This window comes from Hydra viridissima, unplaced genomic scaffold (assembly GCF_058129835.1).
Source record: "Hydra viridissima isolate aposymbiotic clone 2 unplaced genomic scaffold, HvirCarnegie_v1 scaffold_1, whole genome shotgun sequence".
Taxonomy (NCBI): Eukaryota; Metazoa; Cnidaria; class Hydrozoa; order Anthoathecata; family Hydridae; genus Hydra; species Hydra viridissima.
Window position 1 is genome coordinate 8,686,459 of NW_028324300.1, and position 144,179 is coordinate 8,830,637.

General features: G+C 30.6%; 8 protein-coding genes, 2 long non-coding RNA genes and 2 pseudogenes across 14 annotated transcripts in view; 5 read left to right on the plus strand and 7 right to left on the minus strand.

Annotated features, from left to right (window-relative positions):
• Nucleotides 1-24,428: 24,428 nt before the first annotated feature.
• LOC149893228 (ATP-dependent DNA helicase PIF1-like) lies at nucleotides 24,429-25,517 on the minus strand. The gene has a single exon (XM_090094374.1). It carries the CDS (start codon nucleotides 25,515-25,517, stop codon nucleotides 24,429-24,431), a length of 1,089 nt encoding a protein of 362 aa, XP_089950500.1.
• A 9,778-nt stretch (nucleotides 25,518-35,295) lies between these two features.
• Nucleotides 35,296-38,735, minus strand: LOC149893229 (major facilitator superfamily domain-containing protein 6-A-like). The gene is made up of 2 exons (XM_090075615.1): nucleotides 38,020-38,735; nucleotides 35,296-37,302 (listed from the first exon to the last, which is right to left on the minus strand). The coding sequence occupies exon 2, from the start codon at nucleotides 36,980-36,982 to the stop codon at nucleotides 35,510-35,512; it is 1,473 nt and encodes a 490-aa protein (XP_089931741.1). The 5' UTR covers nucleotides 36,983-37,302; nucleotides 38,020-38,735; the 3' UTR covers nucleotides 35,296-35,509.
• Nucleotides 38,736-39,409: 674 nt separating this feature from the next.
• On the plus strand, nucleotides 39,410-40,431 carry LOC149893230 (uncharacterized). Its single transcript, XR_016444924.1, has 2 exons — nucleotides 39,410-39,783; nucleotides 39,863-40,431. It is a non-coding gene; the product is annotated as an uncharacterized LOC149893230 (long non-coding RNA).
• Nucleotides 40,432-57,193: 16,762 nt separating this feature from the next.
• On the plus strand, nucleotides 57,194-63,455 carry LOC145187896 (putative ATP-dependent RNA helicase DDX46). The gene is made up of 4 exons (XM_090088448.1): nucleotides 57,194-57,465; nucleotides 57,674-59,997; nucleotides 61,174-61,349; nucleotides 61,820-63,455. Exons 1-4 carry the CDS (start codon nucleotides 57,284-57,286, stop codon nucleotides 63,296-63,298), a joined length of 4,161 nt encoding a protein of 1,386 aa, XP_089944574.1. The 5' UTR covers nucleotides 57,194-57,283; the 3' UTR covers nucleotides 63,299-63,455.
• On the minus strand, nucleotides 62,019-64,431 carry LOC145187897 (uncharacterized). The gene is made up of 3 exons (XM_080064417.2): nucleotides 64,183-64,431; nucleotides 63,886-64,039; nucleotides 62,019-63,781 (listed from the first exon to the last, which is right to left on the minus strand). The coding sequence occupies exons 1-3, from the start codon at nucleotides 64,301-64,303 to the stop codon at nucleotides 63,637-63,639; spliced, it is 420 nt and encodes a 139-aa protein (XP_079920543.2). The 5' UTR covers nucleotides 64,304-64,431; the 3' UTR covers nucleotides 62,019-63,636.
• A 3,598-nt stretch (nucleotides 64,432-68,029) lies between these two features.
• Nucleotides 68,030-72,786, minus strand: LOC145187963 (tropomyosin-1-like). Of its 2 annotated transcripts, none has more exons than XM_090068675.1 (6): nucleotides 72,506-72,786; nucleotides 71,001-71,252; nucleotides 69,441-69,511; nucleotides 69,060-69,198; nucleotides 68,728-68,797; nucleotides 68,030-68,445 (listed from the first exon to the last, which is right to left on the minus strand). In XM_090068675.1, exons 1-6 carry the CDS (start codon nucleotides 72,665-72,667, stop codon nucleotides 68,357-68,359), a joined length of 783 nt encoding a protein of 260 aa, XP_089924801.1. In that variant the 5' UTR covers nucleotides 72,668-72,786; the 3' UTR covers nucleotides 68,030-68,356. The 2 variants fall into 2 exon arrangements, with proteins under 2 accessions (XP_089924801.1, XP_089924809.1); XM_090068683.1 differs by having other exon boundaries at nucleotides 71,717-72,779.
• A 1,215-nt stretch (nucleotides 72,787-74,001) lies between these two features.
• LOC145187419 (protein dispatched homolog 1-like) lies at nucleotides 74,002-79,929 on the minus strand. Of its 3 annotated transcripts, XM_090100926.1 has the most exons (8): nucleotides 79,809-79,905; nucleotides 79,247-79,320; nucleotides 78,350-78,459; nucleotides 77,790-77,925; nucleotides 75,515-77,510; nucleotides 75,138-75,317; nucleotides 74,710-75,027; nucleotides 74,002-74,520 (listed from the first exon to the last, which is right to left on the minus strand). In XM_090100926.1, exons 2-8 carry the CDS (start codon nucleotides 79,247-79,249, stop codon nucleotides 74,222-74,224), a joined length of 3,042 nt encoding a protein of 1,013 aa, XP_089957052.1. In that variant the 5' UTR covers nucleotides 79,250-79,320; nucleotides 79,809-79,905; the 3' UTR covers nucleotides 74,002-74,221. The 3 variants fall into 3 exon arrangements, with proteins under 3 accessions (XP_089957052.1, XP_089957046.1, XP_089957042.1); XM_090100920.1 differs by lacking the exon at nucleotides 79,247-79,320 and having other exon boundaries at nucleotides 79,809-79,929; XM_090100916.1 differs by lacking the exon at nucleotides 79,809-79,905 and having other exon boundaries at nucleotides 79,247-79,564.
• A 9,440-nt stretch (nucleotides 79,930-89,369) lies between these two features.
• LOC149893231 (uncharacterized) lies at nucleotides 89,370-90,556 on the plus strand. The gene is made up of 3 exons (XR_016445519.1): nucleotides 89,370-89,504; nucleotides 89,701-89,839; nucleotides 90,277-90,556. It is a non-coding gene; the product is annotated as an uncharacterized LOC149893231 (long non-coding RNA).
• A 22,730-nt stretch (nucleotides 90,557-113,286) lies between these two features.
• Nucleotides 113,287-143,076, plus strand: LOC145187510 (myb-binding protein 1A-like protein). Of its 2 annotated transcripts, none has more exons than XR_016444655.1 (37): nucleotides 113,287-113,390; nucleotides 113,660-113,852; nucleotides 117,047-117,229; nucleotides 118,724-118,804; nucleotides 119,104-119,205; nucleotides 120,659-120,781; nucleotides 120,880-120,972; nucleotides 121,162-121,279; nucleotides 125,203-125,288; nucleotides 126,764-126,856; nucleotides 127,112-127,191; nucleotides 127,304-127,367; nucleotides 127,612-127,694; nucleotides 127,778-127,826; nucleotides 127,992-128,114; nucleotides 128,475-128,583; nucleotides 129,380-129,456; nucleotides 129,562-129,615; nucleotides 129,731-129,784; nucleotides 131,551-131,658; nucleotides 131,823-131,877; nucleotides 131,980-132,122; nucleotides 132,797-132,860; nucleotides 132,999-133,024; nucleotides 133,292-133,498; nucleotides 133,575-133,799; nucleotides 134,040-134,232; nucleotides 135,995-136,044; nucleotides 137,725-137,829; nucleotides 137,963-138,033; nucleotides 138,116-138,167; nucleotides 138,441-138,509; nucleotides 138,819-138,860; nucleotides 138,987-139,049; nucleotides 139,162-139,269; nucleotides 142,267-142,753; nucleotides 142,899-143,076. XR_016444655.1 is itself a non-coding variant. In XM_090065666.1 (37 exons), exons 1-37 carry the CDS (start codon nucleotides 113,332-113,334, stop codon nucleotides 142,957-142,959), a joined length of 3,591 nt encoding a protein of 1,196 aa, XP_089921792.1. In that variant the 5' UTR covers nucleotides 113,287-113,331; the 3' UTR covers nucleotides 142,960-143,076. The 2 variants fall into 2 exon arrangements, 1 of the variants encoding a protein (XP_089921792.1); XM_090065666.1 differs by having other exon boundaries at nucleotides 142,629-142,753.
• LOC149893232 (uncharacterized) lies at nucleotides 114,447-116,462 on the minus strand (annotated as a pseudogene).
• On the minus strand, nucleotides 139,694-141,317 carry LOC149893233 (uncharacterized; annotated as a pseudogene).
• A 305-nt stretch (nucleotides 143,077-143,381) lies between the features above and the next one.
• The window catches only part of LOC145188055 (m7GpppN-mRNA hydrolase NUDT17-like), a 2,924-nt gene continuing 2,126 nt past the window's right edge, over nucleotides 143,382-144,179 (plus strand). The window contains exons 1-3 of the mRNA XM_080064610.2: nucleotides 143,382-143,574; nucleotides 143,689-143,808; nucleotides 143,941-144,112. Coding sequence (XP_079920736.2) covers nucleotides 143,518-143,574; nucleotides 143,689-143,808; nucleotides 143,941-144,112 — 349 coding nt within the window. The 5' untranslated portion in view covers nucleotides 143,382-143,517. The remainder of the gene's footprint in view (nucleotides 143,575-143,688; nucleotides 143,809-143,940; nucleotides 144,113-144,179) is intronic.

Below are 144,179 nucleotides of genomic sequence, written 5' to 3' on the forward strand. Positions count from 1 at the left end.
ACAAAAAAAATGGGAACAATATTGTAAACTATTACAAACACAGTCAAAATAACTTACATCTTCGATACCTTTAAAAATCTTGTATATTTAAGTGACTGTTTAAATTATGATTAACTTATTTTTATTTTATTTACAAATATTTTTTGGAAATTTCTTGAAAAAGTAATAGATCTTTGAAATTAAAGTTCCATATGTTTCAGTTGTTTTTCCAGTTAGATTTTTTGTGCCTAGTAAGATTATAAGCAGTTGAAAATATTAACAGCAAAAAAAAAAAAAATTTGACAGGTGTGTTTTGAGATATTGGGCCCTAAAGTTGGTTTATAGAAACTAGTTGTTTTATTAACTTTTAAGCATGTTCCTTTTATATTTGAGCATTTTAAGTACTTTTATTGAATTCAGCATCAAAAAAACATTATATATGTTTATTTTCATATTTTTGCCATTTTTATTTCTTATTTTTTTAAGAAAAATGTTTTTTCAGAATGTTATGAAAACCGGGTCATTTTGGGAAACCAGATCAATATTAAAATTGCAGTATCTTGTCAACCGCTCAACATTTTTAGCTGAAATTTTGCATGTAATATTTTTTTATAATAAGGAATAATGTGTCAAAATATAACACAAAAGGAAGACACATGGTTCAATGGACTGGGTGATTTGATGTGGAATTACCCTACGGCTAAAAATTGCATTCTAACCGCTGCTTGAAATTGTCGGTTGTCCTATGGTTACTCTATTTTAACCTGAAACGCCGCGTGATGATGTGTATACAGAGTATGAAAACGTGCACTTGTGCACCTCCGTGTCCAGCACATTCTGATTGGTTGTTTCAAATTCATCACGTGATCATGACGTTGTCGTTCGCATCATCGATGACGTCATCATGTCGTCACGTTCATGAATTTCACCAATCACGTTGTGCCGTCGTGCAAGCACGACTCCCCAACATGATTGTTTCATCCATGAACGTGACGACATGATGACGTCATCGATGATGCGAACGACAACGTCATGATCACGTGATGAATTTGAAACAACCAATCAGAATGTGCTGGACACGGAGGTGCACAAATGCATGTTTTCATCCTCTGTATACAAATGTATGAATAGGGAATAGCTGAAAAATAAAAATTCATCAGAAACAGCTTCCATTATAGAAAAAATGAATAAAATATACATTTAAAAAATATATGTATAAAATATATAATAAAAAAACACCGTTTAAAAACGTAATAAATACCGTGTAAAATAATGTAAAAAAACCGTGTAAAAATAATGAAAAAAACACCGTTAAAATATACTAAAAAATGCACACTTTTACTAGGGAAATTCCCTGAGAAATTAATAGTTTCCAGTCCCCAAAGTCACTAAACCGCGCATTTTTACAAATAAAGAAAAAATAAAATGAACAACAAAGTTACCTTCCTTCGACGCCATTTTGGAAAAAATTTGAGTAGAGCTTCGCCGTCCGATCTCCTTTGGGGCTTTCGCCCAAATGACAGATTAACGTTCGCACCGGTATATATAGACAAAACGGCCCTTAAGTAAACAAACGACGGCCCTTAAGTAAACAAACCGTTGCGGGGGGTCCTAAACTGACCAATCAGATTGCAGAGAAAAGTAAACAAAAAACCAACCGACCAATCAGATTGCAGAGAAAAGTAAACAAAAGAAAAACCGGGGGTAAGTAAGGAATAATATATATGCGGACGTGTTAGTAAAATAATGAAAAATACCGTTTAAAATGAAGAAAAATAACGGTTTTTTATAACATTTGAAATAGTTTCTATTAAAGAAATAATAATATATAAATATAGGTGAGAATAGAAATAGGCTATTATATATTTTTTTTGTTTGAAATTAATATGTTGTGGGAAGAAGTGTTAGATGATTCGTTATATGAAGCCACGCATTATTATTATTCCGAAATTCGTGGTGATTCTTCATCAACGAAAAATCTTTTCAATGTGACAAATGAATTTACATTACCTTTTGTAGATTTTAGAAAAAGTGTGACTCGAAATATGTTGAAGAGAGATTCTATAATTCATTTACAATCTATGTTAATTCCTACTAATTTATCTTTAATGGAAAAAGAAGAAGATAAAACAAATGATCCGTGGATTCAAAAGGTAAAAGAGTATTATAATAATAATAATTATGAATTTTATTCTCGGATTGGATTGGATGAAGAACCGGTAATATTAGATTGGATGACAGAAAAGGTGTGTATCGTACATGGTTGGGATGTAAAAGTTATTGATTTTCGAGAAGACGTGCGGAAAAAACCTAATATATATCACAGTATTGTACAGTTAGTAAATGATGAATATTTGAAAAGGAATGATGACGATAATGTATTTATGAAAAGAACATTTATGAATGATGGTACAAAGTGGCTTAAGTGGAATGATTTACGAAGTGATATTGATAAAAATTGGTGGAACATGAATTTTCCGTTGATTCCAAATTCTTATTTACCGTTTAAATTTTGGAATGGTTCGTTTTGTAGTGGAATATCCGCTAGTCCTTTGAAAAATGAAAGTTACATTTCAAGAGAAAGAAATTTTTGTGAGATGCTGACGGATAAAAATCGAGGGGAAATTAATTTTAAAATGCGAGGGTTAAGACCGCAAAATTTCTTTTGGTATGATGTAATGCCGAAGGGAAAAGATGTGAGAATAGTGAGCGAACCGGAAAGTGATAAATACGATGTGAAGCAGACATTTATTCATAATCAATATTATTTTCCTCTTCCAAGTCCTTTACCTACTACGACACCTGAAGTTGTAAAAAGCGTGATGGATTTTAGTTTTATTCCTACTCATTCTCAGGCTGCTGTTTATAAAGTATTTCCGTTTCATCAATATATTAGTTTTCAATATGACGATAAATTAAGTATGTATGATAATCTTCATAATTTTGCTCGACAAGGATATGAAAAGTTTGAGAATGGAAAATATGTTTTAAGAGATCCGTCAGAATATCATAATTTACCATTTTTGTTTTTTGTGGAACATGATAATAATCCAAAAGACGGTAACGTTTTAGATATGATTGATCCTGATCGAAGGAAATTTACATATTTGTTTTCGATAAAAATCGAACCTCGAGATTCCGATAAATATAAAAAAAGCGGTGATGTAAATGAAATTAAAATTACTGTTCGTGTTTCTAATATTGGTCATGTGTTTGGTGAAGATCCTAAAACTGGATATTCGTATCCTATATTTGTACCAACACCGTTTGCAAGATTTTTTGAAGAGTACATTCAAAGATCTATATATCCGACTGGTGTAAAATATTATTATAAGTTTAATAAAAATAAACATTTAACTGATATGAGGTATTGGTTCGGAAACAATATTATTCAAGAAGGACATAGTAGTGGAATCCCTAACGAATGTTTGTTGATTGAAACAATGTATGAATATTTATACGGTGAAGATAATGATCGAATTAAAGATAAGCAAGTAGAAATTGAGACATTATTACAAGAGTGGCAGCATTTGTTGTATGCAGATAAGTCGCATTGGAAATATATGCCTTGCATTCCTCCTCGTATTCAAGATTTTTTATTTGGAATGTCGTGTATAAGATTGAAGAACAATAGAATTGAGAACAAAGCGGATTATTCGTATTTAGAAGTGTCGGCGAATAAGGATACTATTGTATCACATTTAACTATTCCATGGTTTCAAACAACAGAACAGAGTATATTTCCTATACGTTCACCACAAATATTGGATTATTTTAAACAAGGATTAATGGATGGAAAAACGAATATGGTGTTAAATGGATTAAGCTTTGAAGATTATAAGAATAATATATATTTGAAAGTAATGTGTAAAGATCTTTGGACTCCGCAATGGAGTGAGAAAGATAATTTGAAATGGTGTCCTCCGTTATATGATGATATTTCATTAGAAGCTATTAATAAAAGTGTTGTGTATAACGTAATTAAGTTTCTTAAAAATCCAGTGGGAAATTTTAAATATTCATTAACGTATAATGATGACTATGTTTCATTATTAAATGGTGATTTTAAATCAGTTAAATTTAAACCATACATGAATGATAAAAAGAACAATTTAGAAGTGTGGTTATATTGTGAACAAATAAAAGAAAGTTATTCTTCTTCAGTAAAATTGCCTTTGATATGTTTAGGTTTGTGGAGAAAAGAAATTCCTACTAAAAATAAAACGAATTATTATCGTTGGTGTCAAGGACAAAAGAATATATTAACGGATGATGCTATTCAACAACTTACATTTTATTCCACTGATATATATCAACAACCGCTTGTTCAAAGAAGATATGACGGTACTATTATTGATAATTGGAAAGAAAGCTATCCTATTAGAGGAGTTCATTTAATAGTGTATCAGCCTAGAGATGAAAGAATTAAAAATAAAAAATTGACAAATGTGTTTGAAACTATGATTATTCATCGTGATGATAATAGTCTGCAAAACGAGAGTAACCCTTTTTCATTAAGATTAACAGATTCAGTAGTTAATGAAATTCAACAAAGAAATATAAATAAAAAATATTATCGTTGCGCATTAACTTACATTTATTTTTTTCCAACAGAAGCTCTTAATTTTCCTTCTGAAGATGATCGTTGGGTGCATGTTACGTTTAATATGGCGGAGAAATGTGATGTTTATTTAAACAATATAAAGGTTGAACATGTAGTGGCGTCGTTTGATTTAAATCAATATTTAGTTAAAGGTGATAAAAGAACAAACATTTCATTGTTAAACAATTATCAACCTCTTTTAGAAGGGCAAATGCGTTATTTTCAAGTAAAAGATACGGTTGATTTTTCATCATTTAGTTGTACATTATTGAATTCAAAAAATGAAAAATTAGTATATAATTATGTTATCGATCCAATATTTGTATTGCAATGGATACCAGTGGTGTGAAAGATGTTTTTATTTTACATAAGAAATGGAAAGGAAATGACAATAATGAAAGTAGTGAAGTTAATCCTTTTTTGTTGGGAGTGGAGATGGAATCTATAAGCGAATGTTTGCAAAGATATGGCGAAAATAGAGTGAAATGCTTCGTTAAGCAAATATTTTTTATGCCGAATAACGTTTTGAATTTCCCTCACGAAGATGATAAAATGGTACATGTTCAGTTTGAAAATGCATTATCTCAAATGGTTTTTTTAAATAACAAGCTTGTTGAAAATATCGTTTGTTCTTTTGATATGAATGAATATTATGAAAGAGAGGGTTATATTCATGTTACGAACAACAATAGAAAACCTCAACTTGACGGTGTAACGAGAACGTTTATTTTAAATCGAATAACATCGCTTCAAAAAATAAAATGCACGTTATTAAATTCGAATAAAGAACCGTTAATTTTTGAAGATGATAAATTTAAACCGCTATTTATTGTTGAAGTTGAAGTTATTAATAAAAAATGAGTCATATTAAGGCGTATGCTAATAGATTTATTGCAAAATCGAAAAAATCTCATGATGAGATTCGACATATATATAATGAGATAAATAATCAAAAAATGAGACAAATAAATGGTTATTTACAACAAATTAAAGAAGAAAATAAAAAAGAAATGAATGAAAGGATAAAAGAAATGAACGATAAACTCGAATCGTTAAAAAAAGAGAAAGAGAAAGAGAGTTTTACAAATGAAGAAATTAAACAGCGTAAAAGAAAAACAAAGACGCGAAACGAAAAACGAAATAATGATGACGTAAGTGAAGATGAGAACAATGAAAGCGAAGACGAAGTGCGAAAAGATAAAAAGAGATCTCGAAAAAGTATATTGTGTAACGTATGTTTAGAAAATGTTGAAGCTGTAAATGTTGAGGGTATGTGTCGAACGTGTGCTTTAAGAACCGTTGTTTGTAAAAGACCTGATAAAAATCGAAAAAAAGAATGGTTACAAAAAGGTTATAAGAAAGCATTGAAAGACGTTAAAAAGCAAAAAAAAGACGTGTTTAAAAGCGATTCTGAAAGCGATTCTAATTGATGTATATTCTTAATTAAAAATATATATAAAGAGTTTGATAATGTTGTTTTGTTTATTTATAAAAAATGTCTACAGAAAGTAAGTTACGCAAAAGAAATTTGGAAGATCGATATAGTCCTAACGATAATCCTGCTACTCTTGAAGAGAGTTTAATTAATACAAAAGAAGAAGGAGATTTATTAAAACAAGCTCTTTCGGGAAAATTATCTAAAGAATGGCAAGAAAGATTGAGTGAAAAATGGACTGGTTTTAATACAACAGGAGTTCAAGAAGAAATAATTAAGTCTACTACGCAAATAATATATCCTAATAATAATACAACTCGTGATATAAAACTTCGTTTCGAATGGGAAGCTGTTGATCATATAAAATTAAGTGAAATATGTCTCGCTTTTAAAATGCGAATATTAAAAAATGTAAACGATAATACATATTTTAATATGGCAGATGGTCATGCTGATGATGCGTTAATGAAAAAGTTTTGCGTGCGAGAAGATTTCATATTTTATTGGATAAAAGGAATTAAATTGTTTACAAATTTAGCGAAAAATCAAGAACATTGCAGCAATAATTTTGTTCCGTCGGAATTTTTGTCTCGTATGAAAGCGTTAACTTATAAGAAAAATTACAAAAAAAAGTATCGTGAAACGAATTTAGATCAACAAATGGGTTGTGTTAGTTATGGTGATAAAGATGTTAAAGAATTTTTTGCTAAACATCCAACAGTGACAGAAAGCAAAGGTACAAATGCTAATATTCGCGCACTTACTGGTGAAGCTCCTGTTTATCAAACAATTTTGTGTGATAGATATAATAAGAAAGCGTGTGGTAACGGAATGTATTTTCTTATACCTTTAAAGCTATTGAATGAAATATTTGAAATAGAGGAATATATTGGAAGAAAGAAATTTGCATTGGAAATATATTTAGAAAATAAATACGAAAAATTGATGGAACATATTTTTCCTATTACTGATGCACAAGTTGCAAGTTTAGCTAATATTGGTTTAAAAATGGAAGATCCGTGTTTGTATATGCTAAATCACAAAATAAATCCTACGTTGGTTGTTGAAAAAACGGCTTTGATGATGTCTACTCCAGATAAACCTTATACATTATTTCGTATGCAGCATTTGGAAACAATTGATAATGTTGTTAATAATAGAAATGAGTTTACTATTGACATGGGAAATAATAAAGTTTCTAATTGGTTGGGAAATACTATTATTATTTCTTGTTATCGAAAAGATCAGTTGGAACATCAAAATAAAAATTGTATGACATTGCGTGATATATCTACAGGAGTTATATCGCAAGTAACGTTTTCAAATTGCAGACGAAGTTATGATAGTAATCCGGGTGATGTGATTCAATTTGATATGAGAGATTTTTTAACTCGCTGTCAAGTGTATCGTATGTACGCAAGTTGGCACAATGGCGGACTTTCTTCAACATCAAATATTGATAATTTAGTATCTGCTTATCATGATCAAAACGATACTTTTATTCCAAGCATGCGTGAATATTTTAATCCAGAATACAATTACGATCAACCATTAGTGTTTGATATGACGAGTGATTATAATTCTGTTCAAAACGCCCCTCCTCAAATTATGACAGGAAGTAGCGCTTTTCAAATTACGTTAAAATTTCATGAAAATTTTACTGGACAAGTGACAATCGGCGTATATGTACCAACGGAATATATTCAAAATGGAACGGGTTTACACGAAGAAATAACATATTCACCTAACTCGTTAAAAGCCAGTTAAAAGACGATTTTTTTTGACTAATTTATTATATAAAACGAAAAAAAATATAAAAAATCAACTATAATAATGTATCGGCGACGACGACGAGTACGCAGAAATAAAAACAGAAAACAACGAGGGAGAGGTGAAAAAATTCAAAAACTTATTCGATTGGGAAAGATTGCTGGTGATCAGTTTTTATCTTCAACATATGGAAAAAAAGCATTAGATTGGGCAGTAGCACGAAGAAGTCAATTAATATAAAACGATGATTAACAATTCGCGAGATAAATATATACGAAGAAAACAAATATCAAAACAAAAAAGATATAAAAAACGAAGAAGAAGAAACATACAAAGAGGTGGTTTACCTTTTCTTATCGCACCGATTATAGCGGCCATTGCAGCTAAAGCGGCCGTTGCGAGTAAAGCAGCAGCGGCAGCAGCTATTGCTACGAAAGCAGCTTTAGCGGCTAAAGCAGGAGCGATTGCAATTGGAACAGCAAAAGCGGCAGCAAGTGGAGCGGTAAGCGCTGGTGTTGGTCAAGGTGTAAAAGCAATAATTGAGAATAATAAATAAAAATGTAATTTTAATAAAAAAAAGAATATATCTTACAAAAAAAAGTATTATTCGTTTTCGTTGTATTTTCTTTTTCTCGTTTGTTTAAAAATAGCAGCATATTTCATCGAGTGTGACGTTAGATTATAATGAAATAATGTTCGCTGATCTGACGAAAACATTCCATTTCTTAATTGATGCTCAAAATCAAAATATCCTCTTTGTTTATCTGTATATTTTTTCAAGTCTTCTTCTTCATCTAACAATCCACTATCGATTAAGTTTCGCAATCGAACCAGCTTATCCTCTATTTTAACAATTTTATTATGCACCCAATTTAAAATCGCATCAGCTTTAATTGTAAGCGAGAACGTCTTTTCAATTTTTTCAACCTTCATATCCGATGTAAGTTTGACATTAATGTTGTTATTTAATAAATGCGTTTCGTTTAACTCTGATATATATTTTTCCAAAAACGAAGTGTAACATAGAAGAGTCATTTTTTTTTGATATTTGTTTCGTTAGATTCACGTTAGATATAGATTAAAATGAAAAAAATCATTTAATTTATATTTTAGTAACAATGCGACAGGTGAATCAATAAATAGAATGTTACTAATGACAACAATGAATAATATTGATTAGGAACAAATGAAAAGTGTGCAAAAGAAAAACATGTGAAAAAACAATCGATTTTTGTTAATAGTAACAATGATTAATATTGATTAGGAACAAATTAAATGCGTGCAAAAGAAAAGTGACGTAATAAACAGGTGAAAAAATAATCGATGTTGTTAAGGGTAATAATAAATAATATTGATTAGACACAAATATAACACGTGCAATATTAAAGCGATGATATTGATTAGGAACAAATAATAAAAAAACAGGTGAAATAACAAACAAAACCTATATAAGACGATGATAAAGTTTAGTTGATAACATTCGATAAATGGTTAACAACATGGAAACAACATTAAATGAAACCAAAATGGAAATATTTAATGAAAATATGCGAAAACGAAAAATTAACGATGATGATGAAAATGACGACGTATTTAAAGACGAAATGAAAAAATCAAATGCTACTCAAGAAACGAATGTTAATCAAGAAACTAAAGAGAGTAAAGTAGTAAAGCATATTAAAACAAAGCAAAATGAAAATGTAATGACAAAATATTGTAAATGTATTAATATATTTTGTTTTTGTGATATTGATATTGAATATAAAAAAATGTAAAAAAATATTTATTTAATTTTTTTAGATGCAAAATAATAATGTTTGTTTATGTTCCAAGTCGATTATAAAAGATAAAGTTAAAATTGTAGAGCGATATCGTAAAATGATTATGGAAACGATAAAAGATATTTTGCAATGCGAATTATGCGAAGAAGTGTGGTTAAAAAAAGACAATATTGTATATAAATGTGAATGTTGTAAAATAAATATATGTAATAGTGAAAATTGTCAAGAGGAACATCAATGGAGAAAGGATTTTGATTGGCGACAATTTGAATTTGATGATATATAATTTTTTTTGTAACGTTTTTTTTAGATAAAAAAATGAATACGTTATTAAGTGGAGATGAAATGATCAAGAAAATAAAACGTTTGAAGAAGAAAGTAAAGTCGTTGAAATACGAAAGGTATTTGCTGAATAGAGAAGTGACAGATTTGTTATGCGAAAATGAAAATCTTATCGATAAAAACGAACAATATAAAATCACTTTGGCTAAACTGAAAAAAAATGTATTTGTATTAAAAAAAGAAAACAGACTCATGAAGACAATAAAAAAATAATGTAAATATTTATAACAATGTTAATAATTGTTTATCTTCTTCTGAAACGTTATTTTCTCTTGCTATATCTGTTAATCTTTTTTGTAACGAAATCATTTTTTCGTTTTCTTTTAAAGTGTTGATCGAATCGTTTAACCAATAGTACGGTAATTTGTTTAAATCGTTTTCATGTAAAAACGTCGAGTTTTGAATGTTTTGTTCTGTTCTTAACCAATCGAATTGTTTAAGTAAAGCTTTGTTTTCGTTGTGTTGTAAAATATTAACTTCGTTTTGAAAAACACGAATAGGGTTGAATTCAAAAGACGATGACGGTGAATCGTGTAAGTACATTTCTTCTTCTTTATCTTCTATATCGTGTAAAAAAGCACGTTTAGCTATTACGTCGCAATATTTTAAAAAAACATTTCTAATAAAGTTTTTAAATTGAAAAATTAAACGTTGATCAAAAACGGTGTGTTCTTGAAAGTGTGAAGCCAATATTTGTTTGAAATAAGACAGGTCGATATTTTGTTTGATTTTTTCAAAATGTTGAAAGAAAAGCGAAGCAAAATAAGCACACCAACCACCGCATAAAACAGTATTGTATTTCTGATAAATCAATCGATTGTACGAAATGGTAAGATTTTGTATGTTGTTTTCCAACGTATAGCATTTGATAAATTGTGAAAAATAATAAAATTCCGTGTTTGATTTTAAATCTTTTTTAGAATCTTGCAAAGTCGTGTCGATTTCGTTGTAATTAACAGATAAACTATCGATGTAGGAGTTTGTATTTATCAAACTCGCATTTTCAAAAAGTACGTTGCAAGTTAAAAAAGACAGAGGAATTTGTCGATCGAAACTTTGTTTACCGAAGCTATCAAAACAAAACAGATGATCTTTATCTATTCTCATTAGCATTCGCCAATGTTCTCCTTTTTTATATGATGGATCGCTGTTATATATAATAAAGCATCCTTTTCTGTTAAAATTTTTACTCAAATACGAATAATCAAACGCATTTTGTATTTCATCCAACGAATATACACCCAAATAATAATCGTTAAATAACGGTTCCGAAGTAAAATAATCGTGCAACGCTTTGTTTGTCACCATATTCTTTATTCTATATCTCTATTCTTATTGTTATATATGCTATTTTATCTTTTTTTCCTAGTATAAATAATATATTTACATATAAAAATGATGCGCACCATTAATGACAATACAACAGAACAAATGAATAAAGGTAAGCGTTTATTTTTTTTATTTTGACACTATATTAATTCATATTCAACCTTTTTTAAAATAGTATATATAATGGAAGAAATAATATGAAAAAAAATATTAAAAAATGGCTATTATAAAGTATAAACCGAGGCGAATTATTGATGAAGATGATGATGATGATGTTGATTTTAAAATAGTTTCTTCAGTGCCGGTTAATAATTCTTTGCCGGTAAAAAAACAAAAAAAAAAATGGAGTAAAAAAAATTTTAGAAAAAGAAAAATTGAATGTAAAAAATTGAAATTTTGCAAACGAAGAACAAACTCGAGATATACTAACAATGCGATGAATAACAAATTAAATCGAGTCGGAAAAAGAATCGTTAAGTGGGTTTTGACAAAACGAAAGTAACACATTTTTTTATTTATTTTAAGTAGAAGTTCGAAGAAGATGGTGGATAATGGATATGGAGACGATACAAATTACCAAAACACATTCTTGTATAAGAGAAGTTTCTTTAACAAGAATGTTCGATCCTTTTGGTTTTATGATAAATGTTCACGCCGTGCCGTGTATAGATTACGATTACATGGGAAGGAAATATCGAAACGCGTTCGAGTTTTGTTGTAAATACATTCATAGACTGCCCTTTTATCCAAAAACCGCTCTCTTAACGTCTTCATGTACCAAAGTGGTGTCTTGTAAAGACGTAGATAACTATTTGATGCAATATATTGGGAAGAACGATGTTGTATTATACAAAGGCGGTATATGCGAAAAACGATTTTGCGAACGAAACCAAATATTATCATACAATATTGAATTGTTAGGTGTTCCTAAAATAGAACAGATCGCATCGCCTTATAAATACGGACATTGCGGTGGACATATTGACGATGGTGAAATTGTGCATTGTCCATCTGTAGAAATAATGACTTTTAGTTATTATTTGTATAAATTTTGTATGGAGGATTTATTTAAATTAAAAAATACAATACAATAATTTACGAGTTTTTTTTGTGACGAGTTTAGAAAAAAAGAAAAGTGAAGAGCAATCTATGGAAATCGACGAACCGATGGAAATCGACGAACCGATGGAAATTGATGAACCGATGAAAATTGAACAGAAAAATATATCGAAAAAGATAAATCAAGAAGAAAATCAAGAAGAACCAATGGAAATTGATTGATTTTTTTTTAAAAAAAAAACGATATAATTAAAACAATGTATTTCATTTAATATAAAAAATATAATTTTTTTTACATTTTGGATTTGATTTTTTTATAAATATATCGCCCTAACAAGGCTCCGCCAAGCAACGGTAAAGCAACTGGTAGTCCACCGCGTTGTTTTCTTTTTTTGTATTTTTTCATTTCGTTATTGATAGCGCGATGAACGATTTTTCGAATTTTCTTTTGTTTTTTTTTTAAACCGGATCCTCGATATTCTTTCATGTATTTTCTTTCGTTGTTACCTCCTCGATAAGTGCGAAACGTAGTATAAGTAGACATTTTAAAGTTCTATGTGATTAAGATAATTCTTTTTATAATCTTCATAGTTGTCAAAATAACGGTCTTCATCGTTTAATGTAATAGGGTATAAATCTTCTCTGCGAACGAGGTATTTTCTTTTATCAATCGTATGTTCGATAAAATAGCGATGAGTAGGAGCGTAAAAATTATCCAATTGATTTTTGTTTATCGTTACTTTGGTTATTTTGTAAACATCGTTTTTATTCCAATACGATTCGGTTCGCGTCGAAGGTTTGCTAAACGTGTCTTGATCGAGAGCTTTTGTCTGTCTTCGGTAACACAACGTTCCCACGGATAACGGTTTTAAAATCGGTTTCTTTTCTTTTTCTATTCTAGTCGTATTGTTATATTTCCATTGCGCTTTTCTCTTTTTTTGCGCCGATACACGATCCTTCATTCGCATTATTTTACTTTCGTCAGTGTTTGCATCTAATTGAACAGGTGAGAAACCGCTATACGAACAAGGAGTAGAATTGATGACGTCTTGCAATTCTTCAATATACGCGTCCCAATTTTTTTTCACGCTAAGTTGTTCGCTCATTTTTAAACGTCTTACTAGAGTCTTTAAAGTATAAATAGCTCTTTCCGCACGGTACGCATGACCCGTCTTGCTTGAAAAATGAACGACGTCGTTTTTTTTGCACCAATTTTTAAATTGAGAATTGAAAAATTCTCCTCCTTTATCCGTTTGCAAACGAACGCGTTTGTCAAACACTCTTTCTATTCCTTCAAACATGTTTTCAAAAGCTTTTGTAACGGTAGAAGGTTTTTTGTTTAGACAGCTTCGCAAATATATCTTTCTCGAAACGCCATCGATCATTACCAAACAATATTTAGGTCTAAATATTCTCCTGTCGACGTTAAACGTTCTCATATCTGCCAAATCGGCATGAAAATACGTTCTAGGTTCGTTATACCTGTCCATGTCTGTTTCGTACGAATACGGTTTTCTCGGAGCTTCGCTTTTATCAAAATCGGTTTTGGTTTTTATTTTTTTTGTCGTCGACCAAGCCTTTAACATTTCTTTGAGCGAAACAAACTCGTTTTGCGTTTTTAATACATCGTTCAACAAAACAAGCAATTTTTCGTCTGTTTCGTTTTTAATTTGTTTCGCATCACTCAAGTAGCGATAAATTTTATCTCGTCGGGTTAAAATAAACAGTTTGCTTTTAATGTTTGTTTTCCATCGTTCCACAAGGTCTTGCACGTTAGTCAGTGTCGTCATGTTCGAGTGTTGTATATTTTAGGTTGAGTAATCAAATCCACCTTTACGATCGATAATTCTTTAAAAATATCTCTCGTATATTTTCTTTCTTTGTCGATTGAATCGTTTTCGAACAAATTAAAAAAAGCTGACAAATAAATAGGCAAATCTTTTGTTTTGGAAGTCAAAACAGAACCCATTACCAAAAACATGATGAAACGAGCAAACACGCCAAATATTCCGTGTGTCGTGTCGCATAAAGAAGCGTTAAAATCGAGCAAAAACCTATCGACGAGAACATTCTTCGACACGTTCGCATGATACGTTTGAAACACCTCGACCACATCATCATCAGTTCTAAACGGTAACTCTTTTTTAAATACAAAACTCTGATAAAGCAACGGTAAAAATTCGTCCCATTCGTTTTCCTTTGCAAAAACTGAAAAATCCTCGATAGCCTTTAACAACGGTGCGTGTTCTTTTATAATGTACTCTTGATGCTTTTCTACAAATTCGCTCATTAACGTTGTTAACTTTTTCGATTGATGATCAAATCTGGCGTAACGGGATAATAACGAGTGTTCCCATTTTCTCAAATTCGTTTCTACGTTTTCAAAAAAACGTTTGGCTATTGCTCCCGTTTGAGTAGGCGATTCGCCGAGCCACGATTTGTCGAGCAAACCGCGCATGATAGGATAATAAGGATCGACTTGCAAATCTCTTTGTACTGTAACGTGTTCCAGTTCTACGTTGCTTTTTTTAAAGTTAACGTTGTCAGCTTTTATCTCCATCTTCCAAACTTTCGAAAACGAAAACGAATCGTCGACAAGCGATATTCCTCCCGCAACCGAACGAATCACGTTTTGATAAAACGAAATTTTATCTCTGTCTTCGAGTTTAGTTTCGTTTGGTTTGTCTTTGTTTGTAAGATGATCGTATAGCTTTTTTAAATTTTCGTTTGTCTTTCGCACGCTGTTGCCGTATAAGATGAAAATATTTAAATCGTTTAACTGAGGTTGAGTTATTTCTTTACGATGACGCACTTCCATGGTGAAGCTGTATAAATCGTCCCATCCTATAGTGACCGGAGTTTGACACATTCGTTTTAAAAACACACGTTCGTATTCGTGTTCGTAACGCGAGTCGGGAAACATCAAACGACCTTTAAATTTGCAAAAACGTAACAAATATTCGTCTTTGTGCATTTGATCGATAAATTTTGTTTTTTCTTCTTCTTCTTCTACACGCATTTTTTTTTGTACTGAAGGGGAATAATTCGACACGGTCTCGCTTATACCGCTCAAGCTCGAACTCGTTAAACGATAATTCGTACCTCTTTGCGAACGACGCAAACGAGATAATTCCATTTGTCTCATACGATCCGAAAACGCATTGGTATAATTGCGTTTTACAAGTTGACCAAACAAACTGCCGTTTCTTCCCGTTTGTTCCCACGTTTCCCATAAAGCGTTATCGGTTACGGCTACGGTTTCGTTTTGCATGACGTTTTGCAATTTCATGTCTGACAACGCCATGCGATTGTATTCTTGTTCGTTTCTCATGCGATAAGTAAAAGGATCTTGGTTTAAATTTTGAAACAAAAGTTTTGAAGGTAAATTTTCAAACGCGATTTGATTTTCATCTCGTTTTCTATCTCGATCTTCGTCGTTATTTTCAACTCCATCTTTATCGTTGTCGTTATCGTTAGCATCCGCATCTTTCACAAAAAGACGCTGTCTTTGCCAGACGTTTTCTCTCATGTTTTTTAACAAATCAAAAACAGAATTTAAGTTCATTTTTTTTTTATTTCATATAATCGATATCAAATTTTAATCTTAACAAATCTATAATACAAGTTTTTTTTTTCTTCACAAGACACGACATGTACTTGGTTGCGTGAACGTTTATTTGTTGCAAGTATTTATGGAAATCGTTAGAATTGAAATAGTCTTTTAACGCCGTTATGTTTTCGCAAACAAACGCTTTTATCGATTCGTTTTTGTCCTTTTGTTTCCTTCCCGAAAACGCGTATTCGTCGGGATACGGATACAAATGTATTTTTATAAATTCTTTTATCGACGATGCGACGTTTTCTTTAAAACATTTAGCAAACATTCGTTTTTCTTCTTCGCTCATCAATTCGCATTTGCTAAACTGAACAGGATTGTAATGTTTTATCATGTGCAACAACAAAATTTCAATTTCGTTTCGATCGAAATCTTTACGTTGTTTCATGTTCGGTATATGATACATGGCTTTCAATTTGAGTTTGATTCTCGTGTTTTGTCTTTTTAATTTTTTTTTGTCGATTTTTACAAACTCCGTTTCGTTGCATTGTTCGATCGAACGCTGTTGTTGTTGTTCTTCCTCTTTTAACGATAAATAAGCGTTTAATTCTTCAAACCATAATTCGTCGTACGTTTGTTCAAAAATGTTTGTTTTTTCTTTTTCTTGCACAATTTCCGTCAACCAATTATCGTTATCGAAATCTTGTTTCAAACTATTGTTCATCATCGTCGTCATCGTCATCTTCGACTCGTTTTATTCGTTTGAGCAAATCGTTTGCTCGTTTGATTATTAGTCTTCTTTTTCTTTCTTTTCTTTCTTTCTTTCGTTGCTGTCGTTTTTGAAAAAGAATCGTTTCGTCGTCGTCGCACGCTTTTATATGTTTTTTTTCATCGTCAATCGGGGGGTTAGATCTTTTTAATTCGGGGGGTTCGTTATAACACGACTTTAAATAAAAATGTTGATTACGATCTTTAACTTTGACGTACGGAAAAGCTTGAAAAGAAACTAGTTTTTTAGCAACGCTCATGCTCGAATAATCGAAATCGCATTCGCCTTTACCGTCTACGGGTACAAACACTTCTTGTCGCACAGGATTGTCTAACGAACTTCTCAATCGGGCCACGCTGCTATTTTTTCGAAAAAAAGCCAAATGTTTCCCCTCTTTTGTTTTATCGTCTAACAAATCGACTATGGGATGTTTCAATCTGCTTCCGCCAGACGGAAACTCGTTACGAAACATGGCGTGAATAGCCGAACACGCGTTAAACGCAATGACCAATTTATAATGAACTTGTAAATTTTGCCAATGAATCGAATGATTGGGAACGCTATGAAAAACAGTCATGGTGCCTAAACCGTGATGCGAACCGCTAGAGCATAGCGTTAAATATTGTTCGCTTTTTACACACAAAGGACTTATATCGTCAAAAAGAATCAACGTTTTGATGTGTCTTTTTTTGTTGTTTTGCACGCCGAACGCTTCCAAACTCAAAGAAGAAATTCGCAATATTTCTTGATCTAATCGTTCCACGCTGTCTACGATGGTCAAATATACAGCTCGAATGCGATTGTAATCGGAACTCGCAATGGAACGCCAAGCTTCGAGTTGTGACGGTGAAGTTTGTCTGCTTTGCAAAACAAAAAGCATTTCTGCGTGAGGATATTTACCAGATTTGATCAGGTTCAAAGCCAAAGTCGTTTTTCCGCAATTGGTAGGACCCAACAAAATGGTGTTTTCAGGATAAACGTCTAAACGAGGTTCGAATATGAGATGTTTTGCCTTTTGTTTCTTTTCCAACGATCCATCGCTTCGTTCGGTATAACACGGTTCAAAACCTTTCTCTTTTAACAAACGAAACAAAAAATCTTTTTTTTTTTATCGTTTTCTTCTTCTTCCTCTTCTTCTTCTTCTTCTTCTTCTTCTTGTTCATCTTCTTCTTGTTTTTCATTTTCGTCTTCTTGTTGTTGCTGTTGTTGATCATCTTCTTCGCCTTGTCGATTTTCAAAATATTTTTCTCTTTCTTTTATTCTACGAATCATTTCCAGAGTCATTTCGTTCATCATTTTTTTTTAAAAAAAAACGATTTTTTTTTCTTACAATTCTATATATAATTTTTTTTTCTTCTAATAGACTATATTACACACTCGTCGTTATATATAAATTTTAATAACAATGTTTCTTTTATTCTTTACAAACGTTTGTTTCTTTTAAAATGAGGAAGGGTGTGTTGTTCGATCATCGTGCGTCTATTTCGATAAACTAACCATTCGTTTACGATCTTTTCTTCGCATGCTTTTAACGCTGCAATGTGTTCGTCGCTACACATTTTTTGTAAATCGCCTTTGCAACTCTTGTTCAAATCTCGAACGGGTTTTAAACGATAATGATCGCGTATTTCTCCCATCACGCCGTCGTTAAAAATGTAAAGTTTGCTGTTGATGTTTTTAGCAAAGTCGAGCGTGTTTTCTATAATGCGAATTCCGTTTACGTTGCTTTGCATGCGATTTTGCAACACTCTTTTTGTTTTTTCCACACCGTCGCCATCACCGCTGTCATCGATTTTACAAACGTAATCTTCGAAACAAAGCGCCGTTTTGTTCATGCCTTTGGCCGTAATTTTTTCGCTTTTGTCGCGAGTTTTAAAATTGATTTTTTTTAAAGAATAACACTTGGGAGCTAAAGCTACAGCTTCTTGTATGTACCACGGCGAAGGTACTTCTTCTTGAAAATAATCGGCTTCTTTGGCATGACTGTCGTCGTAACGATAATCGTTCTTGTCCAAATTGCTATAGTCTAACCATCGTCTAGCATCGGGATTTTCGTAAAGACGTCTGTCTATATAATCTCTAAATCGTTCTGCATCGTTATCGTACGAATAATGGTTAACGGCCACACCGTACGAATCCGTATCGGCCAATAACAATTGAACGTCACATTCGGGCAACGCTTGTTGAAAACTCCAACGAAAACGATTGATTTGATTTTTGGCTAACGACAAAACGGTAGCGGCTGTCAATCTCAAAGACTTCATTTTTTGTTTTCTCTTTTCGCGAACGACCAAAAAAACGCATTCGTTCAAATTGTTGTCCTCTTCTCCAAACACCCATTCCAACACGTGTTTTTCTTCTTCTTCTTCATCACCACCGCGATGACGATGGCGATAAGACGGAGCCAAACAAACGATCGATTTGCTGTCGCGAACGAGGCATTCCCTCAAATATTCTTTGTAATAATCGTCGTAAGTATAATCGGGAGTAACGTACGTTCCGTCTAAACGCACGCGATGAGCAAAAGTATCCAATTTGTATTTTTCGACAGGTTCGCGAATCAAATTGTCACCGTCGTCTACGAACAAATACAAAAATCGCGGGTCGATCATTTCCGTCGCCTCTTTCGTCGCAAATCCTTCACTATCGTCGCACAGCATTTCGATCACTCTTCGCGTGCGAGCTATCGTTCGTTGCAACGTTTTTTCTTGATGGTTCACGTGCGTGCTAGCGTTGTGTTTAGCGGCGTCTTGACAAAGCCAACCGTAATGTCCGTTGGTGCAAAGCTTGCAATTTTCGGCCGTAATCTTGTCTCCTCGCAAAATAGCTTCTTGTCTGCGAGCAATGTTGTTTTTCACCATGTCTCTCGCCAACGGAAAAGTCCAACACGGCACCACGTAATAAATTTTGTTCAACCGGCAACCCCAACGTTCTATCAAGTCCAACAAGCACGGAAAATATTCCACCGTGTCGTGCGCCGACAAACGAAAAACCAACTTGGGCGTCTTGTTCAAAGGCAACGTGTACGTTCCGTTTCTCAACTTTTTTCTCGTTCTTTCGATTTCGTAAGGACTCAGTTCTTCGGGAACGGTTTCGCGTTTTTCGATCATGGGCGAATAACCTCCCATCGCGTCTTGGTATTCTTCTTTCATCTCCACGTTGGCGTACACCAAACACGTTTTGCCGAATCCGTTTTGAGAAAAATCGCCGTATTTCGCTTTTATTTGTTCCAACGTCGTGCACGAATAATCCATTTCGCCCGCTTGAAATATCAAAGGTTGCAACTGCGCTCGAGCGTATTGTCCGTTTTCGTCGTACATTTTTATGCATTGTCGATACGAAGGCAGTTTGGCGATCGGATAATCGTCCGTGTCGGCTGCGTATTTGCATATTCCGTTGGTCGCCATTCCGCCTTTGAGCATTTTTTCGATCGTTTCGTGATGTTCGAGCGATTGAGGAAAACGAATGGATATTCCGCTGTTGACAGAATTGAACAGGCTGGCAAATTTAAAAACGGAAACCACCTTCATCATGTGATAACCCGTGTTTTCAAACATCTTGTTGTCAAAATCGATCAACACGGCTCCCAAACTCGTAGTGTCCATCGCGGCGTACAATTTCAACAGAGGTCTCAACGTTTTCAACTTTAAAAGCTCCCACATTCGTTTCGCGTTGACGTAAGCGGGTTCTATTCTTTTCATTTCGTCTTCTTTCGTTTTGCTTTTGCTCAAATAGTTTTCTGCAAACGTTTCTAACGACGGACAGCGTTCGTATTCGAAATCCAAACGTTCGTCGTTAATGTGTTGATAGGGAAACACCGTTTTTTTGTTCAAAAGCGAGCGCAGTTCTTTCGTTTCGTTTTCGTTCAAATCGAGGTTCGCAAAAAGGTTTTCTTCTTTCAAAAACGCCACCATGTTTTCTCGCACTTCGGCTTGCAGCGTTTCTCCGAGCATGGAAGTGGCAGAATCCAACGATTGGTTCAATATTTTTAAACTGTCCAACACTCGCACCGCGTTGTCAAACGAATAAAGCGCGATTTTCGAAGAGCTCTTGGCGATCGCAAACAGTTTGTCTTCCAACGAAACGTGTCGACACGTCTCTTTGTATTTTTCTTCTTCTTTTTCTTCTTCTTTTTTGCCGTCGTCGTTCTCGTTTGTTTCATCGTCTTCTTCGTCACCGCGAGGCATTTTAAAAAAGCTAAAACAATTGCCAAACGAACAGTTCAAGTTCAACACTTGATTGTCAAACCACGAATTGTGAGCGTACACGTTTATAACGGGATCCAGTTCGATTCGAGCGCCGTAACTCATGTTGCAGCTGTTGTGAGCCAAACCGATCGTTTTCCCCGTCCAATGACAGTGATCCACCACGACGTGATCTTCGAACAATCTCATCAGCTTGTCGTGTTGTGCGGCGTACGCTTTGCTCAACGCTTCGTTACCGCCGTACAATATTTCTCTCGTTCCCGGTTTTCTACCGTCGCCGCACAGTTGATACGCTTTGCTCAGCATCACCTTGAAAAAAACGTCGTATTCGGGTCGCGAGTCGCCGTACGCTTTTACCATTTCGATCCAAGGATGTCTTCTTTTTTTCAAGCTTTCGTAAATCGTCTTCAAATTTTGAAAGTCTTCGCCTCGCTCACCTTCAAGTTCGCTACCGTCTGACATCAAACGTTCGTTGGTCATCCGTTCGTAAAACGGTATCAAAAGGTTCCACGTTTTTTCGGGTTCGGGCTCGCTGAACAGTTCGAGATCAAACACCTCTCTGTCCGTAGCGTCGGCTTTTTCTTCGAAACACTCTTCCAACACGCACAAACAACGATACAATCGTGCCGGTTCGAACAAAAACTCTTTCGTCGATTCGTAATCTTTGCCCACCAACCATTTTTGAGTGTTTATCAACAGATCGTTTGTCATGTCCATGCGAGTCACGCCTTTAAACAACCATCGTTTGACGTTTTCTCTTTTGATAATGTTGGTAACAGCGCTGTTAAAAATATCGATCGACGAATCCGCCTCCGGGTCGCTTCGCGACCCGGAGGTGGGGGCTGCCTGCCCCATGCCGCCGCCCGCCGCCGCCGCCTCCGATCCCAAGGCAGCAGCACCTTCATCAGCAGCGGGAACGGGGGCGGGAAACAGAGGCGATTTCTTTCGACGAACGTTCAAATCCAGTTCTTGTCTGCACACGGTGCAACGTTTGTTTAGCTTTTCGTCGTTCCACAGCGATCGTCGTTCTTCGGCGCTCAATCTCAGCTCGGTGTGAAGCGGTTTCAACACCTCGATCATGTATCGTTGCACGCTCTTGGCGATCGTCACCATGTCGAAACATCTCAAATCGGAAAAGTCGCCTCCTTTTTCGTAAAGACACTCTTCGAACGCGGCTCGTCGTTCGAGTCTCAACCAAGGATGACGCATCTCCGCAGGCAGTTTGCTCAACGGGCAGCGAGACATGCTCTCTTCGGTGTTTTCGTAATACCAAGTCACCGCCGTGCGACGTTCGCCAAACAACGATCGAGCCAAAGGAGGATGGGTGCAAAACAGCGAAAACGTGTGACAAAAATACTTTTGAGAACCCAACTCTCTCGTGGTAGGAGTCGTTTTTTCGCGCGAGCTCTTCACCAGTTCCGTTTCCGTGTCGAACGTCATGAAAAACGGAGGAGTCACTCTCGAGCTGCCCAGAAAAGCTTCGTTTTCTCCGTAATAGCCGTGTTTGGAAAAAGCAAACTGAGTCTTGCTGTAAAATCCTTCGCACAAAGCCGAATGGTTGTTCAAATGAGTGAAAAACAACGAACACTTTTCGCACTGCTGCATTTTTTGCAAACGAGTGGTCGACTTTTCGTAATAAAAACAGTGTCGCAGCGTCAACATGGAACAAGCGTGCAATCTTTGCGTTTGCAAACCGTTTTCTCCTTCTCCTCCTCCTTCTCCTTCTACACCTCCTCTTTCTTCTTCTTCTTCTCTCAAAAATATCTTTAACGTGTTTCTGTTTTGCAAACGAACGTTTGCCGCCTCTCGTTCTTCTCGCGTCGAAAACTTTTTGTGTTTGTCTCGTTCTTCGGAAAGACACTTTCGACTTTCGAACAAGCACTTGATAAACGCTTTCGTTTTTCTGACGGCTTTCCTCTTGAAACTTTTCATGTAATAAATCGCGTTGTTGTTTTTTTCGCGATACGTCCACACTTGCACGTTGCGATCGAGGAAATAGTCGTCGTACGCAAAATCCTGACACGTTTCGCGTAACGTTTCCAAAGTCACGAACGGTTTTTTGAACTTTGCCAACGCCGCTCTTTGAATTTCGATTTCTTTTTCGCTCAGTCCTTCTTCCAACAGTTCGTAAAATTCGCTTTCTTCTTCAATGTCAGCGCCGCCTCCGATCGCGATGTTACCGTCTTCGTCGATATCGTCCTCGTAACGCGATTTTAAAAACTCTTTCCACTTTTCTAACGAATCCACGTTCAGCTTGCTCAACGTTAACGAAACGACTATCGCGGCGTAAAAACACAACCCTTCTCCGAACAACAGCGAATAATCCAAAAAAGTTTGTTCTTTTTTCCACGCGTCAAATTCGTTGTTTTTGTTGTTGCTGTTGTTCTTGTTGTTGTAAAATCGACGAGACTTTACACCATCAGCAGAAGAAGTAGCACCGTTGGAATTTGCATCACCGCGTTGCCACGGTCCGGCAATTTCCCATCGATTTTGTTCCGCTTCGAGAACGAGGTTTTTTTCGAATCTCTTTTGTCGTATTTTTTCGTTTCGTTTTTCCCTTTTGATTTTCAGCTCTTCTTCGGTCGAGGTTTCTTTGTCTTTTCGTCTTTTGTTTTGTTGACTTTCGTTGATTTTTTCCCTTTTGATTTTCACCTCTTCTTCGGTCATCGTTTCTTTGTCTTTTCGTCTTTTGTTTCGTATTTTTTCGTTTCGTTTTTCCCTTTTGATTTTCAGTTCTTCTTCGGTCATCGTTTCTTTGTCTTTTCGTCTTTTGTTTCGTTGACTTTCGTTGACTTTTTCTTTTTTGATTTTCACCTCTTCTTCGGTCATCGTTTCTTTGTCTTTTCGTCTTTTGTTTCGTTCTCTTTCGTTGATTTTTTCCCTTTTGATTTTCAGTTCTTCTTCGGTCATCGTTTCTTTGTCTTTTCGTCTTTTGTTTCGTTTTCTTTCGTTGTCTTTTTCCCTTTTGATTTTCAGCTCTTCTTCGCTCATCGGATGTACTCTTTTTAAACCGCCGATCGTCGTCAGTTGTTTCATCACTTTCATTTGTTTTTCTTGTTGTTGCTGTCGAACATAAGACACCGCTTCGAAACGAAGCAAGCACAACACGCTCCAACCGCTCTTTTTCATTCCCATCGATACGGCGCTTTTTTCCAACGTTTTTTTTTGATGATTTTTCATCGAAATGGCGTACGATAACGCGTTTACAGAATACACGGGACTTTGATATTCTTGCAAACGAATTCGATAATATTCGTCGTCCACGTCGTATTCCACACCCAAACAATAAGCCATCGTAAGGTTGTATTCGACGTAATACGTTTTGTTAAAACACGACAAACGATTCGGTTCCAAAAAAGTCTTTTCGTAAAGTCTTTTAATCATGTCGTTTATTTTTTTTTCGATCGAATCGATCGTTTCAGAAGCTTCGTCGATAACAGCTTCGTTGACTATTTCATCGTCTACAAAAACGCGTTTCGATTCGTACACCAATCTGTTTAACACGTCCTCGTTTCTAAACTCTTTTCTTTTGAATTTCATTATTGTTTTTATTTCTCTAAAAAAAATAAAAATTTTTTACAATATTTTTTAAAAAATAAATCAACAGTTTTTATAAAAATCCATCACTTTACGATTTTGTTGCGGATAACCGATCGCGTTTCCTAAATACAATCCTTTTATATCTCTAACGCGCGACAAAGCTGTATACAATTGTCCCGGTGCAAATTGAAACGAGGAAAACACCACCAATTTGTCAAACGTACAACCTTGAGCTTTGTGAACGGTCATCGCATAAGCTAAAATAAGCGGATAGTTTGTTCGGCTAGAAACCACCGTTTCACCTTCGTAATGTCTTTCTTCGATTTTTTCGATTGCACTCGTTTGATTTTCGTTGTTGAATCTAACGTACACGCAACGTTCGTCTATTTTAGTTATCGTTCCCAACGAACCGTTGTGCAAGCGTTCGTTCAAATTTTTAACCAACATCACCATCGCTCCTACTTTTACTTCCAATTTTTGAGGCAACTGAAAAGAATAACCTCGAGCGTTGTAATCGCTGCTCGTAAACACGTGAGTTTTTTCGTTTTTGATCAAACTCAACATGTATCGATTGTGAACGTTGCATTCGGCGTTTTTAAAATAGAGTCGAGGCACGTTCAAAGGCAATTCCTCTTCGTAACGCGAATTGAAAAACCACAGGGTTTTACTCGACACTGTTCCAACGCGAATTTCGCTAAGCGCTTTTGCAAACGTTTCGTCTTTTTGTCGTCTCGACGTTTTCAATTCCACTTTTACAAAATTCGCTTCTTTCCAAGTTTCGCTTTCAAAACAATAATTTCCGCTTATCGGCGATATTTGAAAAAAATCACCGCTCACGATCAGTTGCACTCCTCCAAACGGTTTATCGTTTCCTCTCGCCGCTTTCACCGAACCGTTTAAACGATCGAAATAACTTCCGTCTAGCATGCTTATTTCGTCGATGAACAACACTTCCAATTTTTTCCACCTTTCTTTTGCGATTTCGTTCATTTGTTTTTTAAACCCTCCGTTTCCGTCACCGATTCCTATCCCGCCTAACGAATGCAACGTACTTCCGTCTTCAAACAAGCTAGCGGCTATTCCAGTGCTCGCCGTCATACGACATTCCGTTCCGATCGATTTTAAATAACGATAGCATTTTCGAATCATGTAACTTTTACCGCAACCGCCGCTTCCTGTTAAAAAAACGTTTTTTTTAGCATCTACGTTTTTCATAAATACACTTTCTTCTTCTTCTTTTTCTTCTTCTTCTCGACGCTGTTGTTGCATTTTATTCGTCGTTTTTTTTTTTTTTCTTTATTTTAAAAAAAAATCGATCGCTTTTTTTTATATGTTTTTTCATTGTTGGTTCAGCTGTTCCATGATGTCATATCGATATTGATTTACACTTTAAACTTTAAACAATGTTTTTATTATAAACGTTTATATCGTTCCTTTGTCAATACGTGACGTATCTCTGACGTAACTATTAAAGTGTGCAATTGTCATGACGTTACGCTAATATTGGTTTAAACTTTGACCTATAAACATTGTTGTTATTGTAAATGCAACCGTTTATTTAATCACCTGTTTAAACCGATTTACCGTATAAATACGACGTTTTTTTCGATAAAAAATCATTCGAAACCAAAGCGAACAAGAAGCAGCAACTCTCATCAAGAAGAAAAAAAAGAAGAAAACAAAAAAAATGAAATTCGGTTATCCAAACTTATCCGAAGCTACTTGCTACATGATTTCAAACGTAGAAAAGGTAGTCAACGAATCTAACAACGGAGGAGGTTATGTTCAAGCACACGTTGTTCCTCTTTTTCAACTGGACACTCTCACTTTGAACAAAGTCTATACGTCTCTCGATCCGGCTTTTTACCAAAAACCCATCAAAGTAAATTTACCTTTGAAAGCGGATCGTCGTTGGACAACCATCAAAAACGGTATGCCTTCGTATTCTTTGTTAGAATATAAAAAATGCGTCGAACAACACTTGCTTTTTTACAGAGCTGAAAAAAAGTTTTGTAGTGACGATCCTTCTGTCAAACGAACCATGATTTTGAACAACGCCAAAGAACGCACCTATGAAATTCGCGATGAAATGGATATCTTTTTCGTTCAACTCGTTGATCCTTCCAATCCCGAAATCATGATGAAAATCATCAAAGAATGTATCAATTATCAAAACACTGTTTGGAATCGCGAACATAACGAAAATCCTTGGAAGGCTAAGAAAGTAATGAAGGACGACTTTAACGTTCAAGAAATTCAAGCTATCGAATTTTGCATTGATAACAACGAAAGATTGAGAAAATTTTTCACTCCTTTTTATCCCGAGCCGGAACAAATTAACGCTGTCGATATCACATTGTAATTTTTTTTTGTTTGTTTTTAATATACATGAAATATATATGAAATGTGTTTTTTTTTCAGATTGTAAAAAAAATTAATAATAATAAAAAAAAAATGGCATTTTCTACTCGTTTGGAAGTATACGACGAATGTGTTTTTCATTCGCCCGACGATGAACAAAACAACGATCAAAGATGCAACCAAAAGGTGTTTTGGATTGACATTGAGTGGAATGATGAAAAATGGAGAGAAGAGTTGTATCGCTACGACTTGTCTCCACCACCACAGGATGATCCTTCGATTATTCGCAAAATTAAAGTTTGTTATTTTCACAATTCTAAAGAACTCGTTATTTTAGATCGAGAACTTAACAAATTTGATTACAAGTATCAAGGTCTTACTTTGGTTAACGCTTTGATGGCGTCTTTTAGCAAACAAATAGACTTGAAAGAACAAACGTTTGTAGAAGAACTCGAAAAACTCAAAAACGATTATGAAAGAATCGAAACGAGACTAAAGAGCATGCGCGATGAAATGTTTGACATGTTTTACTTTGGCAGCAACAGAATGATACCCACTATGATTGAGTACGGCTTGATACCGAGTGCAGCTACGACATTGAAAAATCCACCTTTTCGAGATTTTGATTATAAAAACGATCCTCACACTGTAACTCGTATCGCTTTTGAAGACGAATGCATAAACAAAGATGGAAACGTATCTTCTACAGTATCGTATTTTTGGATCGATATCGGATTGAACGATAACGAAATGATTTGGAAAACGAAATTGTTCAATCGCGTCGATGATTTTTTGACCTTGAAATCGACAACACCGTCTTTAGAGTCTTTGAACGCGGTCTCTTTTGTTCGCAAAATAAAAGTTTGCTATTTTAACGATAGCGAACCGCTTAATCTACACTTTACGCTAGATCGTGTAGTGGAAGAATCTGATTATGAAAATCCTAAAAAGATGTTTGTTAAAGCGGTGGTAAGCTCGTTTAACCGACAAATCAAATTGCACGGTGAAATATACGAAAAGGCGCGAGAAAAGCTCACCTCGCAAATGAAGCTAATCGAAGACCAAATTCAAGAAATGTACGAAGATATGTTTTACGAAAGCGAAACGATACAGTCGCACGAATTTGAATACGACACGTGTTCGCAATGCAATACAGAAGAATACGGAGATTGGGACGAAATATTGAACGTTTTTATTTGCAACTTGTGTAAAATATCTAACTTGCATAACTTTTGTAAAAAATACAATATATAATTGTTATTTGTTTTATTTTAGATGAATAATAATAAAAGAAAAATAACAAATGCAGAAACGGATAACGAAGAAAAAAGACAGGTAAAGAAATTACCACCTCCTTTGGTTATACAACAACAACAACAACAACAACAACAACAACAACAACAAATCGCTGTAGATCCTTACGGTTTGAAAGAAAAGGGTTTAAACTCTAACCAAAGATTGTCTTTTTATAACAACCAAATAAAAAAATTCTAATAAAAAATCACTCCTTTTTTTTCCAGATGTTTGACTGTTTGTGTAAACGATGTGAAAAAAAACAATTTGAAAAAAAAGCGTTAGAATGGAAAACGTCTCGTTTCATGAGTTATATTCGAAAAAAAAAAGAAGATATTCGTCGACTCAGAAAGATCGATTCGATTTGTTGCAATTGCGCGTGTTGTCAAGTCGAAAAACAATGGAAAAAAGAAAAAAAAGAAACGCTTTTACAACTCGCAAACGATAAATTAAACGATTGGTTAGAAAATCACGAATGTTTTGCAGATTTTTACATTAAAAAGAAAACGTTCCTCGACGAATTGTTTGCTAAATACGACGTTTATGTTGTAGATAAAACGTCTTTATCTTATTGTAAAAATCACGCTCGTACAATAATTCAAAACGAAGAAGGAAAATCGATGATTATTGACGACAATCCTTGTTTGTGTAAATTTTTATCTTGATTTTATATTGTTTTGTTTGTTTGTTTTTTTTAGCATCATAATAATAATGGTGCGCATTCTTCATTTATCAAAAAGTGAGTTGCGAAAACCGAGGTTAACCAACGTGAGAAAAATACCAAAGATGGAAGAATATCTCGTTTTATCTCCTCATCATACCGCTTTATACGCAATCAAACCTTTTCCTTATCCGAGAAATGCTCACGTGAAAGAATATCCGCTCCTTAGATCGATCAGAGGAGATATTTACATTATTCAAAATGACGATGAAGGAAACACTGTCGATATCGATAACGATATTATAAAGCGTTTGCCCGAAATAATGAAGAGCGATGAAAAGAAACGAAAAGAAATGTGCGACTCTTTGTTGAAAGAGGGTGTAAAATTAATTATATAAAAATATATATTGTTTTTTTTGTTTTTAATTTTTAGTTATTAAAAAAAAAAAATGAAATATCGAGAATTTGTTAATTTTGTATCGTTACGCATTGGAATTGATTGGAAAAAAATGGGAAGAGAATTGAACATTAGTCACTACAATTTGGACACGATCGATTACGATTACGATCGAGAAAAGTCATACGAAAAATCACACGAAACTGTACGAAGGTGGATGCGAATGAAAGGCTATTCCATGGAAGATGAAATATCAAAACATGAACGCGTTTATTGGAATCACATATTTACCACAATAGATCGAAAAGATTTAATGTTTATTTAATTTATCTGTCATTTTTGTAATCTGTAATTTTTTTTAGATTAAAATATAATTACAATGGAACAAAAAACGTTGAGCAAGGAAATAAACGACGCCTTTGAAAAAGTTATGTTGCTTGGTCAACTAAAAATCGAAATCGATAAAAACGAAGAACATCAATCGTTGTGCTGTTGCAAATGTTGTTGCAACGAATTTTGGAAAATATATTGGAAAGAATATTTCGAAAAAATTATTTTTAACGTTGTTATGAAAAAATAACTTTTATTTTACAAATATATATTCTCTATTCTTTAGTACATACATAACAATGCAAAATACAAAAGAAGAAAAAATTCTCGATCTAATGTCAAACGTCGAATGTAAAATTAGACTTGTAACGGACGAAAACGAAGATGAAGATTATAAAACGAATGTCGAACAAAAATCAAAAATCGCACTTGATACGTTTTACAAATTAAGCAGAAAGATTCGTCACTACATCGAATCGCGAAAAAATGAAAACAATTTAAATGAATCATTACAGAAAAGCAACAAAATAGCCTTGATCTATTTAAAAAAATGGAAAAAAATGAAAAAAAGATTGCACGAATATTACGCTCACCAAAAAAGCGGTTTTACAATTTGTTTTGTTTGTGAAATATATATGGATAAAACTTCTATATACTCTACAAAATGCAAGACCTGTCATATCTCTTTATGCTTCAGTTGTCTACGCAAACATCGAGAAATTCACCAAAACAAAGATGCTGATGATCACAATTCAATTCGCATTTATTAAGCTCGTTTCATTGTTAAAACAACAGCGTCGATAAAACACTGTTTTTTTTGTTGTAAATAATGTAGGTTTTACACGATTATTGTTATTGGTAAAATTAGGTGATACTGTAGCAATCCAATCGATAGCTAATTGAAGCTGTTGCGCTTTTTCTTTTCCAAAATATAAAGCAAAAAATACAATAATAATTATCAAAATCAAACTTGATATTTTATTTTGTTTTATTATATCCATTATTTGCTTAATACAACTTTTTTTCTCGCTATTATTCTCCATTTTTTATTATTAATTCCTTTTTTTTAGCTTATACCAATATATATATTTGTTTTTATTCGTATTTAAACGGTTTTAATTATTGTATTTAGATGAACTGTAATAAAAAATGTAACCACTGCTATGCTCGATTTAATCCTTACATTGTCAACGAATGGGAAGACATATGGAAATGCAAGCATCATTATTTGTTTCTCCTTTCGCTCGACAAAGAAAATCTAATACCGCTCAAGGAAATAACTAAACTTTTTGACGATACAAACAACGATCGAAACACAAACATCGGCGAGAGAGAAATCGAAAGCGCTATCGCTGTTTTTCTTCAAACAGCTGTAAACATTACCGATTTTGTCGATCGATTGAGATGTTGTGCATATCTATGGGGTGTATCAGAACAGATTGAAAATAGATTTAATTCTATCACAAATTCGACAGCATTTAAACGATTGCAAAAAATACGATTTTAATATACATTGTAAATATTTATTCTTTTATAAACCAATATTCGTAATGAACAGGTTTTATTCTATTTATTCGTTTTTTCTCTTTCATCTTTTTCCACCATCTTCTTAATCTTTTAAATGGATTTTTAATCGTCATATCTCGATGAATTGATCGATGAAACGTTTGTTGATGTTGTAGAACTTGGTATCACTACAAACTTTTTTTTACTAGGTGATAATTTGTCTAAAGCTTTCTTCACCAAATATCTACTAGCACTTTCGGTAAACGCCAATGGAAGAGGAGATAATATTTCAATAGCTTTGTTGGTTAATTCACCTCCTCCTCTCTGTCTTTTTCTTTTTGTCGCTTTTTTTTTTAATCCGTTTCCACGATAAGGATAAGGAGGCATGTATCTTCTTCCGCTCATTTTTTTTTCAAAATTTATTCTATTAACTAATATATATTATAACTTTATTTATTATTTAGCATCATTATTTTATCTATTTTTAACGGTGTTTTTTTTGTTCAATTAGAGCGCTCAAATTAATTTATTTAATACCTTCTTTTTATATATAGGCTTTTTTTAAAAAAAAAATAAAAATATGGTTCTCGTTATCTATTTCTCAAAAGATCGAACAAACTGCAAACCGACGATTCTCGATATTACTCGAATTCCAAATGAATATGAATTAGATCGGCATTGGTTAACAGATAATTACGCTATTTCGTTTTCACCCACCGCTTTAGTTGAAAACTATTACAGAGCCGATGGCGAACGAACCTTGTTTATCGTTTGTTCAAGAAACGAACACGTTTATGTTACAAAACATAACAATCTTCATCACCTTATCCCTGTTGATGAAAAATATTTAGATGAAAGTTTTGAATTCAACGAATACGGAGCGGAAGAATATGTATTTATCTCTATGGACATATGTGTAACAATTGAATAATAATTTATTCATTACACCCGTCTTCTTTTCTATTTTACCCCCGGTTTTTCTTTTGTTTACTTTTCTCTGCAATCTGATTGGTCGATTTTTCTTTTGTTTACTTTTCTCTGCAATCTGATTGGTCGGTTGGTTTTTTTGTTTACTTTTCTCTGCAATCTGATTGGTCAGTTTAGGACCCCCCGCAACGGTTTGTTTACTTAAGGGCCGTCGTTTGTTTACTTAAGGGCCGTTTTGTCTATATATACCGGTGCGAACGTTAATCTGTCATTTGGGCGAAAGCCCCAAAGGAGATCGGACGGCGAAGCTCTACTCAAATTTTTTCCAAAATGGCGTCGAAGGAAGGTAACTTTGTTGTTCATTTTATTTTTTCTTTATTTGTAAAAATGCGCGGTTTAGTGACTTTGGGGACTGGAAACTAGTAATTTCTCAGGGAATTTCCCTAGTAAAAGTGTGCATTTTTTAGTATATTTTAACGGTGTTTTTTTCATTATTTTTACACGGTTTTTTTACATTATTTTACACGGTATTTATTACGTTTTTAAACGGTGTTTTTTTATTATATATTTTATACATATATTTTTTAAATGTATATTTTATTCATTTTTTCTATAATGGAAGCTGTTTCTGATGAATTTTTATTTTTCAGCTATTCCCTATTCATACATTTGTATACAGAGGATGAAAACATGCATTTGTGCACCTCCGTGTCCAGCACATTCTGATTGGTTGTTTCAAATTCATCACGTGATCATGACGTTGTCGTTCGCATCATCGATGACGTCATCATGTCGTCACGTTCATGGATGAAACAATCATGTTGGGGAGTCGTGCTTGCACGACGACACAACGTGATTGCCGCGCTGGTGAAAAATTAAATTTTTAATAAGGTTTGCTTTGGCCATAAATTATTCGACCTATCCTGGAACGGAATTAAATATTCTGACAAAGAGTTATTTTCTATTTTTATTATGTTGTTAGACGATTAGATCGTCGAATTTATGCTGTAAATGGTTCGACCCTTTAAAAGTTCTACTTTTCTTTCTACTTAACATAATTTCTAATGTGGCACAGGATGCCATATAACAAAAACCACATTCAGTAATAAAAACTAAGTTTGAGACTAAGTTTTTACATTCTAATAAGGGGAAATCGAAACTTTTGTTTTACTCGTCAAATTAATCTGAAATGATCAATAAAGTTGTAAGATTTTTTCTTCTAAAATAAGAAACAGCAAATGTCTCAGACATGAAATTATGTCAAAATATGTGGATAGAAAATATTTCTGACATAATTTATGTCGGCAGAAAATGTCTCAGACATAAAATTATGTCAAAGTAAGTGGGCAGAAAAATGTTTCTGACATATTTTATGTCAGCAGAAAATGTCTCAGACATAAAATTACGTCAAAGTAAGTGGACAGAAAAATGTTTCTGACATATTTTATGTCGATGTAAGATATGTCTGAAAAAATGTCGACAGATCTGCCAGACATATTATGCCGTAACAACTCTGTCCCTTTTTCTTATTATTATGCTCGTTTTTATAATGCGTTCCACATGAACGCACTTACGTAATTTGTATTACATAATTAGGTAGTTATCATTCTCAACGCATATTTACATCATACCTTTTTTTGCTCGTTATTAATTTGTACGTGCCAAACTGTATCATTTATCAATGGATTTGTTCTTGTTAAGCTATATTTACATACGTATGCAAAAATTCATGATAAAAAATTGTAAATCTTTTATCATGAATTTTTGCAGTATTTGGATCTTTTTCTTCCAAAAGTTTGCCCACCGATACACAACGGGTACAAAAAAAAATTTCATAAAAATGAAAAAATGATTCCCACAATCTTTTAGGCACTATCCAGCTAAGAAAATGTGAAAGCTTTAAAAAATTTGGATTGTCCAAAAAAAGTTATCACGTTCTGAAATTTTACCTTATAAAATGGCTTAGAAAGGCCAAAAAAGACTGGATTATTTTATTCTTATTTTTTCTGGGTTATTTTATTCTTATTTATTTATGAAAATATATTTTCTTTCACTATTAGTGGCTATGTTTAGAAACTTAATTTGAAAATTAAACTTTAACAAATAGGTTTTTTTTAAAAAAAATATTGGTCTCATTCTGTTTCTCTCATCTGTCCACAAGTAGGAACTGCAATTTATCTTCATGTATTATTTATAATAAACAAAGTTTAGTTTTAAAACATGTCAAATGCTTATGCAAAATATCTTTAGAACATATTGTCATAAAACTCAAAATGAAGATAAAGGGAAAAAGGATGTAAGAAAAAAAAATAAATTGAGTTTAATGTTAATTTTTTATTTTATTAGAAGAAGCTGCTGTAATCGCATGCAAAGAGGTTCATTCTGCTTCTAGAGATTGTTGTTTGACAGCTACTCTAGCCAATTAAACGTCTTGAAATGATTGGCGGTTTTGGGCAAGCCCTTTAATTCACATGATGGTGATGCATCTCGGATTTTTTGTGCACAAAAATAAGTTTATCGGAGCAGGATCTGAAGAAGGAATAGAAAGTTTTCACAGTAAATTATCGAACGAAATAACTCGGTATAAGTTGTCCGGAGAAAATCAGTTGAAGAATGCCCTAAAATGGATGTGTATTGATGTTTTGTTATCGAATTCCGGTCTAATTTTGTAATATTTTTGACAATCGATTTTTCTTATTTCTTAATGATGTAATTGATAAACTTGTTTAAATTACAGTGGCATCTCTGTTTTGAAACATACAAAAAATTCAGATATACCGCTTTTTAGAGCGTTCACTCCTCTTCAACTTAGTAATACATCGTGTTATATATATATTTCAGCTACTTTTCGAGATAATCCAGAAAAAGTCTTTTTTGGCCTTTCTAAGTCATTTTATAAGGTAAAATTTCATAACGTGATAACTTTTTTTTGGACGATCCAAAGTTTTTGAAACTTTCATATTTTCTTAGCTGGATAGTGCCTAAAAGATTGTGGGAATCATTTTTTCATTTTTACGAAATTTTTTTTACACTACGGCGGACTGGTTGTGCGACATGCTCCTAGTAATTACTTTAAACTTGACGGATTGGTTGAATGATTATTATAAGTATTATGATATGTGAGCTTATATTATTTTTAATAAATCTTAATTAAATTTAAAGAACAGCAAATCCTTGTTTGCTGTTATCTCAAACTTCTAACACTTGATAAAAGTTATGAAGTAACAATTAGACGAAATAAGCGCCATTTCAGAAACAGCTCAAATTAATTTGAAGGTATTTTACAGGCATTTTACGTACTAATAAAAGAAATGCAAGTAAATGTGAAAAGCAAGACTTTGGTATTTCTAACATTGGAAAGGTTTCGATTATCAATCGAAGTCGACTTATGGATATGAATTTCAAGGTAACAGTTGAATTTTAAGGTAACAGTTAATGAAGACTAATAAGTATGAATACCATAATATTTTCATCAATTGACATAATAATATTACATAGGAAAAAGGAAAATGACGAAAAAAGCATAGTTGTAAAAAACGTTGAATGGAAAATGAATTTTAAAAATATATTAGAAAAAGTGTTATAATCTAAAAGCATTGTACAAAGTAGTTGTTTTGTTCTGAAACAGGTATTTCTGTCGAATTAACTTTGTTTACTCTAAGCCACTCAAATTTTTTTAAATAATTGGATAGTAAAGAGAACTATTAACCAAACTGCACTAATTATAGCAAATAATCCAAAGAAGTAGAAGGGGCTGTAATCATATAATACTCCTCCAATAATGTTTGCGACGATTGGTCCCGCCCCTTGCATCATAGCGTGATTTATGCCATAAAGTGTTGCGCATATACTTGGACAAGCTAATTCCTGGATGAATTTTGCGCGTGCCACAATATATAAAGAAACGCTTACACCGTGTAAAAGCTCTAACGGCAAAATTATCCATGGATTTTTAATAACTAAAAGGGCCGAAAATCGTACTATCCATACAAAGAAACAAATGCGGACAGCATTCCAATACCCTCTTAAAATTTGAATAAACTTGAATGAGAAAATATAAACAAAAATAGCTGAAAGTGATGAAACCGCTTGAACAACCCCAATAAGAAGATCAGGGGCTCGAAGTTGTTTAGCATACACCATCGTATAGCTCAAGTTGGCCCCGTACAAAGCTCCAATTAAAAATGAGGTTACAAAAAATAGCAAAACATCCAATCGCTTGATTTCTTTCCAAGAACTGCTCTTACCTGATAACATTGTTTTCTTTGTTGTTACTGGTTGATTAGTTGATAAATCTTTGTACAAAGCGTTAGTCACAAACAGGCCAGGAATTAAGCATAATGCGTAAACGCAGTATATGAGTATGTAGCATGATATGCTCATAGAAGGTGAAATTTCTAATAAAGCGCTCGAAACTAAACTTCCAGTACCGTAACCAATAGAATTAAAAACTCTCTGAATTCCGTATTCTACTTTAAAAGGAGCCGCAATTATCTTTCTTGTTACAGCCGCGTCTGTAAGACTAAGAATACTTCCGTCACAAAAAAAACCCAAGAAATTTAAACTTGCCATAACAGCCACTAACCCATTATTTGAGATTAAGGAAGTCTCAAAAAAGGCATTAGTATGATTACTGACATTTGTCCTCTGTATCTCTGATAAGGGACATGTGTTATACTTTGATTTACCAAACATTTTACTGACTATAGGTTGAAAGCATAAACTTATCATGGCCAACCCTGATACAATCCATAACACAAGTTGATGCGCTTGTTTTTTATCAGCTACATACGTCCAAAATGTGTTGCCCAAAATAATTCCTCCAAACCCACATGCATTTATCAATCCCGCTTGAAAAGAACCCAATCCAATAGACTTGAGAAAGATCAAAATAAAAGCTATCAGACAGCCAGCCTGAGCACCAACGAAAAAAAAAGCAAACTTTGAAGTTATCATAAATTTGTTTACAGAATACCATTTTCTAGGGTTATTGTCTATGCCCTCGTTGTGGGTAGCATCGTTTGAGACAGGTGCTTCACTCCTGCTGCAGCTATTTTCAAAGTTTCCACAAACCGTATCATTTTGTTCAACGGGTAAGTAATTTAGTCGAATTAAGTCTTGGCTTGCTTCGTGGTCCATGTTTTATTTTTCACCGAAATATTCATCGTTATAAAGTAAATTTATTTTTCAATGATTTTGTTACGACGACTATTTGTTCAAGATTACTGGCGTAAGAACTGTTCTTGCGTAATAGTTTTAATTTCAACCTTGGATAAACATTTTAATAAAAAGACAGCAAAAAACCTTTAAAATTGAAAGGATATGACGATAAACAATTGAAAAATCTTCGACATCTTCGTTAGTCGTTGCGTGACTTAAAGTTTTTAAATGCGTTGTTTGGTCGTTTATTTATTCTCTAACGTTACAGTTGTTTGCTCTTACCCTCGTATTTAGGAAATCTAAAATAAATTACATTTTTCTTGAACATAAAAAAGTTCAAACTCGTGATATTTTGTTATCTTTTTAAAACTTGTTTCATTTTTTTGAAATTTTGAAAAAGAAAAAATAAAAATAAAAAATGATAATAATAATAAAATAGCTGCGTAAATAAATAGTATTAATGACTTTGAGGGACGTTAACAAATCTCAACGTGGAAAATGTCTTTTAAAATTTGATCTCTTCAATTGGTCTGCCAAATAAAATTTAAAGCGCGAAGAGTTACTGAACATTTTAATGAAATGTTTTATAAGCAATTTAGTCAACATAAAAGTTATTATTGTGGAGAGCAGGGTTTTTTTAAGTAAGAGGGAATATGGTGGAGATATGATTGTGCGATTGTTTTATGAGCGCGGAGATATTGTTTAGTTTTTTTGGGTGTTTTGGTTTTGTTTGGCAACGTTTGGGTGTTTGAATGTTGGCTTGTCCTCAGCATTTTGTGTGTTTTGTGTATAGTTTGTTTAACACTTTTAACTTACGCTGCAAGACAAAATCTTAATACAAATCAACAACAATATAATCATTCCTCAATCAAAATATAAATGAAATGATTATGATATTTACTAATGGCTCTCGTTACGCTTAATAAATACTCAAAAATATTTAACTCATGTATATTTTCTTTTAATACTTATAAATACAGGTAATTTTAAAAATTCATTCAAAAATATTCTCTTACCACCTTTGGACTGATGGTCAAAGTGTCTTTCTACATTAGAACTATTCTCACTTTAAAATCTTCTCTTTTAAAGTAAACATTAGAACTATTCTCACTTTAAAATCTTCTCTTTTAAAAGTATCCCTTTACTTCTTTACCTCTTCTTTCAAAATCTCTTTTCTCTTTTACCAAAAAATCTTTGTTTTAAAAATCTCCAAAAAAATTCTCCGAAAAAAAAATTCTTTTAGATTTTCTCATAAAATCTTCCCATGAAGATTTTATGAGAAAGTTCTCTTCTTAAAAAATTCTCTTAAATAAATCTCAAAGATTTTCTCAACTTTTTTTTTTCTGTATCTACAGATGTTTCTTAAATCAGGTATTGCTCTAGCATAGACAACGGATTTTATCTTTAAGTTCTTTTTAATGCTTTTGTTTCAACCTCTAAGTCATGGTTCTCAAAAACAGGTTTTGCCGGTTATCTTTGGATTAGCGTTTGTTTCTGGTCTCGACTTGTTTGTAAAAATCATCAAATGCTTACAGAGTTTTCTCGAACCATACTAATTTAACTACATCATTTTAACTAACCTTATCAGTGTAGTAACAATCAAAGTTTTCGAGTTGGGTTTTTAAGAGTAAAGTTGATGTTTATAAAATTCTTCGTTCTTCCTCCTCACATTATTCTTAAGTATAAATTGTAAGATATCAGTGCGATTAGCTTGAGTGAAATCACCTATCAATCATCTTATGATGAGCCAATTGATACAAATCGACATCTTCCGAGCTCTTTTGTCATTTTTAACTAATTAGCCATAACTATATATATATATATATATATATATATATATATATATATATATATATATATATATATATATATATATATATATATATATATATATAACTTGCTATTATTGTGTAAAAATCTTATTTTTACACAATAAAAGCAAGTAGTTAAAAAGTCTTTTGGTCTGATCTTTGAAAAGCACTATTGAGCAACCTGTATGCAACAGCACACTGAAAAAAATTACTATATACCCCAAACATCTTTGTACTTCTTCAAACTTATAAATTTTGACTTCCAAATAATTTAACTCGTGAGTAATCTCGATTTCAAGAGAAAACTTACGTTGGCGTAAATTGCGAAGCAAAACTACGCATAACCTCACTTAAAGTAATTGGGTGAACGCCAAGTTTATTGTTGAATTTATTTAATCTACGCTAATAATCCTGAATAATAATTAAGAAGATAAAGTAATATGGTAGAAAACGCGATAAAAGTAATATGGTAGAAAGCGCGATAAAAAGCGCGGTGAAAAATGACTCTATTCTTTGATCGAGAATTTCAAACTTTTTTTCGCGCTGTTGTTTACAAAACTTGTTATCATTTCAACCCAGAGCAATATAACGAAAAGTAAAACCTTTTTTAATAACATAACTATGAAATAATGTCAAGGAAGTCATTAAAAGGTTTTTTAACAACTTACATTTGAGTGTTTGCAAGATGGATAAAAAAAATATATATATATATAACAAGGTATCAAACAAATCGCACTTGCTGTAAGAACTTTATTTAAAAGTTATGTTAAAAACTTAAATCATCGCGATTAAATTCTGAAACAAATTGAGGGAATACCATTACTTCTGTGGTCACATTTTTTTCTCTTCCAATCAATGCGTTTTTTCCGATATTTTTTAAATTATTAATTAAACGGTAATAATGTGAAATATGGATTTACAGTGTGCATTCGATCATTACTTTGCAAATAGTTAGGATCTGATTGACAGGTAAAAATTTGATTTAAGTGAACTTTTTTTTTTTTGGCACGTTGCAACTCGAAGTAACGGTTTATTTATATTGTTTTAGAGCGTGCATAAAAGTATTTCGTATATAAAAGCACTTGTGAATATCCGGCATTCAGTGAAATCTGTGAAAACGATTTAAGTGTAAAACAAGGTTGTGTTTTTCGTTTTTATTTTTTAGTCGTAGTAAAATAATGGAACAGTGTAAAAAGACTGGAACTACCTTACGAAAAATAGGTGACAACTTCGAAAGAAACAAAACGGGGAACAACGGCTCTCAAATACCGCAATACAAAAAACAAACATCATTAAATTCAAGCACGAACGGCTCAAAGAATTAGATGGATAAAAAGTAAAAAGGATTTTAGGAAAGTCATTGTTAAAAAACTGCTTTAAGTCATTTTCTAAGATGGTGTATGGCCTTGTACATATTTAATAAAGACTTTTATGTAGCTCTTTATTACAATTCTTTTGTATGCCTATAATTATTTTCTTGCATATTATTACGAAATATGTTGTAAATATGTTTATAATGTGTATATTACAGTTTTTTTATATTGTTTGAAAGTCAAGTGTAAATCTCCGTCTTAATAAAGTTTTGCTCGTTTAAAGCGACGCTTGTTTCTAACCTAATATTGTTTGTGTAATAATGATTTCTCCCTCCTCAAGCCGATTACGTTTTATAACTAACAAAATCCTAAAGCAGACATTAACTTAAATAAGTATAAAAAAGAAAGGTTTTTGTAAACGTTTTATTTTGCTTCAACATTAGGAAGAACGGTAGTCAATATTTTCAATATGTTTTAAGAGGCAGCTTCTTCTGTAACAGCTTTGAAATTTAAAACGTTTTAATCTTGACTGTGTCATTAAACTTGAATAATTAACAATTAAATGTGTATTGGGCCTTCTAAAGTTGAAAATATATCAGAGTGAGTGATTAAGGAAATATAAACATTCTTTCAAGCTTTGAACAACTACACTGTAAAGTAACAAAGTTTTGTGTTTTAGGGTTTTTTTCAACTTAACTAAGCCGGGAAATCTGTTATCAACAATGGTTTTAGATTGCTTCTTTTCCTTATCGTAGCATGGTTGGTATCTTCTGTTATTCTTTTTTCGGTCGATCTCCAGTCAATTTACTGCGGACAGAAAATTATGTTGCTGAGCATTTTGTAGAATATTCTGTATTGTGAAAATGTCTAAAATGCAAAATATTCTACAAACTAAGCAAGCTCAAAAATTTTCACCTACTGCGGAGTCTCCGAGAGAAGGACCAGTAGTTTTGAATATCTTAGACTTACAGAACAATCGAGTCTACTCCTCATCATTTCAAGGAAATATTGTGTAAAATGTTGAAAGCATGTTAAAAACCTAGAGTTGGAGGCGGAAAAACTTAATGGAGTGTAAAAATTGATTATTATAAAACACTTCATCTAAGATATTGACCCTTTCCTCTATCTAACCCGAAGTTAATTGGAAAATACAATTATGCGAAATCAAAAAACTTTGTTCAATCATTTTTTTTAATTTATAAATTAATCCACATATTAACATATTTACAAATATTATTAGACAAAAATATTTACAATAAATAACATACCCATCATTTATACCGGAAAATAACTCATATAGAAACTGTCTATTTATAAAAAGTGGAAAAGTGGAAGCGTCGTATTAAAGCATAAAAGAATTGCAAAAATTAAATCACGTATTTAAAAAATCGTTAGGGTTATTATGTCGTTTATTTCAGTCGTTATTTTGTTATCATTATAGTTATTTCGCAATATTTTTTAATTCAGAATTTCGGTGCTAAAAACATTTCGATATTTTTCCTGATTTTTTCTTCAATATATTTCCAAAGATTTTTGATATATTTTAAACTGATGTCGAATTTAATCGATTTATTCTTGTTTTCGGCTGTAAACTTAAGCACGGTTCACTCATTAAGCGTGATCTACCGCTGCTGAAGGAATTGTTGGTTTGTTTTCTTGCTTCTGCACTCATTTGCAATTTATCTCCTTGATCTCGAAGGAATGTACCCGCTTTTAGTTTACCATCCATATCTTAAAGTTTTGTTGAAAAAATTAGCTAGCTTATTTACAACAGAGATTTTCATTATATGTGGTCTGAAATCAAGATCACATGCTTTCCATGTGACTTAACAACACAAGTACCATTATCAATCGATTTGTTTGTGCCAGAACAAAGAAATGTCATTTCCTTTTTTTTTTTTTTTTTTAATTTCTTTTGTTGCGCACCAAAAAAAAAAAAAAAAAAAAAACCAAGCAATTAAACCCTTCTTTCTGGTGGTTTCAGTTCCGAAATTTTCTTTTGAAGTTTTTGAATGCAGTATCACCATTCAAAATGTTGTCTGCGAGCGAAAACAAAGTAAAACGGTCTCCATAAATTTTAGTCTTCTATAAACATATTGTTCTACACGTTTGTTTTCGGTAAATATGTATGTTTGAATATATGATTAAAAATTCAATGAACAGAGAATATCAATTAAATTCAATGAACAGTGCATATTAATTAGAGTTATTAATCGCATGTATATATTTAAACTAGGAGCAAAGTATTTGAAAATTTTGCAACAAGTAAATTGAAAACGTGTGATATTTAGCGTGATTTAAATTAGCAAGCTATCACTTCAGCGAGGCTGAAAGTTCCAATGAAACCTGATAGTCAAATATGTTTACTTGAGTGAATTAGTTTAACAAACCCGTTACCTAACTTTTACATGGGTATTTTTTTGTGAGTCTTATTTGTAATTAGGATTTTTATGAGTTCTCATATTTTTTATGAGTTCTCATATTGCAACGCAGCATAAAAAGAAGCTCGGTTTCCAGATTTCCAGACATCGTTAACTGGGCTTCAAAAAACGTTTTGTAAAGTTTTGCAAATTTAAGACCTTTAAAACTTTACTTTTGCTTTGGCTGGTTTTGCTTTTGCTTTGGTTTGTAACGACATTCTTATATAACTTTGATACTTTATTCAACTTGATTCTAATAAATTCGATTGTTTATGGAACTTTTTTTTGCGCGTGTTTTTTTAATTTGGCTGTGTTTACACAAGTGCGTCTTATGATGTCTTTTGGCCATGTTTACACAATTGTCTTTTAGCCATTTTTACGCAGCTTTATTATTTGTACAAATAATCCATTTAAACTTGAAAAACACAAATACGAAAGAAAAAGTGCTTTTCAGAATTAATTCAAATATAGTTTTTATTATATCTAAACGTCTACGACTGTATATGAAGTTCTATGATAACTTCTTGTAATTAGACTCTCAACTGTGAAAAATATTAAAACTCAAAAGCTAAGAGGTGGGCTAGAACTTAAAACTTGCGGGAAGGGGTTGTAGAAAACATGACGAAAATGACATCTTCATGTTTTCTAAAACCCCTTTCCGCAAATTTTAAATTGAACATTTAACTTTTTTTTTCTCCCAAAAGACGTTTCACTCTTATCAATCTTGAAAGTGGTTCATTTACAAGTGCTTCATTTTAAATTAGTTCATCTGAAAATGGTTCATTTTAAAATGATTTATTTAAATTTCTAAAGAAAAAATTACAGTCACCCTTTTTGGTTTGTTGAGAAACAAAATACTGATAGTTTGCTTCATAAAAGTACCCTGGAAGTTGGGTCAATTTAAGAGCTTAGCTTAATATTGGTACAAATTGTGATTGAAGAAAAATTGGATAAAACAACTTAGATAAATAAAACAGTTTCATTTATTCCTCGGAAACTGTTTGGTGTTAAATTAGGATGAAAGGATATCCGTAAAAAACACGAGGTTTGTTCCATAAAACCACAGATAATTGTTTTTGCTTTCCGTCTTATGTCATAAAAAGCTTTTAAAGATTTGCATTAAGAAAAAAAATAAGGTTGCTTTTGTGTTAAGGGTAATAGTTGGTTTTTTTACTATAAACTATTTATTCTGCTTCATATTTTTTGAACTTAGATAAATACTTGATATGTGTGAGGTTGCACATAGATATTAGGTTTTGAACGAGTGTCAGTGTTATAAACAGTAGTAAACAGCTAATAAGTTCTTGTATCTTTCAAACTTATAAATACCCGAGTGCCTTATATTAGATTAATAAATATTGATTCTCCTAAGTGTACTCCTATATCAAAGCATCATTTGATAGATTATACTATTACTAAGGATGAGATGAACAGTTCGTTTATATAAATATATACATATATATTATATAGACACAAAGTTTATGTTTAACATGGATTAGAAATTTAAAGATCACCATAACTGTCATGGTGATTGATCGCCACTGTCATGGTGGGCAGCAACAATAAATAAGTGTCATGGTGGGCCACAACAATAAATCCTACGCATAAACATGGCAGTAAATGAGTATTTTTATTTGATAGTGAAAGTAGAACATTTTTATCTAATTGTGAAAGTAGAATATATTGTTTATAAACTTAGATTTCAACATAAAGATTTAACAAGTCAATAAATTACAAAATTAGGACTTAACAACTCAATAAATTTCAACATTGAGACTTAACAAGTCGATAAACTTGAGTACTGAAAATAATGTTTATAATATTTTACTTTATGAGTTCTATTGATGATGATGACTTTATCATCGTTGCCTTCTGAAGTCACAGGCGAAGTTGAGCATCAACAAAAGTAGAAGCTAACTTCGAGCTCTGGCGTGTCTTCTGTAGTTATCTCATTCGTCGTTGTGTTAGTTACATGAAGTGTCTTCTGTAGTTGTTTCTTTAGGCTCACAATAGTTGGTATTAAAATGCATATGTAGCATTTCTCTTCAGCCTGTATAAAATATTGATTGTTTGAACTACAGGTAACTTCGGTGTATTCAACTTTGTGTTCTATATTAAGTAACATAGAACACGTTACCCAGCAAACATTTAGTCTAAAAAAGACGTCTTAAATATGTCTTTTAGACATATTAGATGTTTTTTATACCTCTAAAAGACATCTTTTTTAGACTCGATGTTTGCTGGGTAGTGAATACTGTGATGGCGGGGATTTTATATATATTTTTTATTAGTGCTATTATGACGCAGGTGGCTTGACAAAGGTTAGTTGACACGGTGAGGTAGGACTGTCAGTGTCTAACGCAGATATGGTAGGAACGCGATAATAATAATAATAATAATAATAATAATAATAATAATAATAATAATAATAATAATAATAATAATATATTATTATTATTATTATTATTATTATTATTATTATTATTATTATTATTATTATTATTATTATTATTATTATTATTATTATTATTATTATTATTATTATTATTATTATTATTATTATTATTATTATTATTATTATTATTATTATATTAATAATAATAATAATAATAATAATAATGATAATAGTAATAATAAAAAAAATAATAATGATAATAATAATAATAACAATAATAAAAATAATAATAATAATAATCAAAGTCATTCAAACATTATTTCTTACCAACTCTTTTCATAAGGTTCTCTTTAAAATTGCCATAAGTTCTTCTCATAAAATTCTCTTTAAATCTTCAAAATTCTTTTCTTACAAAATCCTTTTAAAATCTCTAAAAACTCTTTTCTCAATTTATCTTCAAAAACTCTCTTTTAAATATTTCAAAATATCCCAAAAAAAACTCACTCTCAAAAATCCGTAAGATTTTCTCAACGATTCCTTTTCTATTTGTCCGCAGATGTTATTTTGAATTCTAGTACAGACAATAGATTTCTTTTTCTTCAAGTTCGTTTAACACTTTGTTTCAACTTCTGAGTCATGGTATTCTTTAAAACAGGTTTTACTAGTTTTCTTTTTATTAGTCTTTGTCTCAGAATGGCTACAGAACTTTCGAGAGCTTTACTAATTAAACTCATATTATTGTATTTCTAGTCGTATTTGTAAAAGCAGTTTTAAACATTAGTGGTGGGACTTTAAATGTCATTGAACATGTGTGTGCATTTGGTGTTTTAGTTGACTCGCTCTTTTCTTCGTTCGAATGTTATACGCTTGATTTGAGTAAAACTTAAAGATGATGTTTACAATTTTCTCATTTTCCCTCCTAACAAAACCATTAAAGAGTCGTGCGAAACATTCTGCTTTCCGATAATAAAATTTTATAACAGAACATGGATGGCGTCATTTGCAGAAGTTGACACAGGAGGTAGAAATATTTAGCGGGACAATGTGCTACAGAAAGTAACAGTTTTTTTGAGTGACTGTCTAAAGAGAATAACGAAGGTTGGTATACTAAAAAACAGTGTTAACAATCGAAATTATATCATGTGACTCTTCATTGAGAACAGGAAGTTTTTTAGAGTCAACTGGAGATTCCAGTAAGATGATCGCAAGGACGAATTGTCGTAAAAATTGTTGAACGTATTATAATGGGATAGAATCATTGTAGAACATATATGGTAGGATAGAGTAAATTGTAAAAACACTTTAAACTCTGAGATAAAACAATCCGTGAAAAATTTGCAAAAGGCGCGATTCTTCCCAACACTGGCATTGATATATTTATTTACAGTGAAAAACACTTTGTTACAATCATGTTGCAATTAAACCTGTAATACCAGCATATGATTAAACCATGTTGTAATTGTATTACTTTTACATTTCGGATTTTAGTTGGATGGACAGCGCAAGATTAAACTGAGTAAATAACAAAATCATGTGAAAAATGGTATATTACTGTAAACCATAATTTTTGGGCAAAGTAACTTTTCAGACAACAGCTTAATAACTATTATTTACAAAGTCTAACTGTGATAGTTAGATTTGGTGATATTACGAGTCTAGTGATGTTAGTTTAAGATGGGCACCTGAACTGCATAGCAGCAGTTCATTTTGTAAGATTAACAAGTTTAGCCTGATTATTTTTCAGTAAAAATTTGTTTATCTGCTGTTTATCTTTTTATATTATGGATTTTTAGTCCTAAGGACCTTATCTGTATAGTAACAGAGTAGTTTGCACAAGATTTGCACTTATTTAAGAAAAAATGATTTTTCTTGTGGGTTTACATCCACGAATAAAATGCATTAGCCTTAAATTGCATAAAATTTGTTTCCGAAATTATTTTCGGAATTAGCATTGAGAGTAAGGGTCTGCGTCTCGGAATAGTTTTCTCGAAATGAACCGGGAAAAGCGTAACGAGACGAGAAATTTCCCTGAAAAAAATAACGAGACAAAGGAAACGATTGTCCCGGAATAAAGTTATAAATTGGGACATAAATTTTTTCTCGGAATTTAAAAACTGTGTCCCGGATAATTACGAAACGTTACGAGACAGATCAATTATATTAACTAGATATCTAGCTCGCGCTTTCGCAGAGAAGAAAATTTTTTGCCAACCAAATTTGTTTTGCCAGCCAGAAATGACGCACAGTGACTCAAAACAACAAAAAAAAAATGGCACTAAACCCCTCACATTTTTTTGGTAAATATAGTGCCCTTTTTTAAATAATATAACATTAGAATGATCATTTATTTAAAAAGTAAAAACAGTTTTTTCATAAAACTTATAATTTAGATTTTATGGTTAAAATAAGTTTAAAATTTTGATATTATTTTCAAAGAAATCTAAAAATTGAGAGTTTTTTTATTTTGTAAAAATGGAGAACTTTTAATCTAAATTAAAGTCTATATTTACTTTTAAGATAATCTTTTAACTTTATATATTTTATGAAGAAATACAAATGTCAATAAACCCATAAAAACCTTGTATTCCGCCATTTTTTAACAGTGGTTTAATATATCAAAGTAAATGAAAATAGCGGAAAACAAGGTTTTTATGGACTCATTGACATTTGTATTTCTTGAATTTGAGTTTTTTACTTGTATGACTTGTTTCAACATATCAAATATAGTTTCAAGAAACATATTTTTGTCATCATACGCTACTTAGAAATTTGTTAAAATGTTTTTATTTGAATAATGATTTACTATTCAAGAAGTGCTAGATATTTGAAATAGCATTACTTAACAACTTCAGTATTTCCTGTAATATAGAAGTAACATTATTTACTTTAACATTGGGAACGTAATGTGATAATTGTCAAAGAATTTATAACATAAAACGTTAAACAGTGTAAAGTGAAAAATGATATAAAGTACTCAAAAATGTTTCTGATATATATTAATGATTTTAAAAACAACAACAACAAAAGATTAGATCTTATCCCGAACATACGTGAATTAGGAGTGGATAAACTACGATTTTGGAAGGATTTACATAACGAAATCAAATATAGCTGAAGAAATTAGAAAGGAGGACATAAATTAATGCTACTTTAGATAGATTTATTTCAAAAGTGAAGAAAAAAGCTAAAACAATGTGGTAGAAATTATGATTCTTTTATAGAAAAAGAATACCAATGGCTTCAAGAAAATCATATGACCAATAAAAGGCCCCTTTGGTTCTGGAAAACCCCATAAACAATGGGTGGTCCTTTGAGAGCAAAGGAAAAGAGAAAAAATAAAAGAACTAGGTATTGAACATCATGCTCTATTGTTTTTCTCTGCAAGAATTACACTTTTTAAAAAAGTCAAATGTTTTCTAGATATTTTTTTTCCCCTAATTTAAGTTGCATTAATTTTTATAAAGCTGCGTTTATATAGATAGTATAACAATATCAATAATAGCAGCTGAAATAAATAATGGTAACTGTGCCAGAAATTCATTCTTTAAATTTCACATTAAGGATTAACTAGTATGTCTCGTTATGTCTCGTTATGTCCCGTTAAAAAAATGTAAATTCTCGTTATGTCCCGTTAAAAAAATGTAAATTCCGAATTGTAAAGCTCCTATTTTGTCTGGGACATCTCGTCTCGGTATCGTCCTGGATTTCGAGTGAAAAATGAAAATTGTCTCGATATTTATCGATAATCGGGACAAAGCTTTTAGAATCGTCTTGTCTCGTCTCGAATAAAAAAAATAACGAGACGCAGACGCTTAATTGAGAGAAGACAAAAAAATGCCGTTGAACAGTGTATTAGAAAGTATTTATTATTCGACAAACGAGTTTAAATGAAGAATAAATGGATGTAATCCACTGAATTCGAAATGGTTGTATTGAACTTATATCCGAGGATGGTAGTTGTAGAAATAGTCAAGAAATTGAAAAAAATGTGTTTATTTAAAGGCGTTAATTGGAATTGCTCTAACAAATATTCTTACATCAATTAGGGCATTCTTAAAATAAGGCTATAAAATTTAACAAAAACAAAATGACAAAAGTAAAAAAAAAAATAAAAAAACAAAAACAAAAATAATGTGTATGACCAAATCAACATTTTGGTTTTTAGATGAAGAACTTATTCCAATATGTATTTTACCTACATTTGCTTAAAATTCAAAGTTAAAAAAAAAAGAACTTGCTCATTTTTTTCTGAAAATCTCTTTTTTTTTTTCAATTTATATTTTTAAAATCTAATGATTATTTCAGCATTCACATGTCTTCAAAAACTGTACTCAAAATGTGGACACCCATGTACATGAAATAAACTTGTAACATTTAATCTTCTGAAACGTTTGAGAAAAGTTTCAATGTGCTAATTAATTGAGATTAATGGTAAATAAACTTATCAAATGAGATTATTACTTAAGCTTTTGGAATGTGTTAGTTTTCAAAAATAAGTTAGAATAACAAAAATGGTAAATGAAATAATGTAAACGTTTTTAGAGATGATAATTATTTGACATTCTAACTTGAATAAAAGCCCAAAAAATTATGTCATGCGCATTGTTTATAATTAATACGCCCCTTACACTTTTTGCTCATATTTGTCAAGTTTCAATTATATGCATTTAAGCCGGCACGGTGTTGTTCTCTAATTTTTACTCATGAATCTACAACAACGACTGACAAGCTGATGATCTCACGGACAGGTTTTTCACAATAAATAACAAATGGAAAAAACATCTCACGACATCATTTCAACTTTCTTTGTACTTCAAAAATAAAGTTTTCATGTTAGATTATATTTATAATTTCTATTTAAAAAGATTACCTTATACATATATATATATATATATATATATATATATATATATATATATATATATATATATATATATATATATATATATATATATATATATATATATATATACATATATATACATATATATACATATATTTACATATATATGTATGTATGTATGTATGTATGTATGTATGTATGTATGTATGTATGTATGTATGTATGTATGTATGTATGTATGTATGTATGTATGTATGTATGTATGTATGTATGTATGTATGTATGTATGTATGTATGTATGTATGTATGTATGTATGTATGTATGTATGTATGTATGTATGTATGTATGTATGTATGTATGTATGTATGTATGTATGTATGTATGTATGTATGTATGTATGTATGTATGTATGTATGTATGTATGTATGTATGTATGTATGTATGTATGTATGTATGTATGTATGTATGTATGTATGTATGTATGTATGTATGTATGTATGTATGTATGTATGTATGTATGTATGTATGTATGTATGTATGTATGTATGTATGTATGTATGTATCTACGTATGTATGTATGTATGTATGTATGTATGTATGTATGTATGTATGTATGTATGTATGTATGTATGTATGTATGTATGTATGTATGTATGTATGTATGTATGTATGTATGTATGTATGTATGTATGTATGTATGTATGTATGTATGTATGTATGTATGTATGTATGTATGTATGTATGTATGTATGTATGTATGTATGTATGTATGTATGTATGTATGTATGTATGTATGTATGTATGTATGCATGAATGTATGTATGTGTGTGTATGTATTTATGTATGTATGCATGTATGTATATTTTACAGGATTCATAATTATAAAAGTAAAATTTCAAATGGTGTTAAGCAGCTTAATAATGAAGTAAAATCTAAAATAATAGTTAATTAGCGGCTATAGAATTTTGCATCATTTATTTTTAATATATTATCATTTTTTCTATAAAAGTTAGCATCATTTCATTTGCTTTATGCAGTCACAATTTTATTAGGCATTAAAATTGTTGCTGCAAAGGTCAAATGAAATGTTAATGCCATGACCTCTCGAAGAAGAGACACTATTGTCACAGTAGTAACCGCTTTATCTGCCTCTGGAAATACACTGCCATTTATATTTGTATTTCCTCATAAAAATTACAAGTGCTATTTTATTTACAGTGGTCCGCCCGACTATCGGAATAGGAGATGAGAGTGGATAACATATGAAGAATTCAACAAGTTCATGTAACGTAAGAAATGTGAAGTCTTCTAATAAATATTGTATACTACACTAAACTTAGTAAAAGGGAATCGAATAGTTATGTCGTCTTTCCCGCCACATTGTAGCCATATACTACAGCCACCAGATGTTTCTGTATTTGGACTTTTTAAAATATTCTCGGCTAGTGCACAAATTGAATGGCTGACGAACAACCCTAAAAAGCTTGTTACAAATTTATGATATACCAAAAGGTAGTAAGATTCAGTAGCAGCAAAATGTCAGATTCATTGCCATTAGCAATAATTTGTAAAAAACAATTCAAAGTCAAATTCTTGACACGAATATGCTTGCCTTAATATGTATGCTGGAAACCTTACTCTGAGAATTTAGCTAGAGAAAACTGGACCCTAATCAACTTTGCATCCAATGATCCTTCACAAATTTTGATTCTAATGCTGGGCTAACTAAAAAGGGATCATTGTGGTCACTGAAAAAATTTTCAAAAAGTAAATTTGTTAGAAAGTTAGGAAATGAAATTGAAATGACAGCAGAAATAATTCCTTTATTATTTAGTTATTCAGTAGTTTTATTGAGAATTGATCCAAAAGCCGTATAATTATAAGTATCTTTGTTTATTTCTTAACTTGCTCCATACAGTTGCTCAACTTATCCCGTAAGGATAAGTTTAGTAGCCCGTTTGTTTTTTTTTAAAGCAAATCTGGAAAAGTTTTATTTTCTCAACTAATTTAGAGCAGGTTAAGTTATGGATCTATTAGTGAAACATTTTTGAAAATCGGACGTACCGTTTAAGAGTTCTGGTAGATTAAGTAAAAATGACACAACTAGACCCATGTTTCACTACTATATTGTTTATAGGTTGAGTACTTCTGGTGTAAGCCATAACAAAATTTGGATGTCAAACTTTCATTTGGATGTCTTTTTTCAAAATTACTTTAGATTTTTTTTCTGTCAATTTTAAAGATACTTCGTGCCATTTGAAAAGGAAATATTTATACTTAATTTTTGTTCTGATTAAAATTTTCGAACACTCATTATTTACAGATATAGTTTCGTTAAAAAGACACTTCTCAGTTACTAAATAATGATCGCAGAAGAATGCTAACAATATCCTTCATTTTTACACTCCAAATTATTGTGAAGTAATTTTATAGCAAGAGTGATTAAAAACCATATTTTCTTACTCGAGTAAAAAAAATCATCTTCAAAATTAATTTGGGCAATTCTTAATTATTAACAAGAACTTAGAATTTAACAAAAAAGGACGATTTTATAAAAAAGGACGATTTTATAAAAAAGGACTATTGTATATAAAAAAATATATAGAAGGACTATTATCAGCCATCTTCTTGAATTTGATAAAAAGGTTATTATAGTTTTCTGAATCAGTTTAACTTTGTTTGGTAAAAGGACATTCCTAAAGTTCTATCTACAAAATTAATGAAAAATTCTAAAGAAATTATAGCAATCTATTGCTTGACTTTTTCGCTCTATATTAATAAGGGAATCAAATTTTATATATTTTAGTTTATTTATCATATAAGATTTGCATAAAGTTACATGTAAGTTTTACAACCTTGTTATATGTTATCCTATATAGTTATGTAAAATCTGTAATCTGATTGAAAATGGATAATGATGGATATTCGAACTCAGCTATAAGCAAACGTTGTTAGAAGAGCGAGTTTGATTTAGATAATGAAGTTAGTAACTATTAAATAATGTTTAATAAAATGGGATTTGGATATTATCACTATTTCATACGATTGCGCTTTCTGATTCATTTTTCAATTAGCATCATCACCTTTTGATGCAATCTTCTCCAACATTTAAATCTTCATACCTTCTTGAGTAATGAAGGGGTTATTAAATGTATGATAATGGATATTTGAAAAAATTTTAGGATACCTCGTATAATAAATAATATATCTTTTTGTCATGAATAAATTAGTTACCTAGATTAAAAAGGTCAGTTTAGTGCCTATAGCACCTCAGACACATTTCATTAGCAGAGAAAGTAAAAAGAATCGACCAAGAGTCTGCGTACCAGTTTCTTTTATCTGTATTTAAGAAGTTTGTTTTGATTGGTGATTGAAATAGTAAACTAAGTTTCTAAAAACTCCAGTTTCATTCCTAAAAAAGATATTGCAAACTGTTTATGTGACAACTTTTTTTTTTTGTTTCATTAATTTTCCACATGAATAAATAGGAATCTGCGCATTAGTTTTGAATTCCAATATAAATTGAATAGGTTTTGAAAGTTCTGTCATAAATAGTAGCGGTCAAAAAAGGTGGTTGCCGGAAACCTATATGTGGAAGACATCTTCTGTTTGCTACTTAGATTAAACAATAAAATCATGCTTGGTAAGCAAAAAATCTCAACAAAAAGAACTTTTATTTCATTTATTAGTAAAAAGAAAAGAAAATAATAATCCTGTTCCATTTTAGTTTGTTTGGTACTGTTGGCTTTTCTCAATTTAAAGTTTAATTTTGACTTTGTTCACGCTGAGCTGACAGCAGTGTGTCGACAGAAAGCGTACGCAGCTTGTACCTTGGCCACTCAAGAAGCGGATTGTAACTTGTCTCAATGTTTTGAAAAATTGGTTTGCTTGAAACCCTACAATAAATACATGTGTATTCCAATTTGAGTGGAAAGTAAACATGAATACTAAATTGACTTTTTAAACAAGATTGGAACTATAACACAAATAGGACAAATTGATAAGACAAATCAAAGTCTGACAAAGTTTTTTTTATCAGCTATCAGTTGTATAAACATATTAACACCTAAACCACTTGGGTTCGTGTTTTGGATTGGTAAGAACCCTTGGAATGAGCAAAAAACACACTTGTGTTAAAAGCACTTTGATGAGGCATAATTAAGATTTAGCGTATGATTTTATAGTTATGAAATTATTCACTAACACAAGAATTATTCACACTCTGTTGGTACGTCTTGCTTTGAGTATATCACCGTTAATAAAAATTATTAACTGCATTCAATTTAATTTAACAGTCAACACTTCTTCGAAATGTAAATACTGACCCAAACTCAAATGGAACTTATTTTGATACAAAAGCGCTTATATCTATAACGAAAATTCAACCAGTAGAACGTTTGTTTTAAATTAATCATTTAGGGTTTGTGCCAAAGTTTTACTAGTTAGTCATTTTCTAAAAAATATCAAACATTTTCTTGATATTATTAAAACGTTTTTGCTGATGGTCGCTAATTTATCAATATGTAACGAGTTGCATTAAAAGTAAACAAATTTACAAAAATGTAAACTTTGTTTGCTCTTTGTTGTTTTAAGATTTTTATTCTCTTTGTATTTATAAACTTTTCACGCAAATATTTTGTAAATTAATAATTTTTATCTGATTAAATTTATGTAAAAAAGAAGAAGAAGAAGAAAAGTAAAAAGACGAAAAAAAATTGTAATAATAACTGAATTAGTTTGGATTGTCAGAAAAATGTAAAAAAATTATGCCATCATCACCATCGTCATCATCTTCGTCTTTGTTAAAGTCATCATCATTTTATTATCCTTGTCATTTTTTGTCATATCGTTATCAACCTCCTTATTTTATATTCTGGTTTAACATTAAGTTAATCACCTCCCTCACATTGAGCGTGGCTATGAATGTGGGACAAGAAAAAAATGTTTACTAAAAAGTTAATACGTACGTTTACAAAATCTCTTCTTCGCCGATTTTTGTAGCCGTAAAACACGACGTAAAAACTAACCGTTTAAACTTTACGCAATTCAAATAACGCAATAAGGTTTCCTCTAAATAACTGTTTTATTTTTACATTTCACTATACTATTGCTCTTCAACCATTTTCAGGGGGTCCGCGGCATGTTTTAAATACCACAATTCTTTTTTAAAAAATTTTCTGTTTTTTTATGTATCATTAAGAAATTTTTTTAAATTATGTGAAACATCTCCATTTATTATGTTCAAGTCATTTATATCACTTTTTATTTCCCGCATTTAACGAAAAGCTGTCCAAGCCTGTAAACAGACACATGCAGTTTATCCAGTGAAAAATGTAACTGATATCATCAACCATAAAATTTCAAGCTATTTGGATTTTATGTATATATATATTTTTTAAAAAGTCTGTTATGGTCTTTTTTGTCATAAAGTTTCTCATAAATAGTAATTAAACAGCAAGGTTACGCAAATGTAAGAAGGTTGAAGAGCACTGCTCTATACCGTGTATTCTACCGTTCGAAGCGATAAATGGGGAGTTTATTTTACCGTTCGAAACGAGAAATGAGGAGTTTATTTTACCGTTCAAAACGATAAGTGAGGAGTTTATTTTACCGTTCGAAACGATAAATGAGGAGTTTATTTTACCGTTCGAAACGAGAAATGAGGAGTTTATTTTACAAAGGGAAAAGGAGAACAAAATACTCATAAGACAAAAAAGTTCAGCATTATGTTTTTTATGCCACCGAAAAGATAAAAATCAATTTATCGTTAAAATTTAAATTACATTTACAAGATTGACCAAAATTCACTTTACCATTTAAAAATTATAAAATGTTTTTGCTAATATATATATATATATATATATATATATATATATATATATATATATATATATATATATATATATATATATATATATATATATATATATATATATATATGAACTTATGGGTAAATTAAGTACAGAACAACGTGTAAAGTTTTGAAAAAAAACTAAAATTAAATTTTATTTTGAACATCAGCGTTTAATTGTTCAGTTCCCGAGTCATTGCGAGAGCTGCACCCTCTTAAAGTCGCGATTTGATCGTGAATAATATCAGAAAACTTGAATCGTAAAAAGTACTTCTTCAAGAATAATAATAGAAATGCAGTCATTATGGCAAAGTGAATTTTGCTCCAGCCTGTATATTTAAATTGACAGTTACGCAAAAAAATTATAATATCAAAATGCTTAAAAGGACTGAAATTATGATTTAATAAAGTGAATGTTATATTAGGTTTGTATTTAAATGTTTGTTAAAATATATCTGACAACTCCGTCTAAAATATATATTTTTATGCATGCGTCTAAAGTTGACAAAACAAAAAAAATGAGTATGTAAAAAGAAAACCTATATTAACATATTTTTCCTGGGAGAAAATTATGAAGAAGGTTCAGTAGCGTTTTAAAGTAAATCATTACACTGCATCTTTATTAACTGATGCATGGGCTAAAAAAGCTAACATGCAACTGTTTAAAACTCTAACAACATTAAAAGAGTTCAACATAAAACTGTTTATAACTTCAATAAAAATTGTTTGATTGACTTTTAAAGAGTTATGCACTTTAAAATTTCGACCAATTTTGCGATCTTCATCAAATGCACTATCAAAAAAACACTCGTTTGAAAGCATTTAATTTTCCATAGAAAAAATATTATTTAAAACAAATTACTTAAACGAAAACCAGATAGAAACAATTCAAATTTAATATGTTGTTGCAATTAACGGTGAGTCAATGATGTGCCTTTTTTTTCAAGAATATCGATCTCTACAAGAATTTAAAAAATTAGATAGTGGACAGTATTTCTAAAGTAAATTAAATCGAAATAATATTAATTAACCGTGAAATATATCAAAATTCAAAATGGGTGCCTTAAAAATGCGCTAAAATAGCATGACATAAAAACTTAGTCCTTTATCAACAGTAATATATTTAAAATGGGAACTTCGTAACTACTTATTTACATTTACATAATGTAAGGATTATGTTCAGCTAATTAATTATCTACCTGGCTAAAAATAGCTTAGAATGTTCAACAAAATACCCATAGTTAATAAGTAAAAAGGTTGTAGTTATCGTAAACTACTCAATTATCTAAATTTATCTTAGTTTTGTTAATTTTTTAAAATACTTTATCTTATATTAAAACTTTATATGTTTCTGAAATGGGGTGAGACTAGATTAGTTTTTCTAGGTATATTTACATAAATTACTTTAACAGAATGTAAAACTGGCATAAGTAATAGTGTAAAATAGCACTAAAAGGTGTTCTTTACGTTGCTTTTGGCTAAAAATTCCTGGATTTTTCCCGTATGAAAAAAAAATCAACTATATACCTTCCTAAAGTATTTTCAGTTATCTCTGTCTTAATATGTGATTATATCTTAGGTTTTATGCATATTATAAAAAAACTTGTGAGTAGAATTACTCTTATTACAATCTTGAAACGTGAAAGATGAAGTCAGATAAGAAATCTAAAAAAAGAGTTAGAAGTGTTAGTCCAAAGTCTGGAGATAAACTGAAGCGGCATTATAGAAATGACCGATCCAAGAAATGGCAACGGCATTCATCTGAATCCTCTGCTAGCAGTGAGAAAGAAAGTTTGTCAAGTGATGAATATGCATCTCCTCTTAAACAGTAAATCTATTATTAATAACTTATTTTGAAGTTTTAAATTTAAGTCTTATTTTATTTGCTGATTTCAATAAAAAAAACAAAACTTTTTAAAAAATGATTCTTACATATTTCTTTGTTGTGCATTTCAAGAACAGTTATGTTATGCACATAGCTAAACATAGTATTTTGTATTTAAGTAAATTTTATCTTAACATTCTTTCTTTGTTAGCTCAAAATATTCAAGAAAAAAAGAATCTTCTTCTGATAGATCAGTATCTCCTGACCATTCTCTTGTAGAGAAGAAAAAAGTTAAAAAGATCTCTAATAGGGAAAGTCTGGTTAAACAGAGCAGTGAAGAGATCTCAGGTAAAGAAAAAACTCCTCAAAAACTTGTAACACCAAAATTATCAAATAAAGAAGAAAGCCCTAATGTAATTAAATGTGAAGAAAAAGAAAATAAACAATCTAAAAGCCCAGAACTAAAAAAAAAAGATCCAAAAAAATGTATCAGTCCAGATAAAAACCATACCACTAATGATCAAGTTCTTAAAGTTACCAGCAAGTCAGTTAAGTCTCGTAAGAAAGAAAGCAGTGTTTCTCCTAAAAGAGAGCGTAAAAAATACCGAAGTAAAAGCAGAAGTCCACTTAGAAAGAAGAAAAGTAAAAGCAAAAGTCCGTATAGACGTAAAAGAAGCAAGAGTAAAAGTCCATCAAAACGAAAACAAAGTAAAAGCAGAAGCCCAACTAGAAGAAAAAGAAGCAAAAGTAGAAGTCCATCAAGACGCAAAAGTAGAAGTCCATCAAGACGCAAAAGAAGCAAGAGCAGAAGTCTGTCAAGACAAAAGAAAAGCAAAAGCCCTGTAGTAAAGAAACATGCTAAAAGTAGAAGTCCATCTTCAAGAAGAAAGAGAAGCAAAAGTGGAAGCTTACTAAGGCGCAAAAAAAGCAAAAGCAGAAGTCCTTCCAAGCGTAAAAGAAGTAGGAGTTTGTCTAAACATAAGGAAAGCAAAAGTCCAGTCTCAAAACGTAGTGTAAGTAGAAGTCCTTCTCGACGTAAGAGAAGTCTCAGCAAAAGTCCTATTCGACGAAGGCGTAGTAGAAGTAAATCACCTTATCGCTCCAGAAAACAGAGCAAGAGTCTTTCAAGAAGCCCTTCAAGGCGCAAACGAAGTAAATCTAAAAGCCCTTCAAAAAAACAGAGTAAAAGTGCTGATAAAAAAAAGTTAAGTAAAGCCACAAAAGAAGAAGAAAATAAAAAAGAGAAAATTGCAAATGTTGTTAATAAAGATGAAGAAAAAAAAGATAAGCCAAATAAAAATGGTGACATTATTGATGAGAAAACTGTAATATCAGATTCTAAAACTGTTATTGCTGATTATGAAGAAGAAATGAGAAAACGCAAAGAGAGAATTGAAGAATGGAGGAAATCTCGTAGTAAAAAAACAGAGCATGATCAAGATTCAAATGCATCTGCCTTAGAGAATGATTCCAAAAAGTGGACACTTGAAGATGATGATGAAGATGAAGAAATTGCTATAGACACTACAGTTGTAAAAGATGAAAAAGATGACAATAATCAAATAAATGATAAGTTTAAAGTCAATGAAGAAAAGGTTGTTCAAATGAATGAAAGTCTTAACGTGTCTGATAAAGAACCAAAAGCTGATGAAGAAATTAAGAGTGTCAAAATTACAAATGAACTTGATAATAAAGAAGTCCCGAAGGTTTTAAAACCTACCCCAGTTGAAGAAAAATTAGATATAGATGATGAAGAGGAAAATGAGGAAGATTTAGATCCTTTAGATGCCTACATGAAAACTATTGATAAGCAGATTGGCAAAGTGATAGCAAAAAAACCCAAAAAATCAGTACAGCGAAATGTTGCAGAGACAGTAATGGTGGTGAAAACTGTTGTTAAAAAAACCCAAGATGTTAAAATTAAACCAGAGGTTATTGAACAAAATCAAGATGCCCTTGAGTATTCTTCTGAGGAAGAAGAGGCATTAGATGTAACTGCTGGTGATTTTTCTGAGGTTCGCAAGAAAAAAAAAGAATTGACTGTTGCTGACCATACAAAAATTTACTATCCCCCTTTTAGACGTGCTTTTTATGTTGAGGTGCCTGAGCTTGCCAAGATGACAGCAGAAGAGGTTAAGCAATATAGAGAAAGTTTAGGAGACATACAAGTACGTGGTAAAAGCATACCAAAACCTATTAAAACTTGGTCACAAGCTGGTGTCAGCACCAAAGTATTAGCTGTACTGAAAAAGCTTAAGTATGAGAAACCAACCCCAATTCAGGCTCAAGCTATCCCAGCTATAATGTCTGGCAGAGATTTAATTGGAATTGCAAAAACTGGATCTGGTAAAACTCTTGCCTTTTTGATTCCATTATTTCGACATGTTATTGACCAACCTCCATTAGAAGAGAATGATGGACCAATAGCTATTATAATGACACCTACACGAGAGCTCGCTTTACAAATATTTAGAGAAGCAAAGAAATTCTGCAAACAACTGAATCTTACAGCAGCTTGTATATATGGTGGAAGTGGTAAGTATCTATACTTACTATTAGACGGTTATAAGGATTTCACTAACTTTAAAGTTACTTTATTTCCTGTGGTTTGATGTCCTTTATTTTTTAACATCATAAAGTTTTAATCATTAAGTCTCAACCAATCATTTAGTCTTTAAAATACTAACACATTTGTCCATTTAGATTTATAAATAAAATACTTTGTATATATAAATAAAATAATTTAAAAATCTATAAGAGTTAATCTTAATACTTTAAAAAATCCCAAAAATGTGATTTAATAGAAATTAAAGGAATTCACCATGGTTCTGAATGTATTTATGATCAGATTTTATATAAAAATTCTCTTTGTAGATAATACTCTCAATAAAAGGGGGTTGTACAAAATATTCTAAAACTATCATTTGAATGTGATTTTTCTGTCACTAAATGCTAGTCACTTTCTGTAATTAAGCTAAAAGAAATATAGTTAAAAAGCCTTAAGTATGATCTTCTTGAGCTGATCCTTCCATTTCTGCTGAACATTTTTCTGTAAACAAGCGAAGTATTGATTTTTCTAGAATTGCTCCTTCCATGGGTTTGAACAAAATAATGATGATGATTCTTGAATGATGATGGTATTCTTAACGGTAATTACATTTTTGAAGGTAAACATAGCAGCAAATTTTTTTATAAATTTGTTCAGACCATGAAAAGATATCTAACTGCAATTTTTAAATCCAAGCTGAGCAAAGAATGCTTGATAAGATAGTAGTGTTAGAATATTAGTTGATAATTTTTTTTTTAGAAATTTTTTATATTATCTTTATCTTCTCTTAAAAAATATAAAAAGATTTTAATTTTAATCAAGATAGTAAAATATTTTATGATAATAAAAAGGAAGATTTAGTTTCACAGTTGTTATTTTAATTCAGGTGAAATAATGTTTGTAGTTTTGAATATTGCTGATTAAATTTGAAATATAAATGCTGATTAAGTGTAAGGTAACAACTAAGATACTAATGTAAAGAATTGATGATGTAAGCCTGTTGCATTTTTAATTTTATAGTACATTTAATAAGGTTCCTTTAATTATTGAAAATTCAAAGGTTTATTTAGAAAAGTATATATACATTTAAAAAAGTTCTTTTTCTTCTTGACTTCAGGAAATTGTTTTTTTATAGGGATGATTATATTAAATTTACTATCTAGGTATCAGTGAGCAGATAGCAGAGTTAAAGAAAGGTGCTGAAGTTATTGTGTGTACACCAGGCCGTATGATTGACATGCTTACAGCAAACAATGGGCGTGTGACTAACTGTAGGCGATGCACATACTTAGTCATGGATGAAGCTGATCGTATGTTTGATATGGGCTTTGAACCTCAGGTAACTTAAGCAGTTGCTTCATATTTTCAAATACTTAAGTTACCATGCATGTTAGTTTTACTTATACAATAACTTTTTTTTTATTGAATGGAATAAATTCTTACTTTCATTAAGATAAAAAAACTAAAATTTTATGAATAATAGTTTTAGTAATAATGTTTCTAATATTTTCTATCGTTTAATAAAGAAGCAAATTTATTGTGTGGTAAATTAGGATCTTTTTTTTTTATTTTTTGTATCTGTCAATATTTTAGTTATCACACTGTTAATATAAAATATATTTAGAGTGTGCTAACCTTATATTCCTAAAATTTTAATTATCTGACAACCGATTTTATAGAATTTTTAAAGGTAAAGGCGTAAACTGGGTTTATTTTAAGTCTAACCATAAAAAACTTTTTAAATATTTTTTTCAAAGATTTTTAGATTAAGAACCTATGTTGTTATAAAGTCATCGTCTTATGTTTTAGGTAATGCGAATTTTAGATAACATTCGTCCCGACCGACAAACAGTTCTTTTTTCTGCTACATTTCCCCGTCAAATGGAAGCAATAGCTCGTAAAGTTCTTAACAAACCAATTGAAGTTCAAGTTGGTGGACGCAGTGTAGTGTGTTCAGATGTCGAGCAACACGCGTTAGTTATTGAAGAAGAAAATAAGTTTTTTAAACTTTTAGAACTGCTCGGTGTTTACCAAGAAAAAGGTAGTGTATTGGTATTTGTAGAAAAACAGGAATCTGCTGATATGCTCTTTAAAGATCTATTGAAAAACGCGTATCCATGCTTATCCTTACACGGTGGAATGGATCAATTTGATAGAGACAGTACAATAGCGGATTTTAAAAATGGTGTTACAAAATTGATGGTGTCAACCTCTGTTGCAGCTCGAGGTTTAGATGTAAAAAACCTAGTATTAGTGTTAAATTACGATTGCCCTAACCACTATGAGGACTATGTACACAGAGTTGGAAGAACTGGACGAGCAGGAAATAAGGGGACATCTTTTACCTTTATAACACCGGAGCAAGGAAGAAATGCAGGTGATATTATTAAAGCTTTTGAATTAGCGAAATGTACTCCTCCGACTGATGTAATGGAGTTATGGAACAAATTTAAACTTGAAATGCAACTCGCTGGTAAAACTTTAAAGTCGAACTGTGGTTTTTCAGGTAAAGGTTTTAAATTTAACGCAGACGAAGAGACTCAAGTAAACGATGCAAAAAAAATGCAAAAGTTTTCGCTCGGATTACAAGATTCAGATGACGAGGCCGAAGCTGCAGAAAGTGCTATGGATAAGATCGAAGCGGATCTTGAAAAAGCATTTTCCAACAAACCAAAAATTGCTTTAGCTCCAGAAGTTGTTGAAGCACAGAAAGTTAAAGCTGCTGAGCAAAATGTAGATAAAGGAAAATTGAAACAAGCTTCGCATATAGCTGCCCTTATTAATAAAAAACTTCATTCAGGTCAAGTAGTGGATAGAAACACCCAAGCTACGGCCCATATTTTACATGGCGGCGCTCTCGAATCTTTAACAGGTGTGGGACTCGCTAAACAGTTAGCAGATAAAGTTAATGCAAAGCTGAACTACAAAGCCGTTGAGCCTGAAAAATCTGAATCAGAAGCTAAACCAAATAATGTCCGTTATGAGGATGAAATTGATATTAACGATTTTCCACAGCAAGCCCGTTGGCGTATTACTTCAAAAGAAGTTATCGAACAAGTCCGTGAGTTATCTGAATCTGGCGTTACTGTGCGAGGTTTGTATATTCCTCCTAACAAGAAACCAGAAGGAGATGAGAAACGCCTTCATTTATATTTAGAGTCCTTGTCCGAACGAAGCATACAGATAGCGAAGGCTGAAATAAAACGGTTACTTCGAGAAGAACTAATTCGTGCTGAGTCGCATAGTTATAAGCCACAACAGCAAACCGGGAGATATAAAGTATTGTGATCAAATTCTTTATAAAATCTTGACGAATTTTCCTTTTATGTAGGAGGGTAATTTTATAAAGGACCTTTGTGACGCAACTGACTGAAGTTTAAATAAAAAAAAATTCAATGTAATAATTTTACAACAAATCGTCTGGGAAAATAAATTTGTTTTTCTATTTCGTGTGTTTGATTAAAAGGCGTGTTTTGTAAATGTCCTACAATGCTTTTACAAGGCTCACGGATAACCTGACGATTGTTAGACTATTAATACATATCTATACATAATACTTCTTCCTGTTAGTCAATTCTTCAAATCTGGCTGTCTTTATGTCCTTGAGAATTTTTGCGTTGGTTGATTTATTGAGAGTTTTCATCATCTGATCGGCCTCTTTTAATAATATTGAATCTATTATAAATAGCTATCTGTCGATTACATTTTGAGCATGAATGGATGACATCTTTGAAGACATTTAAGAGTAGTGGCAAACACCAACAACAAAGCCTAAAGTCGACTTTAAATATTAAAAATAGAACAAGAATATTTGAAAAATAAATTTTAAAATAACGTGTTCATATAATTAGTTAATAAACTAATAGCTTTATTACCACCGTTTTCGGCTTCTTTTTAAATGAGTTTTGGTTACACCTTTTTGATTGCAATATGGGCAAATTGTTAGGACGGGTAAATCCTCAAATTTTGTTTCTGTTACTGCTGGTGCCCAAACAGATACTTTTCGACTGCACCCTGTTGCACTTGGACCTATCCGAAATTAGAAAAAAATCGCTATTTTCAAAAATTCTTTATACTATTGTAATACAACTCAACTTATGCAATTCATCAATCATAATATATTATTATCATTACTGCAATATTGATAGTAACAATTATCATTGTAATAGTACTTAATAGCATGGTTTGTGCTTCTGTGTTAGATGAATGAGATTTCATATCAACTTTATTTTCCGACAACAAGCAATCGGTTTCTTTAGCAGTTTCTTCGCTTTTTACTCTTTTCTTCTTCATTCTCTAGAAACGTCTTAAAGTTAAAAAGTTAGGCTAAGGAGCTGTTTTCTAATCAACACTATCAAAAAGAACCAAAAATTTACTGAACACCAAAATAATTGAAGTGTAAAGTAATACGTATTGATTGAAAATCGACAAATAGGTTGTAGACTTTTATGTGATAAATAGAAATTTATCAAATTTACAAGAATAAAAAATTAGAATAAAAAATAAATAAATGTATCTATTTATTATTTAAAAAATCTTTTGTTGCTATTTCAAATAGAACATCCTATCTGAAAATAAAGTATCCCCAGGTTGCAATAGCCTTTCAGCGCGATACACCTTATTTATGTAAAGACTTTCTCATTCTTTTTTCACCACGTTTCGTCTCCCTTTTGTTTGTTTTCTTTATTTAATCTCACAAATGGAGAAAATTAAATTATAGAAAAGATCTTTTGTTTGCAATAATTAAAGTCTGGTTCTTTTATCTTGCATTTTTTGAAATTGTTTAGCTAAGTTTTAAAGTGTAGCTAGATTTATTTGGTACTTTTGGTTTGACATCTGTTGAAGTTGATCGCTAAAACCTCAATCAAACAAACTATGAGTATATCAACCAGAAATATCGCAGATGCATGTTATTTTAAGTTAAATCTGTTTGTATTCTTATCATAATTTAAAACTGTACGTTTAGATTTGTTAGCAGTTTTAGCATCTATTTCTGTTTTAAAAATTAAAAGCACTAGTTTTGGAATAGTGCCCTCGAATTTCGTCTGCATAACCAATTACAGAACAAAAAGGTTCAAAACAAAATTTCAGAACAAAAAGGTCACTTAAAAGTGACGTGGTTTTAAAGCAAATTTTAAAATCATGTCATTTTTAAGTGATGAATTTTAATTGTGAAAATTATAATCAAGGAAGACAAAATATGAAAATTAATGCAAATGCTACATATATATATATATATATAGATAGATAGATAGATAGATAGATAGATAGATAGATAGATAGATAGATAGATAGATAGATAGATAGATAGATATAGATATAGATATAGATAGATAGATAAAGAGTATCAGAGAGAGAGTGAGTGGGAAATTAGTAATTAATGACATCGATAATAAAACAAAGTAGAAATTTTATCGGTGACCTTTCGACCCATGAGGTTTTGTGATAAGATAATAGTTTCCAATGTAAATGATATAATTTTCAATTGCAAAGGTGGAGTTTTCACTGTAAGAATGATCATCACTTAGAAGCGATGGCGATTCTGCAGTAGACGATTATTAATAGCAATAAAAAAATCGTTGTTGACGAAAGCAATAAACAAGTATACAAATCTGTAAAAATTTGTTTGCGAGAAAATTTAATTTCCCGATACCTTCTCAAAACTTTATTTTTCAACTCAGTGGCTTCTTTGAGAATGGAAATGATTTTTAAAAAAAGTCTACGCCATTACTTAATTCTCAACACATGCTGGATAACATTTAGTTTAACAAGTTAAGTTTTATTTTTCATCAATTTTTTTACTCATCGAAAGTATTTACATCAATTGCGTATCCCATAATGCTTTTTTTTTAAGATTACATAAAAGTGTCAATCAACTTTATGTCAGTGATGGAGGACGCAAGAGAAAACTGTTAAAACAATTTCTTAGTTTAGTTCCGTTAATAGTGGTGCCAAAGTTAGAATTAAGAATATCTATTAAATGATGATTAAATGATTTTAAATTTTCTTGATAAGATTTTCCTTTTTAGCGTTATGTAAATGTAACTGGTGTGTAATTGTAAAGGAGGAAAAAAGTAACAACACGTATCTGTCCTAGATTCACTTTCATTAAACTTTTGTGTAAATGTAGCGTGCCTTGAACCACCAATCTTTTTTTAAAAACTCAGGTGTTTTCTAATGTATTTTGTCTTTTTGTTAAGACAAGTCTGATTTCAGCATGATCTACAAGAGCATGCAACTTTACTTTTGTACATATCTCCAATATGTAAATAAATATCGGCACTTTTTTTTAAGACAATCTAATTGAGTTACTTTACCAAATAAAGTTGATTGTCAACGCCTTTCTGAGTTTTGACACACATTTACCAATCTACGTGTTATTCTCGATAGCTTGACCTCTCAGTTTTCCAGTCGAAGGCTTGGAGGCTCCTGCAGAACTCTGACCATGAGGCTTTCTCTTAAAATTCGTTTTTGGATCATCTCGCTTCAACAATCAACAATAGTCTACCATCATTCCAGTATTCCAGTTTCCTTGGTATCTGCGTTTTTTCAAATACTGATAAAATCTTTGACCTTGTTCTTCACTAAATGCTCCCAAGTTATCCAAAAAGTAGTCTAAGCGAGAGTTCAATATGTTTTCAATCATCTTCTTCACAATATCTTCATAGCTTAGACCTATGGTTTTCTGGGAAATTTCTTCCTTAAAAAATAACTATTTTTTCTAAGGACAACAAAAGTTCTTTCTTTCAATTTATCTTCTGAAAATGTCTATAAAGAGTCTATAAATATCTCTTTTGGTTTGCATCATATTCAAACATCTTCAGTAAGCCAGGGATGATTTTATAATAAACTAGAACTTAAATTTCAGGATAAAGTCATTTTCTCTTTTACAATACCAAGAAAATGAGGTATCGGTAGCAAGCATATTTCTTTAAGATAGTCTAGATACGAAAAGTTCAGCTGCATCTTTTAACAGAGATAGATCACTCGTTAAGTCATTTAGTTTACCTTTGTTAAATCTTCAATCTGCATTAATTCCAAGTAAGGAGATGATGGCTACGCAATATCTGGTTCGCGATACACCGAGCGCGTTATAAATTGCACATTTATATACCTTAAATCCTTTTTTTAAATTTGCAACAGAAAAAGCAACAGTCTTTGGAATGTTCCTGGGGTTCTCTCAATAACACAAATCATTGTAAGTTAGTGAACTGTTCTGTCTTTGATCCATTTTTGTAGTTCCCGAACGCATGTTACACAAACTTTAAGTGGGACCCACTGCTTGGTTTCCGATCGTAAATCTGAAATACTTGTTATAAATGTTCTTAAGGAAATCAGATATTTTTTTTTTGCTGTTTTGCTAGCACGTTTTTGCCGCAAATGAAACAAAGTTTGTCTAGTGAATTCAAACATAAGCGCGATGATATCATTTAAGCTAATTTTAGGACGTGTACGTAAACATCAACTAAGCAAGAAAAAAACATTGTCGGTACTTTTATACAAAGCCCTATCTTTATTAAGCCTTTTTGTGATGAATTAAATAGAGATAAGGACACAAAAAAGTGAATAACTTTTGATACTGATCTCGTTAGCAAATGAAGCCTAAAGTTTCACCTTTTTTCGCATGATAAAATTATGTCAATACAAGTAAATTCTAATAATTAATGAGCATTTGTTCACAGAAGTTAACTATAACTATTTAATGGCTTACGTGGGTTAAAAAACAGTATGAAATGCATTATCTGTTTTTGAAACCGTCATACTTACGAAATGATAGCTATTGTTGCCCAGGCTGACTATAAATCACACATTTAATCGCTTAATAGCAACAAATCTTTTGTCAGCTCAGTTTATTTCCAGTTTTAGGTTTGTTTTTGCAAGGAATGCCTTTGTTCATGGTTTTTTCAGTATAAGTTTCTTTAAAGATATATTTTTATCTTTAAAGATTTTCTCAATTGCCAGAATTAAACAACAATAAACCAGGTCATAAAAGTTAAAGAATCAACTAAAAAGAACAAATTTTAAAACCGCGTTTATATCTTAAAAAAAGCATTAAATACAATATCGACAAAAGAATAATAAATACAAAAAGTAACACCAAAACATTTTTCGCGCTTCATTATATTTGGCGCTCCATTATATTTGGAACAATCACTATAGCTATCATACTTCTATGGAAAGAATGGACAGTCAAAATATTGGAAGAAATGTTACTGTGCTCTTAAAATAAAATGGCTCGGTCGTTTACTTGTTCGCTGAGATTATAACTTGTAATTGAAATCAAGAGTGTAACAAATGTTTTTTTTAGGGATATTTGATATATACTTAAGTCAACTTTTCATGAAATTAAATATTCATCTCCTGTATTTCAGCTAACAAACGGTCGAGGTCGTTTTTCACGCGACTATACATATCTTTTTCAACCTTCAACTGATCTATATTTAAAAAAATTAAGAGCGTTAAATAAACGATAGAATATTCGTTCAAAAACAAACAATAGAAAAAACTAAATTCAATTTAATTGAGTAATTTCGATTTAATTGATTTAATTTTAACTGCTTAATTACTTTCATCTCGTAAATATTTTTTTATAGCATTTGAAATATGAAAAACACAACATAATTTTAGAACTATAATAAAAAATTGTGCAAAAAAGGTGCATAAAATTAATAATTTTTTAAATGATTAATAGTTTTGAAGAAATCTTTAATGTTCACCTTCTAACTTGGAGAGTGTTGTTTCTAGACTTTTTACTTGGGCTTCGTACTTCTGAGCCTTGCTTTCAGCCTAAAAAAGGTTTTGTATTTTTGGTAATATTCTTTGAAACTATTTTGTGAATCTGTTGTATGTTGTATGTTGCATAGTCTTAGATAAAATAACACAACTAAAATTTAAAGCAAGTTTCTCTGTTCCAAGTTTTTTTAGGTACTAAGCTTGTAGTTTTGTGTTTAGTCCAACAACTTTTGTTTACATAAAATATTTCGGATTATATTTTATTATTAATATTTAAACAAAAAAAAAAGAATTGTTAATACTTTTATCAATTTACATCATTATACTTATGAGTAAGATTATTGAGGCGTGATGAGAACTTATCTTCTCTTTCTGATGCTTGAGTTTCATTTATTTCCATAGTGCGCAGAGTATTTCCAACTTCGAGAACTTCACGTTCAAGTTCTTTGACTTGTCTAAAAGAATTCACTTTTTTTTTACGCATTTTTAACAAACTAATATCATGATTCACTTTCACATCATTGAGTTGACATCTACAAATGACTTGACATTTATTAAATATTAAATATTTTTTATCATTTTAACTATTTCAAAGAAAAGTATACTTGAAAAATACTGAGAAATTCCTAAAAGTTTGAACTGTAACAAGAAATAAAAAAACAAACAAATAAAAATGATTTAATAAGTCCAAACATACTTTTCTGCTGCGCTACATCTGTTATCTTCTTCATCCATTTTTCTCTCTAATTCTTCTATTTCATTTGCTATCTGAGTAAAAAAGAAAAAAGAAAAAAGAAAAAAAGTTAGAACTATGATTAGTTTTGTAACTAACTGAAACAAAGAAATGCAACTAAAAGCAAGATTAGAGTTTCCTATTTTTTAGTATTAAGTATATAATTTCCTAATTTTACTTCTACTAAAACAGTAATAATGGAATAAAATTTTAATCTTAAGTTCAATTTTATTAAGACAATTATCACATTATAGAGATCACTTTACAGATATCCACACATCTTTTTGACTACTTTAAATCTTTTTAGTTCCTGTATTGATGCCACATTGAAACTATTCCTAAACCATTTTAGCTTTTGATAAAATGTAACAAAAATAGGTCTTTTCACTGCATTTTTTAAGTTTGTTTTATGAAACTTTTCCTTTTTCAGTTTATAGTTAACTGTTTGTATTACGCATTACAGCCTCTAATCAGAAGATATTTCAACAATATTGCATTTTACTTGCAGTGAGTGGCTTGTGAACATTATCACAGCAACAACCCTTTAAATGATAGCAAGCACATCAACAAAAAAACATTAAATTATTCTTAATGTCTTATCATCTCAGTATAAATAGAGTGGCTTATAAATATAAAACATCTTCAAAGAGAGGCTTCGCTGCATCAACAATCCCCCTGTTAAGTAGCTGCAGCTCTATGTTGACATGTGTTTGGCTTTTTTCTTTTTTCCGTCTCTGAATTCTTTTATAATATTCTTCTCTTAACACCCAGTCTTTTGTGATTGTTGTTGGACTAAGATACAAATATTTTTAACTACTGACTTGTTTTATAACAATTTAGTAAAACTAAGACCACGAATCTTATAGAAGAAACAGTCACTTTTCGTAAGTCTTTTGCTTAAACTGAAACTAAATTTAGGATCAACATTAGCATGCACTAAATTTAATAATCCTAATATTTTTATTATTGTAAAGTATTGATATCTAAAGCAATGTCTGGAAACAACATTTTAATTTCAGATGCCACCAAGAAATTAAAAAAAACCCAGGACTTAAGTCTGTTTTATAGAAAATCAGTATAATATCAAAAAAAAAATTCAGGGCTTGTTAGCACTACAATTATATTCAATAAGTGTAAATTCACTCCACAGAAAAAGGATTCTAAACTCTGAATAATACTATAAAGAAAAACTCATTTTAATCATTTGTTTAAAAAAAAAACCAAAGACAAAAAAAAAAAAGAAAAAAGTATATATGTAAAAGTATGTATGTATGTATGTATGTATGTATGTATGTATGTATGTATGTATGTATGTATGTATGTATGTATGTATGTATGTATGTATGTATGTATGTATGTATGTATGTATGTATACATATAAGTGTGTATAAATATATATATATATATAAATATATATATATATATATAAATATATATATATATATATATATATATATATATATATATATATATATATATATATATATATATATATATAATGTTAAGAAAAAGTAGATATATTACTTGTATATAACGATTTTCAACATCTGCATTCTTTAACATTACATCATCAAGTTCAGATTGCAATTTTGATAACTTGTCATCATCTGTTTGGCCACGGTTTTCTAGAACACGCCTTGCTCTCTCACTTTCTTCAGCTTGTTTTTCAGCTTCATATAGACGCTTAACCATGGTATTAAGTTTTGTTTCTGAACTTTCAAGTTCATCTTCTAAATTAGTAAGTTCTTTCTGAAGTCGATCAACCTCTTCTTCAGACTAAAAAGATATTTGCTTAAAAAGTTTAACAGATGAAAAGTAATAAACATGATACAATAAGCATGTTTACATATAAGAGAAATAAGAAAAAAAAAACACTTAATAAGAAAGGGTTAAAATTGAAGATTTGGGAACTCAATACCCAAATAGGTAAAAACTGCCTAAAAATTTTCACCATTTTTTAAAAAGGTTAGTTAAAATTTGTTTAAAAATCTTATTTTGAGTCCTGAAAAGAAATAAATACTTTATTATATCTAACAACATATTGCCATCTTCTATTGAATCTCAAACATAAGTAATGTAAAATATTTTATTAAAAATTTATATATTAAATTTAAAAAATAATATATATATATATATACATATATATATATATATATATATATATAACAATTTTAATCAAAACTTTTTCATTTATAATTTGTAGGAGCTATGACAAGCCAAAGTGTCTTAGTTATAGTAACCTCAGTTGCTTTTTTACTTGAGGCGTGCAATTCCTCTTCTGATTTTCTTGAGCGTTCTTCAGCTGCTTCAAGCTTCTCCCTCAAAACTGCCATCTTCTTCTTTATAGAGTCCATTTTAAAGTGACTTTTACAACATCGAAATATTTAATACCAGAGTTTTATAAATCTAAGAAGCATGTAATAGCCTGCGCGATTTTGCAGTGAGATCGCCTTATCTGATAATTTTTTTATTGATATTTTGAATACATTTTCATCGCATTGGATTAGATTTTAATAAAACGGAGTAATTGTGAAAAGATACAAAACAAATAGGAGCCATTTTGGACTGAAAAATCAAATAGATTTAAGCTCAATTTAGATTTCCAGTATTTCATTCAACTTAGTTTTACCGGGTTAAAAAACGCAAAAATTTACGCAATATTAAAGTTCTTATAAGTTAAACTGAATCATTATAAACTTTCCAAACGACAGATGTTTGACAACACCCACTACAAATCGCTGCCTCAACTTGATGGCTTTGACTGTCCAAGATGATTTGTTTCTTTGACTTCTTTTTGTCAAATGACAAATGTTGATTTGGCTTTTAAGCCGATTGACACAAAGAAGGTAAAATTTCATGGAAACAAGTAGCTTTTTTGAAGTTGCATTATACATCTCTCATTCTTTTTTAATCCCATATTTATAAAAAAAAGTTTTTATTTCTCAAATATGGTGTTGAAACATTACTTTATTTAATATAAAATTTGAACGGAAATTTGTTGGAAAGTTGGAACAAAAACTTCCACTTACGAACTGAGCTTTCTCTAAAACAGTTTTAAGGATCTGTTCATGCTTTTCGGCTTCTTGTAGACTTATTTTCAATCGGCTCTGTAAAACTGAAACTTTGTTTTGCACCAGCAAATTAACTTTTCCACTTTTGTTCGATTTTTCTGTATTTGTTTTGTTTTCCATGACTTTTACGACGAAGAAAATTTTTTTTGCTTTTTTGCTTCGTGTTCTCTGCAAACGGTTTTAAGAAAAACTAAAGAAAATCTCACATTCAAAGCAGCATAAATTTGAATGCGTTGAAATATTTACAAACGGACCTGAAACATTGCAGAAATTTAGCTTTTAAATATTAACAAATGCCATAGAGTTAAGTGAATCGCCCAATAGCAATACTGATTTTTGTTTTTTTCTTGAAAGCTGTGATGGTTTAACTTTTAATCGCAATTTCGTAGCGTAAAATATTTTCCATTTGAGCGTCATCCTTTATTTATATATATATATATATATATATATATATATATATATATATATATATATATATATATATATATAATTATAATTATTATTGCTGATTTATTTTTGAGCTCATTGCTGCTGGAAAATTCTCTTAATAATTCGATTTTTCAAAACACTTTTGATGCTTTTTTTTAACAACCATCTCATCTCTTCACGATCTTCAGCACCAGATTTTACTGAGATTTATCAAAAATACCGTTGTGAGTTAATATTAACTCACATCATTATTTATTACGCAAATTTGTTATAAAAACCTTACTTAATTTTCAATTTTTTTTCATGATATTATTTGCTTAAATGTTTGCACAAGATTCCCTTGCATAGATGAGGTTATTTGCAGGATGAAAATCCCCATCAAATGCGTTCTGAAGCGCAATCGACAAGTTAGCCTCAATAACAAACTTGGTAGCAACTCGTTTTAAGCAGTTCATTCACTTTGCCGCAAATTTAAGAAATACCATAAAAACATCATTTGTGATTAAAAAATATGTTTGTGATTAAAGCAGCATTTAGCAAACATCAGCAAGATCAAAAAAAAGCGTTTGATATATTTTATACATTATTAGATTTTATACGTCATTATAATTAACGTTTTGAGTTGAAATGATTTAAATTTGAAGCTATGATTTAACTTGTTAACTTAAGTACATCGATGACCCCTAATGCTCATGCCCAATCACACATGCAAGCGCTTGCGTTGGATAGCACCTCGTTTTCAATCCGACTCAAAGATCCAGAGTATTGCGCGGTTAAGAAAATTCTGAGATCCAACACTGATATTCCTTTTTCTGGGGTGCATTTTTTTTACTCATCCCAGACCTTATAAGGATGCAAAGAGAGAAAAAGAAAGAGTCCATTGCTGTGGAACTCAATAATTAATAATTAAATTTTGATATCCATTAAAAAGCGCGCAGAATATAAAATCAGCATTTATTAAGTTCATACAAAAAAGAAAAATCCTTTTTTTAAATTTATTTATCTAAAAAAAACAGAATCAGGTCTTTATATGTTGAATAACATACATACATACATACATACATACATACATACATACATACATACATACATACATACATACAATTAATACAATGACAATCTATTCAAGAATAGGATAGATAGTAAAACGAACGTCAATAGAAGGTAGCTATAAACTCATACTTCGTGTATTGATGGGCATTTAGACAGCAAATTTTGGATCTCAAAAGATTACTAGGTTCTTTCTTATTTAACATGCTCGTTAGAAACGTAACTATCATTTATCATTTCTTTATTAGCTTCATTCATGAAGCTCATTGTTGGGGGATTTTGACTTGAAGATACATGCTTCAAGTTTATAGAATCTTGAGGTAATTTTTTTACTTTGCAACATGTTAATTGCCCTGTATTTCCTTTCGGTCCGATTATCATTAATAACGACAGCAAGAAAAAAGTGCTATAGATCCAACTCGTAAACATAATCAACATAAGGAAATATGCCATTTGCACGTAAACTAAAACTGATGATACAACCATGACAAGACCTGTAAATAATAGAAATAGATATGCAAAAAGCTGAATTCTAAAAGTTTTGCTTTTACACTATGTTTACGGTTTTTCTAAAGATGCGTTGTTTTCTAATTAAAATTACATGCTTGGAAGTGTTGGTAAATTTAAATACGCATTTGATATTTGTTGAATTGATTGCAAAAATAAAATATAAACATTTATACCAGCAATAAAAGTAGTAAGAGCTCCCATCATCACAGCAGGTCCGATGTGCCTTAAGCAGTTTAAAGTTCTTTCGACTTTGCTGTCTTTGATAAAAGAGGCAAGATAAGCTATACTATAATGCAATGTGAAATCTGCTGATAAACCAGCCGCAACAGAAAAAATGATTGACTCCATTATGTTTAAATTCCATCCACTTAGGACAAGTATACCAGTTGTGACAGAAAGAATGAACGAAATAGTAATAATTGAATAAATGCTAAGAAGAATATTCCACGTGGTCATAAGTATAACAATAAATGCAACTCCCACTGAAATTCCTTTAGTAACAATAGTAACACGTTTAGTGTGATAAAAGACACCATATTTAAGTAATATTTAAGTTAGTATGTAACAAAAAAATTAATATATTACTAAAAAAAAATTGTACCAAGAGATTGTTTAGTTCCTTCAAAGAGACTCTTTTGTAGGTCATAAAACTGCAATGGAAGATACCACCATGATTCTTGGAAAGATTTAGTCGAAGCATTTTTTACTTGTATAGAAAACCATTTGTCAAGATCATTATATGCTTTGTCACTTACTGAGTATTGCAGAGAATACAAGAAGTCTAAAAAATTTTATTGAATAGAAGATTTGTGTAAATTAGTGTTCTAGTGTAAATTAGTGTTCTATGTGTTCAAATGAACACATTTTACTTCTCTTAAACTTGAATGTGATGTAAGGTAATTAAACATGAACATCAATAAATTAATACTTTCTTTTATAAATAATATCATATTATAACTAAATTGTAAAGAAATATACTTGTCTGCATCTTGATAATTAGTACTCGTAAATGACCTGATGTTGCATCAAAAAGAACTGCATCAGTTATTGGAAACATTTGCAAGAGCGTGCGAAAACAGACATTAAACTCATCTTTATCATAAGGAAGTGATTTGCCACAACATTGTGTCTGGCCTGGTGAACAAGTTTCTTCAAGCAAACTAAATAACTTTAACACTAAATCACATGATGGAGAAGAAACAAAAAAAGATGCTTTTTTTGCATTGTGACAGAAGTTTTGCAACCAAATCTGCTCATAAGCTAAATCTAAAACACCGGGTTTAAGGACCATACTACCGTGATCATCTGGATTGAACTTGTAACCATTATCTACTGCTTCTACACCAAAGATAAAAGTTGCTTCCATTTGGTAACTACCCTTATTAAATGCAAATCTCTTTTTGTCTTTCAAAGTGTACTGCTCTATTGAAGTCCCACTACCAAACATCTGGAACTCTTGAGAAGAAGGTAATTGGAGTCCTGGTTTGAAAAATGTTATTATAAGCCCACCACTACCAAGAAGAACAAAAAATATGACCCAAAAAAATTTAAATCTTCGCAATATACTGGGAATGAACTGGTTAAACACAAAATTCGATAGAGACAAGACCAATGCCTTAAATTTTGAAGTGTTACCATTTGTTACCTGAGGTTTACCTACAATAAAGTCAGTAGAACAACAGCATGGCCAAAAATTAGCCATGAAATTTTTGATATATTTTTCATGCAAAATCACAACAACTGGAAAAAAAGTAATCATTAGCAAATAATTTACAATAATTGCTGTCCCAGCATATAGACCAAAGCACTTTATTGAAGTTATGTGAGAGAAAATATTAGCATAAAAGGCTGCAGCTGTAGTGAATGATGTAACAAACATTGGCAGGATGGCATGTCTCAAAGCATGTATAGTCCATATGATTAAATACTCATGATAATATTCACAACTTTTTAATACATACCACTGTTTAGCCTCTTCCCAAACTCCCATATAAACAAAAGCATCATCTGCTCCCACACCAACAAGAAAAATCAGAGTCACCATGTTTAAAAATGGAAAGAAATCTAAGTTAAATACTCTCCCGTAAACAAAATAAGAAACTGTAATTGAAACTAAAATACAGGTGAGAGTCATTATGCTAATAAAAAATGATCCACTATAGTACCATAAAAAAAAAATTACAACCAAGATAGCAGTGATAATTAATGCAGACTGAGTTACTATAGCGGACTGAAACATATAGTTCTTAAAATCAAAAAATTCAAAGCTGCTAATGTGAACACCATAACGACTTGTCTTTGAAAGGTCAGTCAGATACTTCTCATAAAGTGGTTTAAAGAAATTTTTCTGAATGACACTATTCCAAAAGGAATTGGGATTAACACTAATAGTTGCTGTTAATGGCTGAATAGGATTATCCACCCAAGCCTTTTCAACTAAATAAAAGAAAACATTATAAAACATCAGTGCCACTTGTTGAGATGATATTGATTCATGCTTAAAACAGTTTGACCAAGAATATTCTCTACAATTTGTATCACTATCTTTGCAGTTAGTTATTGTATTGTTTTTATAAAAAGGGATGCACTCAATAAGTAAGTTTTTAAAATTATGAACATCAGTTTCATTGATGCTAAAGCAATCAGTTTTATTGTAAAACTGAGCAATATAGTTAGGAATATGGTGGCTCATAACATCTCTTCTAAAGTATTGATGATAACCAGGAAAGTCTAACAAAATCTCTTTGTGTAGCTTGCATATACTTTGCATATATGCAAACAAATCTTTTTTGTCTTTTTGTTCAAAAACAAGCACACAGCCAGCAATGTAAGTGTCTAAAAAGTCAAAAGAAATCAACTCAGTGCTTCTTATATGTCTGTGAGATGCATTTCCAGTCAATATTTCTTTCTGATACAAAATATTTTGCAAAGATTTGTATCGTGATGACAATGTTGTACCACGAGGTTCAAAGCCCTAAATTTTAAATAACAACATAAAATTGGAAAACTTCCTAAATAAAATATCAGACCTTTACATACACTTATTTTCTAACAAATAAAATATCAAAAATCAGGTGTTATTAAAATTTGATAACAGTATTAGGTTTAAATCCAGATAAGAACTTCACATATCATGAGATCAAAATTTTGAGAGCATTTTTGTAATTTGCTGTATAAACAGATTAACAATACTAAAAGTCCCTCAATAAATCTTATAAACATTTAATATACATCTTTACATTACTATACACACCTTTGTTGGCTCTTCAAAATTAGGGAAGTCTTTTGCACCAAGCACTTTCAAAACACTGAGCAGATCTGTTATAACCACAATTATCACTAAACATATGACAACTACGAAAGGATACTTAACAAGAAAGCTTGCATACCTAGAATTAAAAAAAGGATAATTAGCTCAAAAATTTTACCAAATACTTAACTCTTCTATAATTTAAAGATGTAAAAATCTTTAAAGGTTGTTAAAAGTATTTGAAGAATTAAGATCTTTAAAGATAGGATTGCTTACAGTTTTTGTTTATTTTTAACTGTTTGTATAATAGTATATAGAATTTTGTTAAAAATGTTTAATTCTAATCAAATTCTTGATCAAAACATGGTTTTTATCTACAGTAGCTTTGTATTAAAACATTTTTATACATACATACATACATACATACATACATACATACATACATACATACATACATACATACATACATACATACATACATACATACATACATATATATATATATATATATATATATATATATATATATATATATATATTGGACTTGGAGAAAAAAGGCATACGGTGTCATTAATTTGGCAAATTTATCATTCCCTTCCTTTTGCCTTTTTTTAGCATAAACAACTTCTCTTTGGTCAACATTTTCTTCATAGGAAGTCATTTTAGGATATATCTAAACATAAAATAAATTTTAGAATTAAATGTGTAAAGTTTTTTTTATATGTTAAGAATATCTTAATACAAAAATAAAAATTTTTGGATTAGAGAAAAAAACTACTAATTACTATACAATTAAATGAAATTAGTATACAATTACTATACAATTACTATATAATTACTATACAATTAAATGAAAAACTACATGTACAAATATTCATTATTTAAAAATGGTATTTACTTTATCTTTTACAGTTTTGAAAATGTATATCCACAATAGGTTTTAAAATCAGAAATTCACATAAGCTTTTTACAAATATTTACTTAAAACTATATATAACTAAATAGAAATATATATTATTTACAACAAAACATAGCAACATACAAATATTATACAAAATATGATTTTTTAAGTAACTTAAGTAAAACAGATAAATTTTTTAAGCAAAGAAGCATAAAAAATTATTCTGTTTTGTTCAAGTTACTTAAAAAATCATATTTAATCTATATAGTATTATATCTAGAGCAAAATAATCAAAATTATATACTGAATTGTTAAACTATTATCCTTCTTTATGACTTATTTACTAAGCATACAGCACAATGGAAATAATTTGTTATTAATGAAATAATATTTTAAAAATACATAAAAAATTATGTTAAGTCAATAAAAAATAAAAAAAGTTAAAAAAACAAACAAACTAAAAAGCACACCAACAAAAAAAACACACAAACAAGAATAAGATAGTCGATCTGCTTCTGAGAATATTTTACTTATAAGGTGTAGTAATAAGCAAACATACCATTTCAGAAAATCTTTTACATATTATGGAATTATATACCAGTCTTTCATTCAATGATTCTAGATACCTAGAAGCTAAATATATCACACGAGACTGAAGATTATATCTTGATAATATCTAATTATTATCAAAATATAATCTACAGTAATGACAGAGGGAAGAAACTTTTAAATAGTTCTTTATAAGGTTGGAAACGATGGCCTTTAGACAAACTTAATTCGGTTTCCACGATAACATCTTGCTCACTTAAATTTAGCGTTCTGTACCAAATTTGCAACACACAACACAAGTTATGTAAAAAAATTACAATTAAGTGATAAATTGGTGCCCACCCACGCAAAAAAAAAGTAATTAAATTATGCGACAAATTTCAATTAATTTTTATTTGCGAGGAAGGAGACGAAACTTTCATCTGATTCATATTTGACGAGGCATCTGTAAATTTTTTTCAAAAATTAGAGTGTTTACGAATTTAAATGTGAACTAACGAGAGAAGTACATGAAAATTACGATTAACTTCGTAATTTTTACCTATTAATAAAAAAAATTACTTCAAACTTACCGTTCGTAATGCAGAGCTCTAATTTATATTGTTTTGAAATGACAAAAGGAAGTGAAAAAACATGTTGTATGTTTGTTTTTCAACTTCAAATACATAAGGAAACAAAATCACAATTCAGAAATATCTTGTTTAAACCTGTCGGATTTAACACAGTAAAAGGAAGCAATCATTAAATACTAAGTTCCTTTATGAATAATTTTTCAAAAAGGTGTTCTTTGTAAATAATTTTTTAGAAAGGTGTTCTTTAGATACAATAGCTAGTTATAATATGTAAAATGTGATCCCATTTTTGGAATTTGGTTACAAAAGTAAGAAAGAAAGAAAGTAGAAAAAAGGGAATCTTGTCATTAAAGAATGTTTCTTTTTTGTCCTCTAATTATTGTTACAACAAAATTTACTGTGTTTATTTTGAATTTAAAAGAAAAAATCTTTACAACAATACGTAAACAGAAAAGTTGATAAACAGTTAATGAAAAAATATTGGTGAATCCAGTAAGTAATTAGTCTTCAAAGACAAGGAGATCTTTTCAATGAGCAAATTTTTAAAAGTTTTAAGTAAAGTATAAAATTAACCTTTATAATTATTAATGGCAATATTTGTTAACAATACAATCGATAAAAAATATATTTTACAATTTATATTAGCAAACAGGTTCAGCAACACAACTTTAGACAACTTTTGAAGAAAGAACTTAAAACCTACAAAAATGATTATCTAAGTTAAATTTTAAAAAATCAATTGGTAATTATTGTATAGCTTAGACGTCAGTTAACTGTTGGACTTTTTTTGGCAATCAGTCTTCAGTTGCTGGCTTACCATACTTAAAAAGACGATACAGTTTAAAACTAAAGAAAGAATAGAGCTTTTGTAATTTTGCACATGTGATTAGCAGAAACTAAAGGTCAACTTTAGGTTTGCTATTTAATTGTCACCTATTTTTCGAACTTAAACGTCATAAAAACGTCATAAAAAGAGTTCTTAACTTGTTGTTTTGATTTTTGAACAACAAATCAATAAAACTTCAAAAAGCAAACAAAAACTTTACTATTTTTGTAGTTTTTGCGGTTTGATTTTGTTCTTTATGTAGATACCGGTATCAATGAAAATTTTTGGGAGAAAATGAGAAATTGATATTTTGATTAGTAGTTCTATCACTAGATGTTTTGGTGCAACTTTTGTATAGATTTTAACAAAAAAAATCCACCCGGGATAATCCCATTAAGTAGGTATGTGTGCAATATTTTTAAACTATTCAGCTATTTAATTATTTTACATCATTTTAAAGAGCTTTCAATCAGTATAACGATGGTGAAAATTTCATAAAAAACTAATGATTCTACTAAAAGTTATGCCCATTTGACAAAAATTCATTATAAGGAATGGTTAAGAAAACTGCAACCAACTTAAAAAATTAGCGTTCGGCTTACGGTGGTTTTATAATTGAACTTCATTGTTTAGTTTTTAACGCATTACTTTGCCTCGATTATATTTTTATTCAACTAATAACAGAATATGGTTTTTTTTTGTGTTTTTGTGCGTAAATCATGTTTTGAATACTTTAAAAAAATCACCAATATTTTAAATAAAGTTTCATTTTTCTAAAAAAACAATTTTTTAATGAATAAAAAAGTACAAAATGTTCATAATCTTGAATCCCCCCCAACCTCTCCAACAGAAGAATATTTGGTACCTTTACTGCGTGCAAAAAAAGAATATGAGCGTGTCATTATTTTTTAATAAAATTTGGCAGGTACATAGAAAATAGATATAGAAAATTGATTCAAAAGTTAGAAAAAAACCCATCATCCCTTCAATGTCAATTCACTTCCAGAAAGGAATGAAGTTTTCAATAGCAATGAAATCACTAAAAACGTTAGTAACTGCAAAAAAAAAACAATTTGCAATAAACTTACAACACTCTACTTTTAAAATATTATCTAAGTCAATATAAAATTCTAAAAAAAAGACGAGAAAAATCCATCCTTACGACACCTACCTCGAGCACGCGGTGAAAAAATGGTCACAGATTTTAACTTTAAAATCGGTGCCGTAAATCGCAGATACGCACATACCTACACACAGTGGGCCAGTAGGTGGACAAAATGGGAAAAATTTTAGTTGTCTAATCTTAAAAACCTATTTAATTTTAGTATCTACATATATTAGGAGAAATTTATTGATAATTTATTTATATTAAATCCCTTAGTTACTAGGACTCTAAGCATTTGAATACTGAGATAAAAAAAAAAAAAAAAAAAAAATTATAAATAAGTAATTAACGGTAACATCAACGTTGTGTTATATTTCAATTACATCTACGATTTTGAAACAAAAAACTAGTACATGTTATTCTAGAGTATTCAGAGATAAGAAAAACCAAATGTGTGAAATAAATTTGTCATAGCATGTTATATCAGTTATACTTTGAAATCCACAGATTAAAAAAAAAAATTTCTTAAGAAACTTATTTTTTGCCGCACAATAACTAATAATTACCACAATTTCCCATGTGTTGCCTTATATTTAGTTGAGCTATATGATGCTCAATCGAGTTTTAATTGATTGCTCGTCCCCTTAAATCCCCGTTCAGATTTTATGTATGTTTTAACTTGGTTGCTATGGTACTAAATTTTGCATAGCAACAACTCACTTTTGCATTAACGTTGTTTGAACAGTATTTTAATTGCGCTAAGTACACAATATTGGGGGTATGTATTAAAATGAGATTCATAATTCTTATGAGGTTAATTTAACAGAGATTAAATTAACCTCTTAAGAGGTTAATTTAACAGAGAGTTCAAATATGGTCTTTCCAGTCTTCATGCATGGATTCGATTTTTTGAGATGGTATTTCACATTGCATATAAAAAAGAAACAAGAAAGTGGCAAGCAAGATCTAAAGAACACAAAGAAAAGACATCTGTAGCTAAACGAAAGATTCAGACTGATTTTATGAACAAAATGGGACTTGTTGTACATTGACATGACATAATTAAAAGCCTTACATTAACCATCGGACTTATATCAGAGGAAGCTCAAGAGGCTAGAAATAAAGACTTCAAATCTTATTGCAAAAATTTCAGCCGAAAAACATCCAGAAAAGCAACAAATACTGATCTTATCAATAGACTCCTAGCTTCCAGTAATCCTGTTATTTCATCACTGCATAAATCAACATCACACCAAAAAAATCATAAAGCATTTCCTTCAGATGTTTTACAGTTACTTAAACAATCTTCAAACGATATTATTGTTTTATAATTTTTTGATGTAATTTAAAATTGATAATGTTTTCTTGCACTATTTTTTGCTTTTATTATTCCTAAAACATTATTTACCTAAATACTCAATTGTTATTCAATATAGGTGGGTCAAAAATCCGATAAAATATTCAAATATCAATTTACCACTTTGTAACTAAGGAAAGTATCCGGTAACTAAGCAATATAAGTATCCATAACAAGTAAATTTAAAAAATTATCACTTTTGTAAGAAGTGTGATCTCATATTGGTACTCATGCCAAATTTAGTGAATATAGCACTTATAAAATATCTGCAGATAACAAAAGTAGGTTGTTGCTAAGCAAAATAAAGTTATCCATAGCAACGAAATAAAAAAATATTACCTTCATAAAAAGCGCAGACATCATATTAGTACTCATACTAATTTTAGTGAATATAGCTCTAATATTAAATTAGTTACGAATTTTGTCCAGTAAAACTGCATTCTGGCCCACTGTGCTACATTAAGAAAATACCATTAAAAAAAAATAACAATCTGAAATAGTGCTTTGACGATTAGAAATAGCAAACAAAAATAAAAGCGTGAAATGAACAATAAAACTATATCAGGAAATTTTCCTGGATGATTGTAAAGTAATGATAGTTTTAAAAATAATTCAGAACTTTTGCAAGAAGTTTAGCTTTTGATGATATCTTAATAGCTCGCTTGCGTCAAATTTTTTACCTCCTGTTACTATAAACGGAGGACTGTTAGATAAAGATATCCAAATATTTGCCAAAAGATTTTGCCTTTATATTCATTTGAATATTATAGAGACTTTTTTATCTTAATTTTTAATTTTTTTAAACGAAACATGAAGTGTTAATGTTTATTTATAATAAATATATATTTTAATATTTAGAAAATGCTATAAAAACTGTTTTAATAATTTCTATTACTTCTGTGGTGAATTTACACTAGCTATAAAGAAAGGATTTATTTTGGATGCGAAATCTTAATTTTTAGCGCCTTATTTATGCTATATTTTTTATGTCAACAATTTAAAAAAAATGGTTAAATGGCAGCCCACCTTAAATTTCTTTAGGGATTAAAAGTATTCGCCATAAACCGAAGAGTCACGTGGCCAATTGATACTTTTTTATAATCCTAAGATTTTTTTATCAAAAGAATTACAAAATACAAAGATTCATTATCCAAATCTTTTTCTTCTGTGTTTTAAATTGGGATTTTGATGAAAAACTGGTCCAATTCACATGCAGTCAAATACCAGTATAGAGTATGAAACACTTTAAACAAAAGAAACCCTACTTTATTAATCAAATTAAGTTATATAACCTAGTTAGGGACCTGGATCTTATTACAAAGCACAACTTTTGGTTTCTAAATTACTTCAATGGGATTTTTGATTGAAAACACAATCATTACGTAATTCAGTATTTGATCAAAAGGTTTGATAGTTTCTGACTCTACGTGGTTATAAATACCAACCATAATTCTGGAAAAAAAATATTTCTCATAAGCCATTGGTTGATCGAAAGTGTACTTTTTACCTCCCCCTCATATATTAATACTATATGAAGATTGTATATTTTTAAAGAAATATTTCACAGAGTGTTCTAGAGTTGTGCAGATTAATCTGAAATACATAAAGAATTTAAAAACTACAAAGTAAAAAAAGCACCGGAAGATCTTGTGTTGGGACAAAATGAAAAGATAATATACTAATTCGACAGAGCATTTGAAATAGAAGATTGAATGCACGAGAACTCATAGTAGAGTTAATGCCTTGTCGAAATAGCCCCTTAAGTGTTACCACTTTTGAAAGACGCTTCAATAAACGTAGGTTAACTAGCCAAATTGAAATGAAATTACCACTGTTACGCTAATGAAATAAAAACAAAAAACTGGCTTCGAGTCCCAAATTCAAAATTTGGACGATTAACCAACGGCAGAAAGTCCATTGGATTGATGATTGATGATTTGGAACGAGTTTTTGTTCATCTATGCAAGAGAAAACAAGGACAGGGTGCGTAAAAAGTTCGGGGCCATTTCGCAAAACACAGTATTTTATTTACAACACAGTATATTTCATTTGCAAAACAGGTTATGAATGTATGTACACAGTTCGTCAGACATAGTTATTTACATATTCTCAAAATGTCCTCTCTCTACCTGGATGCACTTTTTTAACCTCATAGGAAAATCATCCACAGCTTTAGCAATTGTTTCCATTGATTATTGTGTTTACATATTGTGTTTATATATTTGTGTGTGTGTGTGTGTGTATATATATATATATATATAGGGCCGCCGAGAGGGGGGGGGGGCCAAAGGGACAGTTTGTCCCTGGCGGCAGATGTCGATGGGGCGCCAGATGCCAAAGTAAAATATAACAAACTGTGAATACAATTTAGAAATAATTCTATTCAGAATTTAGAAAGGAATAGTAAATATTTTTCAACTCTTTACGATCAACTTATTTATGGTAATTCATGTTTAAGATTTATATTTAACTATTGAAATATTGATTTATGACATTAGCTTTTTGAGATTGAGTTTACAATTTTTTGATGAGTTTGCGTAGTTGACAATGCTATTATTTTATTGATGCGTACGGTTATTTACAGTAACTGTTAATAATGAATCGTAAAAAACTTTCTGGTGCCCAAAATAGGGCATTGGCTTCCAAAAGAGTAAAAGAATGTGAAAAAAATAAACAAATGCTCCGAGAATTACGTTGGTTTGAAGGTGATTTAGTAGAAATATATATATATATATATATATATATATATATATATATATATATATATATATATATATATTATTTTCGAAGCAATTTACGAATATTTTCGAAATTAATCATTTTTCACACAACGCCAATATCCGTTGCAGAGGGTGAAAGATCTTTTAATAGACTTAAGATTATAAAAAACCATTTTAGAGCCACCATGGGACAAGAGCGACTTTCAAATCTTATGATCTTGTCTATTGAAAATGATCTCGCGAAATCATTGTCATATGATGAAGTAATTTATAATTTTGCCTCGAAAAAAGCTCAAAAATTTTATTTAAGTTAGGAATTGTTTATGTTGCGGTTAGTTAGCAAAAAATGAAATAAAGTTAAAGTAGCTATAAAGGCATAATGTACTTTTTTGCTTCTATGCTAAGTATATATATGAAGCGAAATCTATAAGGGCGCCAAAAAAGGTTTTGTACCGGGCGGCTTGAAGGCTCTCGGCGGCCCTGTATATATATATATATATATATATATATATATATATATATATATATATATATATATATATATATATATATATATATATATATATAACTCAATATAATTCAATATCTTCAATCAGGAGCTGATCTGACAGATTTCAAATGTAGCCAGTCTACATTTGAAATCTGTCAGATCAGCTCCTGATTGAGTTAGATTTGCAAGTGAAGTTTCCTTTCTTGAATTAAAAGCAATACACCAAATGCAACTGCACAGCAACTGTACCAAACCAGATGCTTTTGATGCAATTTTAAAATCTCTTTACAAACATAGTTGGTATTTAGATTCAACAATAATTCCTCTTGCTTTGTCGGATGATGATATGTCATTTAAAAATCTTGCAAAAGCAGTTCTAACTTTTAAAATGCAGATTTCTACATGGTACAATACTAAAAACAAATCAAAAATAGATATAAAAGATAAAACAAAAATGGGAAACGAAATTAGTGAACATCCTTCTTTACTTCCTCTATTGGTTGATGAATTTTCATATCTTATGTTTGATAGAATTGGATTAGAGGAACAAAGGATAAAAGATTGGCTTCCCCCTGAGTATTGATTTACTCAACCTGCTTTTAAAAGCTTTCATAATTATGCCAAATCTTAAATTGTAGTAAATGATCATTCAGAAAGATCTGTTGGAATGATGCAGCAATTTATTCACTGATAAAATAACGAGGAAGATAAACAGAACACATTGCTAACTGTTCAAAAAGTTTGGTGTGCTTTCATAAGCCAAAAGAACCAAAGAACCAAAGAAGACGTTCAAACCTGGAAGACGTTCAAACAAACTTTTTAAAAGTAAATTTTCAGAAAGCTGATCTTCACTTGATAAAAGGAAGAAAACTGAATTTCTTTGCTTTTGAAATTTCATCCAATCAGATGAAACTATTATCAAATACTAAAATTTTTTTAAATCTAAATACAAAAAAAAAATTTTTTTTTGAAAAAAACTACGATACCATGTATTTTTGTTAAAATATATAGGTAAAAATAAACATCTCAGAAAAAAAATTTTCAAATTTTTTTATTAACTGTCACATGATTGCATTCATTTTTCAACTACAAGTCAAGCAGCAATTTTCAAGTCAACATTCAAAAAAGCTGCTAAAATTATGGCTGAAACAATTGAGAAGTTATGGAATGCTGCTCTTTTCATTTTGATAGTAAGTGAATATTAGATTGCTGTACTTAAGAACAAGAGTGAACTTAGACGCATTGCATTTAAGAGATGGTAAAGCTAAAACTATTACAGTAGGAATTACAACAGTTTTTGATGAATACAGCTTTTGGAGATCAACTAAGATGAATATTGCTGATGCAACCAATGTTAACGAAGGGAAAAAAGATGGAGAAGTTGCCCAACTGGACAAAATTTTCTCTGAGAAGGATATCAACAAATCGCAATTTATCAGTTATCAGCACCACGTTCTAGACAGAATTCTCCATTTGGTGAATGGATGAAAAACTAGATGGTAGCACCAAGTTGCCGAAAATAGATTATTCATTTGTAACTTAAAATTTAAAGAAGTATGAGGAACATAAAGTTTGTGAATAGAACAGAACAAATTTTTGATAAATCAGACGAGAGAGATGACATTTTTGTATCATATAATGAGAGTGTTTAAATTCTTTGAAGAAAATGGACATATCCCATAGATTAATTTTCAGGAAATCCTCAACAGCATAATTACAAAATGAGATTCAAGAGCCAATCTAGCCATTCTTGCATTTAATTTCGTACCAACAAGAAGAGCAAGTTTGGAGAAGGTATGCAGATTCATTTCGTAAAGCTGGACAGACTATTAGTTTACTAACCAAATGCACAATGAAAATGACTTGTCAGAAATATTGCGCCCATAAGAAAAAGGATTGCATTCATTGAAAAATCACTTAAAGCAGGAACCATCTGTAATTGAGATACCACGAAGCAATCAGTGTGCCAAGCGTGCAATCAAAGTAACGCATGAGCTTTATACTGTCTGCAAAATCAATAAAAAGCTGCAACTTAGACTTATTCTTAGCAATAAACAGTGATAAATATTTTGTAGTGTAAATTTTACACGAATTAGCACATTTATGAGTTTTGTTAATGTGGCTTTATACGTGCATGTTTCGTAAGACATACAGTATTAATAATGTTTCTCTGCCTGAAATCTTATAAAAAAACAAAAAGTTTCAAACAGATAAAAATGCAGTGCTGATAAAATGATAAACAGATAAAAATGCAGTGCTGAGAATTATAACATATTTCGAAGCAATTTCTATTTGTGCATTCTCGTTTTTTTTTTCAGCTGGTCAGCTGTAATTTCTAAATGAAAGTTTATAACACATTTTAGGCTTTTTTACCACGACGCAATGAAAATTGTTAAAAAACATTCAATTAGATTACGTTCAAACCAATCGGTCGGCTCAAATTGTTCAAATATCAGATTTTATATTACTAAATGTTCTATAATTAAATTACTTTTATTTATGATTACGAGTTTTTGAACCCAGACAAGCATAATTGCCTCATCAAAAAAATAAAAAGGATCCATTTCTATAATGTTTCTAGCGTTTTGTAATGCTTTATCTTTGCTCCTTCAAAATGAAATAACTTTTTTTGGAAAAGATTGTTAGAACAAGGAGACTTTCGAATGAACTGTGTTGGAAAATGGTTCGGTATTGGGTTCAAATTCTCCGAAATTCAGCCCAATACCGAACACAGTTTTTGTAATTTTAAAAATTGCAAATTTCTCGAAATTTGCTACTTTCACAATTACAAAATGTAATTGCAATTGAGAATAAAAAAGAAAGTTAATTCTCAAATATTTCCTTTCTGCATTTTTTGTGCAATCAACGTTTTCATTGCGAACTGTACAGAAAAAAAAAATTTTGCAGAAACTTACTTATCAGGGTTGTATATTCCTATAACGATGACTAATAAATGACAATTCAAAATTTCAAATGACGCACATAATGAAACTACTATACGCATTTTGATTTGGTTGTTACACAAACAGTAAATTAAAAAAGCAGGTTCAGATAAATCTTTTGTTTTAATCAAAGTTTAAATCAACAGTAAACCGCATCTTAGCAACAAAAATGTATTAAAGCAAATTGAACATTTATTGTTTGTAAGCAACGTCTCCGTGGTCCTTGGCTCTTCGTAAACGTGGTCATCTAGCCTCAGTAAGAAAGTTAATATTTATTTAATTTTAATTAAGTAAATTTTGCGATTATCTTAAAAATCTTTACAGCGTGGATAATGGTTTTCTATAGACTTTGTTTCGTACTTCTTTTGAGACGTTTTTTATATTTTCTACCTTCGTTACCGTAAAAAAGATGTTTTAATTTTGAAGACATACTATTGTGTATCTTGCATTAGATTTGAATTGATCACATGAAATCATATGATGTGTATATAGACAAAACTGGTTTTAGTCATCAGCGTGTTACAGCAAATTATCAGCTTAAAAAAAAACGTCTTACCTGTCTTAACAATTGTTGTGCAGTACGACAATTTAGTAAGTCTACTTAATGTTGATTTTTAAATTGTATGTAAATACGTCATTGTTGTAACTTTGTCACCAAGTTGGCTTTTTTTAAAATGTAATGTTTAGGAGGCTGCTTATTAAATTTACAAAATAAACTCTTTTCCATGTTCCGGGTTCCAAAACAACAAACCCACACTTATTGCATTGACTGTTGTCATATTGATAAAAATTCTAAGTAACCAAAACTTTCAGTCAATTAAAAGCAATTTAAATTACATTAGGGTTTTTAAAAAATTGTTAGAACGTATACCACTTTTAATTACTTCGACAAATTTTTTACAAAGTTGCGTTTATTAACTCTTGTGTAAGTGATTACTTTTGATTTTTTTAGTTTTTATTTATTAAAGTATATAGCATTTTTATTATATAGGGTTTTTATCATTTAGCATTTAAATATTGTTATTTAGCATTTTTGAAATGAACAGCGGAACAAAAGAAGAAAAACAAACGAAAAGAAGAAGAAACTATTTTCTTCAAACTCATCCTGATGACGAAATTCCGACTGGAGATGACAATGAGGTCGCAAGCTCGTGATGATCTTAATTTAACAACTTGATTTGTAGGATATATCAATATTGTATAATATATATATATATATATATATATTGTATGATATGTTGCATATGTATCATAGTGTTGCATATGTATCATAGTGTTGCATATGTAGGATACTTAATTAGAAAGATTTTGAATAAAAAATTTTAATTAAAAAATGAGCAGTTTTATTTCGTTGCTTATCGACAGTAAATAACAACCATCCTAGAGTAAGTATGGTCATGCTGATGATCAACTGGAATATTTACATATACTTCAGTATTTCTATTTAGATACCTGAGATTTAAGAGGTTAATCAGAGCTTTGCAATATAACAATTAAAAGCGGTTCCAAAATTTCAAACTTGGTGGAAAATGCATGTAAAACTACTTTGAAATTTTTCAACCTGAAATAATATTAATAACACGAAGCTAAAAACAACTTTAAGTAAATCCAAATAATAAATATTGAATACATCTTTCTTAAGAGTTAAAATAAAAATGGAATTCATTTACTTTTTGAAGGAATACTTTCATCAGATATGATGTAAAGCTACACGTGACAATAAGACAACACAAATACTAGAGCGATTTAAAGTCAAATACAAACAATAGTAAAGATTATTTAAATAAAAAAATTATTTTGAATTAGAATGATTAGTTTGAAGAGGATTTTTGGTTGAAATGAAGACTTTTAGGCTTTTTTGGTTGATTGAATAAGTTTTCCTAAAAATCTTACTAAAAATCTCACAGCATCTTCTTCGAAAACAACTTATTAACAACCATCACAAGTTAGATGATATTTTAACACCAATTTATTCAGCCTAATACTAAAAAATAGTGTTTCATTAGGCCTTTCAAGAAGAGAATTCGTTTCTTTAAATTTCGTTTTCGATTTCTTTTTCATTACCAGTTAATTGATAAATAAACGTTAGTTGCATTTAAAATTACTAAACATTAGTCTACTAAACTTCTTCTAAAGATCAGCAAAAAAAAAAGAGGAAAGATACTTAAGGTTGACTGGATGTATTAACACTCACAACACATCAACTGTCATTTAGCGGAAGGTAAAATACAAATACTATCTAAGGCTGCGTTTAGGAAATATTTATTGCAACTTAACTAAACAGGATTTAGCTGAACGGTAAGCTCGTAATCTTCTTATTGTTTTGTTTGTTGTTGCTGTTGTTTTGTGTACGTCATTTTGAATGTCTTTAATTACCTTTAATTAATTTAGGATTATTATTTAAGCAGTAGCTACATTGTAATCCACACGATTAAAATATACACCCAATATTTTACAATAAAGTGTTCCTACGCAGCATTTGTGCATGTATTCTTATTTTAGCTCTTGCAATTAAGAATGCTTTTGTTAAAATTTTTGTATCATCTTATTTCCCGTTTATTACTTTTTTGGTCTCGGAGGAAAGTTTTTTAAATCTCTTAACTAAGTTTAGTTCAGCTATTTTCCCATTTTCCATTTTGACATTCTAGATTTTGTTTTAAATTGCAAAGGAAAGAAAAAAGAGGAAGAATAAAAAGGGAAGAAGTTTTGCTTTAATTTTCAGCACAAATTTTTAAAATTTGTTTAAATGATTTTAAATGATTTTAAAATGGTGAGGCTTTTGTTTAGGTTGTTAATAAAAAAAACTATTTTATTTTGAGAAGATTGGGACTTTTAATCTCCTTAAAAAAAAAGCGTTGTGAATAATCATGCCCGTGAAAAGGCCATAATGATCTACAACGCTTAGAATACTATTTTTCACCTGTACCGTAATAATTTTCTCTGCTTAAAATTTTTTTATGAAGATTAAAAGTCCCATTGTTTTCAAAATAAAATTTCAGTTTGATTACCAACAAAATTTTTAAATTTTCAAAACTTTTTTTAAGTGTCATGGAAACGTTGCTCATTATTTCCATATTTTGAGCATCATCATAGCTTGAACATCGTCGTTTTTTGAAGATCATTCTTATATTTATTTTATGTGTTAAAGCTATGGTATTTTTTAGAGTTCTTAAATACTATAATGCAGCTGGTTTTTTATCGACAACTTAAATCATAGGACATCAAAACTAACCTTAATAAATTTTTGCTATAAAAGTGAATTGTGGAACCAGGATCTTTTTTATTAGAAAAAAAATTTTTTTTAAGACTTACATCTGTTAACTCAACTCATCCTATGTCATTGATAGCAGCTTTTCTGACACCACAAACAAAATCAGTATCCTCTTCAAACATAGGCTCGGTGTCCAATCAAAGTTGAAGGAGAAAATTAATCTTGAAGTTTTATCTTTAAGAACAATTTTCTTTTTTATTTTTTAAGGAAGAAAAAAAACAACTCAATTCTTCAGCGTCTTCAAGATCTGTAAATAATGCTGGTATTCTCTCAATATCCGGTCTCGTAACTTGGAGACTATTGCGAGGAGGGAGAATTATATTTAAAACAACGATTGAAAAAGACGTACAAAAGATGATTCGTCCACTCTTCATACAAATAAATGATAAAGCAAAAAGAAGAAAAGTTAAAAACAACTGGGAAAAGACTTAATCACGAAGATTTATGAAAGATAAAACGGAAATAAGAAAAAGTTGAAAACAATTGAGAAGAGACATACTCACGGAGACCAACCTGCCATATAAAAAAAAGGCCGTTGCTACTTGAAGCGCAATGCGCTCTATGCAGCCATATGATATATAGGCAAATGCGGGTTCTGAGCCATTGATACTTTTCCATACTTAAGGATGCAAACATTGATGCGTGAGTGAACGTGTTTTTGTAGAGAAACTTAAGGATGCAAACGTTTTTCATGTTTTTCAAGAAGAAGTATAAAAATAATCATGTTATTTGTGTACCCTTCAAGATGCCTAAAGATGTTATTTCCTTCAAGATGTTTTAAGATGTTAATTCAATTTTCTTGTTTTGTAGTGCCCAATAGCCAAGGTTCTGTGAGTGCCATCATTCAATAGGATCCTTTTGTCATCGTTAGCGCTGAGTGCGACTTTGTTGATTTCTTCGGTGTAGACGTCATGAAGATGGGATCTGAAAACGTTCATAATTGCAAGCTTTTCTTGTTTACCCTGCAAGCAGTCATAGTAGTCTTGATGAGTGAGGTGATTTTTAACCACGTTCTTTTTGACTCCTTTGCATTTTTTGTGCTCTTTGTCTTCATCTTCTTTTTCTTCAGAGATGTAATAAGAGTAGAGCTTAGGTCGAAGCCCGACAAACTGCGTGATTTGTTTACCACCGGTCTCATCTTTGAACTTGCCAATAATCTTTTTATTTTTGCCTACTTTGAAGCCAACGTTTTCAATGGCAGGATGGTCTTTTGGAAATTCGCTTGTGTCAAATTTGCTTTCTACGTCATCAGCAATGTCTTCATAGAAATCAGGAGTTTCAATTTCATAAATGAGCGAGTCGGTATCGGTCATGAGTAATTTTAATCGATCACCGTATTTAGGTTTCATGTAGTCATAGTGGTGTTCAAACATGAGAGTTTTGCTCAAATCGAGGATGCTCATTCCTAAGTAAACAGGTTTGTCGTAAGTGACTTGTGTTTTCTTCATGTGAATCGCAGTAAGATTTTCATCAAAAATGGTGTACCGATCATAACGAGGATTTTTGGATAATTTTAAGACTTCTTTTCTTGTGGTGACAAGTTTAATATCAACATGCTTTAGAATATTCTCCATGGTTTTTCCAAAGACGGAGTTGTTCATCAATTTAAAAAATTCTTTTTCAAAGTCGTTTTTAGCTTTTGTTCTTTTAGTGGTGTTGCCATCGATGTATGATTTCATGAAAGGTTCTTCTTCAAAGCTGATTCCTCGATGAATTTTGGTGATGACTAAAACCAATCGTTCATAGAGTTTTAAGCTTTCGTGATGAATGACGTATTTTTCTTTGTTGTTTAAATTTGGAACGAGCTTGGGTACTTTTCCAATGGTTAATCTTTCAGGTGCTAAAGGGTAATCGTTGTGTAAATCGTGAAGCTCTTCAGGATAGCTCAAATCGACTTCGAGAAAGCATGGAATGTTGCGCCAATGCTGAAGATCAGTCATCCATCTGAATTTTCTAACGGGAAGAGCTTTGCTTATAGCCCATCCATAAAGATTGTTGGCGTCTAAGTACTGAATGAATGTAGACGGTTTTGAAGGTTCATATTTGTCCATGTATTTGTTATTAGTAATTCCAAGCCGTTTTGAGATCATACAGATTCCACCGCGTATTCCTTTTTGGATCATTTTGAGCATGTCATTATCGGTTATCAAGTCCAGCTCAATTTTAGTTTCTTTTAACATAGCGTCCCAAGCCAAACCAGGAGAGGTGTAATACCAAAGAGGGTCGAGACCGTAATATTCCATGCAAGTGTCTCTAAAATTTTCAAAGACATCGGCAAGATTCAGCACGTCGGACTTGTTGTATAGCTCGTGATAGTCTTTAAAGGTTTTGCATCCAAATACTTTCCAAACGTTTAGAGCATGCGCATAGTCTTCATCGCTGATGTGTTTATCATCTAGTCTAGAATAAAAGGCTTCTTTGGGTGGCAATTGCGTTTCGGAAAACTTTTCAATCGAGTCCACCCATTCATAGGGGTAAACTCCTTTTCTTAGTAGCAAATTTCTTTGTTCTCCGCTGTAGAATGAATTGAGATGTTTGCACATGATGTCTCCTTTTTTAAATCTTCTATGAGCGCAGTCTTTACAATTGTCTTTGCACTTGCATTTTTTACCTTTCTTATCAAGGCAGTCCTTTTTGCATGTCTTAGGGTCTAATTCAGAGCACTCCTCACACAAATCTTTAACAAGGTTGCCAGTCAAATCTGCTAACGAGCTTTGCATGAACCTATAGCTGTCAACGAACCTTAAATCTCTATACACTTTTTTCGGTTTGCCTTTCTTATCAATCGAATCTCTCACTTTGATGCTTTTTGAGAAGCTGATGTATTTTTCTTCGCTGTTAGGTATGCAATTGAGTTTTCCGTTTTTCCCGCCTAATCTCTTGATGAACAAATGGCTGTCATAGCCAGACAAGTTATGAAAGACAACGGGAATAAATTTTGGAATTCGATATTTTTTATTGCAAGCATTGTGAGCAGCACCACGGTAATTTCCAGTCAAATGACAGTGATCCCACACTTTGTCACCGTTAAGATCCTTTTTGCAAATGTGACATTCGGTTGCAGCTTCAAACTTCTTTTCATCCTCATCAGTCCTAGGTTTCTTGTTTTCCCATTGTTGTTTAAGTGAATAACTATCACAGCAAATCTTTATAAAGTCAGCTTCAATACTGGTAACAAACTTTTTACCTACGTCATCCTTATCGCTTTTTGCTGTGTACTCGACAGATTTAATTTTTAAACCATCAGGTCCTACGATGTAATACCAGAAGGAGCTTGGAACATGCTTTTGGTATTGTTTGGTGTACGATTCTTTATTATTATATTCAGTGTTGTCATCGATAGGCTTGATGAAACTTTCAAAGTTGGCATAGACACAGTACAGAACTCTCATGGTGTTGTTGTAGTTTTTAAACTCAAGGGTTGACCCTTCTTTAGGAAGATCAATTCTCATTGGAGCGTTCTCATAACAGTATTCTTTGTGAATTTGAAGCTTTTCTTCTTGGTCATAACCATGCATGCAATTTCTGCAAAAATGAAGTTTTCTTTTTCCTTTTGTTGTTGAGGAGCCGGCAAACCGACTGAAATTGTTAATAAGGCAATAATGGCTGTTGTCTTTGTTTGAAATATACAGCAAATCAACACAGTGCTTTCGATCATGAAATTTGGATATTCGCATAGGTTGAGGTTTATTCATTTCATAGTGAAAGATGTTCACGCTAATATCCAGATTATTTTTCTCAAACTTTTCGACATCAGTCACCTTTACAGGAAATTCCATTTCTTTAAAATTGAGCTCTTTCGATTTTTCAATCAAGTCTTCATCTATTCTTGAATTATGCATAGCTTTCATGTTAAGAGCTCTGATAACACACCACTTGAAACATTCATTGTCGTTGTTTTCCATGTTGATGATGGCTTTTTTGTTTTTCAAATTGAGAGGCAGCTCCATGTAGGAAGAGCCCTTGAAAGGTTCATAATCAACAAAGCTGATATCCATTCTTAAAATCTTAGACAAGACGCAATTGGATCCCATCTTGTTGTAATTAGCGCTACGTTCCAAGACTTTTTCTTCCATTTCGGTCATTAGCATTCGCACATCATCACCCTCTAATAATCTTTGCGCATTAGATGAAAAGTTAGCCGTCTGAGTAGTCTCTTCACCTGTTAAGATGCTTACGCGAATCATTTCACAGACTAAAACAATTCTTACCTTTCTGTTTCTTTCTCCTTCCATGGTTTGAATAGCAGACTCTCTCACTAAGTTGAAAAAAGAAACAATATCTTGACATCGAGAAGATGGTTCATAAGAAAACAGTCTGGTGGAGCGCTCTGCTGAATGCTTAGACATATTAAACTTTATGGTGTAAGGAGCACCTGTAGACACTGAAGCTGGAACCGGAGCAGCAAATGCAACATCTTTGATTGACTTGATCGTTTTTTCCACTCCATTTCTCACACTGCTCACTGCATTTTTCACCGCAGTTGGAACGTATGGATCAACGAGAGCATTAAGTTGGTTAAAACCGTTAGAGACAGATGTTATCATTCTTGAAAGCCAACCAGCTCTTGATGCAGGAACAGGTGCTGGACGCGGAGCAGGCAACGGTCTCGCCTCAGTCGTGCGTATACGTGAACCACTTCCAATGATGGGTCCTATAGCTTCAATGAGATCAGCTTTTCTCATTTTATAGATGCCTTTGATATCACCACGGCCTTTAGCCATCTCTCTTAATTTTTTCACAGTCATTTTGGAACAGCCATCCTTTCGATCTTTTCGATCATTAACAGGCTCTTTGACAGCAATGACAGGTTTTGTTGTTCTTATAGCTTCAATGAGCTGTTCACTTGTCATTTTGGTATAGCCTTTGATAGCCCTTTGTTGAGCATCTCTTCGTAATGATGCCATTGAGACTTTTTTCAATGATTTATTTTCCATTTTTATTAACGAAAGAAAAAAATTTTCGGTGTTTTCATCGCTTTGCTCTTTCGCGATAAATTTTTCTGAAGATTGGCGACTCATTTTATTTCCGCCGTGATTTTCCTTAAGTCAATTCAATTTTTAAAAATCTTGGCACACTGTCTGCATGTTTTCTTCTTCGAAAAGTCTTCCGCAAAAAATTATGATGGTAACCATGACAACCGTAAAGATTTTTTTTTCAATTCTTTTTAAGAATTAAAAAATTCAGAGAATTTTCCAGGATCTTAAGAAACAAGATAATTGGCAAAATATTCGCTTATGGAGTCGTATACATGCGCTTGACCCGTTTCATCAAATCTAATTGTGTACTTTCTTCCCCACTCGTCATGTGCAGTAAATTCACATCCAGCCACATGAATTTCTTTGTCTTTATCAAACAAGTGCGTACAACCCATTTCATCAAATTCAATCCTCTCCATTTTTTAATCGTTGCCATTGATCTTAATCGAGTTCAATTTTTTTTAAAGCTTCATGCATTTCGAATAATAAAATGGTAAAGTCGATTTGATTTTTCATCTCTTTTAGAGATTCATAGTCTCTCATTAGCAGTTCCTCTTCACCAAAGAGTTGGATCATTCGGTAATGTTCTCCTTCAAAGACATTAAGAATTTCATCATTAATAAAATTAAACACTTCACTTTCTTTACCCAAGATATATTTCAGCTTAATAATATCGCGTACAAAAAGCCTTTTTATTCTGTATATTTCTTTTTTACTCAAACGACTTTTCGCGATTTCATCCAACAGCTGACTTCTGATATGGTAAAGGTCTTGAATCATTTTGTGAATTGGCATGTAGTTCTTTTCAAACGCATCTTTCATCAACGGTTTACTCAGTTTCCAATAAACCTTAAGTTCAAGCTTGAAAATTTTTTTAAGCATTTTTCCAGACTGTCTGAGCTTGCCAATGAGTCGATCAACCTCCATTTTTACTGTCATCTTTTTCAGTTTCTCAATAAACTTTTCATACTCATTTTTTTCATTCTTATCTATTAGTTTCTCAATTAATTCATCAATATTATCACTTATCTTTTTTGACTCGTTGTCGAGAGCAGCCAAAATATCATCCTTGCCCAAGTCAAACTCTTTCTCAACAACACATTTGCTTTGATTATTACCCATCTTTTTTAATCGCTGTCAATGATCTTGATCGAATTCAATTTTTTTCAGCAAACTTTTTTTTTTTCACGGTTTAGATCCATACGAAGTCAAAAAATCTTAAGCAGCAGATTTTTCCCACTCTTCGTCTGATTCCAACATTCTTCCCATTTCTTTAAATCTCGAGCTCATTTTTTCAATTCTTCAAAAAGAATCAAAAAAGCAATTAAGAGGAATACCTATTTTTAATCTGTTTAATCTTTAAAATGTTCAGTGATTTTGCGGCAATTATTATATCCGCTGGCATTTAATCTCCAATTGGTACCGATAAAGAATTTATTACGAAGGTCAATATCATCTTTTATATACATAACCACATCCTCCAAAGGTGCAACTTCAACCATTTCCTTGAAAATTGTTTGATGTTCTTTTGGAAGCTTTCTAACGTTTTTTAAAAATTTATCCAAACTTTTCGATTTCATCGTATCAGGAGTCGACACATACATGCCGTTAAGAGCATTCAATAAATCATCCTTTCGCATGTTACCCATCATTTTTATTTGCACCAAGATTTTTTAAAGCCAATTTTTAAGATCACTAGATTTTTTAACACGGTAAAAGCTAAAAAATCACTTGAGAAGCTTTTCAATCTTGATTCCATTGACCACCTTTCCATCTCGACGATCAAAATACTCACATCTATGACCAGTTCCTTTCATCGCTTTGTAAAGAGACTTGTATTCAGTCACCTCACCTGTTTCAACGTTAGTCATTCTCACAGTGATTGGATTTTTCTTAACTGAACGAAGCCAGTCCCATTTTGGATCATCATTCTTTTTTCTAGGCTCATGTATTCTTGGTCGACCTACTGGCTTGTACTCTTTCACACTTTCCAAAAGATCATCTTTACTGATCAAGTTATTTTCAACCGCAAGCATCATCAGACCAAATAAATTGTTTGAGGTTTTGGTGACTCCATTTTCCCTCACCAAATTTTTCAAGTATGATGTTGTATATCTCATTTTATTAGGAGAAGAAATTTATTTTAAGCGAATTCATTTTTTTTTAGATCCTTTGGATCCGTGGAAATTCTTCGAATTTTTAGATTCTTTGAATTTTTAAAAGCTTTTCATGAATCCAAAGGATGTAAATATTCAATTTTAAATCCATTGTCCACCTTTCCATCTCGACGCTTTAAATATCTCCATCCATGACCAGTTGCTTTCTCCGCTTTATAAAGAGACTTGTATTCAGTCACCTCACCTGTTTCAACGTTAGTCATTCTCACAGTGATTGGATTTTTCTTAACTGAACAAAGCCAGTCCCATTTTGGATCAGTAGGCTTCTTTTCTTTCGGTTCACGGCGTTTTCTCTTTTCTTTAGCCCTTTCCAAAAGATCATCTTTACTGATCAAGTTATTTTCAATCGCAAGCATCAACAACGTTGGCATATTTTTAGCTGTTTTAGTAACACCGTTTTCATTCAGTAAATTTTTCAAAAACTTTTTTGTGTAATACATTTTATTTCTGCCGTGATTTTTTTTAAGCCAATTCAATTTTTTTTTTCACCAATGTTGTTGTTTTCATTTGCTCTTTATCGTCTTGCAATTCTTTTAACGTTTTGTTATCCATTTTTAAGATAAAAAAACTAAAAAATCATTTCCATGGATCTAAAAGATCTAATAAACAGCAGTCATGTGAGTTCCATTTGAAACAAAATTAAGCAGCTTGTCAGAGATCACCACAGCAAAGATAACGGTATTTGCAACAGTTGAAGTTCGAAATTTAAGGTTGATCACCAATTCAGCTGTTTCTGAAGCCACTCTTTCTTTTTGCTTGCTGATATCAACAAAGAACAAGGGATACAGTTTTATATATTGAAACAAGGACAACCCAGATTGACAAACAAGTTCGTTTGTGCCGTAATATTTTTCATCAAAAGAAAACGTATCTGCATAAGCCATGGTCACTTTCTTTTCTCCAAAATTCAAGTCGTAATTATAATTTGGGTACTTTATTCCATTAACGGTCACGTAAAAATTGCTGATATCGCAATGGTCAAATAGTGACGGATTAACAGTTTGACTAGAGGGTCTGTTCGTCTGAAGTCCAAACAAAACAAACATCGGAACGCTTTTATCCGTGATTCTTCCAAGCGACCAGGTAAATTCCGTTTGACCAGCAGGAATAAGCTGTCTTTCACATTTGTTTGATTTATAAGGTACTTCGATAGGTATCTTTTGAGCTATTAAACTCATGAATTCAGCATTTCTCGAAACACTCAATTCAGCCAGTGGCGTACCTAGGGTAAATAGCGCCCTGGGCAAACACCGATCTCGCGCCCCTCCTCCCCCACATAAACTTCAACTTTTTAATAAATGATGACACCAACTTTTAATAAAACTTCATTATTCATTATAAATAAACAATTTGTTTATGTAACATATATTACAACTTTTTTTTTCTGGCTTTAATTGCTGCAAATTTCTTTATAACACTGTCAAAATCAATTTCTTCGGTATATTCTCGCTCTATGCTTAGCCTCTTTTGCGCCCCTTTTAGGTTGGCGCCCAGGGCACGTGCCCTGCCTGCCCTACCCTAGATACGCCACTGAATTCAGCGCGTGGCATATAAAGCCTGAACTTTTTAAGATCAATCATTCCTATACTAGCGCTCTCCGCTCTGTAAATCGCATCATCGCATTCTTTCTTTGTAAAGGTGATGGTGTGTCTGAACCCATAAACAACTTTATCATAGGTTTCACAAAAACCAAAAATATGCTTCAAAGGTATCCTGAACGAAAAAGCACCAACGGATGTAGTGTCTGCAAACAAATGGTCTCGTCTAACTTTAAATCCTTCATTTTCAACAAGATTTGATGTGTCCATGAACCACATTTGCTTCATACCATCTGTCATCTAAAATCCGTGAGGGTATTTCACCATTCCAAGAATGGTAGTGGCATGACCTGGATAAATAACTCTTTCCACTTGCTCTCCAGACAAGTCATAAGTCACGTCGTTAAACAAATACATCAAAGCATTATTCACCAAGGCAATCTTGTCTGTGGCTTCATAAAAAGTTCCATCACTCTTTTTCAGCACTCCTTCAATAAGAATGTAAGCCTCTGATGGTAGTGTTTTAATGGATTGACAATCAATTTCAAAAGTGATCGTGCCTGAAGAATTTAAATCAAGATTGGTTGGAAGGTACTCGAAAAAATCCAATTTTTCAATGCCAGTGTCATACTCTGGTTTATCAGTCAGTCTTAATCGATCAGTAGTTATCATTTTATAGAAAGAAAATTTTTTTTAGATCATTTCAACTCATCCTTCAAGCGATCTTCAGTCCTCTTCCCATCTTCACTAGATCTTGGATTCGAATCGCATTCTGTTTCGACATTTTCCTAGTTTGAATGGATGAACCAGTCTTTAATTTCACAATGGCCTTTTTACCTTTATCAACTGCTACATCTTTAGCAGCAGAAATGGCAGAAAGAGCCAACTCAGTACCAGCAGATTTTGCAGCTGTAATCGCTTCTTGCCCAATTTTGCTTGATGCAGCATTTTTAAGCATAGTCATTGTTGCTTTTGACATACTTGAAGCAGCTGCTCTTTTAATGAAATTTTTAATCAAGTCTAGAATACCACCTCCTCCAACAACGTTCTTTTTCGCATATCTTCTTTTGTTCACAATGAGCATTTTTAAAATAAACATTTTCTTTTTAGATCATCTCATGACGTTAAATTTTATCGATCGTCTTCATTAACGATTTGTATTCTGCTCTATTAATCACCCTTTGTCTCAACAGCTCATCGCAAATGCTCACAGCTACATTTCTCGATGCCGTATTTCCAGCATGCCAGGAAGCAATACTCAATTCAAGCTTTTCCACCAACGCATTCGGATCGCTCGGAAGAATAATCACTCCACGACCTTTTTTCCCTTTTTCAATACGCACCATTTTTTCCCAAATAGGAGCAATAAGTTGCTGATACTTTGGTCTTCTTGAAGCTTTCGGTTTATTCGGCTTCGTATCAGATCGTATAGCATCACTGTCCATTAAAATTTTTTCATAATTTTGCAAGTCTTCATCCGTATACTCGCTCGGTATTTCAAACTTTGTCATGAGATCCCAAAGACCTTTTGTTCTTTCATACCTTTCATCACCAACAATAATGTCATCTCCATCCATTTCAACTTCTATTTTACCAATGAACATTTTATCATCAACTTTATTCACTTCAAAAGGCATTTTGGATACAAATTTTTTAGATCCTTTGGATCCGTTGAGCGTCTTCTCGTTGCTTTCGATGAGCGGCTTAAACAGCTTGCTCGCATTAGCTTGAAAATCAGCATCTGAAATGTTATCGTCTTGGTAAATCCTCTTTCTTCTCTCATTCACTTCTCTCACAATTTCATCTCTTTTATCAGGGTCTTGTATTTTAAAGAAAGGCATGGTTTTTAAAATACGTAGACAAAATATCCTAAATCAGTTTTCACATTAATGTTTCTTAAACATATTGTTGAACGCTTGAATCGCGTCATCTCGACCTTTTTGGATCAGTGTCTCTTTAGTCACTTCATCTATTCCATTTTTAGTTTTGGTTCGTATTTCCTCCATCATGGTCTTAAACTTTTGAAGCTCACCAAGAATCAACTGAAACTCTGAATCGCTTATTCTTCCATCCACCAACGCCTTGTAAATGTGCTCGTTGATCGTGTTCAACTTTGACTCGGCCAACACTTTTATTTTTTCATGCTTTTCCGCTTTCAATGCTATCTTTTTATTCACTTGACCTCCAACAATCGATAAAAAACCCATTCCAATAGCTGCACCTTCAAACGCAATCGCTACTGGACTAGCAATAATCGTTGACAAAAGCCCTATTCCAGTCGCACCCAATGCTATGCATAAACCTTGCATCACATTGTCCACATTCGAAATGATCCTGAAAACGCAATGGTACTTTTTGCTGAGATGAACTCGCCTTTTCCTCTCGTTTTCTATCTCTTTCTGAATCTCGCTGATTGTGTGAAGACGATTTTCTGTAGGAGCTGATGGAAGAGCTGGATAAATTTTTTCATTCAATATCTCCATTTTTCATTTAGAAAGATTATTTTAAATCAATGTGCGTAATCGTACAGAGCTTTTCACCCTTTTTAACAATCACGTCCTCTTTGCTGTTGCTATTCACGTCCATAATAACGTTATCTACAGACTCTGAAATAATGACTTCGTTCTTTCTATAATTCAACTGCTCAGTGATTTTATTCATTAATGTCACCACTGCAACACCTTTCTCAAACTTCAACCCAATGGATAAAGCTATCGTTGTATGGGAGAGAGCAGTAAATTTAATATCTTTCTGAGCAAAAATCTCATATTGTTCGTTAAAGTTATAATAGGGAGGATGATCCAACGTTTTCGCATACATAATAATGTTACTCGGTTTTCTTTCCTCCAACTCTCTGATCCTCTCTTCTAAAAATTTTAGTTGCAATTCCAAATTGTGAACTTCTGCTGAGGCAACATTTCTAAAAAACTTGTGAGGAGCATGCATTTTTAAAATATTTAAAATTTTTTAGATCATTTTTGCAAACTGATTAATTCATCGTTGTTCACCCACGAATTAAACGAGTCTGGATACCCTAACCATTTGACCAATTATTTTTTATTCGTCTTTCGAACGATTTTTTCAATTCTGAATATATCCTGATGCGTCTTTTGCATCTCCTGCTCGTAAAAAGTGCCTTGAATTTCTTCACCGTTAGCATCAGCGATTTTATACGTGGGAGGATTCGTATACTGAACATTTGACACGGTAAAAACCTCTTCAGTCCATCTCGGTGTATACCCTTTTTCAAAATGAGACTTCTTTTTTACGATTCGCACTTGATCACCCATGGAAAATTTTTGTCTTGCTGGTAATGCTTGATCCTTTCCATACAGATTCCACCATACCCTACCTTTATTCTTTTCATCACTGGCTTCCACTGGAGTCATTTTGATGGAAGAGTGCTTTGTGTTGTTGTAATTTTTCACCATCTCATCTAAAACATCAATGTATTTATTGGTATTGTTGGCTGAAAAATATTTAAATATTCTCTCTTTCATCGTTCTGTTCCATCGCTCGACGACACAGCTTTTTTCCTCGTTTTCAGTGGAATACAATTGTACACCCAACGCTTTCACATGCTTGTTGTAAAATTCTTTTCCTTTATCCACCCACAATTTGACGCATTTTCTTTCTTCGAAAATCTTTTTCAGCGCTTCAGCTACTTCAAAGCCTGTTTTGCTTTTTAACGGAACGATCCATCCATACTTTGAAAACACGTCAATCACCATGAGCAAATATTTCACGCCATTGTTGAATTTTGAAAACGATTGCATGTCCACCAAATCTGCAGCCCATATCTCATCCATGTCGTTCACAATCACCCTTCTTCTTTTAAAATGACGAATAACCGGTTTATGAAGCTCCTCTGCAAGCTGATCCGTCCATTTCAAATCACTCACACCCAATCCAAATTTAGCTTTTGCTTTAATCACAGGAGTAATGAGCTTTCTCTCGTTAATCTCTCTTTGAATTGGGTTTGGAATCGAATTCATCTCCTCAAGCATCATCTGATCTGCCACATTCCTGTTTTGTTGGTCGTTAAAATATTTATAAGCTAAATCATGGTGATACGCTGCATTGTCTACTCTGTCTACTGGCTTGCTCCAATCTTGATACATGTCGGTGGATGTGAGCCTTTTGTTCAGGTTTGTGCCGGGTCCTGCAAAGTTCATCCCAGGAATATGCATTTCTCCTGGAAATTTTGCCCATGGAAGCTTGATTTTGCTCGACAGTTTATTAATCGATTCCACCAAATCACCTCCTTTTGTTTCTTTAGCAATAAACTTGCATTTGGTCGTTCCGCAAGAGTCGCAAGTCCCTTTTAACATAGATCTATTGTTTTTTGTCATCTCCTTTTTCAAGTGAATGGTTTCAGTTTCTCTTTTGCATTTAACGCAGTACATTTTAACATATATAAATAAGTTTTTTAACATAAAAATGGACATTGTTGATTTGTCATATGATAAAGAAAGCACAAGAAATCATAACAAATTCTTTCCAAGAGACATTCGAGGACTCATCGTTGGAAAATCTGGCTGTGGAAAAACAACATTGATGTTAAACCTGTTATTAAGACCTGGATGGCTGGATTATAACCACTTGCAAGTCTTTGGCAAATCCCTTTTTCAACCTGAATATCAAATACTCAAAAAAGGCTTTGAAAATAACCTTCCAAAAGAACTCATTTTCCAATTGCTTAATAAAAACAAGATGAAAAAATTGAATTTAAACCCTAAAGATGTGATTGATGAACTTTCAAAAAATTCTTTCCAAGGAGGTTCAGATAACATAGAGTGTCATTTTTTCGAAAGTGAAGAAGACGTGCCTGACCCTTCCGAACTTGATCGAACAAAAAACAATTTGACGATCTTTGACGATTTAAAAGGAGAAAAGCAAAGCATGTGTGAAAAATATTACACCCAAGGAAGGCACTCCAACGTCGACATGTTTTACCTTGCTCAAAATTTTTTCGATCTTGACGGACATGCGATTAGAACCAATGCCAATTTTATTTGCTTCTTTCCTCAAGACGATGGAACTGTTGGTGAAATTTATAAAAGACACGCCTCATGTGATATGGACATGAAAGAATTTAGAAAATTTTGTAGAGATTGCTGGTCTAAACCTCGTGGATTTGTCGTCATTGATCTCTCCTCTGAAAAAGATAATGGAAAATACCGAAGAGGTCTGGATGAATTTGCCTTTTTCTAACTTAAAAATTCGAAGAATTTCCACGGATCCAAAAAGATCTAAAAAAATTTCGTCCATTTTTAAAAAATGTCAGGTACTATAATCGATGTAGATGATAAATCAAGTGTTATCACGACTAATTTTTTAGACAAAATCGTTTTCGAGAAAGGAAAAAGTTATGAAATGGCTTTTCTCGGCTTGGAAACATACAATAGCATTTTAAACATAAACAGTAAAAACAATTCGTTCAAATACAGCATGAACAATGGAGCTCATTGGGAAAACATTATCGTTCCTGATGGAAGCTATGAAATTAAAGACATCAACGACTATCTGCAAAAGTCAATTTTAAACACGATAAAAACAGCTCAACGTGGAAGCTATATCATCGCAAATAAAATTAACTACTCTTCAAACAACCTTCAAATTGGAATCAACATTAATACTTTAAAATCAAGCATTAAACTTGGTATGAATTATCTGATTGACTTTGACGTGGAGAACAGCATCGCCTCAGTTTTAGGGTTTACTAAAAGAAAATTAAATTCCAATTCCGAATACGAGTCTGATCATATTGCTAAAATTTTAAGCTGCAACATCATCAGAATTGTTAACAACGTTATCGGATCATCCTACATTAATGGAACTCAACTCAATTGCATCTACTCCTTTTATCCTAATGTTAATCCTGGTTATAAAATCATCGAAAGACCAATGCATTTAATCTACCTTCCTGTAAAACTTCTTGAAATTTCAACCATGGTTACTCGCATCATTGATCAAAATGGAGATTTAATCGATTTTCGTGGTGAGGACATCACGATCCGTTATCACATTCGAGAAGTGAAATAAATAATTTTCTTAACTCTATAAAATGTATCAAAACATTAAACTCAACATTTCAAAAGGTCAAGCTGACAAAATTAAAAAAGCCATTCAAGACAAGACTGCTGCTAGCATAAAACTCACTCATCAAGACTTGAACGGCGAACATGTTCTTGCTGTCACTAGCACACAACTCAACCAAATTAGAAAAGCCTACGAAGCTGGAAAAGGTGTCACGCTCAAACTCAGCAAAAAACAACTCATGCACAACGCAAAAGTAGAAGGAGGATTCATCGGAGCTCTTTTACCTTTATTAGGAACGCTTGCCTCTCGTGCAGCTCCAGTACTTGCAAAAGGTTTATTAGGCGGACTTGCTTCATCTGCCGGCTCAGCTATGGTTGATTCTATCGCTGGACGAGGCGTCAATCATACATCCAATAAACCCAAAACATTTTACTTGAGCAAAGATGGAAAAGGCATAAAAATAACCAAATTTGGCTCTGGCTTATTCTTAAAACCTTGGATTGGAAATACTCAAGGCGATGGACTCTTTGTTAAAACTGGAAAAGGACTCTTTGTTAAAACTGGAAAAGGACATGAAATGACAGGAGGATTCATCGGTGCTCTACTCCCCTTGCTCGGTACGCTTGCAACCACTCTTATTTCTGGTTCTGGTTTACTTCTCGGCCCCAATTCACCTTTCAATAGCAATTTAGGCTCCATTCTCTAATTTAAACTTTTTAACAAATTTAAAAAATGATTAACGTTGAAGGAATTGTTTTACCCAACGAAGCCTTAACCAACTTTCAACTGATAAAGGCTGCGAAACAGTTAAAATTAAAAAACTTTCGAGGCGTTCTTGTAAGAGACGAGTTACCGAAAAAACCAAGAAGAAAAGAATGTGGAATTGCAAACACTGGTGACTCAAGCACTGGAGGATTTCATTGGGTGTGCTGGTACAAAGACGGCGATAAGAAATACAGCTTTGACTCATACGCTCAACCTCCTCTTGTCAAACTGGTTGACTATCTGAAGAGTCCCGTTTATTACAACAGCGAAAGAGTACAGTTTGGCCATACCTCTTATTGCGGTCACTTGTGTCTTTACGTTCTAAAAAAATTGAATGAAGGTCTTGACTTTCAAAGCATTATCAACACCTTGTGGTAAAAGTTTTTAAGAATAACAAACCACCCGCGCTCAGGCAAAGATGAACACAAAAAATGCAAAGGAGTCAAAAAGAACGTGGTTAAAAATCACCTCACTCATCAAGACTACTATGACTGCTTGCAGGGTAAACAAGAAAAGCTTGCAACCATGAACGTTTTCAGATCCCATCTTCATGACGTCTACACCGAAGAAATCAACAAAGTCGCACTCAGCGCTAACGATAACAAAAGGATCCTATTGAATGATGGCACTCACAGAACCTTGGCTATTGGGCACTACAAAACAAGAAAATTGAATTAACATCTTAAAACATCTTGAAGGAAATAACATCTTTAGGCATCTTGAAGGGTACACAAATAACATGATTATTTTTATACTTCTTCTTGAAAAACATGAAAAACGTTTGCATCCTTAAGTTTCTCTACAAAAACACGTTCACTCACGCATCAATGTTTGCATCCTTAAGTATGGAAAAGTATCAATGGCTCAGAACCCGCATTTGCCTATATATCATATGCTACTCGGAGCGCAATACTTTGTACGCATGCGCTAAATTTTTTTAAAAAAAAAAAAAATCTTGTTGATGTTAACCCTATCCCTATCCCTATCCCTATCCCTATCCCTATCCCTATCCCTATCCCTATCCCTATCCCTATCCCTATCCCTATCCCTATCCCTATCCCTATCCCTATCCCTATCCTATCCCTATCCCTAACTGCACAGGTTCCCGAACAGCACATTCTTATCAAATTATGAATTATTAAATCTTTTAAAGGAACTGAAGCTGAATAGTCCTCCACTGTTATGTTTGCAGAATAACATTTCAATTTTGCATCTCTGACATCATTGTAAGCGGGGTAAATGTTATTTCTCCAAGGCTCTGCTTCTAATCAATAGATAGGAAGCGTTTGTATGACTTGCATCAATTATTAAAGCCAGTGCTTCGTCTGCTGAATATTTAGTTGCTTTATCTGTATTTGAAACATTTAAAACGTTCTTGCCAGTAATAATAATTGATTCATCTCTAAATTTTTAATTAGCAGCAAAAAATAATTCATTGGATGAATGAGATTCAATTAAACAAGATACACGCCGTTTTTTAGTTTTATTAGAACTAAACTTCTTTTCAAAATTTTTATTTATAGCACTATGAGATATGTTAAATGCAATCGTCCATTGCCTTAATTCATCCGATACAATTTCATTAACTTTTGTAACGCAATTGTTGCCATCAATACCATCACTGTCAAAATCATCATGCAAACAAGCTTTCCATTCGATGTTATCACTAGATTCTTCAAAACTAATAATAGAGTTACTAAAAGATAAGTTTATATTTTCATCCAACCAGCATTAATTTTCGGGAATTTCAGGAGAAGACTCGGGTAACAAAGTATTTTTGACAATTGGACATGATTTAGAAGAATTAAACACTAAAATATTATTCAACAACTCGGATTAATTGCATGATACTTCTTTCACTATTCTTGCTATTTCAGCAGCAATTTTTCTACGTTTTATTCTGTCTGAACTCATAGTAAGGTTACTTATATCTTCGTAATTTTATAAAATGTTTTTCTATTATTTAACAAAATTAATTAATTAACAAACAATAAATAGATAATAATATAATAACAAATAATATAAAAAAAGTATATGGGTAATAAAATCTTATTAGGTTATAAATATTCCCCAATTACTAAAATAGTTTCATTATAAATTAAATGAAGATAGATTTTATAAATTATATGCGGTAAAAATTATTAACAACGTATATGTTGCTTTCTCGCGGCGAATAAAATAATAAAAAACTCCCATCTACAAAAAATTCGCCTTCAATTTACACTTTACAAATCAACTCAAATATGTCCATAAAAATACCGATTAAAGTATGTTTATAGGATTTTAAGGAAACTGCGCAATGTCCACTCTTTGTAATTGCTTTCGCGCGTAGCTTAATTACAGTATCTCAACAACTAAAAACCAGTGTTTTCAACTTAATGTTTCAATCAATTTGCAAAAATCAACATAGAATTATCTATAAATAGTTATTGCAAACATAACGAAAACATAATGAAACTGCAATACCTAAAATACTGTTAGTAAAAAAATTATTCTCAAATATATTTTACTATAATCAAACAGTAAAAAAATTGTTCTTATCCGACAATCGTAATTTAAAAGCGGATAACTTTAACGAAATATTTGAAAAATATATCCAAAAAAAATATATACCACTATTTGAAAAAGAAACAACATTAAAGCGTAAAAGAAATATAATATTAACAAAGTATCGCAAAAACTTTCACACAACAAAATGGCAATTTCAAACTTCATCCCTGAGGTAAAAAAGTGAACACAACAAAAGCGAACGCAACAAAAATAGTTTTTATTTGAAAAGTTTAAAAACGGAAACATAAAGAACTGAAGCGTTGATCCACGCGGGTTTAACTTACAAGAGAAGTGATCAGAATATCTGTAGTGTATAAAAGTATAGTTTTTAACGTAAAGAAAACTTGACAGAGTTGAATGGGCTCAGATGCCAAAGAAAAGGTGAATACAGAAGTTTATATTAACCTGAAGAACCTTCCTAGACGGGAAATATGTGTTCCAACAGGATAGAGCTCCGAGCCATCGGACCAACAAGGTCTAACAGATTTTAAAAGAAAGTATAGCCAATTTTTGGTCCATCTTCTAACCCAGATTTGAATCCACTTGATTATTCAATATGGAGGGTTGGGGAGGGCAAGGGATATAAAAAGTACCTCTGAACTCTCAGGTCTCTCATTCATCTATAACAAAAGCTTGGAACTCTATGTTAAGGAAATGCCTAATCAGTACTTGTCAGGCCTTCCATCCACATCTAGAGGTTATCATTAAAAAAAAATGGAGATTTAATCGAATCTTAAGGAAAGCAAGGCATTTTTCCAAACTTTTCTTTTAAAAAATTACTCAGATATGATTATTTTTGGTTCCAAGATTTTGTAAATTTAGCAGTAAGAAAAACCCGCAAATCGCTGCCGCACACTTTGGTTGAAATTTAATGAACAGTAGTCGTAATTTATGCAGGTTTTATAATTCAGCTGTTGAAATAGTCTCTAATTATTTAGTTACTAATATTGTTGCAGGCTTTTTATCAAATTTAAAACTTATTTATCATACCAAAGACTCCACCTATGTTCTATAAAACCTAGTAAACTGCTCTAAAACTTTGACATATGTGAAGTCTAATAATTTTCAGCTTGCATTGAAAGAGTTGCATTTCAAACAATGTTTCCCTTACTAGGATACTCTGTAGATGTTTATCGTAGACAAGTGTTAAATGACAGTTTGTAACCCACACTCCTTGTTTTTAAACAAACTTTTTTCAAACTTATTTAAAGTTATTTACAAAAAATATTTACAAATTCTAGCATTTTTTTAATTTTGTCTCCTGTTGATAAAAGGTGGATAACGTTTGCCACCATCACCTACCAATTAGTCTTACAATTTGAAAAAAGATTCTAAAATATAATGGGCTGCTTTTTGAAAGTTAGGAGATGCAAAATGGACAAGTGTGTTTTGATAATGCAGTTTATTTTCTAACCACTTAATGCAAAATTTTCAATCTTCATAAAATTATTATTTAAGGGGTTTTTAATGTAATTTTTAGTGTAAATTAAGGGGTTTAAACAAAAGGGATTTCAGGGGTAAATGAGAGGAACTTCAAACTTTACATGCTCATAAATGTCAAAGGAAAAAATTATATACACAATTTTAGGAGACGCAGCTCCAGGAAGGAGGAAATTACTCTAATTTCCTCCTTCCTGGAACTGCGTCTCGTGGCTAGCTCTTATCACCATAATTTTTTCCAAGTCTTTCTAATTCGACACTAATATCAACATACTAAATATTTGAGTATGCTCTAAGCCTCTTAGTGACCTACCTTAAGCAACATGATTTTGGGTACTTCCATAAAATATGTAATTTCTTCCCAGGTCCCTAGTGAAAAAAGTTGTTGTTTTACATTTTTTGATTGAGGAAATGTTTTCTGGTGATAACCCAAAAAAGAAATTTCTAGGGATTTGTAAGGTGTTTTAGCATGATTACATGTTCCAGAGAATTTATGCAATTGTCTGAAATTTTTCTGAAATATGGTTGCTAATTAAACACACAGAGTAAATTATCAATGTTAAAGATAGATAATCAATGAAGCAACTTGTTCAACTACTTTTTAAACTCCAATAGTTAATTACAGTTATGAAAGTAAATCGGTCTGCTTTCGATCAAGAAGTAAATATAAATTAAAAAACTAAAATTGCATGCTTTAAAAACAAAAATAGCATTATGTTTTACTTTTAATGTACATAAATCATGTAAGGGTTTTTTGGTGTTAATTTTCGTTTTTAAGAAATCTCTAAATGTATCTAAAAAAAATGGCAGGGCATACTGAAAAAAAATTTTACATTTATATTTTGTTTGTAAAAATCTAAAAAATTCACGAAAAAGAAAAAAGTTATCCTCAGAAACATTCTTTTAAGAAAATTTCATCGGATTCGAAAAAAAATAACTTTTCGTTACAATTTTAAAAACAAATTTAAGTTGTAAAAGTATAAAGTGGGGTTATAAATTTAAAATGGGGTCAGATTTTTAAAAGAATCACAATTAACGGTAATTCAAAAAATAAAAATTACGGTGATGTCATGGTCTATTGAAGTATCGAAAAACCTACCCCTTAGTCCGCCAATAATTTCCGAATATTAACTGATCTTATTCTTTCTTTTGTGTAATTTAAAAAAAATAATTAATACTAGTTAACAGGTATTAGATGGGATAACTAAGAGCATATTACATCAAAGCTGCCTGATTTCGAATTGAATATTATTATACTTGAATATTTCCAGACCAGTTTTTGACGCTCGTAATGCAGTTGGAGTTGTTGCGTTGAGTCCGAATGCCATGCAGCACGTGTAACGCCAAAAAAATACAATACATAATAGTGGATAAACCAAGGTACATAAGTTTCCTTTGTCACTAAAAAGTAACTATCATGTAACTCTATATTATTATAAGCATAAAATTGTTAAATATGGTTGCTTTTACATACGGTTTTATGTAACAAAATATTTTCACTATTTTGTTCTTGTTTAAGATATAACGTAAGTTATTAGCATCGAATTGTTCTTTGGTAAAAGAAGTCGACTTACCTTTCTCAGTTTGTGTTTTCATGTATTTAAATATGTTATTATATTTACTAACCTGTTACACTATCTTACAATCAGCTTTCATATTAAAAAGAAAATTAGAATGGCAGATTTGGAAAATGCACTAGGAGTTGTCAACAATGATATAAACATAAAAATTGAAAACAAAAAGTTGATGGCACAATTTTGGACTCTTGTTTCATTAGATGAAAATGCAAGGATCAACTCAGTTAAGAGTATCTTAGAAGAACTAAGAAATTCAAAAGAAGAGGTATATTGTACAAAGTGTAAATTAAAAGAATATGTATATATATAGTATAACAAATGACTTAGTATTTAAAGACAATAAAAGTTTGTCAAAAGCTAGACTACAGGAGCTGGAGCAATTCCTGAAATTGGTGTTCTTTATGACATCACTGGTTTTCCCTTTATAGATATAGATTTTAATTTTAATGTCATATTAATGTTCAATATGTTGCTTATAATAGCTTAAAAAGCATAGTGGTAAAGTCTCCAAGCTTATTAATCTGAATCAATGGTCTAATGCTTCCAGTTTAATATTTTGTTACTTATTCTATAATATTTGTTTAAAAAACTTTTACTAAAACTTTTACTAAATTTTTATTTCAATTATTTTGCTAATCTATTGATTCTCTGCCAACTCCCTTGCCCTCCCCCTTCAGGTGAAAGTATGTAATATATATGGCAGCTAGAGAAAAAAAAAACAGTATTTCAGGTGTGTAAAGAAATTGTTGCTTTAAAAAAATGAATCATATTTTGATTGATGGCATAATTTGTGTGATATATGTTATGCATTCAAAACAAATGTTTTGAATGCATAACATATATCACACAAATTATGCCATCACAAATTATGCCATGAAAAAAATTTTTTTTTCAATCTCTTAATGTTATTTAAACTTCGTTCCTTCTCAGACAGTTCTGACACTGATTCATCATGCAACTGACCATTGTGAGGCAGGCCTTTAAAAAACTGCTTTGACTCAGGCATGCAAAAAGCCTTGAGAACCTGAAAGTCAGCACACTTGGCACTGCTGATAGGCAGTCTTTCAGTTTACAAGAATGTGAAGGGCTTTGGTTTAAAGCAATTCCCCTTTGCAACTGTTTTTGAAACAACAGCTCTTCAGGTACATTCTAGTTCTCTCAGTATTGTAGCATTTGAGAGAAATCTTGGGAAAAAATAATCTTATGGATTGGATAGGTTTGTATTGGATACAAGGCTTTGTAAAATAAAATGAAATGTTCTGAAATATTTAGGAGCATGTTCAGCAATTTGAAATTTGATAATTTGCCTTCTTCTGGTATCTCTGCTCAAACCTGGTTAATGAAAACCATGTCACGATTACACTCCATGTAGCTGTGGCCCCTTATTGGAAAATATAGTTTGATTTCTTGGAAGCATTTCTTATTTACTACATTAAAATGCAAAATGTGAATAATAATCCAGTTTTTGTGTTATCCTGTACATGAATCTCAAAATAGCTCCAAATTTGAAATGTATCAAATTTGGAGCTACTTTGAGACTCATATTCTCCCAAGAGATGTATATCTGGGGGAATATGATCAAAATAATGTTGCAGCATTCTAGGTATCTACAATAATAAACATCATTATTAGAAACATTAGGACAGCTCATGCTCTTAGCAAAGTCAAATGCAAGAGCTGCACTATTAGTTTTTAAGGTATTATGTTGTGCTGCTGCCTTTCTGACATAAAACGCCACTGCTTTGTCCAAGTGAAGCTCTTTTTCTTGCTGATTTTTGATGAGCTGATCTGCAGAAGTGTCTTTGTTTTCAAGTTTTATAGTGAGTTTGTTACATATTGAGCATGAATCCTTACGAGGATAACCAAAGCAGATGTTAAATTTTTCTGTAAATATTTTTCTATAAAAAAACTTAGAGTCAGAAATCATAAATTGCAAGCAAAATAAATAATCATTAAATATTATTCTTAGATAATAAAACATTGTTAAAGTACCTGTAGCTTTTATGACAAACTTTATATTGTGCTCCTTATACATATCATACATCTTTGATAAATTAAGTTCCTCCGGCAGATAAAGCTTCCTAGTCTCATGCAAATCATAATGACTTTGCCGTCCTCTAAAGGACTTGATATGATCAATAACATTATTCACAATATGTGTAGAAAAAGCAAGAGTTTGTGTGTTTTCTTTGCATGCTCATAGGAGAAACTCCCAAAAGATAAGCAATTTCACAAACAATGTAATCAAATATTGTTAGCTGTCAAGTTGTGCACATAATCATTTATTTTGTAATTGTTGAGAGAAAATTGGTTAAATTACATTTATACATTGTTATATTAATTATTTGATTTGTTATGTTAGTTATTTGTTATATTAAATATTTGATTATTTTTTTGAATCATTCAATAAATGATATTTTATATATTCTCATATATTTACAAATCCTAGCAAGAGATTTTCTGATTCTTTCTACTCTTGGTCTTCAAATACCAAAGATTGATTTAAAATGCATTGATGCCAACTGGAATCCTGACATTACTGTTATCTTTTGTCACTTTGATACAATAAGAGAATGAGTGGTCATATAGTAATAGTGTTTCTTCTACTTGTTGAGGTCTTCTTTGATTTATAATAAAGACCTCAATCATTGAAGCAAGAAAGGTGTCTTGCTGATCTTTAGTTTGTTTTTTGTCAAAGTGTGTCAGTAAAAATCCCCTCTCTTTCACTAACATTATTTGAAAACATTTATATTGCTTGCAATATCACATGTGATGATAATTGTTCATTTCTCTCTCTCTCTCTCCCACTTTTGACCAAGCTTTTGTCTTTTTTTGGATTTTCTGTAATATCAGGATATTTACTTTTATCCACCATTTTAATAAACGGTAATGTATAACTATCATAAAAAGATTTTGATTGGCTTTAAGGCAGGTTATTATGAACAAGCTCTTTTACCCCTTGCTGTACTTTTTTTCATGTATAAATTTAGAGGTGAATTAATTTTTGTTTGATGATTTATATATTTGTAATGGTGCAGCAACATACTATATGGTAGAGGGAATAATTCAAAAAATCTGAAAATGTGACATCACTAGTTTTCCCCTTGCACCCTTAATATATATGTATGAATGTATATATATAGATATAATATATATATATGATATATGCATGTATACATACATACATACATACATACATACATACATACATACATACATACATACATACATACATACATACATACATACATACATACATACATACATACATACATACATACATACATACATACATACATACATACATACATCATACATACATACATACATCATACATACATATATATGTATATATATATATATATATATATATATATATATATATATATATATATATATATATATATATATATATATATATATATATTATTTGGTTTGATATTATTTAGCTTATTTTAGAAAGAAATTACATATACAGTACAACGTCTTGTAAAAGGACTAAGTTCAGGGCGAAAAGCTGCAAGACAAGGTTATGCTACAGCTCTTACACATGTCTTGATAGATTTTGATCAAGTAAAACTGCATGAGGTTTATGAAATGATGGAGAAATTTCATTCTGTAAAAGGAAGTTTTAAGGGTCAGGTATGCAACGGATTTGTATTTTTATTAAACTAAGCTTTCACAAAGAATTTTTAAAGTTTATTTGTTAGACTAATTGTCAAGTTTTTTAAATTATAGATGTTAATGTCTAATTTTATCTAAAGAAGTATTAAAAAACTAATTATGAAGTAAGGCATAAAATTAATCATGAATAGTAGTAGTAATGACAGTTAAACTTCCATTTAAAATGACCGCCATTTGAATAAAATGATGGCTGTTTGAATAATATGATGGATGTTTGAATAAAGGATTCAGTAGAGTTATAAGAGCACAGTATGCAGTGCTTCTTATAAGTTTAGTAATTAAAAAAATTATGTAAATAATGAGTGAAACTCAATCATATCAAGTTTGTTTTTATTGTCATTGATATTTTGATGCATATTAATATTTATACATACTTTTACACAGTTCTTGAATTATCTCTAGCACATGTTGAATCTTATTTTTAGTGCATTGTTGTAGTGTTTCACTAGCATATTTTAAATGGGATTTAAATCTGTGGAAGATATTTGTAAATGTTTCAATTTGATGGTCCCATAACTAAGCTATGACCATTTTGACAGTATGGCAGGTTGCACCATCTTACATAATGATTTGTTTATCATAGATATTGATACATGCCCATAAGGGATCTTCTTACACTTGTCTGGATCTAGTGTAGATTAGGTTGCAGAGATTTGAAGCCTGAGATCACCTAATAAGTCTTTCAGCATGTACAAATAACCAAAAGGTACAAGAGAAAATTTAGACATTTCTATGGTGTCTAATATTTATACTGTTCACGGGCTTTTATTGACTTTTTTAAGGGTTTGACAGCAAGAAAATAAAGATTTTTATTTAATACACCCCATATAGTAGACCTAGAAACAGTGTAGCTTACGAATCCTTTATCACAATGCTTGTGATGCCATAAGAAGGTTTGCTTTTTATCATCTTCTGATTCTCCTTTGTGTTATTGGATTGACATTTTTTTCTTGGGAATAACTTTTACTCTACCACCTTTCTTTTAACCATTTTTTTCTAACATATTTCTGCAACTTTTCTGCTAAAGTTAGTTTTTAAAAATGGTACAAATCTAAAAGAGGTTTTCATTTTAGCATAAAATCTACCGTTACAAATTTATCATAGCAGTAATAATAAAAGTTTTGAACACAAATTAAAGATCTAGTAAATTCTTATGTTAAGATTTTAATAAGAAGACCTTTTACCATAAAAAGGCCACTAGTTGTCATAGTAAATCAAATATGAAATTAGACTTTTAAAATGGTGTAAGTTTTCATGAATCATCATATTTCTTTAATTTGTTACGTTTAAAAATGTTTTACACATTTGTAACTGTTAATGCATATACAGATTTATTTTATTTATGAAATAAATTGTTCTGAAGTTTGTTTATCAAAAACTGATTTTCTTAACAGATTAACTAGCTTTTTTAAATTTAAGTATATAATTAAAAAGAAAACCTTCCTTATTTAGGAAGAGCGTGATGCTTACTTTGGGCAGCTCTTTGGGATTTTAACTCTCAACCAAGTCATTATTAAAAAGAAGATTGAATCTGTATGCTATTTCCTTTTTATTCCTATTTTTATATTATGAAAAAGTTCTTGTAGGTATCTACATTGTATTTGAAAATACTGTTATTGTTACTAAAACTGTATTTGAAACTCTTTTCTTTTTAGCAAAGTTGTATTTGAAAATTTTTTCTTTTTGACTAAATTCTATATAGTGCTTGTGAAAATTAAATTTAAAGCTAATAAATTATCAAAAAACTAAAATTATCCCTAATAATTCTCATCACAGTTATGTGCAAATGCCTTTGTTTTTATATTTTTTACTGGTTTTTAAAAATTTTTAAGGATATTAGCAAGAAAATATTGGAGAAGTTATGCGTTCTTATGAAGAAAAAAAGCTTCTTGAGGGAAGTGGTTGCAAATTCCATATGCGATATTTTGAATCATGTAAGTGTTATAGCAAAGTCTTTAAATTTTACTAAATGTAAATATATATTCTTGCCTCATTATATATAATCAGTTATATTTTAGATTAATACCTAATACTCACTTGTAATGAAAAAGTTTACTTAAGGATTAAAGAGTATTTACCATGATTTTTAACTCATAAAAAGATAAACCATGTTAGTTTTAATAAGTGTTTCTGAATCTTTTATTTTTGCATTCATATAAGTTTACATAATAATACATAAGTTGTGAAGTGTAAGAAATATAAGTAATTAACTGGCGAATCCTGAAATTTATAATCTGAGTGTAACTTAAAAACAATTTATTCAAAAATTTAAATGTAGTTAATTAAAGTTACATATGAGTTTACACAAAAGGTTTTTTTTACTTGTGTGAGTTAGATATTTGCTCCTGTATTTCTAATTTGTTAAACTTTCTAATAACCAATTTAAAACCTTTTATGCATTTTTATCAAAGTTAAACATCATTTGTATTGTTAAATAAGCACTGCAATACAAAATTAAATGCATTTTGTTTGTAGCTTCTCTCAGAGTCTCCTATTTTCAAAAGTATGTTCCAATTAACATTTAAAACTTCATGGTACTATTAGTTGAAATAAAACAAAAGATAGGACAATTTGATGATAAAGGATGTTATCTCCATCATTTTAAATTCTTGCATCTAAATTTTCCATGTTTCTAAAAAAAATCAAAATGATTTTTTGAGCTAACAATTACATTTACTTAAAATTTATGTAAAAAATATAAGTTCAAAAGTTATGACTTAATGAACCTTTTGTTGTATAGTTACACAGAGCTCTTACGTTTATGATCTTGCAATGACCTCTAAAAAGTTAAAATAAATGTATTTGTTGTATAAATCTCAAATAGAATACAAAAAACATTGATTTTTAAAACCTTACTTTTTCTGTTCCCTAAATGTAAAAGATGGTTTTATACTTTTTTCACCATTTACATTACAGTATTTATGAATAAAATTTAACATTTAATAAAATTCTTCAAAGTTAATTTAAATATGCTTATGATTATTTACAAGTATTTATATGAAATGCTTATTGACCCTAAAAAATGTAGAGCATATTAAATTCATGTAAAGTATTACATATTTCATTAGTATCAAGTAAACCTCTATAGGGAAACATGGTGCAGTAAAAATTATAAATTACTGCTGACTAAAACTATAAAAACTATAAATTATAAAAACTATAAATTACTGATGTGGAATTTTGTAATAATTAATGATTTTTACTTTATCACTTAACATCATTAACCCCTATTTTCAGAGAGAACAAATTTTAAAAAGATGAACAACAAATTTTAAAAATATATGGTGACTTGCTTACTCAGTCTTTTCTTATAAATTCTGATATTTTAATTAAAGTTTTTTCTGATCATTTTAGCAAAGTTTTCTTTTTTATTCAAATGCTTTTTAGACTGAATTTGGAGTATTTGAAAGCAACTACAAGCCTTTGCTTGAGAATATATTAACATCTGGTTGGAAATCTTGTACAGTTGAAGATTTTATGATTGCATTAAAAGCAAAATACTTGTATCAGGTCTGATATTGAAAAGTTATGTTAAAAAAAAATTATTAAAGGTGTTAATACAACAGAAAGATTTAAGTTAATAAAGGTAATTATCTATTTATTTTTAGAACAAATTTCCTGATTCATATTTTTCAGACCACTGGGTTGAATCCTCAATAATTCATCATAAGGTTTTTCAGCCTCTTGCAAAAATATTGATGGTATATCTCTACTCTTAAAGCTTACATCATTTGATTTTTTTTGTGTAAAGAAATAATAAAAATTGTGATTTTTGGATTACTTTAATAATATTATATCAGTATATCTATCCCAAGTTTGAAACAAATGTAATGGCTGTTAAAATTGTCAAGTTTCTAAAAACTTTAGTGAAGAGTAATATTAACTCTTAGGAATCAACAGAAACTGCACATCCTCGAATCCATTCAGTATGGGATATGGTTCTTGATCACCTTTTTGGTATGAAGTCTGTTAAAACTTTCGGATTATTTTGGAAAGTTGTTGTGGAAGGTAAACATGAAATTTTTAAGGACTGATTTTTTTTTCATAATAAATTTGTTTTTTACTTGATTGGTTTATTATTTTATAATTTTTTAGCTCATCATTTAACAAGTATATTTTCTGTCAATCAATTATGTCAATTGGTCCAAAATATTTGTCTTTCAAAATTAATTAGTAATCTTAGAATATTAGGTGTGCAGCAAAATGGTATGCAAAATGATAAAATGGTACAGAGTTGACTCTGCTCACTCCAAATGTTTATATTAATGCAGTTCAAGGTTTATTTATCAGAACATAACAGTGATGTCTGATGGGGTGGTTGCTTTGGTATTTTATTACTATTTAATTAATAAAGTTAATATTTTATTTTAATTCTTAAAACTTATATATACATATTATACATATACTTTTTTTCTTGATTTTCTATTTTATGCAACTCACTTAGATTTTTTTACAACTTAGATTTATTTTTTTATTATTTTATTATTATTTTTTATTTGTTTTTTTAACCATCTTTTTTCTTTAACTTTTTAATGATGGTAGTGAAACAACTTTGTGGCCTTAAAGCAGTAGCTAAAAATCACTCAGCTATCCAATGTGATTTATGTGACAAGTGGATACACATAAAATGGAATCGAGTTGACAAACTTTCATATCAAAAAATCAAAACTTTAAATGCCTGGTATTGCTTAATCTGAACAAAAACATTTCTTCCTTTCTCTAATACTTCTGATCTTGAGTTATCTACCACACTTGCAGGAAAGTCACTAAAATTTAATCTCGTAAAAAATCTATTTGATAATCCAAATTTAAAAAACCTTTTTGGGAATCTCAATGACTTATCTTACACTTCAATCAACTGCAAGTAGATGTTCCTAGGTACAATGAGTTATCCTGAAATTCTGTAAGTTATCTTCATATAAACATCACTATCATTTTGAACATTTTAAAATACAGTGGAGAAAATAGAATTAGCCTCACCATGTACTGATCCAATATTTTGTAAATCTGTGAACAAGTTTGTGCGGTACATCTTTTGTTTCCACACACATATAATTATTGTTACAAACAACAACTTTTTAGATTATAATATAGCATAATTAAATTGCGGTATATTTGATAAAACCATAAAATTCATAATACTTGATATTTGCGGTAACAAATAGAATTAGCCTCATCAATAATTATTTTCAGTTTACTTGTATATTTTGATCTGGTGATACGCATTTGTGAGTTAGTTTTTTATTATTATTTGTAAGTTAAATAAAGACTGCGAAATCGGTGCTCATAAAGTTTTTAACATTTGGTTTTTGATACCTTAATTTGAAAAGGGACGTGGTAAGCGTTTAACGAATGAAGAATTAGCAGTAATCAAAGCATACAAAGATACAGGCTTATCTAATCGGGGAATTGCAAAGAAAATTAAAAGATCTCCAAAAGTGGTTAACAATTACTTCAAGATTGGCGTTAATTATGGAGCTTATAAGGGAAGTGGTGGCAAACGTAAAATTGATAATTGTACTAAATGAGTTATTGTACATGGTGCTGCTGCTCAGCACATGACTGCATCTCAAATTCGTGCTGATTTACAATTACCTGTATCTGTTCAACGTGTGAGACAAATCTTACATGAAGATCCAAACACAATTTGGAAAAAGCATAAACCAAAACCAAAACTTACTGCTCATCATAAAAGAGTTAGATTACAATTTGCAAAAGAACACATGTCTTGGCAAGAAGAGTAGCATCAAGTTCTCTTTAGTGATGAAAAAAAGTTCAATCTAGATGGTCCTGATGGCTATCAATATTACTGGCACGATCTTCGAAAAGAGAAAGAAACTCAGATGAGTCGTAACTTTGGGGGTGGAAATGTTATGGTTTGGGGGGCTTTTTCCTTTGCTGGAAAACTTCCACTGGCATGGATTTCAACAAAAATGAATTCACAGGACTACATTGACTTATTAGAAATAAGTTTACTTGAACATGGTGAGGAATTGATGGTTGAAAATTTCACTTTCCAACAAGATAATGCTACTATCCATAATTCAAAGGTTACAAAAGCTTGGTTTAGAGAAAAAAATATTCACGTAATGGAATGGCTCGCACGTAGTCCAGATCTTAACCCAATTGAAAATCTATGGGAAATACTTTCTAGAAAAGTTTATGAAAATGGTAAGCAATTTGAATGCACCTTGGAGCTGAAAACTCATATCAGAGAAGCTTGGAATGAAATATCTGTAGAAACTATCCAAAATCTTGTGACTAGTATGTCAAACCGCATATTTGAAGTCATTAAAAATTCAGGAAGCAATACTAAATACTAAATGAGCATAAAAACAAAATATTTTCTTTATTTTTTGTATATAACGTTAATGAGGCTAATTCAATTTTCTCCACAAATTGAATCCTTTTAATTTTTTTTCCACTTGTAATTAATTAAACATACCAATTTATAAACTTTTTAGTTGAAGTAGAAGTAATAAGAAATAAAGTAGATTTCATAATTGTTTCACTGTGATTTTTGTTAAATTAGAACAAAAAATAAAGGTGAGGCTAATTCTATTTTCTCTGCTGTACTATTAGCATCTTTTAATAATATGCCTGATATTATTGGGATAACTTGATAGCTGATATTATTAATCTAACTTGCACATAATAATAAAATTATTTATAAATAATTTGAATATTTTAAATATTTTATTAATAATTTATTTAATTTAGGTTTATGCAATTAAATCCTGGCCATGCTTTAGGATGTTAGAGCAATGAGAGTGCTCTAATTACAATCAACTTTAAAGAATATATATAAATATATAATAAATTTACTAAATTATTATTGTTATTATTCTTATTTTTTTACAAAGTTCTTATTTAATTTCTTGAATAATAACTGATTTTGTAATTGAAATCAGTATGAAGTAAAAAAAGTGGTAAAATGATACTAATAGAATTATTATTTTTTCTTGAACAATAATCAAAGTAAAGTACTAAATGATTTAAATATCAATAATCAAAGTAAAGAACTAAATGATTTAAATCATATTTGTAAACGAAAAACTAGTGAACATTTAGCAACCTGTAAATTTAAAACTTTAAAAGCATTCTGTTGTACCTAAGGGTGAAAATTTCATTATTGTGGATAATAAATTTATTATCCAGTTGATCTCAGGTACTAGGTAATGAATACTACAATATTGTCAATCTTGTAAGGTTGAAATTAAAGCTAATACAAAGAGAAAGTTAAAGTTCTATGCTAAAAAAATATTGATGTATAATTATTGTGGTATTGCACAAAGTGGTCAAGTTTTTTAACTTTATTTTATGTCTGGAACAATAATAACTAACATGCTTACCTTAAAGCTTAGCTCACATTATGGGCAATTTGCGTAGGATAAAAAATCACCAAGGAGAGAAATGCACTAGTTTTATCTAACCAAATCTTTCTGATCATTGTGCAAGAAGAAGTATAAAAAGTTGAAGTAGAAATGTGAAAGAATATGTAAATATAAAAATACTTGAATATGACTTTAAAGGGATTGGCTAAAAAAGCTTTTTTTGCTATTTCACAACCTTAAAAAAAAAATACTTATAAATTTATATCTAAAACTAAATATATCTAAAACTCAACCAAATATTTTCAGTTGGGATTAAAGATTGTTTGTTTCTCTAAATATGGCCAGATTTTGAATAATATTTTTTATGTATGTTTTAATACAGTCAAATTAGGAGTTCTAGAGGTTATCATTTTTTTTATAGTTCTTATTTTATTTATTTTTGAACATCTCACAATTAAAAACATTTATCATGCTTTAGGCTTGGTAATGTTTTGCATTTAGAATGGAGAAAGTTACTATGAAAGTTACTTCATCCGTCCTTTGAATTTAATTCCTTAAATATTGTTTGTATTCTTGCTAGAAACTTTACTTATTTAGATGGTCTTATGCTCTCAACACATGAAAGAAAATTTCTGGCTATAAATCTTTTGCTAAAAGTTTCAACAAAAGTGACCAAAGAACAGGCATTTTATTATTTTTTTAATATTACTTATACTCTTTATTTAATTTTAACTTAATAGTTAGCTATACAACTTTTTATAGTAATGTGCGTGCAATTGATTCGTAGAATAATGTTAACATGCAAATATGTTGAGAATAAATCATGTCTAAAAATAGAAACTGTGTTATATGATATACAGGTGACTCATGCTTGTAATTGTCGTTTTTCTGTTTTAGTATTTGGTTACATTGTATTATAAATTGTTTTATAAATTCTTGTTTTATAAATTCTTCGAATCAATTACACACACGTTAGTATATTTTGCTAAAAATGCTTTTAAAAATTTCTCAATTTGTTTAAATTTAATTCAGTACTAGTGTGATTGGTTGCAACATAGAATTGTAATCTAGAAATTCCAGTTTCAAATCTTACCTCTGAAAAGATTCTTGTATGCCTTGATTCTTGTATTCTTGTATTCTTGTGCATTGTATGCCACATTCCTCATCATACTTCACATGTTTTATAAAATTGTTTTCTTTGGGGTTTTTTTACATTTTTTCCTTGATAAATCAGTCTGTTTAGTCTAATTTGTAGTATTTTAAATTCTTTTAATTAGTGTCACCATTAAACAAATATATTAAACGTTTTCAGTGTTTTTATACCTTTAAAAAACTATCGACTCTAAAATTTTTTGGGAATTAAAACATTTCAGAGTGTTTCTGCAGGCCACAAGAGAAATGAAACTGAATGGAAATGGAATAAGTTATTTGATTGTATTTGATTGTATGCTAATTTTTTTTTATGGAAAAGTCTTTAGGAATTCTGTTGTCACCATGTTTTTAAAAATTACATTAATGATAAATTGCAACTCAGAAAATTTTTGCTTACCAATTTGATGCAATTTGTTTCTTAACTCGTCAATAGAAGCAAAGTTCACAACAAAACATTAAAAAATCTGTCAGTAACTATTAAATGACATAAGCAACATTTTAAAACATGCTTTTAATGATGCCTATGTCATGATAATACAATTTGATAACTTGTAATAATACAAGTTGATAACTTGTATTATCATGACATAGGCATCATAGGTTTCTTTCACATGTTGTATGAACTGAATGCCATAAAACTTAAGAGAAAGAAAAAAATTTCCACTGGTTTTTTTACATTGAATCCCCTCCTAAACAAGTGTAAATAATAATATTTAAAATTCAAGCTAAATGCATTTTTTTAAAATGTAAATTAAGCAAAGAGCCATTCAAAAATATTCTCTAACCAAGCTCTATTGGACCAAAATGGAAGTGATTTACAGTTCAGCACCTTAATAAATTTGAGATTTTGTGTACAAAAAATTACTAAAAAAAAAAAGTGTTTACCTAATAACAATAAAGAATAATGGCATTGATATGGTCTGGTTGTTTTTTTCAATAGATCTTTTTATGGTTTCTTAATTTTCAAATGAAAGCATTAACATTAAAAGTAGTTTTTTTACTGTAGGTACCTATTGTGTTTAGTGAACCAATTATTCGTTGCTTGATAAATAGCTGCCAGTCAAAAGAAAACTACTTGTTTAATGCAGTAAAGGATGTGGTAAGTGCATGCTAGTAAAAAAAAAAAAAATTTTTTTTAATTTTTTAAAATTTTATTTAAAATATTTTCTTTTAATAAAAAAATTATTTTATTTTTGCAAACAAATTATAGTATTTTTGATATGCTTGTGGAAAACATGCAAATGTTGCACTCAAACATTAATACCATAAAGTGTTTTAATAGAAAATACTATTGCTATCTCTTTAGTTCTTTTCGTCAAAATTTTTAACTTTATTTTTATCAAATTTTAAATAGTTAAAAAAACTTCCTGGGCAATTGGCAAAAAATTCGAATGAAGAGGTTATACTACATGTTATAAAACAGCTGGTTGGGAGGTTTTTAGACTTAAGTTTTTATTAATAGCATAAATTTTTTTTCTAAAAAATGTATTATTTTAAGTAAGTTACCTTAAATTTGTCTATAATTCACTTTTCTATTTTGTTTTAGTCGAGGTCATGTATGTTTTGATGCAATGACAAAAACTAAAACAGTGGAAGAGTTAGCTTGCAAGGTAAAAATTGTGGAGGATTTAGCTTGTAAGTTAAAAAACAGTGGAAAAGAGTGCTCATAAGGTAAAGCTTGTAGAAGAGTTAGTTTGTTAGGTAAAAACAATTGAAGGATTAGCTTGTAAGGTAAAACTTGTAAAAGAGGTAGCTTGCAAGGTAAAATACAAACAAATATTAGTTTTAAGAATGAACATAGTAATGGGTTTTACAGTTTTAAAATCTCTTTTGTTTTGTTATATAAATTTCTAGTTAAAGAAAGATGTCACTGTATATACTTCATGGTTGCAAGAGGTATTCATAAGAGGAACAACCAAAGATGAAAATGATAATGAGTAACTATCATTATTATTGAAATAATTGTTTCTTAATATTGAATATGTAATTAAATAATAATGTAAGTTTAATTTTTTAATAGAGTTATTCATAAGGAAATATTGCTATGCAGGGCATGGGTTATAAGTCAGGTGAATAAATTAATTTTTGTTTACAGTAATTTTTTTTTATGTAAATTTTGCACTAAAGAAAATTTAAGTAAAAATATTAGATTCATAGAATTCTACAATATTTGTTTTTTTTTTTCAAAGTTTTTTTATTGTTGTTTTTTTTTAATTCATTCACAAAATGTTCAGTTTTCTTCATTGGTTCGCTCCAATAAACAAAATCTTGATGATGAAACTCTTTTCACCATTGCAACATTCTTGTTTTTGCATGGATTTTTCACTGTCCTAAAGAAAAATAAACAGGAACCACATGTGAGTAAAATTTTTGTTCTACACTATATGAATTGTTATGTGATTTTTATGTTTTACATTTGGTTTTAAAAATCTTCAAAACCTTTTTTTGCTTATTATTTTTATGAATATAAACGATTTATGGTATTTCTCTTCAATTTCTGCTTTATTTATGGTGTATGGTACACATGTAAATTGAAATTAGAACTTGGAGACTGAGAACCAAATATCAGTGAAGCAACTTTTTAGTTTACAGTAATGCTGGATCTTTGCTTGAAAATGAGTCTGTGTATTAATATATTTTCCATAGATCAATTAAGTAATAAGGCTCTGTAATAAATTTATTCCAATTATATTTATTTTTGAGGTTTATTTTTTTAGTTGGCACTTGTTTCAAAACACAGTACTGATGAAGCAACTCAACAATTGTGTAAACAAAGATTCAAATCTGTTCTCACTGAATTAACAAATTACCATCCGCAACATCCTAGTGAGCATTTGATTAATTTTTTTTTTTAGTGAAAATGTATTTTAGTTTTAATATTTTTATTTAGCAGTTTGATAATTATTTTAATCAGTTTATTACAATTATTTGTAAAAGAAAAAAAACAGAGAGAGTTCAGAAAATCTTTTTTTGTTGGGAATTTGAAATGTTAATGAATACTTCACTAAAATGTTAACTTCATTAAACTTCATCAATTATAAAAAAGTTAAAAGAAAAAAAAAAAAAAAGGTTAAAAGAGAAACATTTCAAATTTCGATTTTAACTTAATTTTTATTTAAAGCATTCTATACAATTTTATATTAGCATTACTTCATGATTTATTATCTAGTTTATGATGCATTAATTCTAACAAACATTTAACAAACATAAAAATGCTTTTTGTAATTTATACCAATAGTATGTCATTCCTATCATTATACCAATAGTATGTCATTCCTATCATTATACCAATAGTGTATGTCATTCCTATCATTATACCAATAGTGTATGTCATTCCTATCATTATACCAATAGTGTATGTCATTCCTATCATTATACCAATAGTGTATGTCATTCCTATCATTATACCAATAGTGTATGTCATTCCTATCATTATACCAATAGTGTATGTCATTCCTATCATTATACCAATAGTGTATGTCATTCCTATCATTATACCAAAAGTGTATGTCATTCCTATCATTATACCAATAGTATGTCATTCCTATCAATAAATTTTGTTTACCAAAAAGCAAAATGTTTGTGGATAATTTTTTAACAAAATTTGTTTTATGTAATTTAGCTTTAACAAAGGACATTCTTGGTGGTGTGACTAAAGATGGAGAATTTTTTGTGACAAAGGTTCTGTTATATGCAGAGGTGATAATTGCATTTGTTATTGTTGTTGTTATTTTGTTTTATTTTTTTGTTTGTTTTTTCTTTACACTGCAGTGTAGCAAAACTAAATTTTTATTCCTGATTTAGAAACTTCTTGGACTTTCCAAGTATGTAGTACTGTCAGAACCATGGTTACCAGAGGTTAACATTTATTGGATATTATCTTAATGCATTCATTAAAAACTGAAAAATCCAAAGTTTTCTAGGTGTTTTACTTAACAATTGGCTCCATGACTTTTACATTCTTTTTGTTTAGACCTTTGAAGCATTTTCCAAGAGTATTAAATTTATCAATACAATGAATGGAGAGGTATAATAGAATCTTCATCTCTTTAACTATTTTAGGACTATTTTGTGATTTACAGTTTGAACTTTAGGATAAAAAGATTGAAATTTTTTTTGTTTCGTCAGTGAGGAGATTCTTTAACATGGTAAAAATTCTTGAAATTCAATGAAATGAAAGCACAGCTATGATAATTATTAGAATAACAATAATAGGTTAAAAAAAGTATTTGAAAACTTATAAATATAGTTATGCTGATCTAAAAAAAATGTCTATTACTATGGTAGCATTGTTATGTTGTTAGTAATAGCAAACATTTAGAAAAATCACTTAAGTTTTAACAAATATTTAGAAAAATCATTTAAGTTTTTTGAGCGTTGTTAGTAAACAATGCTCAAAAAACTTAAATGATTTTTCTAAATATTTTTTACAAATAGTCTGTATTCAGTAACTCTCAATATTGTTTGGGCTTTTTTAAATTTACCACATTCAAACCATGAATAAAAAGAAATATTTTACTTTTAATAATTTTTTTTACTGACATTTTTGATCTTTTTTTTTTTTTTTTTTTTTTTTTTTTCATATGTAATAAAAAAAAATTATTTTTTAATTACACAATATAGTTTTATTAAAACTATGAGTTTTATTTTGTTTCAAATAACAAAGTTTTCTTTAACTTAGCATTTGGTGTAACCACTATAGGAATCAATAACTGCCTGAAAACGGTTGGGCATACTTTCAACAAGAGTTTTGCATGCTTTAGGTGGTATATTTTCCCATGCATTTCAAATTTTTTAACCTCAACTTATCAATATTTTCAACTTCACCTGTCACTATTCTTTTAAACCACCCCTACTACCACCCCCACTCCCCACCCCACACACATGCACACATGGATTGGGGTGGCCTGGAAAGAATATCGATTTGGTTGTCTGAAATCCATTTCTGAGTTATTTTTACTTTAAATTATTGTTTTGCTGGAAAACAATGCTCAAAGCTTTGGAATAAAACTTTTTATGGACAACATGAGTTAACTACTCAAATATCTCGATATAAGATGATGATGTCATTTTACGCATTATCCTAGAAATCTTTCTAACACTTTTTACCATCTAGCAACCCCAAACCATGTTTGAGCTGCCACCAAACATTAGTGTTGACTTAAAATGTAGAGGCTGTATTTTTTCTCCATTTGTTTTCCACACCCATTTTCTACCATCAGAGCCAAAATTGTAAGTTTTAAATTCATCTGACCAGATCCTCAATTTTTAGATTCATCTCACCCAATCCTAATTTGTCCACTTTGCACATTTTTTGGTACTCTTAGTAAACAGTGATTTTTTAATTTTTTCACAACCTCTTAACCTGCACCTCAAAGAGTCCTCTGAACATTTCAGCTGAAACCTTTAAATTTTCATTTTCATTCAAAAAATGCCTAATTTGAAATAGTTTAAAGTCTTGTAGATCTTCATTTTAAACTCTACAGGGAATTCAAATTAAGTTTAATGAATTTAAATCATATAAAAAAATGTTTACACAAAAATTTTTTACTGGTTACAAATTTTGATAAGAGGCCATTTCACTAAATAGTTCAAACAACAAGTGAATAGTTAAACAACTTAATGAAGTAAATAGATAACTGAAATCATATGCAAGAACAAAAAATCTTACATTCAAAATCTTTCTGAAAAATTTTATTTACACCTTTGCCACACTTGCTCAAAAACATGAATGAGTTTGAGAGTCAGTGTATATAATTTTAGTTTGTAATCTTAAAATCGATTGTGTTATAGAAAGGAGAAAAAGACAATTCAATCAAAACAAAAAGTGCAGAGTTGCTGTTTGCTCATACTACTCTGCAATTATTTTCTAATCATGAGGAAACAGTAGATATATTAAAGGTTAATCACTTGATTTTTTTCTTGGTATTCTTCTCATCTCCTTTCACACTTTTAATTTAATCTTCTTTTTACAAACTATTTTATATATGTTTACAAATTTCTTTTTGTTCCTTTTGAAGTATGGATTTCTTAACAATAATTTAAGTACACTACATTTGCTATAGGATCTCCACATGTGTTATGAAAAATCTCTGGAAAAAAAGAAACGAAAAACAAAAGGTAAAAATGTTTGTTTTGGTATAAGTGTGCATAACAAAGGAAAAACATCAAAACAAGCATTTTATGTTAATTGAATTTTTTTTTTTTTTAACCTTTGTAAAGAACCTCATTGGACAGAAGTACTTACAGAAATTCTACTTGGGTTTTTGGCACAATCTTCAAATCTTATGCGACAAGTAGTTGATGCAATCTTCCCAACTATTGTTCCTCATCTCACACAGGAAGCATTCAATCTTCTTCTTGATGTAATTTAATTAAGCTAGAAAAATTTTAATTGATTTTTTTGTAATTATTGTATTTGTAAAGATAATAAATTGTTAATTAATAAAAAGACAACCACTTTTGAAACCTAATTCCTTTTTCCCTTTTTCCTCCTTTTTAAATATTTTTACTTCAAAACTCTTGTTCTTTTGTCTTCTATAACACAGAAATACAACCATTAATAGCAAATCAGCAACAACAAAAAATTCAGTTCAATGTGATATCAAATTTTTTTTTCTATCTTTATATCTTTGATGCAATTGGAAGTTAAACAATAAATTCTGATCTACTTTAATTTTCACTGTTATTACTTTTTTTTTTTGTGGATTTACTTCTTGCATGTATCAGATCACTTCCTACTATTTGTTGATAAATGGCACATAGGAATCTGCTACCTGTACATTCCCATGCGCCATTATGATTGTACTTCTGTGTTATAAAAGGCAACAAAACAACAGAAAGATGATTAAAAATACAAGTATTTAAAAAAAAAAAAAAATAGGAAAAAAAATGAAAAAGACAATAAGCTTTAAAACTTACTATTTTCTACTTGTGTAACCTGTATAGATAGCCTTTTTTAAATCCCTTATAGTCTTGACTTGACATTTATCCTCTCTATTCTCATGGTTGATGCTAAAGTGTTTAATCTGTAATGTAGGCTATAAAGTCAAAACCCTCCAAAGCTTCTGAAATACCAGATTCTGAAGATAATGAGGAAAAGAGTAATTAACTTTGTTCTTATTTTAAAGCTGATTTTATAAATAGTTAATGAATTTAGCAAAAAATTTATTATTGTTAATTTATTTATTCTAAAAATTAAATTTATTGAAGTTGTTTTTTTTTTTTTGTTTTTTTTAAAGATAAAGATGAAAATAGCAAAGATGTGGTATGTTTTTTATCTTTACCATTTATTATCTTTTTGTTAAAGAAAAATAACTGTAGGAAAAGTAATTATCTAATTCCAATCTCACCAGATATACCTGCAAGAGTGGTTAGCCTATTTTGGCTTTGTGTATCATTTTATTCTCCATTACCATTTCTTCTAGAGTTACTCTCAATTTAAGGGGTAAACTTATGGAAATGAACTTTGGTTGTTTGCTTTGGTTTCACTAATAAGCTTTAAACACAAAAAATTTTTTTTGTTTTGTTATAGAAAGAAGAAGATGGAGAAGAAATAGAAGAAGAAAAAGAGGATAAAAATGATGGCAATGAAGATGATGATGAAGAAAAAGATGGTGAAAATACTGATTCAGATGATGATGTAGATGATGATGAAGATGAAAAAGTTGAGATTGATGAGAACTTTAGGGCAGATATTAAAAATGCACTTGGAGATTTTGCTGTAAATGATGAAGATGAGGTGATTTTAATTTAATTTAATTTTTGTGTAATTGACATAACTTTACGGTGAAAAATTTATGTGGTAAATTTTATAGAAATCTGAAAGTGAAGACGAAGATATAGATATGGATTCCTGTGATCCAAAACTTCTAGAGTCTATGGATGAAGCATTAGCAGCTGTTTTTCGCTCCAGAAAACAAAAAGAAGCTGAGAAAAAAGAGATGAAAAATATGAAGCAATCAATTATTCACTTTAAATTAAGAGTATTGGATTTAATTGAAATATTTATCAAAAAACAATCAAAGGACCCAAAAATATTAGTATGTAAATATTTGTACAAGAAATATAAACTTATATAGCTTTTAAAGTTTTAAAAGATAATACAAATTGACAAACTAATAGAATCTAAATACAATCTAAAATTGTAAGTAAAACTAAGCTAACTAATAAAAGAGATTGTAAAGAAATTGCAATGGTTACAAGATCTGTTTTTATATTTAAATTTAAAAAAAAATTTTTCCATAATAGTAAAATTAATTTTTTTTTTTTTTCATCTCAAGGACCTTTTGGAGCCACTACTTGAACAAATTAGGGTTTCTCAAAACCATACTGATGAGCAATCTTTATTTGAGCGTACTCTGGGTATCTTTAAGAACAAGCTATGCTCCTTGCATGAATACCCTCAAAGTTCATTACTTGATGTTAATAGTACACATGAGAGAATTGAAAGACTTATTGCTTCAGCAAAATCAGGTTAGTAGTATCTATAGATAAGCAGAAACTTTAATTGTTGAAATTTTTATGCTAGGTATAAATTATTGTTTTCTACACCTTAGAACTATGGAAATAAGTGTAAATGTGTAACTTTGGGGCTGGTAGCCCCTAAGGAAACCAAAAAAAATTCTTAACAACTCTAAATTTATTAAAATTATCTTATTAGGTAAATTATACTATGGATAATTATAAAAATGTAGTTTTAAAAATCACTTTATGATGAAAAGTAAATTTAAATATCGATTGGGCTCAAAACTTTCCAGTCCGACATAATTAGCAATAACTCAAGAAATACTTGACAAATTAGTTCAAAATTCTTTTTATATTGGAGTTTATTATATCATTTAAAGTTTTTAATAAGATTGTAGAGATTTCAAAGAACGCTTAGAAAGTAATCAAATTTTTTTGAGAGTAGGTGACATCATGGGCTGGATCTTGCTTTCAGTGACCTTTTTCGATGCTGCTATCCATTTTCACTTAAATTCTTTGTCATCTTTTGCTGATTTGTTGCTTTTTAGCAAGATTTCTTTTACAAGTGCCCCGTAACTCAATTACATGCTGCTCAAGGTAGTTTGGAGGATTCACATCTTTCAGGATGATCTCAATGCCATTTTGATTGTATTACTCATTTGTCTTCTTGGAGTAGTGGATCATTGCCAAATCTGGCTAAAAGATAACTGCTTTGCTGTGTTTTTTAATAAATGGCAAAAAATGTTTCTGAAGATATTCGGTGATGTAAAAATCAGAGATCAAAGTCTTTCGAGTGACAAATGGAGCACTCTTAAGGCCACAAGAGCAAATCGCTTGCTACATGAGGATATTTGAAGCAAATTTTTCTGTCTGAATATACTTAAATTTGTTGCTGACATAGACACCTTTTCACTATAATAATATTGGTGGCTGGGCAACTGTGAGAAATTCTTTTTGCAATACATTTTGTCATCCTCAATAATGCATAAATTTTCTCAGTTGAAAAGTTTGATGAGCTTCCTTGTGCAGCGAATTGCTTTTAATTCTTCATCACAAGGAAATGATTGCATTCAAAATTTTTGGCGAGATCTCTTTGGGATTGGCATGAATTTCTTGTAATTGACCAGATGATCAAGTTCACTTTGTTTTTGTCAACAAAACCTTCCTTCCACTGCCTCATTTTCTTTCAATAGTTTGAGTCTTCTTGTATCTCCTCAATATGTCTCAAACTGAAGATTTAGCAACTTTTGAATGTGATTATGTTGGATTTTGAAGAAAGATTTCCAAAACTTTTTTTTAATTATTCAATTCTTTACTCATTTGGACTAATAAACTGATAATATTACTAAAATACCAATACAATTAAATATATTTATATAGAATATCATAATAAAAAAAATTTGGATTTAATTCATTAAGTATTTCTGGAGTTATTGCTAATTATATCTGACCGGAAAGTTTTGAACCCAATAAAATACATGTCTTTTGTGTTTCATTTGTCATTAGTCGTTTTTAAAATTGCAATTTTTTTTTTTTTTTATGAACTTTAACTCACAAAGTTGTTGACACATTGCACATTGCAGTCTTTGCACATTGCAGTTATTTTTTTTTGTGAAAAACCTTCTAAAAAATCTATTCACTGTGTATGATCATGTTGTGCAAATAGAATCATCCTGTCCTTTATCAAAATCCAAAAGTTATTTTACATGTACATTTCTTTATTTCTTTATTTTACTTTGCTATTATTTACTTTAATTTCTTGTTGTTTTAGCTTCATCCGCTCTCTTTGTCACATATGTTACTCATGCAGTTGTATACCTGGTATGAAGTTGATTTAATTTTAAGAAATTTGTTTTTACAAAAATTTGTTAAAAAAAGAGATATTGCTTAAATTTGTTAAAAAATGTATTTATTTTTTTTTTTTTTGCTGCAATAGGTATATACCTAAATCCTTGACTATAAGTTTTTTATGTCTTATAAAAGTAATTTTATACTACATAGTTATATATAACTTTTACTAAAGATATTACAATACAAAAGCATTCAAAACCATACATTCTCAATACATTGACACAATATTTAATTTTTTTTTCTTAAATTATTTTATTAGTTGTTTTTTTTTTAAAAAAAAAGAAAAACTCTAATAGTATCATAAACAAGGTCACTAAAAGAATATTAACTTTTAATTGGTATAATCTCATAATTTCAATATCTTTTGTTAAAACCTTCTTTTGTTCATCAAGTTTGGGATCATTTAATTCTAAATCAGAAACTAAAGCCAAATTGTTGACCTAATTTTCATTATTTCTGCCCAAGAAAGAAGAAAATAAATTTAAATTTTTTCTAATTTTAAATCCAACTCTTTTTAATGATTTATATGCTAAATCTTTTGATTGCCCAAAATATGTACATTTAAAGCAAAAACCTTTTTTCATTTCTAGAACAAATATTGGATCAACATTTTCTAGTATAAAAGCATTGTTTAGAATAAGGTAAACTATTAAAACTTAAAAGAGCAAAGGTAAACTATATCACAACTATCCTGAGAATTACATTTAAGAAATGCTTCTTTTAAATACTTACCATACCTGCAGTGTGTTGTTTGTACAGCAGATTGCACTAAAGTTCTAAGTTTGTACAGCAGATTGCACCAATCCTCAGTAATGCCATGAGCTTTTAAAAGCTTTTAACTTGTTTGCAACCTGCCGCACTGTAGAATTTCAAGTATGTTTATTAAGTTAACAAATCTAGGTTTGGACACTGAATTATAAGGCATTATGCTCATCGCTATAGCAAGAGAAATACCACTAGAGATTTTCTATTTTATGCAAATGAAAATAATTGTTATGTTTAAGTTATCATGAAATAGTTGTTTGCACTTTAAGCTTTCCAAAATCAAAAAATAATTTGCAAATCATAAAATAAGCAATTGATTTGTCTAACCCATTTTTGTGTATATGTAATCTATTATCGAAATATTGCCTCTTGGTACTTCTTTTATTTTTTGATTTAGGGGCATAAAATTCCTGAGTATCCATTTGTGAAATGCTTATTTTAAATGAATAGTTCCAAAAACAAAATGCTTGTGATTGACCTTACTTGTGATTATGTTTTAATAGAAAAAAAACTGGTGTTAATAACAATAGTTTTTTTTGGTTATTAAACCATAATCACAAGTCCACATGACTCATTTGTATTATCAATGTACTATTATAAACTTTTATTATACTATTATAAACTGTTATATACATAGGCAAAAGTTGAATAAACATTTGATAAAGGCATAAAGTTGTAAAATAAAAATTTGTATCAGAGTATCAATCTGAATCAACATGAGATTTTATATTGAAACCAACTGGTATATCAAATTATCGAAAGAATCGCTCCATCTCTTTAAGAAAATAAATAAAGATTTTTTAATATTTCATTTAAAAAAAAAAGTGTTTTGAATAAATCAAATTAATGGTTTATACAAGTTTTATGAAATCCTTTTGTTTGCAGATAAGAGTTTTGCGTGGAAACTCTGATATCAAAGTTCCATCGCCTATCATTACAAGATCACAAAGAAAAAGAAAGATTAATTCTGAAGAAACTGGTAACAAGCAAGTAAGTTCATTTTTTAATTATCTATACTTACAAATAGTTATATTTTTATGTAATAAAAACGACTTCGATAAAGTAAGTGGCATTATCTAAGTTTTGTTTATAAACTAAATATATTTACAAAGTAAATTTATAGACTAGTATTCTTGAAGAAGGGCGTCTCATTAAATGTTTGAATGATACCTTGAATGAATTTATGACAAAAAGGTAAGTTTTTTTTTTATTGAAAACTTTTTTTTTAACTTTACTATTTTGTATAAACTAATTTTTTATATACATATTTTTTAAGGTCGACCCATTTGCAGCCAATTTTATTTATTGAAATTATACAACGGTTTCCTGTAAGTGATGTTTTTGAACATGTTCAATTTTATTTATTGAAAGTATTATATGGTTTCCTGTAAGTTTTTGTATCAATAGTACACAAACTTACAAGATGATAGTTCCACCCTTTTAGTGGAATGAGGTTCTTGTGATTTTCTCTTGTTTTTTTTTTTTGTTTTTTTTTGCTAAAAAAGATAAAAAATGTTTTAAAACGTTTAATTGCTTTTAATTACAAAAATAACTTGCATAAATGTAATTAAAAAGCAGGAAAATTTTTCTTTCAATTTTAGGAGCTTGGATGGATGCTTGCTGAAAATTTGCCTCAGTATTTAAATACTGGATGTAATAATTTCAGAAAAGTATGCAGTTTTAAAGTTTTTGATTGATTTATCATTTTCATTGTCTATTTGAAATCCTTTTTGCTAGCATAGAGTTTAACAAAGATACTATACATTGTTCTTTTTTCTACAGAATCATTTTCTATTCTAATGCTTATTTCGCATTATAAAAATTACATTTCAGATTTTAAGTAATTGCATTTAAATGTTAAAAATATTTAGTTTAAAGATTAGTTTGAAATCAGAAAGTTTTTACAGGCTGTAATATCTATAAAGTGATGTCTGTTGGATATAATACAGTTGAGCAAATTTTTAAAATTTGATTTGCAGGTCAAAGCTTGTGAAATGTTAAGAATGGTTTTCTCTAAAAAGGTATTTTTTATTTTTAAGCTTTATGCAATTTAACTGTTTTTTTGCATGAGCTTTTAATTTGCTTGCCATTACTTAACAGACAAAATGACAGGTAACATTTTAATGAACTGATGTATTTTGTTCCAGGTTTTAGATGTGGAAAATCGTATATTACAAATTAAAAGAAGTTGTTTAGAAAATTTCTCTAAGGTTTTTTTTTTTTTTTTTTTTTTTTTTTTTTTTTTAGTTAGTAAAAACATTTTGTATATTTGCAACTTAAAAAATCTTTCTTATATCTTTGGGATATTTTTCGGTGTTGCAGATTTTTACTGAGTCTAAGAGTGACGGTTGTACACTAAAAGCAAGGCAGTTTCATGACATTCTTCATCTAGCTGATTTGTTTTTAAAGTTGGTAGCTAAGTATCCAAAGGTGATTACTGTTTTTGTTTTCTAGCACATAAAGTTTGTTTATTAGAACACCTAAAATTTGATAATTACTTTTTTTAAATTGATAAATGAAAAATCGGAAGCATAAAATTTGTCAAAATCTTATATTTTATATACACAAATAATAGTTTGATAACTTTACCTCATGGCATACTTTACAACAGGCCTATTCACCATGCCAATGACGTCATAAACTGGAGGCGAGTTTTTTTGAACAGAAAAAAATAAAGAAACACTTCTTTTTTTTTTTCTTTTTTTAATCATTAATATACAGTAAAATACGATATCTATTTTACTGCAAAATAAAAAAAAGAAGAACAACAAGATGGATATATATCCCAGACATCAGAAAAAAAGATTTTTTTCTTTGTTAGCCTGTGTTATTAAATACTGAGTTTCAAAATTTTTTATTTTGGTTCTATTTCAGATCTTGGAGAATGCAAATTAGAATAGATTTTAAAGAATATATTTGAAAGTATAACCCCATGGTTTCTGTTCATATTTATTTGGTATAATTCAGAAATAAGCATTATTAGATTGCACAAAGAAGAAATGCACGTATTATCAGCTAATTCACAAAATATTATATAGCAATATATTACTCATTGACATATCAAATCACCACGCACTGTTAATCCCCCTCGAATGATCTTCCCAGTAAAATCTCTGAATTTCTCATAATAAATGAATGAGTCATCTGAATCTTTATCATTTCTGACAATATATCCGGCTATGTAAATCAGAGTCACTTTGACATTTATCAATAATATTTTTTCTTATTCTGGTAAGTTATCAAATATCAAACACTTTTCTTCATTTAAGTAGAAACTACATCTTTCACAAGAATGCCCTGATGTAGTAAAATCAAGACCAACACCATTATTTTCTAACTGCAAAAGTAGTTTTGTTTTTATGATACCACCTTTCTGAAGTACTTGTTGTACAGTAATAAAATATGTACCACCAGATCCTTGTCTAAGTTTTCTAAACTGCTTCTTTAAAGGATCAGCTGTAAATGTTCCAAGCAAAACATATTTATGACTTGTAGACTAGAGGCACTTTGATAAATTCACAAGACCATTACAAGTATGATAAAGACTATTAGAAATATCTTTTGAGAAGCATTTATAACGAACTTTTTGAGAAGAGCACATTTGTTTAGCCATGTTTCCAAATTCTAACAGTTTTTGAAAATAAAAATCACCAGAAGAGGAAATAGCAGCTCAATTTGGATCATGCATATGTACATCCGTATAAGGGCTATGAACATTCATAATTCTCCAAAATTCAAAGAAAATAACTAGTATCATCAACATCTTTTAATTCTGGATTACATTAAGGTACACACTGTTTCTTCAAAAAATGCTTTCAAAAAAGTTGAAACTTTTTGCCTTTCAATTAGTTTGGGAAACACAGCAATGTCAGTAAGTTAAGACATTACAATTATTTGATTTGATTTAAATTTATGTAATGCTGCGGTGTGAGACCATTTGGCAACTTTTTTTTCCTTATTACCAAAAGTTCCAAGTTATTGAATTTTTTCAGTTATCCAATTATTGCAAATATTTTTTAAAAGGTGTTCATAATCATATAAAAGATATATATTATCTTTTATTCGCCAAGGTTCACCATCTGTCTCGAATTTCTTAAAAAATGCCTGATTTACCCTGTTACTGTGACAAACTATAGATACAACATGACCACCTGCGGTTTTAGGGCAGATAAAAGAAAGCTAGTTTGTTTAAAAAGAAAATTTTAATCGACTTCATACACAGTAACCACTTTACATAAAAATTTGGGTCTACCAAACAAAGTTCCCATCATAAAACTTAAAATATATTAGCAAGAACACTTGGATTGTTAACTGCTTTTCCCAAAACTGTTCCCCATGGTATTGCAACATAGTTTTATATGTATAAACTTCATTTAATAAAAGAATACAATTTTTATGTCTAATGTCTGTTAACTTTGAAAAACCTTTTGTAGATAAATATCCTCATGAATAAATTTCACTTTTGATGTTAGTCTTGTTAATGTCGTAATGCTAGGAAGTTCAAAGTCTTTCTCTGAGGCGATTATATGTAGCACGTGACATTGCAAAACTCTCTAATGTTCTTACCATTGTTTTAAGAGAATACTTTTTATCGGTAACAAGTTTATCACCCAATGAAAAAAAATGCTGTTAAATAATTTTTTTTTACTATTTATCTCATAAGTATTTAAAAATCGAACAGCTTCTACAATATGGGACCCTCTATTCAATATGGTAATTCTGTTTTGTTAGAGTTTTTTTTGTACAATTAACAACACAATGAAACGATTCATAATGAAAATTATTATTTACTTTCAGAACAAAGAATGGCACACCTGTGTTATAGAAGAACTCTAATGATTGAATCAATACTTGTTTCTCTGTTTTAGTGTTAAATAGTATATCAACTCCAGTAAAGTTGTAGTTTCCTATGTTTGTTTTCAGATCATTAAATGATTTTATACCATCTTTGAAATTGAACGCAGACATCAGCTTTCTAGTTTCTGAATGAGCTCTTAAAGTAGTTCTAGGACAAGCAGATGGCGTATGAATTAAACCTTGGTTTTACACACTTATACACAGATGGAGGATCACGAGGTCTTTCTTTGCCATAATCTTTTGTTGAAACGTATCCAACAGGCAAGTATCTTTCACAAACAACGGTGTCTTTCTTATTTGGTATACTATCTCTTGGTATAACAGCCAACCACTTTTTTCTTTCTTCTGGTGTTCGAGGAAGGCGAAAAGTATTTTCTTTGGAACTTTTTTCATAATTTCCGTTGCGATTTGTGACAGCGAATTTACGACCCATGTTTATTATAAATATTATTGAACACTTAAAAATTTTGATATTGTTTACGGTCTATACAAATTAATAATGTCTTTTACGCTGTTTACATAAATTTAAACAGTTAATTTTTAAAGAAAATAATTTTCTTTATTATGTAGGCACCAAAGTATTTGGATGGAGGGAGAGGGGCTTCCACCTCTGCATTGTTAGCCACCTACTTTTAAATCACAAAGCCTTTTAAAAAAATCTTTTCTAATCTTTTATTTCACATCTAATATTTATTTCCACATACTGACAACAATCTAATAGCTATAAATACTGGTCAAGTTTATACAAGTAAAGTCCTGGTTTGATCAATATTAAGTTTCTTGTAGAAGTTAAGTTTTCAGACTTTTTATAAAATACTTTTAACGTATTGCTCTTCTAACTACATCTGGTTCTTTTTTTGTTGTTGTTGAAACTGAAAATAAAGTAATTGTTGCTTTTCAAACTTTTTTTCGAACTTTAAGTTCTCGTTTAGTTAAAAAACGAATTTGATTTGAAAGATCTTCATCGGTCTGTAAAAGTTGCTATTGAAAGTCCTGTAGTGACGCGCTCGCAATCATTATCAGCCTACTGTGAAGCATTTTTAAGGTCCCTGGAAAAGTGAGTCTTTTCTGATACTTTTTAATCCAGTGTGCAAACGACTGTCACCTGGATAATCACCTGGTTTTCTTTAGCTTAAAGTTTAGACACTTTATTTTTATAGATGATGAAAATTTCAGATTTTGAGCATGATTCTGTCTTTTAGCTTTCACGAAGACGACACGAAGAAAACCAAAGTTGTTGATTTTCTGAAGAATGAGAAATGAAGCATACTTTGTCCATAATGAATTATGAAAACATTGTTGTAATAGCTTCGATTTTAATTTTGTGATGCCAGCTTGTTATACTTAATAAATCGTAAATATATTAAAGTTTATTTTGAATTTGTTTTTATTTTTGAATTATTTGATTTAAAACACTTTGAAGTTGTTAGTAAATTATTCACCTCTGAAAAATATTTTGTGAGATCAAGCTTTTTTTTTTTTTTTTTTTCTTTTTTTTTTTAAAAACATTTAAATATAGCTTTTAGTTTCTTGCATTTTTTTCTCGAAAAGTTTCGTTGATCAATTTGTAAGACTTTATATCGTGTAAAATTTTATATCGTGTACGTTTTGCACGATATAAATATTCCTTATGTTATAAAGTTAAACTTAATAAAGCGAGTTGTATATTGAAGCGTTTTGACTTTTGTTGAGGACAAAAAACGTAAACATTGAAAAATCTGACACTGGTGTTTTTATAAAAATATAAATGTTTTTTTTAAATGGTCATTTGTAAAACTTACAAAACAAAGTTGCACACGTAGAACTGTGGAAAAAATTACGATGGCCGCGCTCTTCATAAACGTAAATGAATGTTGTGAAAATGTTTCGTTTCACGAGGTACAAAGATTTGTTTGTTTTGACGTCCTTTGTACCTAACAAAAAAAAGATTGCTATAGTTTTTAAGTTGTTACCAGTTTTCGATTACTTCTATGATAGATCTTATGATAATAGTGTATTGTTGATCGTTTGCATGGAAACCAATTGCCAAGAGGGAACTCAATAAATGTAAAATATACTTTTGTATCTGGAAAAATCATTCTTTCTCCAAACGACGATGGCATTCCGTTAATAGTAAGACTTCCTATCACGATTCAATTTATGTCGACGTTGATGTTTTCTTTATAAAGGAAAAGAAATATTTTTGCTTCTTGTTTTTGTTAGAATTTATTTCTGTGATTCTCCACATTCTTTCTTGTTATTAAGCATCCATTTCATTGTCCGTTCAAGACTTGGGGAGCAATGAGTTTTGGGGTCTCTGAAATAAAAAGCATTTCATTAAGTGCTTCTGTGTTACTAAAATCTGTAGACGGTTATATTTTGCTGACCAGAAGGGCAAAACATTTGCGGTCATTTCCAGGAGTTTGGGTACCTCCAGGTTAGTACTGATTAGCGAAAAGCTCCTTTATGAGGTTTTAATTTGTTTTCGTGAATTTATTTTATGC

What these genes read in the sequence shown, in the direction of transcription:
- LOC145187896 (XM_090088448.1), top strand. Translation starts at nt 57,284, where the DNA reads ATGAAGTCAGATAAGAAATCTAAAAAAAGAGTTAGAAGTGTTAGTCCA. An exon ending in TATGCATCTCCTCTTAAACA is followed by an intron (nt 57,466 to 57,673) that starts GTAAATCTATTA and finishes TTTCTTTGTTAG; the next exon opens with CTCAAAATATTCAAGAAAAA. An exon ending in ATATGGGCTTTGAACCTCAG is followed by an intron (nt 61,350 to 61,819) that starts GTAACTTAAGCA and finishes CTTATGTTTTAG; the next exon opens with GTAATGCGAATTTTAGATAA.
- LOC145187419 (XM_090100926.1), bottom strand. An exon ending in TTTGCCAAATTAATGACACC is followed by an intron (nt 77,926 to 78,349) that starts GTATGCCTTTTT and finishes TTTTAATTCTAG; the next exon opens with GTATGCAAGCTTTCTTGTTA. An exon ending in ATTTTGAAGAGCCAACAAAG is followed by an intron (nt 77,511 to 77,789) that starts GTGTGTATAGTA and finishes TTTAAAATTTAG; the next exon opens with GGCTTTGAACCTCGTGGTAC.
- LOC149893229 (XM_090075615.1), bottom strand. Translation starts at nt 36,982, where the DNA reads ATGGACCACGAAGCAAGCCAAGACTTAATTCGACTAAATTACTTACCC.
- LOC149893228 (XM_090094374.1), bottom strand. Translation starts at nt 25,517, where the DNA reads ATGATTCGAAAATGCTATCGTTATTTAAAATCGATCGGAACGGAATGT.
- LOC145187897 (XM_080064417.2), bottom strand. Translation starts at nt 64,303, where the DNA reads ATGAAGAAGAAAAGAGTAAAAAGCGAAGAAACTGCTAAAGAAACCGAT. An exon ending in AGCACAAACCATGCTATTAA is followed by an intron (nt 64,040 to 64,182) that starts GTACTATTACAA and finishes AATTTCGGATAG; the next exon opens with GTCCAAGTGCAACAGGGTGC. An exon ending in AAAAGAAGCCGAAAACGGTG is followed by an intron (nt 63,782 to 63,885) that starts GTAATAAAGCTA and finishes AGTCGACTTTAG; the next exon opens with GCTTTGTTGTTGGTGTTTGC.
- LOC145187963 (XM_090068675.1), bottom strand. Translation starts at nt 72,667, where the DNA reads ATGGAAAACAAAACAAATACAGAAAAATCGAACAAAAGTGGAAAAGTT. An exon ending in TTTTAGAGAAAGCTCAGTTC is followed by an intron (nt 71,253 to 72,505) that starts GTAAGTGGAAGT and finishes ATATCTTTTTAG; the next exon opens with TCTGAAGAAGAGGTTGATCG. An exon ending in AGATGTAGCGCAGCAGAAAA is followed by an intron (nt 69,199 to 69,440) that starts GTATGTTTGGAC and finishes GAATTCTTTTAG; the next exon opens with ACAAGTCAAAGAACTTGAAC.
- LOC145187510 (XM_090065666.1), top strand. Translation starts at nt 113,332, where the DNA reads ATGCCATGCAGCACGTGTAACGCCAAAAAAATACAATACATAATAGTG. An exon ending in TTACCATCCGCAACATCCTA is followed by an intron (nt 128,584 to 129,379) that starts GTGAGCATTTGA and finishes TATGTAATTTAG; the next exon opens with CTTTAACAAAGGACATTCTT. An exon ending in TCAATACAATGAATGGAGAG is followed by an intron (nt 129,785 to 131,550) that starts GTATAATAGAAT and finishes ATTGTGTTATAG; the next exon opens with AAAGGAGAAAAAGACAATTC.